This window comes from Papio anubis, chromosome 17, assembly GCF_008728515.1.
Source record: "Papio anubis isolate 15944 chromosome 17, Panubis1.0, whole genome shotgun sequence".
Classification (NCBI taxonomy): domain Eukaryota; kingdom Metazoa; phylum Chordata; class Mammalia; order Primates; family Cercopithecidae; genus Papio; species Papio anubis.
Genome location: NC_044992.1, coordinates 55,635,039 through 55,774,241, shown reverse-complemented (window position 1 = coordinate 55,774,241; position 139,203 = coordinate 55,635,039). Strand labels below are relative to the sequence as shown.

The 139,203-nt window shown below is 51.5% G+C and overlaps 6 protein-coding genes, 1 long non-coding RNA gene, 1 other non-coding gene and 1 pseudogene across 13 annotated transcripts in view; 3 read left to right on the top strand and 6 right to left on the bottom strand.

The window, feature by feature from the left end:
- Positions 1 to 2,412: 2,412 nt before the first annotated feature.
- On the bottom strand, positions 2,413 to 38,250 carry DCAF7 (DDB1 and CUL4 associated factor 7). Of its 2 annotated transcripts, XR_639272.1 has the most exons (8): positions 37,860 to 38,250; positions 19,240 to 19,398; positions 18,105 to 18,216; positions 17,616 to 17,734; positions 12,950 to 13,159; positions 11,322 to 11,439; positions 7,443 to 7,680; positions 2,413 to 2,478 (listed from the first exon to the last, which is right to left on the bottom strand). XR_639272.1 is itself a non-coding variant. In XM_003913264.3 (7 exons), exons 1-7 carry the CDS (start codon positions 37,995 to 37,997, stop codon positions 7,508 to 7,510), a joined length of 1,029 nt encoding a protein of 342 aa, XP_003913313.1. In that variant the 5' UTR covers positions 37,998 to 38,250; the 3' UTR covers positions 2,413 to 7,507. The 2 variants fall into 2 exon arrangements, 1 of the variants encoding a protein (XP_003913313.1); XM_003913264.3 differs by having other exon boundaries at positions 2,413 to 7,680.
- Positions 16,519 to 17,338, top strand: LOC101021343 (annotated as a pseudogene). Its single transcript, XR_639271.4, has one exon. The product of XR_639271.4 is annotated as an INO80 complex subunit C pseudogene (transcript).
- On the top strand, positions 24,034 to 24,137 carry LOC116271215. Its single transcript, XR_004179636.1, has one exon. It is a non-coding gene; the product is annotated as a U6 spliceosomal RNA (small nuclear RNA).
- Positions 38,251 to 41,946: 3,696 nt separating the features above from the next.
- KCNH6 (potassium voltage-gated channel subfamily H member 6) lies at positions 41,947 to 66,146 on the bottom strand. Of its 2 annotated transcripts, XM_009190973.3 has the most exons (14): positions 65,994 to 66,146; positions 65,116 to 65,346; positions 59,221 to 59,382; positions 58,931 to 59,136; positions 55,218 to 55,643; positions 53,456 to 53,855; positions 50,492 to 50,691; positions 50,097 to 50,349; positions 46,286 to 46,479; positions 45,037 to 45,121; positions 44,582 to 44,689; positions 44,290 to 44,452; positions 43,433 to 43,619; positions 41,947 to 43,088 (listed from the first exon to the last, which is right to left on the bottom strand). In XM_009190973.3, exons 1-14 carry the CDS (start codon positions 66,067 to 66,069, stop codon positions 42,795 to 42,797), a joined length of 2,985 nt encoding a protein of 994 aa, XP_009189237.1. In that variant the 5' UTR covers positions 66,070 to 66,146; the 3' UTR covers positions 41,947 to 42,794. The 2 variants fall into 2 exon arrangements, with proteins under 2 accessions (XP_009189237.1, XP_009189233.1); XM_009190969.3 differs by lacking the exon at positions 44,582 to 44,689.
- Positions 66,147 to 67,576: 1,430 nt separating this feature from the next.
- LOC116271070 lies at positions 67,577 to 76,175 on the bottom strand. The gene is made up of 3 exons (XR_004179479.1): positions 75,417 to 76,175; positions 69,634 to 69,967; positions 67,577 to 67,918 (listed from the first exon to the last, which is right to left on the bottom strand). It is a non-coding gene; the product is annotated as an uncharacterized LOC116271070 (long non-coding RNA).
- Positions 76,176 to 77,994: 1,819 nt separating this feature from the next.
- Positions 77,995 to 79,269, bottom strand: LOC110741633 (angiotensin-converting enzyme-like protein Ace3). The gene has a single exon (XM_021929319.2). It carries the CDS (start codon positions 79,163 to 79,165, stop codon positions 78,566 to 78,568), a length of 600 nt encoding a protein of 199 aa, XP_021785011.2. The 5' UTR covers positions 79,166 to 79,269; the 3' UTR covers positions 77,995 to 78,565.
- A 484-nt stretch (positions 79,270 to 79,753) lies between these two features.
- On the bottom strand, positions 79,754 to 82,980 carry LOC103878910 (angiotensin-converting enzyme-like protein Ace3). Its single transcript, XM_031657670.1, is given in 6 exon segments — positions 79,754 to 79,953; positions 80,045 to 80,423; positions 81,157 to 81,300; positions 81,460 to 81,547; positions 81,786 to 81,944; positions 82,316 to 82,980. Coding segments are annotated over 5 exon segments (870 nt in total). The 5' UTR covers positions 82,478 to 82,980; the 3' UTR covers positions 79,754 to 79,953; positions 80,045 to 80,106.
- An 8,847-nt stretch (positions 82,981 to 91,827) lies between these two features.
- On the bottom strand, positions 91,828 to 112,318 carry LOC101020307 (angiotensin-converting enzyme). 2 transcript variants are annotated; one of them, XM_003913262.4, is made up of 25 exons: positions 112,038 to 112,318; positions 111,283 to 111,450; positions 110,282 to 110,375; positions 109,470 to 109,613; positions 108,854 to 109,045; positions 108,196 to 108,293; positions 107,653 to 107,825; positions 106,718 to 106,941; positions 106,229 to 106,373; positions 105,844 to 105,942; positions 105,432 to 105,554; positions 104,862 to 105,073; positions 104,033 to 104,169; positions 102,686 to 102,844; positions 102,326 to 102,413; positions 100,608 to 100,751; positions 100,267 to 100,458; positions 98,358 to 98,455; positions 98,028 to 98,200; positions 95,767 to 95,990; positions 95,359 to 95,503; positions 94,954 to 95,052; positions 92,864 to 92,986; positions 92,442 to 92,629; positions 91,828 to 92,311 (listed from the first exon to the last, which is right to left on the bottom strand). In XM_003913262.4, the coding sequence occupies exons 1-25, from the start codon at positions 112,287 to 112,289 to the stop codon at positions 92,082 to 92,084; spliced, it is 3,924 nt and encodes a 1,307-aa protein (XP_003913311.2). In that variant the 5' UTR covers positions 112,290 to 112,318; the 3' UTR covers positions 91,828 to 92,081. The 2 variants fall into 2 exon arrangements, with proteins under 2 accessions (XP_003913311.2, XP_009189232.2); XM_009190968.4 differs by lacking the exons at positions 104,862 to 105,073; positions 105,432 to 105,554; positions 105,844 to 105,942; ... (7 more) ...; positions 111,283 to 111,450; positions 112,038 to 112,318 and adding an exon at positions 104,338 to 104,848.
- Positions 112,319 to 136,533: 24,215 nt separating this feature from the next.
- Positions 136,534 to 139,203, top strand: part of LOC101019491 (cytochrome b561) — a 14,648-nt gene continuing 11,978 nt past the window's right edge. Inside the window, exon 1 of one of the 2 annotated variants that reach the window (XM_003913259.3) lies at positions 136,534 to 136,667. The gene's annotated coding sequence lies outside the window, so the exon portion shown is untranslated. The other variant, XM_009190967.2, reaches the window with a different exon arrangement.

Here is a 139,203-nt window from a genome sequence, read left to right as displayed (position 1 = left end):
CCCCTATCATCCTCCCAAAGTGCTGGGATTAGAGAGTTGAGCCACTGCACCCGGCCTAGAGGACTTTGTGTAAGCAAAAAATAAGCTTCTGTAGTGCTCAGTTTCTGAGATTTGGGGGTTTGTTGCTGCAGCTTAGCCTAGCGTATAAATAGTATTACTCTGTTTTCTCCTTAAAAACCAGAGAGCAGGTCTCATGTATTTCTCACAAAATACACACTGTCAGACCATATAGCAGCACAGTTCCAACAGGACCAGTAGGTACTCATAAAATTTAAATTCTCGGCTGGGCTCGGATTACACGCCTGTAATCCCAGCACTTTGGGGGGCCAAAGTGGGTGGATCGTCTGAGGTCAGGAGTTTGAGACCAGACTGACCAACATGATGAAACCCCATCTCTACTAAAAATACAAAATTAGCCAGGCGTGGTGGCACATGCCTGTAGTCCCAGCTACTCGGGAGGCTGAGACAAGAGAATCCCTTGAACCCGGGAGGCAGAGGTTGCGATAAGCCAAGATTGCGCCATTGCACTCCAGCCTGGGCAACAAGAGCAAAACTCTGTCTGAAAAAAAAAATTAAATTCTCAAGAGCAAATATTTCCCTTCACAGATCCACTGCCACCAGCTCCATGTTAGCTGACACAATGGAAGGTACTTATCGAATACTGGTTCACTGAACCAATCAGTTTGCCTTTCTTCTCTTCCTTCACAGTGGCCCAACATGAACAAAAGAATAAAAATAAAAATAAATGGGGGTAGTATTTCATCCAGAACACGCTGCATTTGACTAGCGGTGGGATAGGAACTCCTTCCCCACCCTACTATGTGGGGCATAGGTTTGGGCAATTAGCAGGGACTTGGACATTTCCAGTCAGCCATCAGAACCTATCCAAACCCAAAAGATCTGGGAGTTATTTCTCTGTCCTCCTTCACAGCCAATACATTACTGAATGCTGATGACTGCATCCCTCTTCACTTGTGCCCTGTCCTCTCCATCCTTGCCGCAGCTGCTGCTGCCGCTGCCACCTTAGTTTGCCTTAGTTCAGGGTTTGGTTTTCTCTCACCCTATTATAAGAAGGCAGAGGCACTTTTTCATTGCCTCCCCTTCTAAAATGCAATTCTGATGACTCCTCTCTGTGTATATTTTCCAGGATCATACAGGAGTGTAATGTCTAAAATTTCTGCAAAGCATGAGACTTTCCCTGCCCTGGCTCCTGTATACCTCTCTAGCTACATTTCCCACTATTCACCCCACCTCAACCTGCAATTCTCTAAATATGACCATACTTTCTTGCCTCTACAGATTTGCACATGGGTGTTCCCTCTGCCTTAAGGACATTCCCTACTCCCAGAGAACTCCTGCTCAGCCTTCCAAACGCAGCTTAGGCATCCATCTTGAGTTGTTTTCGCTGACCCCATGCGGCTCCCTCCCAGGCAGAGGTGATCGCCTCCTCCTGAGGGGTGATGCCTAAACACATCCATTATTGCACAACAATGCAAGAATTTGGATTTTTTTGTTTTGTTTTTGTCTTTTAAAAATTAATTTGGGCGGGGGGGGTAGGGATAAAAGACTACCAATTGGGTACAGTGTACACTGCTCAGGTGATGGGTACACCAAAATCTCAGAAATCACCATTAAAAAAACTTATTATCCACATAACCAAAAACCACTTGTTCCCCCAAAACTATTAAAATAAATGTCAGGCGCAGTGGCTCATGCCTGTAATCCCAGCACTTTGGGAGGCTGAGACAGGCAGATCACGAGGTCAGGAGTTTGAGACCAACCTGACCAACACGGTGAAACCCTGTCTCTACTAAAAATACAAAAATTAGTTGGGTGTGGTGATGCGTGCCTGTAATCTCAGCTACTCAGGAGGCTGAGGCAGGAGAATAGCTTGAACAGGGAGGTGGAGGTTGCAGTGAGCCGAGATTGTGCCACTGCACTCCAGCCTGGGTGACAGAGTGAGACTCCATGTCAAATAAATAAATAAATAAATAAATAAATGCCAAAAAAAAATTTGTCTTAGATCTCAGTCTGGCTAAAAAAAATTTTTTTAAATAAAAATTACTGATTGATTGAGACAGGGTCTTGCTATGTTGCAAAGGTGGTCTTGAACTCCTGGCCTCAAGTGATGCTCCCACCTCAGCCTCCCCCATGCCTCAGCTGGAATCACAGGCCCAGCCACAGGTATTTATGTCAATGTCTCCTCTGGTAGACTGCAACCAACTTGAGGCCCATGTCCCCTGGCAGAGAGGAGGTGCTCCACTGAATAACAAGTGAATGACCAAACAGGATATAAAAGGTGATGAGTAGACTGCCCGGCTCGGGCTGGGGCACTGCCACTGTCTATGGAACATGACCAAAGTGACAAAATGGGAAGAACTGAATTCGTCACAAAAAGCAATTCAGTCAATCTATACATGTTCAAGTTTTATTACAAAGTATGATGGGCAGAAAATACGGTACTTCTTATACAGGAGGCTGAAACAGAATGAAAGGGTGAAAATTAGGTTTAATTTACTTAGGAAACAAGAAATAGAAAGTCATAGCTATAACACTCCACTTTCAGGTGCCCTTGAAGTAGCCTTCAATGGAGATTCCCCCATAGTTGTTTCACAGCACAGTGTTAAAATTTTATTACAAGCCCTGTGTACAATCAGTCCTGTGAAAATATTTATAAAAGAAAAATATTACAGTACAGTTCTGCAAGGGGCAGCTTCCTCTCCACCTGACCATGGATGCCACAAAACCTATAATATAGAGGGAAAGTTTAAATATATAACAAGAATGGAAGTTCAGACATACTAGGCTAAAGGGCACATAAATGGATCAGTTAGAGCTTAACATTTCAGAGCAAGAAATCTCCATTTTCTACACAGAGGTTTACACAATCATGCTACAAATTCACTCTGGGTGGGGTGGGGAAGGAAAGTCACTGACAAGAGGGGTAATAAAATACACAGGAACCAAAGCAAGTGAGTCGGACTCAACTAAAGCGATTCAAAGCTTCAGCTCAACAATTTTCATAACACATGGTACACCATAATCAACCCCAGATGAGAACATTTCTTTTAAATAGTAGATATCACAAGTTCATAATCACTGGGTTCTTCCAAAGGTGGGTGCCTATAAACTTTCCAGCTGTTACATACTGTCAACATATTTCTTCTTGAGTTTAAACTTTCTTAAGCTTATTTGTTTCTGGTTGGATATAATACCAGTCCAAGTCTCTTTGGGAAGGCACCTGCATGTTCCCATATTTTAAAAATGACATCCAGAAAGTAGCCTGAGAGGACCTGGCCCATCCCATGTGGCCACACATTTGACTTTGACCATTAGCAGCAGTGATACCGTGGGAGGGGGAGAGGGTGCAGGTGGGTGAAGTGGGCAAGGCTCTGCAACACGGGACGCTCTCAGGAGCTGGCCCAGCCAGGACCTGGCCCAGGGTTCACAGTGACTTTACTCTGCTCCACCCTCTTCCCTGGGAAAACCAATCTAAGTATCAAGAATGACCTTCCTTCTTCGTCCTGGAGTACACACAGTAAAGGGAAAAGTCTACTTTGAGGCTTCTACTTCAATGGTCTCCCCTACCCCAAGCCAGGAATGGAAGAGGTTGCCATATTCTCAAAGAAGGGAAGGTAGAGGGACAGTACTGGGCTGCCCTCCCACATGTGGTAAACCCTGCAGCTCCTACATGTCTTCATGGCCCAGGAATTCAAGGCCCAGGGGCAGCAGGAAGAAACAGTGGAAAGGCAAGGGGAAGAGAAAAGAGAAAAAGGAGGGGAAAGTCTGCATAACTGTTATAACCTCTGCTTCTCCTGCTCTGTAACAAACCCAGAACCAAGAAGAGCCATGGTCTGGAACAATCATGGGACCCCCAACGCCTGTAGGTTTTTTACCACCAAGTATCACCCATGGCTGCTCTGAGCTGTCATCTTGTTCCCATAGATACCTAGCATCACAGATGCCCAATTTATGGCCCAGGAAGGCTGACCCAGGCTAAGGGCAGTCTCACTCCACAGTCATACAATGGACAGTCTGAATGTTTTCCTACCCCAGACCTTCACTGACCTCTACTATTTCCTCCTCTGATTTAAAGAAAACATTTTTATTTTCTCCTGCATCCTACATCTCCTCCTAAAATTTCGGCCCTAGTAGGAGTCTGAATTTTTTATTTCTTCCTGAATCTTAGCCAGTTCTCTGACAGCCAATCCTGGATTTATAAGAAATTTTTGCCCAGTTATTTTTATTTTATTTTTTTGAGACGGAGTCTTGCTCTGTTGCCCAGGCTGGAGTGTAGTGGCACGATCTCGGCTCACTGCGAGCTCCGCCTCCTGGGTTCACGCCATTCTCCTGTCTCAGCCTCCCAAGTAGCTGGGACTACAGGCGCCCGCCACCACCCTTGGCTAATTGTTTTTGTATTTTTAGTAGAGACGGGGTTTCACCGTGTTAGCCAGGATGGTCTTGATCTCCTGACCACGTGATCTGCCTGCCTCAGCCTCCCAAAGTGCTGGGATTACAGGTGTGAGCCACCGTGCCCAGCCTCGCCCAGTTATTAAATATCTTCCCTCTTCAAGTCCTAACCTTGCAGGCTAATTCCTCCCTAGAAGAAGAGGATTCCAATGCTCCTGAGCATAAAAACTTCAGGTCCTTGAATGACCTGGACCCATTCTGAAGAAGGCTCTCTGGTGGTAGAGGCCTGAGGCCTCATTTATTCAGCACCTCCATCCTTCCGTCAGAACAGATGAGGACAATACAGGCAGCTGTGCCTCAGGCTGCCAAGAGCAAAAGGGCCATCACCAGCTGGGCCACAGCCTGGCGGAGCCTCCACGTGGGCTTCCTGGTAAAGTCCTAGCGGCTGCTCCTCCTGCAGTCAGCGAGAACAGATCCAGGGCCTCCCACCCAGTCTTGCTGGCTGTCAATTTGAGAACCTCAACAAATTACAGAGAGTTGTTTTTGCAACTACAACAGATCTGTGCTTTCTGGAGCATGGCTGGCTTAGAGGCTTTCTAAATCCTGAGACAGGAGAAATCCCCTCCTAAGTCATGGGTTGTCGGGCTGGTGAAGTAAAGGGAGGGTAAGAGAGCTGGGATTCAAAGACCAGCAACTCACCAACTGTGAGTATGTGTGTGTGCTTGCTTAGCGGGGTGGAGTCTCCCCTGGGTCCTCGGTGGGATTCAGGGGAAGACTGCACTGCAGGACCTAAGGAAGGATGACAGGGGCTGGGCGTCCACAGGGCAAGGGAAATCTCAAAAGTTGTTGGTTTCCAGAGTAAATATCTATCTTACGCAAATATACTCTAATTATTTTTTTCAAGTTGTTGTTTCTGAGTTCCAGCTGACAAATTCCACCATACAGACCAAGATTAGGTGCAGATCAGGAAAGGAATCTCAGAACTCAGTGGATGTAAGCCCTGCCTGGCAGACCAGCCCCTTCTACCACTGACTTCCATTTCAGACCATTCTCCACAAGAAGGAACTGATGGCCTCCTAAACAAGCAGCCATCAGCTTGGCCTTGCTACCCTTGAGAGAAGGACCCAGTAACCATTTCAAACACAACGAAAAGCAGAGGAGGGTTCTGACCAAGAACTGCTCGCTTTATATCTCCAAATGATGCAGTGCAAATCCAGTGGCAAATGCAGGAGAGGCAACTGCAAGCACATGGCCAGCCAGAGTCCTAAAATCAGAACAACAAAGTAAAAGGGTAGAAGGGGAAATACCCTGGCTAAAAAAGAGCCTTTTTCTTGGGACAGGTCCCTGTATGGTAAAGCAAACAGCTAGACTTTTGGCATACAATGACATCTACTTCTGAAAAGGAAGACTTAACCAAAAAAGCTTAAGGGCCCAGAAGAACAAAGTTCACTGTTTTGCTTCTCAAGCAGGTGAGAGCCAAAGAGGACAAAATCATCTCCTTCAGGCCCGCTACTCTACTAATCTCAGATGAGCAATTCAGAGGGACTTAAAAACCTCCAGGTTGGAGCAGAGCACAAGGAACCAGCCAACTTCTTCCCCCCCACCCCACCCCCTAGCACATCCCAAACTGCCTGCCCCAAGGGTTCATCTAACAGTGGAATCACACACTTGCTCCTCCATGGAACTCAGTCACGTAACGGAAAGACACCTGCGGCCTGCAAGTCAAAAGACAACTGCAGGCTACAAGTCCAATACTGCTCAGAACCTAACTGGGGGAGAGAGGGATTGGCAGGTGTGGGGAAAGCTCTTAACTGGCTAACCTTGGGGGTCTATAATTCCTTTTCCTTTTTTTTTTTTTGCCTCCCTTTTCATTACCCACAGTATAATGCTTTTTAGCTATCTATCCACCTGACAGCCCGGGATTGCCACAGTTGATCAGTCCATCTCTTATGTGAGGTCTTGTTCAGGGTTGGAAGCACAGGCAGGATGCCTCTGAGGAAGACTCTCTCACCTCAGAGCACTCAATCCAAAGAGTGCCCAATATACTACCAGGCACAGTAAACTCAACCAACAGAAGCACCGAAGTTCAACTCAGATATCATTCTTGCCTATCATTGAAAAGACACTAAGTGTAATGGCCTGGGGCTTATATTTGGAGGGAAAAACAGACTCTGAAAGAATGTACTGGAAATATGCTTGAAGTTAGCTTCCTGAAACAATTCCCCTCAAGTCAGGTACCCTGAGAGCCTGTCTCTCTCAGCTCTACCATGCTCCCAGTGGGAACCAATGGGGCTAGACAGTGGTGCTTCAGGGTAAACACAGGCTTCCTATGTCTGTTTAGAAGCTCAGAATGCCCTTGAGAGGAGCCAGGCTAAGAAAGGTGTGATGGTCAGTGGACTTCAGAGCACCAAGGTGGTTTGGACTCCCGGTCAGGTGTGTACTACTCAGGCAGTGACTCAAGAAGGCAAACTGCTCATGGGGCCAGGGGCCCAGTACCAGCTCCAGGCACTGAGGGAAGAGAAGAAGGTGCAAAGAGGGAGGACTATAAGACAAAGAAATGAGCCAGGAGATTAAAATTCTTCTCATAAAAAAATTAGCCTGATAGGTAACAAATATACAAAGTTAAAATTTGTTAAACACACTGATACTAGGAGAAAAGACAAATTGGTATTTGTTCCCACGTAAGTGCTAAACGAACATGGACATGGACGAGACGTGGGCTGCTGCCTTGGGCAGCAAACAGACAGAGACACCTGGGCAGAGGAATAGACACAGCCAGTGTGTGAACTGCTCCTCAACACAATGCCTGACAAACAAATATACACACATTTTTAATTGAGGAACCAAAGAAGAAGAGGAAAGGAGAGAAAATCTTAAAACTCAGCCCTGGGCTGAGGAGGCGCCACACAGCACTGAGTCTGCCACAGAGGGCGATGGGGTGACTGGCCAGGAACTCCTAGAGCAGCTTCTGGTAACAGTGGGTGCAAAGCAATGAAAGACATACTGGCCACTGGAAACATGTTTCTTCTTACTTTGGGGGTGGGGCAGAGGCAGGAAACACAAAAGCCCCTGCCTCGTGGGCACAGCGCCACCAACGCTACACTCTGAGTATCTCCAGGCAGTTGTTGTAGCAGATGGCGATCCAGTCGGGCTGAGTTGATGCCCACTGCACATTGTTGATCTCTCCTTCAGCTGTGTAGGCCAGGATAGGGTCCTCGATGGCTCGGGGCATTTGCTGGATGTCCCAGATGAGAGCCTGGTGGTCATCCGCTAGGGACAAAGAAAGCCAGCAAGCAGGGTCACAAGTGAGGCAATGGGGATGATGATCCCTGCATTTCAGAAGCAATTCACAGTTTGCAAAGCACGTACCCCCGTGACGGCGGTTCTATGTTAAGCCCCCATTTTATCGATGAGGAAACTGAGATTCAGAAATGTTAAGGCGCTATTCAGCCAAGTGAGTGGCAGAGCCAGAACTCAAATCCAGGCCCTGACTCCATCTCCCAGATGTCCCCAGGCTCTATCCACTGCACGAATGAGTCCTTCTCATCTGGGTCAGGTATCAGGAGTGGACAAGGGGATACCAAACATGTCATTTGTAGCCACTTAAAATACTTGAGTGGTTATAAAGATCCCTCCTGATCATTCAATATAATAAGAGCGTTTCTTCCCTGTTTGATGGGCATTTATGCTTCAGTGAGTTGTTATACAGAAGAAGACTGACAAAGTAGTGTTGGTATGTGCTGTTAAAAAATTCTTTCCTGGCCAGGCATGGTGGCTCACACCTGTAATCCCAGCACTTTGGAAGGCCGAGGCAGGCGGATCACTTGAGATCAGGAGTTCAAGACCAGCCTGGCCAACATGGTGAAACCCTATCTTTACTAAAAAAAAAAAAAAAAAAATTACAAATTAGCCAGATGTGGTGGTGCACACCTGTAATCCCAGCTACTCGGGTGGCTGAGGCAGGAGAATCGCTTGAACTCAGGAGGCAGAGGTTGCAGTGAGCCAAGATGGTGCCATTGCACTCCAGCCTGGGCAACAGAGTGAGACTTCATCTCAAAAAAAAAAAAAAAAAAAAAAAAAAATCCAAGAAAATAGCTATGGGAAACACCAGAAAGATGGTAATCACCTTAAATATATAAAAGCACATAAAAAATGACTAGAAGGAAATATATTAAAATGAGAATGATGGCAATACTAAGATGACAAGGTTAGGAGTTATGTTTACTTTTCTCTAGTTCCTAAGTGATCCGTAATGTGCTTATATAACTTTTTTTTTTTTTTTAAATGGAGTCTTGTTCTGTCACCCAGGCTTGAGCATAATGGTGCGATCTCAGCTCACTGTAACCAACGCCTCCCAGGTTCAAGCGATTCTCCTGCCTCGGCCTCCCAAAATGCTGGGATTACAGGCATGAACCACTGCACCCGGCCTATATTACTTTTATAATCAAAATAGTAAGTTAATTTTAAAAAAAGAAAAAAAAAGGCAATGGCCTTCAGAGCTGCAGTGTACCCTGACTCTGCCATACATTCTGATGAAAGCTGGTCTCACATACACAGAAAATCTGAATAAACTAAACCCTAATAGGCCAAATGTGGGCAATACCAGTCTCTGCCAAGGCCGCATAATCTGGGCCAGGTGCAAGATCCCTCTCCCAGGGATAATCAAGCCAAGAGGTCAGGGAATTGCACCTCTAAAGCACTAAGCCCCTTTTCCTCAATGCTCAACTGAGCACACTTGAGCAACAGTTCCTTCGGTGTTTGTGCAACACACAAAACAGCGAGCCAGACAAAGGGAGAAGCCAGGAGCAGAAAATGGGGCTTCTATGGGGCCAGTCCTACTTTCCATGAATAATGGATGACACCTTTCTTTTCTGCTTCTTGTATCCCTCCCTATCCACATCGCTGGGAAAAAAAAAAAAAAAAAAAAAGGGCAATAATGAAGAAGACAAACCACAATCTGAGGTACAGAAGGCAGCAGCAGGCCCCCAACTGCTCTTCAAGGAGACATACAGGCATGAGCAGAGGGCCAAAATCAGGAAAAGCTTCATGCTTTCCAAATAATGCTCAAATGGCAGAAAAACACCACAGTACATTGCTTCTTGGACTCCATAACGAATCTTGTCCATTATAAGGCTACTGATTAGTGAGGAGAAGAAAAAAAACACACTAAAAAAGTTAAGCAGTAAACCACCACAGGGCTAGGACAGAATCCTCTCAGTGCAAAAGGAAGAGGTATATAGTTGTATTTGAGGGCGTGGATGTACACCACCGAATGTATACCAAAAGGGTCTGGAAGGAGATACATTACCTGTTGACAGAGGTCATCTATGCAGAGTGGGATGGAGGCAGAAATGATATAGCAAGGAGAAAAGATGACCTTCACCTTGCTCTAAATATGCCTCTGTACTGTTTTCATTTTTAATATCAGATTCGCAGTATTTCTACAATAAAAGTGCATTGACAAACAGCATATTTTTCTTTTCTTTTTTTTCTGAGATGGAGTCTCACTCTGTCACCAGGCTAGAGGGTAATGGCACGATCTCAGCTCACTGCAACCTCCACCTCCTGGGTTCAAGCGATTCTCCTGCCTCAGCCTCCCAAGTAGCCGGGACTACAGGCGCGCACCACCATGCCCGGCTAATTTTTGTATTTTTAGTAGAGATGGGGCTTCACCACGTTGGTCAGGATGGTCTTGATCTCCTGACCTCATGATCCACCTGCCTCGGCCTCCCAAAGTGCTGGTATTACAGGCATGAGCCACTGCACCCGGCCTTTCTTTTCTTTTTTTAAACTTTATTTTAGAGGCAGAGTCTTCCTTGGTTGCCCAGGTTGGAGTGCAGTGGCACAATCATAGCTCACTGTAACCTCAAACTCCTGGGCTCAAGGGATCCTCTCACCTCAGCCTCTAAGTAGCTAGGACTACAGCAATTCACCACTACACCCAAATAGTTTTTTTAACTTTTTGTAGAGATGAGGTCTCACTATACTGTCCAGGCTGGTCTCGAACTCTTGGTCTCAAGGAATCCTCCCACCTTAGCCTCCCAAAGTGCTGCAATTACAGGCCTGAGACACTGTGCCTGGCCCAACATATTTTTAAGGGGTACTCTTTTTTTTCTTTTTTTTGGAGGCAGAGTCTCGCTCTGTTGCCCCAGCTGGAGGGCAGTGGCATAATCTCTGGTCACTGCAACCTCCACCTCCTGGGTTCAAGTGATTCTCCTGCCTCAGTACCAAGTAGCTTGAACTACAGCTGTGTGTCACTATGCCTAAATTTTTTTTGTATTTTTAGTAGAGACAGGGTTTCACCACGTTTGTCAGGCTGGTCACGAACTCCTGACCTCAGGTGATCCACCTGCCTCAGCCTCCCAAAGTGCTGGGATTACAGGCGTGAGCCACTGCGCCTGGCCAGTAAGGGATGCTTGCTTTGGTCTGGGAAACAGTGAAATGAAAACCACAAGTCACACACCACAACCAGGCAAAGTTCTGTAAGGCCCTCCAATGTGTCTAGAGCTCACTGTCGGTTTGTTAAAGTGAAACCTGAAAGGTCCCATGGAGATGTTGATCTTCGCAGTCCCAAAGATTCTGTGACATCCATGAGAGATGCCTCCCTTTCTCCATATTCCTGGAATTGAGTCCTCTGTGCCACCCAGATTTCAGGGGGAAAAGTACAAGGCACAGGCCTGTAACTGACACATGATGTAAATTGTATATGGAAGATGCTCTGATGTCCATGAAGGTACAAGATCGTCTAAAAATTTGTACTGATTGAATTTCACAAGTGTGGAGAGGCTCCAACTAGTCATTTTATATAAATCTCACAAGACCGTCCTTAGAAAACAGTAACAACTACAATTCTAAGGAGCCAAGAGATTTCCTCCATCCCTCCCAGATTCCTTTCTCCCCACCATGATTACCTGCAGTGCAGATGTGGCAGGATGAATGTGGGGCCCAAGCAATGCCGTTGACACATGCTCGATGGTTGTTTAACCTGGCGACAGGTGTGCAGGGAACTCGGACATCTAGAATCACCACCTGCGGAAATAATAAGTAAAAGGCCTGGGATCGTCAGAGTTTCACAGAAAAACACAAAAAACACTATCCACATGCAAAAAATCTTTTTAGGCATAACTTTTTCATTTCTGGACTTAAGGAACATTAGAGACAGGATTTTCATAGGATTGAGGGAAAACAAGACAAAGGACACGGGTAGTTTATAGTCTCTATCTTGAGCAACACTGGGCCTTTAGACTGGTAGGGGAGATGCAGAAACAGGCAACAGGAGTCTGGGTAATCCTGGATCCCAGCAGGTGCACGTGGTAAGAATTCTAGGCATCTCAGCTGAATGGAATGAGAGCCCAGCCAAAGCAGAATCTGAGGCACTAACGCCACCAAACCAAGGACAACCAATGCATTCTCCCCACCCACAATTCACCTTTTATCAAGTAACAGACTAGAGAGAGCTGCCATTTCTTTTTCCTTTTCTTTTCTTTTTTTTTTTTTTGAGACAGAGTCTCCCTCTGTCACCCAGGCTGGAGTGCAGTGATGCGATCTCCACTCACTGCAAGCTCCACCTCCTGGGTTCAAACCATTCTCCTGCCTCAGCCTCCCCGAGTAGCTGGGACTACAGGCACCCGCCACCACGCCCAGCTAATGTTTTGGGTTTTTTTTAGTAGAGATGGGGTTTCACCATGTTAGCTAGGAAGGTCTTAATCTCCTGCCCGCCTTGGCCTCCCAAAGTGCTGGGATTACAGGTGTGAGCCACTGCGCCCAGCCTTTTTTTTTTTTTTTTTAGACGGAGTCTCGCTCTGTCTCCCAGGCTGGAGTGCAATGGCACGATCTCGGCTTATTGCAACCTCTGCCTACCAGGTTCAAGCGATTCTCTTGCCTCAGTCTCCTGAATAGCTGGAACTATAGGCGTACGCCACCACACCTAGCTAATTTTTGTATTTTTAGTAGAGACAGGGTTTCACCATGTTGGCCAGGATGGTCTCGATCTCTTGACTTCGTGATCCGCCTGCCTTGGCCTCCCAAAGTGTTGGGATTACAGGTGTGAGCCAGAGCGCCCAGCCAGAGAGCTGCCATTTCTACATCTGTTTGCTGAAGCTGGATGAATCCGTCCAGACTACAGAAGGGAAAAATCTGCTTTTTCACTCAGCACCATAGGCACATACGAGTTGGTTTACTCTTTAGATATTGCTTTTCCTGGCCAACTCCAACTCTTCAAAAATTAAAAGTTCTTAACAAGTAATTCTTGTTTCAAATCAGGCTTTCTCAGTCCCGGGACTGCTGTCATTTTAGGTTGGATATACTTTGCTGAGGGACTGTCCTGGGCACTGTAGGATATTTAGCAGCCTCCCTGGTCTACCCCCTAGATACCATAGTACCAACTGTGTCTCCAGAGTTGTGACAACCAAAAATGCCTCCAGACATTCCCAAAGATACTCCAGGGGCCAAACTGCTCCAACTGAGAAGCAGCCTTCTAGATACACTAGGCACTGCTGAAGTTAGGCAGGGCCCATGGTAGCCTGAGGGGAGTGCTCACCTCCATTCCATCCATGGCCATGGTGGCCAGGTAGTTAGGGTCCTGCTTGTTCCAGCAGAGGCGAAGCAGCGGGTGATGCTGTGGGTCTTCGTAAATGATGGTGCTGTGTTCTAGATGGCGGAGGTCAAACATCCGCACGGAGCCATCAGCACCCACAGAGGCAAACATGTCCCTGCCACCCCCGGCCCGGCTAAATGCAATATCATAGACCTGTTGGTGAACAAGAAGCTCCGGTCAGATTCAGATCCATTACCTCTTCTTCCTATAGGAGGGAAATCTGCCACGTCAAGTTCATCTAAACCTCGCTCGTGACACAGAAGCAGGTAAATGAAGCCCAAACAGTGTCTGTGAGTACTGAAACCTGAGAGTTCTAGTATCCGTGGCTTTCCAAAGATGGAGGATCATTCTGCTATAGAAATTGGCTGGTTGCTTCCCACATTCCTGCTTTCCAAATCTTCTTCCTCCAACCCCTGAGATAAAACAAAGGCACATACCCTGCTGACCAACAGAACAGTGGCTGTCTTTTGCCACACGACAAGAATGAGACATTTATTTCCTGGGCCTTATGCATAATCAGAGGCAGGTCTACGAGCCCATTAAGTCCTAGATCATCAATCACAGAGGTGAAAGCAGCCCTCCTGTGGTCACTGAATAGCAGCCAAGCTGATTCTACTGTGAAACCTGGACCTGAGACTCATGTGCAAGAAAGAGGTAACAGAAATTTTGAGTCATGAGAGGCCTAGATGTTCCTGTATTCACAAATAGGTTTAGTAGCACCCTCTTGTCCTAGGACATGTTGTTTCTTCTCCTAGTTGGTTTGTGATCATAAGTGAATCAATTTAGGTTCTAAATCACTGTTTTCTGCTTTTATTTGCTGCAAACATTGCATATCACTAACATCTATGAGGAAATAGAGGCAGAGAGCAATGGAGAGCTTCAGAGAAAGAGAGGACGAAGGCCAGGTGCGGTGGCTCACACCTGTAATCCCAGCACTTTGTGAGGCTGAGGCAGGCGGATCACAAGGTCAAGAGATCAAGACCATCCTGGCCAACACAGTGAAACCCTGTCTCTACTAAAAATACAAAAAAATTAGCTGGGCATGGTGGCTGGCACCTGTAATCCCAGCTACTCAGGAGGCTGTGGCAGGAGAATTGCTTGAACCCAGGAGGCGGAAATTACAGTGAGCCGAGATTGCACCACTGCACTCCGGCCTGGGACAGAGCGAGACTCTGTCTAAAAAAAAAAAAAAAGAGGATGAAGGGGGGCAAAGAGAAAGCCAGAGACAGACAAGTAGAGAGAGAAACAGAAATAGAAAAGCTAATGCCAAACAAAACTCATCTTCTGGGGATAATGACAGATGACTTCTGGGGAGACAAGACTAGAATTTCTCACTAAATATTGCAGCTCCAGTGTTGAGGTTCTGCCTACTGAGGGACACTGCCAAATGAGCATCTATTGCTATTTAACCTCATGAGTTCCTTTTTTTTCTGGCTATGAAGAAATTATGCTTGTTCTTCTATGGCCGGAAGTAGAAGTGGTTCAAAAGGGACTGGGCCAGTCATCAACAAGGAGGCACCCAGGCCTGACATGCCTGACAGATCGAGGCTTTGTCTAGTACTGTACAGCTGCTTTAAGGCACAGCCGTGTTTATTGTATACCCCCCAATGCCAGCTCCTGGTAACCCTCAGGGACAGAGATGCCATAGGTGCCATGGGCAGTGTGGCCGAGTGTGTAACGCTCTCTTAGCTCTAAGTGACTGCTCCTTCAGTGCTCCACCAGCATGGTTCACTGGGAAACCAAGGGAAGGTGACAACTCCCAAGTACACTAAACTCTCTTCTACAGTGATCTGCCAGGTATCAATGAGAGCCTTCCAAACAAGTCTCTTCCTAGAGAAAGGTAGACTGAGAAAAATCAAAGGTGCTAGAAAGGTGCTATTACTGTTTCTCTAGAGCCACTATCCTTTCTCAGGCTCTTTCCTTCAAGACAAGGCTGCCGATCTAAGCCTGTCTGCTGCCAAGATCCATTCCTGGCCTTTCTCCCTGCTCTTCTCTGCATCACAATTGAACTGATTCCTACAGTGTGCATTTGGCAGGCTCTCAGATCTGCTTGCTGCTTCCGGCTGGTTCAGCCATGGGAGGCTTTGGTGGGAAACTGGATGATGGGAAGCAGAGAGAAGCTAAAGTATTTCTCCTCCCCTCTCTCTGTGCCTAGAAGCGTCTCTGCCAGGTAAATCCAGCCCCTGGGCTCCAGGAACCCTGCCTCCTCCCATGGTCCTTCTGGCCCATAGGCAGCTGCAGCTTTCTGCTGCTCCCATTCTATGGATGACCTCACTGCTATCTATGTGGCTTCTCAGCTTTACCATCTTCTGTACAAGCAGTCCCTAGATTAAATCCCCGCAGTTCAAATACTTAAGAGTAGTTCCCATTTTCTGGGTTGGACCTAACAGACAACAGCAGGCTAAGGTGTCATATAACTAAAATGTAGCAGCTTGTTCAACTTGATGCCAAGAGGGTTTCCAGAAGTTCCTTACTGGTCCTCTCTGCGGCACAAACTCTTCATTTGACCCCTGGTTTAGCAGCAGTCAAGTCTAGAAGTTTGTAACAGGGCTTACCCTCAGGAGTATAGAAAGCCAAAGACAACCCCTTACTAAGAATGATAACCTGGGTCACATCTTCCTATGCTGTTGACAACCTCAAGTTTCTGACCTAAGGTCAAGGCATTCTTTTTATCTGTACAGATATTAATACCCCTAGCTGTGCAGGGTAAGGTAGAAAAGAAAAGGAAATAGTACCCATAGGAGATGAGAGTACCAGGAGCATGCAACGACTCTAGGAGGAAAAGATTTATGGGGATTTTCTAAAATCACTGAGAAGAATGCTTTGATTAAAATGCAATTGGCTGGGCGTGGTGGCTCACGCCTGTAATCCCAGCACTTTGGGAGGCCAAGGTGGGTGGATCACCTGAGGTCAGGAGTTCGAGACCATCCTGGCCAACATGGTGAAACCCTGTCTCTGCTAAAAAATACAAAAATTAGCCAGGCGTGGTGGCGGGCACCTGTAATCCCCGCTACTCCGGAAGCTGAGGCAGGAGAATCATTTGAACCCAGAAGGCGGAGGTTGCAGTGAGCCCAGATTGCACCATTGCACTCCAGCCTGGGCAACAAGAGGAAAACTTCGTCTCAAAAAAAAAAAAAGCAATCACAAATAGTTCTCCTCAGTTTTCCCAATAAACACAGAAGCATCACCATCAAAGTAAAATATATTCCATTGCCTCCATTGCCAACAGTAATGAACGTATAAAGATTTAGGATTTTATAAAACATTTATAGAGAAAAATGGATAATTAGTTTGTCTCTCAGAAACTTTTTTCTCTTCCTGTCTCTCTTCCTTCCCCCCCAAATCTAATCTATTTCAAGATAAGTATTACTCTAAAGTTATTTTTTAATTACATCAGTTCCCAGCTCCTCTATAAGAGACTTCATTATTAAAAAACAGCAACATCGGGAAAGGAAGTTCCAGGGCCCGTGCTGGGAAAGAGGTGGGGGGACCAAGGGAAGACTCAGGGTGCAATGGCAGCGCAAATTCCAATTGTAGACACCACTTCCACTCCCAGAATAGTCCGGAACAGCAAGAAAAGGCCGGCCAGCCCTTCCCACAATGGCAGCAGCGGCAGGGGCTATGGTGCCAGCAAGAAGAAAAAAGTGTCTGCCTCCAGCTTTGCGCAGGGTATCAGCATGGAAGCCATGAGTGAGAATAAAGTGGCACTCTCTGAGTTTAGCACAGGACCTGTGGAAAAAGCTGCCAAACCTTTGCCATTTAAGGATCCCAACTTTGTACACTCTGGCCATGGTGGCGCAGCTGCTGGTAAGAAGAACAGAACCTGGAAGAATCTGAAACAAATTCTCGCTTCCGAAAGGGCATTGCCGTGGCAACTGAACAATCCTAACTACTTCAGTATTGATGCTCCTCCATCCTTTAAGCCAGCTAAGAAGTATTCTGATGTTTCAGGCCAACTACACAGACCCCCAGAGCAAACCGCGGTTCAGCACCATTGAAGTTTTCCTACATTCGGAGGCTGCCCTCTGACGTCGTCACCGGCTACCTGTCCCTGAGGAAGGCCACAAGCATCGTTCCCTGAGCCCGAGAAAGGGAGATGAAATGGAAAGCTGTTTCAAAAACAGACTCTGGACTCATGATTTTGTTTCATGGAAACAAACTCGTCCTGCTGTCAATCTGAAAATGCCAGTGCTGTGCCTTGGAAAGAATGTTTGGCTTTCATTTAAGGGTTTTTTTGAGTGTGTGTTTTCCCTCCAAGTGTGATATTTCCTGCTGAATTAAATTATACTTCAGTTGTTGCCTCAAGTAAAGGTGTTTGACAAGAAAATACAATAACTATACTTTTCATTAAAAAAAAAAAAGCAACATTTAGCATGAAAAGAACAATGACAGACCGTATAAGTCATTTACATTAGCCAAAAAAAGCATTAGTTTACAATAGTGTTGTTTTCCCGTTTTTGATACATTACTATTGTCAATTTAGACAAGAAGATGTTATGTTACGATTTTCTACATAAATTGCAGAACAATGAGAGAACAATCTGACCTCTTCCTGTGTGGAAGGCACAGGAAGCATTTGAGGAAAGACGAAATGGAAAAGCATCATTACCTCTTTGTCATGGGCGATCAGTTGGGTCTTCACATGGCCAGACACAAGATTCACTCGCCCTAACACCTGCCCTGTCTCCAGCCCCCAGATGGTGCACGTTGTATCAATGCTTGAGGTACCTGCAAACAACCAGTGCAAGTCAGGGCTGATGGGACCAGGCAAGCTTCCCTCCTGTGTCTACTCATCTGCTTGGCCCAGGGAGCAACATACCATAAAGACTACAGAAAACAAGGTGGCGGCTACCGGCAGAGCCACAGAGGAAGTCAAGTATTCAGTCCTCACCATAAGACCTTAGATTCTAACTGGAGGGACAAGATCTACACACACGGAAAGCTCACCCACACAAAGGAACTAATAAATAACCACATTCCATGCCTAGCCTACTTCCCACAGAGCCTTGTTCTAGGATGATGCATGGCCCAGTGTGACATCTGAGAAAATGTATTTTGGCTTCTTCCAGCTGAAATACATGCTCCCTAACTCCCTTACCTAAAAGATAAGGATCCACCTCATTCCAGTCAAAGGAGGTCAGGGGAGCACAGAAATCAGAGTTCTTATTATTATTTAGCAAACACTCCAGCCTGGTCTCTGTTTCACCAACCTGAAGGAACAAGAATTTAAAAAAGAATCAGCCAGTCTTATCCTCATAAAAAATATTTTTAAAAATCCCTGTTTAGAAAATATCTTAGGAAACATAAGACATGAGGGGAAAATATTTTTATCAAAAACAGTAATAAACCCAGGACTCCCCGAATGCTACTTTTTCTCATACTTTCTCCTCTGCCCAGCTTTTGTTTTCTACATTTTCTTTTTTTTTTTTTTTTTCTTTTTTGAGACGGAGTCTTGCTCTGCCACCCAGGCTGGAGTGCAGTGGCCGGATCTCAGCTCACTGCAAGCTCCGCCTCCCGGGTTCACGCCATTCTCCTGCCTCAGCCTCCCGAGTAGCTGGGACTACAGGCGCCCGCCACCTCGCCCGGCTAGTTTTCTGTATTTTTTAGTAGAGACGGGGTTTCACCGTGTCGGCCAGGATGGTCTCGATCTCCTGACCTCGTGATCCGCCCGTCTCGGCCTCCCAAAGTGCTGGGATTACAGGCTTGAGCCACCGCGCCCGGCCTGTTTTCTACATTTTCATTCCTGCATCTTCCTAGAGGAGAGGTCTTCTCACCTTGCCCAGCCTGGAACCTCTACACAGGTGTACTAAGGCCATGCCCACACTACAGAGGACGCTGCTGCTGATGAGCTCAGCCGAGGGCAGAGGGAAGCCTCCAAGATCCACTCACACACTTTATCAGAATTAATGGCCTGGTATTTCATTTAGTTTACTCAAAAATACCTTGGCTGCAAACAGAACATAAGTTTCCAAGCGTTCCCACCTCCCCTGAAGGCTGTCATCGTCACCTCGGGTTGACTGAGCTGACTGCAGCCAGACTTCATGGAATCTTGACTTGATTTACTAGAAAATCTGCTGAGCCAAATGAAGTCAGTCCATTTAAGTTTTGCTTGCTTATCCCGTGCTGCAGTGACACTCGCTGCCTCTGACCCCATCTGTTCTGTGACTTCTCACTGCTGACAGCTGAGGCTGAGAAAGCCGACTTGTCTGGCTGCTAATAAAGCATCCGCTTACCCTCCACACACGGAGATAGTCGCCGCTTGTTGCCAGTAGGTCTGGATAGACGCCTTTTGTATCAGGGATCCACATGAGCTTTGTGGTGGGGTACGGGTGGTCAAAGGTGTTTCTGCAAATAAACTCTGAACTCTCCTCATCTAAACCAACAAGCTGAACCTGTAACATGCCAAAGTTGAGCCACATAAGCATTTGTGAACAGTATAGCAAATACATTAGATCCCTGGTCAGTGATAGAGGTTTTTTTTTAAGACAAGATCTTGCTCTGTTGCCCAGGCTGGAGTGCAGTGGTGTGACCACAGCTCAATGCAGCCTCCATCTCCTGGACTCAAGTGATCCTTCCACCTCAGCCTCTCAAGAAGCTGGGGTTAGAGGCATGCACCACCATGCACAGCTAATTTTGTTCATTTTTTGTAGAGACAAGGTCTCACATGTTGCCCAGGTTGGTCTCAAACTCCTGGGCTCAAGTGATCCTCCCACCTCAGTCTCCCAAAGTGCTGGGATTACAGACATGAGCCACCATGCCTGGCCAGTGACAGAAGTCTTGACACTGTACTACACTAAACTGCAGAATCAAAAACAATTGCTGTGAGAGGGCATCTAGTCCAACCATCCCCTGGCAGACAAGGACACCTAGACTCAAAGAGGTGGTTACGCACAATACTGCAAAGGCAGTAGGAGACAGAGACAAGATTTGATTACAGGTTTTCTGATTCAAGTACTGCATTCTTGACACCAACTACATTAAGTGCACTCTCTGCCAAGCCAGGCACACCTTCCCCCAAAACCCCTGAGGTATTTGAAAATGAGCAGGGGTGGTTTTGGCTGCCACAATGACTGGAGTGCTGAGGACATTTGGTGCTCAGAGGCTGGGAATATGAATATGTGCAGTTTCATTAAACAAACTAATGCTTACTTAAAAATCCAATAGTGCACAACCCTCATCAACCCCAAACTCAACACTGGCTAATTATGTTTACACATAAAGGTACATCAGGCCAGGCGTGGTGGCTCAAGCCTGTAATCCCAGCACTTTGGGAGGCCGAGGCGGGTGGATCACGAGGTCAGGAGATCGAGACCATCCTGGCTAACATGGTGAAACCCCGTCTCTACTAAAAATACAAAAAACTAGCCGGGCGAGGTGGCGGGCGCCTGTAGTCCCAGCTACTCGGAAGGCTGAGGCGGGAGAATGGCGTGAACCCGGGAGGCGGAGCTTGCAGTGAGCCGAGATCGCGCCACCGCACTCCAGCCTGGGCGACACAGCGAGACTCCGTCTCAAAAAAAAAAAAAAAAATAGGTACATCAAATGACCATTTAAGAGCCCAAACCAAGCAAAAAAAAGTGGGCACCATTGATGATTAAGTCCCACCTAGCTCTGATCACTTTTTCTTAGAGTCAATTTTAGCCCACCATTAACTTCCAATCTTTGCTGTCAAACTCGATCTGGCTTGGTGGGACACTAACTGTACATTTGCTTATGAACTTCCAGCTGGAAGATGGAATGGTGGGAATATTTGGTAAAGATCCGCAATAAGGGGAAAGGCACTAACCAGACAACACAAAATAGAATTCCTTCTACTCATCTTTCTGACTTCAGTCTCAGACACCAGTATCTTCCACACATTTTTTTCCCCCAAAGTTAGGTATAGTTGCATGCAATAAAACCCACTCAGGTGTACAGTTAAATGAGTTTTGGCAAATGTACAGTTGTATAACCCCCACAGTAAGATATAAAACATTTCCATTAACCCAGAAAGTTCTCCCAGGCTCCTCTGCAGTCAACCCCTTATAACCACCCCAAGTGGCCACTGGTCTATGGTTTTGTCTCACCATAATACCACATAAATAGAATCAGATGGTCTTGAGTCTTTGGTCTGGCTACTTTCACTCAGTACACTGCTCTTGAGATTCATCCATGTTCTTGTGTGTATCAGTAGTTGCTTCTTTTCTTACTGCTGAATAATATTGCATTATGTGTAACCTGTAATTTTGTGTGCACTATGTGTGCATTATGTGCGCTCTATAATTTTGGTTTTGTTTTTGAGATAGGGTCTCACTCTGTTGCACTGGTTCGAGTGCAGTGGTGCAATCATGGTTCACTGTAGGCTCAACCTCCTGGGCTTAAGCAATCCTCCAGCTGTAGCCTCCCCAGTAGCTGCGACCACAGGCATGTGCCACCACACCCAGCTAATTTCTAAATTTTTTGTAGAGATGGGGTCTCCTTATGTTGCCCAGGCTGGTCTCGAACTTCTGGGCTCAAGTGATCCTCCTGGCTTGGCCTCCCAAAGTGCTGGGATTACAGGAGTGAGCCACCGTGCCCAGCCAATTTTTTATGTCCTAGTTAAGAAATCTTTGCTTAATCCCAGGTCCCAAATATTTTTTCCTATGTTGTCTTCTAAAAGTTTTCTAGTTTTAGGCTTCATATTTAGGTCTCTGAGTCATTTCAAGTTAAATTTTTATATGGCACAAGATATGAATCAAGGTTTACTTTTTGTTGTTTTTCTTTTTGAGATGGAGTTTCGCTCTTGTCGCCCAGGCTGGAGTGCAATGGCACAATCTTGGCCCATGGCAACCTCCACCTCCTGTGTTCAAGCAATTCTCCTACCTCTCTGCCTCCTAAGTAGCTGGGACTACAGGCGTGTGCCATTACGCCTGGCTAATTTTTTAGTATTTTTAGTAGAGAAGGGGTTTCACCATTTTGGCCAGTCTAGTCTTGAACTGTTGACCTCAGGTGATCCACCTGCCTCGGCCTCCCAAAGTGCTAGGATTGTAGGCGTGAGCTACCACTCCCGAACAAGGTTTGCTTTTTTACGTATGTCTGCCTGTTCCAGCATCACTGGTTGAGAATTCTTTCTCCTTTGAATTACCTTGAACCCTTTATTGAAAATCAGTTGACTATGTATTTGTTCATCTATTTCTGGACTCTATTCTGTTCCATTATCTATTTGCCTATCTGTTTGCTAGTAGGCAAACTGTCTTGATTATAGTAGCTTTCTAGTAAGTTCTAAAATCAGATAATGAGTTCTCCAACTTTGCTGTTCTTTTTCAAAATTGTTTTGCTATTCTCTACTTTTGCTTTTCCATGTACATTTTACAATCAGCTTGTCAAATTTTACAAAAAGCCTGCTGAGATTCTGATTGGGATTCTGTTGAATCTATGGATCAGTTTGGGGAGAACTGACATCTTACTATAAATACTAAAAAATTAGCTGTCACTCAGGGTGGAGTGTAGTGGCTCGATTGATCCTCCCACCTCAGCCTCCCAAGTAGCTGGGACTACAGGTACAAGCCACCGTACCCAGCTAATGTTTGTATTTTTTGTAGAGACAGGGTTTTGCCGTGTTGCCCAGGCTGGTCTTGAACTCCTGGGCTCAAGTAATCCACCCACTTTGGCCTCCCAGTACCCTGGGCTTACACATATGAGCTACTGTGCTTGACCATGAAACTGTTTCAAATTCCATTTCCAATTGTTCATTGCTACTGTATATAGAAATACAATTGATTTTTATACATTAATCTTGGCTTCTATAGCTTTGCTACATTAGTTGTTAGTTTTAGTAGCTTTTTTGTAGATTCCTAATGATTTTTCTATGTATATTCATAGATCTTGTCATCCATCTTTAACTCTTAAAAATCCATATGACTAAGTCTAAATATTCATTTTATAGAGCACCCACAGACTTTCAACAATCATATAACTGTTAGGGAAGATAATGTATAAAGACATAAAAGGAGACAAAACCCAGTGCCCTAAAACACTTAAGATAGTAATGCAAGTAATGTCACAAGGTAATACATGATTGGCTTATTTATGACACAGATAATAATCGATAACAATTGAGAGGAAAGAGCAATGATTCAAACAGGGCACCTGAGGAAAAGAGGAGTCAGCATCTGAGCAGAGTCTTCAAAGGAGAACAGGAAGGATCTGGGTAGGCAAATAGGAAAGGGAAGGGCAACCCAGGTATCTGGAACAGAAGGGTCATGCATACAAAGGTGGCAAACTAAATGACCCATTTGGTAGCAGCAAGCAGGCCTGTATGAGAGAGCCACGTGGGACTGCAGTGGAGATGCGGCCGGGAAGGTGTGCTGAGGGGAGGCTGGAAGGCCCCAAAAGCAACCATGGCCTTCCCCCCATGAAGGTGTCTGAGAAGACAGTGGTATGATTACAAGGCCTCTGAGGACCACATATCTGGTAGTGCTGGGCAGGACAGACTGGATCAAGCAGGTGGCTGGAGGCAGGGAGCTCAGAGGGGAACGGGAAAAATTAAGGGTCTATGGTGACTGATAGTGAGAATGGCAAGGGATAACCAGGAATGGCCGCACGAGGGACTGTGACCAAATGAACAGTTTTTACATGGAACTAAAAAGTTGACATTCTGACCTTTGCAGAATTTTTTTTTTTTTTTTGGATACAGATTTTCACTCTTGTCACCCAGGCTGGAGTGCAATGGCGTGATCTTGGTTCACTGCTACCTCAGCCTCCCAGGTTCAAGCGATTCTCCTGCCTCAGCCTCCCAAGTAGCTGGGATTACATGCAGATGCCACTGTGCCCAGCTAATTTTTTTTGTATTTTTAGTAAAGATGGGGTTTCACCATGTCGGTCATGGTGCTCTCAAAGTCCTGATCTCAGGTGATCCACCCGCCTTGGCCTCCCAAAGTGCTGGGATTACAGGCATAAGCCACCACGCCCGGCCAGAAAATATTACATAAAGAAGGAAGATTCTAGATGAAACATGGAATTTTTGGTATCAGCCTTTGTGGAGGAGAAAGGGGAAAAAAACCCAGATGAGAGTGCTTGCTTCAGCAGCACACATACTCAAATCGGAACTATACAGTGGTTAGCATGTTCCCTGCACAAGAATGACACGGAAATTTGTAAAGTGATCTGTATTTTTACAAAGGATAAATGCTTGCGGCAATGGATACCCAATTTTCCAAGTTGTGATTATTATGTATTGCATGCCTATACCAAAATAGGCACACCTATTATGTACCCACACAACAACGATGACGACAATAACATGAAAGGCTAAAGTCTCAGGCTCATCAGGCAGAATAAAGAATAAACCTCTGAAGCTGGGTGTGGTGGCTCACACCTGTAGTCCTAGCACTTTGGGAGGCCAAGGCGGGGAGTTCGAGACCAGTCTGGGCAACATGGTAAAACCTCGTCCCTACAAAAAATACAAAAATTCACCGGGTGTGGGAGTGCATGCCTGTAGTTCCAGCTAATTGGGAAGCTGAGATGGAAGGATGGTTTGAGCCTAGGAGGTAGACGTTGCAGTGAACTGAGATCACACCACCACACAGCAGCCTGGGCGACAGAGCTTTTTTTTTTTGTCTCAAAAAAGGAAGAAAGAAAGAAAAAAGAAAGAATAAACCTCTGATGTAGATTGTGAGCCAGATATTTCACTTATATATTCATTCAAGAAGTATTTAGTGGACAGCTCCTAGGAGTCAGGCACTGTTTTAAGAGCTGTGGATACACCAGGGAGCACGAAGCCCCAAATCCCTCTCTAACCTTGCAGATAACACTGTGAAGTTCAACTGGAAGAGAAAATGCCTTTCAAGTCATCAGAGATGTCCTCCCAAGGTTCAAATATCCAATCTTGTGAGCATTTGCCACTTAGGATCCTCTTAGCCTAACAAGGCTTTCTACCACCCAGCCCTAACTTACCTTACTTTCCACCTTCATTTATCTAGTCACTGTTTCCCATCCCTTTCCTTACACTTCCCCTCTTTACCTGTAAAATCCTCATACCTCCTTTCCACTGACCCAAATCCTGCCCAATGTTAGTACAGCACTTAATCGGGCTTCTAGGGCTCCCTACTTACCACCTGCTAGCTGTAAGACTTTGGACATGTTACTTAACTCTGCTAATCTTGTTTCACAAACTGTAAAGTGAGCATGTTCACAGTACCTACCTCGAGTTGTACGTAACAGCTCTAGGTAGAACTGTCTTACTCAATATATGAGCTTTGAATATTATGACATCTCACCACCTTCATAAGGCATTTACAGTCTTCCTGGTCCAGTGCTATTTCTTTCAGTGCTTATCTCTACCATCTGTTTGGTGACGAATCCCATAGTGCCTCATGAAAGCACTGACATTACTGTCTTACGCTATTTCACTTAGTAAATGCCTTAAATGTAGGCCTGTGTCTCACTTCTGCTTGTACTGCCTACAGCAGTGGTTTTCCAACTTAGCTATCAGACTTGCCTGAAGAGGTTTACATTCCTAGGCCTTCAACTCCAGCCTAAGATTCCGATTCAGTAAGTGTCAAGTGAGGCCCAGGACTCTCTATTCTTAGGAATTCATCACCCCTGGTGATATGATTTCAGCTAAGTTTGACAATCTCCACACAACAGTACCTAACCTAGGAGAGAAGACAGGAAATAGCTGAGATTCAATCTTTCGTTGACCTTCTCAATGCTTTCAGAAGAGGTAATGACTTAAATTTTTAATTTGATTCAAGAAAAAAGCCATCCTCATTGTTCAGAAAAGGTTCATGAAATTCAAGTTCTGATGTAATTTTTAAAAATGATTTTCCCCAATTAGGAAATTAAAACTTTTTCATTATAATACTGCCCCCACACACAAAAAAAATTAAAATTAAAATCCCACCACATAAAGATAACCATTCATTTTCTTTTTCCCCTGGCTCTTTATAGTTTTTAAGTATTTTTAAGTATTACAGAAGTAATTTATACTAACTGTAAATAATTAAGATACCAAGTATAGTGAATTAAAAGTACAAGTCCCTCTTTCAATGCCACCCCATCCTTCTATACCAGTAATTGCCATTTGGTTTGATAATAACTACTTCCAGATCTTGCCTACAGATTTACAGATAAACTATTTTTCTTTATGTAATTATATTATACTATTCTGCAACTTGCTTCCCTTTACGCAATGTATCAATTTTCTTATTTTTTTCTTATTTTTTTTTTTTTAGATGGAGACTCACTCTGTCACTCAGACTGGAGCGCAGTGGCACGATCTCAGCTCACTGCAACCTCCACTTCCTGGGTTCAAGTGATTCTCCTGCCTCAGCCTCCCAAGTAGCTGGGATTACAGGCACTCGCCACCACACCTGGCTAATTTTTATATTTTTAGTAGAGACGGGGCTTCACCATGTTAGCCAGGCTGGTCTTGAACCCCTGACCTCAAGTGATCTGACTGCCTCGGCCTCTCAAAGTGCTGGCATTACAGGCGTGAGCCACTGCACCTGGCCTGTAGCTGGGATTACAGGCGTGAGCCATCACGCCCAGCCTGTATGTTTAACATGTAAAATATTTCCTTTTGTTTCAATATTTTTGCCTCGAATTTTATCTGATGTTAATGTTATCATGTCTGACTTCTTCTCTATAAAAAGAACTGCTTCTTGTTACTATATGCCTAGTGCTTCTTCATTCATTCCTTTCTGTTTATTCCTTTCTGAAGTTCTACTGAGTAAGATTTAATTTTTATTAATGTTAGCTTTTTTATTACTAACTTTTTTACTAGGTAATACATACACAAGGCCCAAATTTTGAAAGGCACAAAAGCAATTATAGTACAAATTAGGGCCCCTACATCCCAGTTCCTTTCCCTGGAGAAATCAATGTTATCAATTTCTTGTGTATCCCTTCCATACACAACCATATGAGTGTACATACGTATATGCATACGCCTTTTTTAAAACACAGGTGTTAGTTTACTTTTCTATATATTTTTTCCACTGAATATTTATTTTAAAATGTTCCATATCAGCACATGAAAACCTAGCTCATTCTTTTAACAGCTGCACGGAGGTAGCATAATTTATTCAACAATTTCCCTAATAATATTTTCATATTTTTCTCTTACAAATAATGCCAAAATGAACATCCTTGCACTTTAGTCATTTCAACCACGTGAGTATAGCTGTAGGATAAATTACCACTAGCGGAACTACCAGGTGGAAAATAATGCCAATTTAAATTTTGATAGCAACTGCACAGGAAAGCTACACATATGTATATACACACACACAGTAGATTACTAAGGTTTTTTATTTTTCCTAATCTAACTGAAACTCCATTATTTTTTTTTCCTTACGAGGTTCAGTTCTTCATATGTTCAAGAATCATTTACATATCATTTCTGGAAACTGTTCATATCTGTTTCCCTTTTTCTACTGGGTGACTGGTCTTCTGGTGATTTGCAGATCTTTATATGCAAATCTTTATATTAAAGGATTTGTTCTTTGTCTGGAATGTTACATCTATTTTTTCAGTTTGTCACTTATCTTTTGACTTTGCTGGGTTGGTTTTGTTACAGAGATTTTATTTGTATATAGTTTACTTCTACTTTTATGGGTTTCTCACACCAAGATTCTCCCATGTTTTACAGTTGAATGTTTACATTTTCTCATTTATCTGGAATTCTGGTACAAGGCTTTTTTTGTTTGTTTGTTTGGTTTAGATGGAGTCCCACTCGTTGCCCAGGCTGAAGTGCAATGGTGTCATCTCGGCTCACTGCAACCTCCGCCTCCCGGGTTCAAGCGATTCTCCTACCTCAGCTTCCCAAGTAGCTGAGATTACAGGCGCCTGCCACCACGCCCAGCTAATTTTTGTATTTTTAGTAGAGACAGGGTTTCACCATGCTGGCCAGACTGGTCTCGAACTCCTGACCTCAGGTGATCCACCCGCCTCGGCCTCCCAAAGTGCTGGGATTATAGGCGTGAGCCACTGCACCCGGCCGGTACAAGGTTTAAGGTAGAGATCCAATTTTTTGTTCTAGTTTCAATACTCATTATTTAAAAAAAAAATATATATATATATGTATATATATATGTATATATATTTGTGTATATATATATGTATATATATTTGTGTATATATATATATGTATATATATTTGTGTGTATATATATATATATATTTGTGTGTGTGTATATATATATGGAGTCTCGCACTGTCACCCAGGCTGGAGCGCAGTGGTGTGGCGCGATCTCGGTTCACTGCAAGCTCCGCCTCCTGGGTTCAAGCGATTCTCCTGCCTCAGCCTCCTGAGTAGCTGGGATTACAGGCACCTACCACCATGCCCGGCTAATTTTTTGTATTTTTAGTAGAGATGGGGCTTCACTATGTTGGCCAGGCTGGTCTCGAACTCCTGACCTTGTGATCCGCCTGCCTCAGCCTCCCAAAGTGCTGGAATTACAGGCGTGACCACTGCGCCCGGCCTTAGAAATATTTTTTCTTAATTTCATATCACTTTTAGCACAGACTACATTTCTTTTTGTATTCTGAGTTCATTTCTGGACTCTGTTTATGCATCAGTTCTTACAGTATCAAATGATCTTTTTATTATATCTTTGCATTATGTTTTAATATCTGGTGGGCGGTTCCCCATCTCCATCACTAGTCCACCTTTTCAGAAGTTTTCTGACGATGTGTGCATGTTTGTAACATTTGTCTGTAGTTCGCCTGGTTCAAAAATCAGTTTGCCTGGTTCTAAAAAACCATTATTAAAAATCTGGAGTATTTTTGGCCAGGTATGGTCACCTATGCCTGTAACCCCAGCACTCTGGGTGGGGCAGGCAGGAGGACTGTTTGAGGCCAGGAGCTCAAGACCAGTCTGAGCAACATAGTGAGATACCTATTGATTAAGCCCAGGAGTTTGAGGTTGCAGTGAGCTATACTCATACCACTGCACTCTAGCCTGGGCAACAGAGTGAGACACTGTCTCCAGAAAAAACAACTATGGCGTTTTAAACAGGGACCACCTTAAGTTTAGGGACACTGACATCTTTAGGACACCAAGCTTTACTATACAAGAAAAGAGAATACCTTCCCATTTTTCAAGTATTGTTTTGTGTTCCCCAGCATTATTATTTCCATATAAACCTCACATATGCCTAAGTATATCCCCAAGTATTTATAGCAGCACAATCTACAGTACTTGTACATTCCTAGACATTGCTTCATGGCCTTCTGTCATCAAATGTAGGTAGCCTAATTTCTTTTCCCCTCTTAAAGAAGACTTGATCATTTTGCCTGAATGTCCAAATAATTCCTTCTTCATCATTAAAACATAGAAATGTTCCTAGGGACGCCAGGCTCTGTGCCACGCCTGCAGTCCCAGCCCTTTGGGAGGCTGAGGTCAGTGGATCGCTTGAGCCCACAGTTTGAGACCCGCGTGGACAACATGGCAAAACCCTGCCTCTACAAGAAATACAAAAATTAGCTGGGCGTGGTGGTGTGCACCTGTAGTCCCAGCTACTCGGGAGGCAGAGGCGGGACAATCCATTAAGCCTAGGTAGGAGGTCAAGAGTACAGTGAGCTGGGATCATGCCTCTGCACCCAGCCTGGGCAACAGAGTGAGGCACTGTCTCAAAACAAAACAAAACACATGAAAAATAAGATAAATTTTTTAAAAAAGAAATTTTCCTAGGAAATATTTCAGTGTCAACTGTTTGGCGCCACTTTTTCTTGAGATAGAATTTAAACTTATCACTTCAAATCTTTATTTCTACGTTCTTTAACCATATATTTGAGTTTGTTTCATTTCTTTGGTCCTCGTCTTCAGGGACACCAATTATACTTAAGTCAGATCTCTTTTACTTTCTGCATCTATTATGTTCTAATTATTTTCTCTGATTTCATTTTTTAATCTGTCCTCCCTATCCTTTACTGTTTTCAGCACTGTGTGTTCATCTTTATTCTGTTTCTTTCCTTCTTTTTTTTTGAGACAGTCTCACTTCATCGCCCAAGCTGGAGTGCAGTGGCATGATCTCGGCTCACTGCAACCTCCTCTTTCCGGGTTCAAGCGAGTCTCCTGCCTCAGTGTCCCAAGTAGCTTGGATTACAGGAGTGAATCACTGTGCCCAGCCTTTATTCTGCTTCAAATGTGGCTTTTAATTCTGTGATAATTTTAGTTTTCTCTTCCACTACTTTCCTGTGTGCTCTGCCAGCTGATGTTACATTTTCTCTTCGCCATGCCTTATTTTACCCAATCCTCTATATCTCTGCTTGAAGTTCTGTATTTTCTTAAGTTCTTTGAACTCACAGTGGTAAGACTGGCCATTATTTTTCAACTAAGCTAAAAACATCTTTTTAGTATGGGTACTTTACCTGCCACTTATTTTCCATTTTGCCCCCATCCTTTCTTATAGTATTTTTCTGTAGCTACTGTGCTGATTCCATTTATTTTGTTTCTTTTTTTTTGGTTTTGAAATGGGGGTCTCACTCTGTCACCTCAGCTAGAGTGCAGTGGCAAGACCTTGGCTCACTGCAGCCTTGACCTCCTTGGCTCAAGTGATCCTTCCATCTCAGCCTCCTGAGTAGCTGGGACTACAGGTGCACACCACCACACCTGGTTAATTTGTTTTTTCTTTTGAGATAGAGTTTCGCTCTGTCACCCAGGCTGGTGCAGTGGTGCAATCTCAGCTCACCACAACCTCCGCCTCCGAGGTTCAAGTGATTCTCCTGCCTCAGCCTTCCAAGTAGCTGGGATTACAGATGCACATCACAAAACCTGGCTAATTTTTGTATTTTTAGTAGAGACGGGGTTTCACCACGTTGGTCAGGATGGTCTCAAACTCCTGACCTCATGATCCGCCAGCCTCAGCCTCCCAAAGTGCTGGGACTACAGGCATGAGTCACTGCGCCCAGCCCTAATTTATTTTTTCTTTTTGAAACAGAGTCTTGCTCTGTCACCCAGGCTGGAGTGCAGTGGCACAATCTTCACTCACTGCAACCTCCACCTCCCAGGTTCAAACTATTCTCCTGCCTCAGCCTCCCGAGTAGCTGGGATTACAGGTGCCCACCACCAAGCCCAGCTAATTTTTGTATTTTTAGTAGAGACACAGTTTCACAATGTTGGCCAGGCTGGTCTTGAACTCCTGACCTCAAGTGATCTGCCTGCCTTGGCCTCCTAAAGTGCTGGGATTACAGGCATGAGCCACTGCACCTGGCCAATTTTTGTGTATTTTTGTAGAGACAGAGTCTTGCTATGTTGTCCAGGCTGGTCTCAAACTCCTGGCCTCAAGTGATCCTCCCACCTTGGCTTAATGAGGGAAATTCTTCCTAGATGATCTGGAGGAGGGCTATGTTCCAAGTTAGTAGAAACACAGGAAGCCTTTGCATCTCCTCAGCCAGTGAAGTCAGGTGCCACCAAGCTGCTCACAATTCAATGTCTCCTCCAATAGCCCTCATCTAACACTTCTAGAGAAGATGACACATCTATATGTCTCCTTTTAGAGCTTAGCCCCCCTCTTACCCAACATCTCCTATGGGGCTTGGGGAAGCTCCTGATGCCAGCCTGTGTACCCTCTTCTGTCTCAAACAAAGGAGTGACTCTGCCCATCAAAATCCTATTTTGGAGAATTGCATTCTTCTGAGTTTGGAATCTGCAGCCACAGGTATTTCTCAACATCTTCCTGTTTGCTCTTCATTATACTGCTGTCCTTCCTTATATATTACGGGCAGATAAGAAGAATTGTATCTGACTCTCATCATCCTACTGTTGACATTTAGGTCTTTTTCTCTTTACTTTTTTCTCCACAGTCTTCCCTGACCCTTGCTAAACCTCTTCTATCTCCTACCTCCACTGCCCTTCTGCACCATTGTTTTGCAACCCTTTACTCCAATATGATACAAATCCTCCTGAAAAGGCTGTGAAGCAGGATCATTTTTACTCATTTTTGAACTGTGAATATTATTATGCATGATGTCTCCTAGTAAGCAAATATAAAATACTCCTCGAAGGCATGACCACATCTTCACTTTTACTACTTTCATAAATAACAACATAAATTACACATTATTTATACCATATATATACACCATATATATTTATACCATATATATACCATATATATTTATACCATATATATACCATATATATATTTATACTATATATATATATATTTTTTGAAAGTCCCATGTCTACCTTATTAGTATAAGTTCCTTGAGGGAATAAACTGTGTATTCCACTTTATTTTATTTACTTATTTTTTTTGAGACGGAGTTTCACTCTTGTTGCCCAGGCTGGAGTGCAATGGCACGATCTCGGCTCATGGCAACCTCCACCTCCCGGGTTCAAACGATTCTCCTCCCTCAGCCTCCCAAGTAGCTAGGATTACAGGCATGCGCCACCATGCCCACCTAATTTTGTATTTTTAGTAGAGACAGGGTTTCTCCATGTTGGTCAGGCTGGTCTTGAACTCCCGACCTCAGGTGATCCGCCCACCTCCACCTCCCAAAGGGTAGGGATTACAGGCATGAGCCACTGCGCCCGGCCGTATTCCACTTTAATACACACAGTGCTAGTGCAGAAGATGAAGGTGAATGTGTGTATGTGAAGGTAATTTTTAAAATAAGCTCCCAAGTTATCCAAATCAACATAACACTCCAGCCACTGCAACATTTTCCCACAATTGTTAGTAAAACAAAAATCGGCTAACACAATATTCTGAGAATATACACTAGCTTTTCTTGGTCTTTTCTATTTGCTTTCTCTTCAAGCCTCTTCCTGACTGATTACCAAGGACCAGTGCCTGCAGGTACCCAAGATCCTGCCTTATTAAACTTTAAGATGAATTCTGGCACAGCACACCTTTGGCTTGTGGCTCAGAGGTTGACTAGACAGCTTTGGCAGCAAGACCTTAGGCAAGCCAGGCTACCTACAGAGCATAGATTCACTCCTTGTTCAAGTGACAGCATCTCCAAGAAGTCTATGTGAACAAGATTAGGACAAAAAGCAATAAAGTGGCACTTTTTAAAAAGCATTATCACTTTTATCCAGTGGTCTCAATAGGGAATGAGTCCTCTCACTGTCTAGAAAAAGGAGGAAGTTAAAACCAGAAGTTTTATGTTTTAAATTCCCCTGCTGACAGTCTTGACAGGGACTCGTGGAACACTGCAACATTCTAAATATCTATCAAAAGTACTGATGTGTACCAAAACACATTGTGTTTACTCCTGCCAATCTCGCACCTACTAACAAAGCCACAGATGGTTCCCCAGTATCATCATTGTGCCTAAAACACTATGAGTATTGTGTTCAATACACACTGGCTGAATTAATGAGCAAATGAATGACAATCTTGAAGTGCTACCGCAAACACCAAAGTGAAAAATTAAATACCAGAGTCAACTTAATTATGCACCAAACATACAAAGTAATTGTATTAAAAACCTCAGAGGAATCCACACAGGCTGAAGGTGAGCATCCATCCCAGTGTTTCAAGTACAAGGTGGTCATGCCACCCAGACTCACTACCAGGATTCTCCAAAAAGCATCAGATATACCTACAGTCTGTCCTCAGAACCTCAAAAATACTCTCTGGATGCTAAATCTTAGAGCACAAGCAGTTAGTTAAATACTGGGGCAAACTAAATCCCAATCACGCTGCCATCTTTACTCAAAACCAACCCTGAAACATGCACTTAAGTGAAACAGAAGCCCAGGAACTGCTACCCAGCTTTTCCCAATAAAAGAGGGGCAATAACACCTGGGCCTAAAGACCAAAGATATTGTCAAAACACAGGAGAAATGCCAAATTCTTATATCTGACTTACTGTAGGTAAGCCAGGTAGAACAAGAGAAAATGAATTTAAGCTATAAAATTACACTACTTGGAGTCTGACTACAAGAAGCTGCTAGACTACAAAATGAGTTGGGTTGAAAGAGATCAGGGAATTTTTCCCCCAGAGTCTTTAAAAGGCAGAGAATGAAATAATGACCTTTTCAGCTACCTTTCTGACCTCTTATTCCTGAATCCTCTCTGGAAAATACAAAAGTTAAATTTGCTAAACAGTCATATAATTCTCTTTGGTTTACAGGTAATGATAATGATTAAATAACAGCTAACATCTCTATATGGCTTACTCCATGCCAGGTGGAGTTCCTAAGCCCATTACATATATTAACTTATTTAATCTCTGAACAAGGTAGATGTTATTATTTATTGCCCTAATTTTACAGATGAGGAAACTGAGACACAGAGAATAACTTGCCCAAGGCAATACAAAACTGGGAAGTGGCAGGACTTAGATAACCCAGGCTAATCACAGAGCTTTTTTCATCGGTGAAGTTGGATGCAAGGGTAGAGCCAATGTTTAAGGGCATGCAGGCACAAAAAGATCAGATTCCTGCCTCTGGCCAGCAAATGCCAAGGTAGCTCCAGGGCCATGTTCTGAGAGTGCCATCTGATCCCTTAACCACTAGTGTGTCTGTCACCTATCTCCAAGTCTGTTAACTTCAAGGGTGGAGCCCAGGAATGTGCAGCTCCCTTGGGATTCTCACACACTAAAATTTAGAGAACCTGTTGCTCCAACACCAATCCTGCTTTATTCCTCAAGAGACCACAACAAAAGAAGGTAGAAACATAATAACCAATAACGATGCTGTTTTTTGAGCATCGTTATTTGAGGGTCTGGCTCTGTCGCCCAGGCTGGAGTGCAGTGGCATGCTCTTGGCTCACTGTAACCTCTGCCTCCTGGGCTCAAACTTTCCTCCTACCTCACCTTCCCAAGTAGCTGGGACTACAGGCAGATGCCACCATACCTGGCTAATTTTTTAATGTTTTTGTACAGTCAGGGTTTCTCCATGTTGCCCAGGTTGGTATCAAACTCCTGGACTGAAGTGATTCTCCCATCTCAGCCTCCCAAAGTGCTAGGATTACAGGTGTGAGGCACCACGCCCAGCCCTATAATGGTGCTTTTTATTCCAGGTGTATTTGATAGAATCTGTTTCTTTACTCTGCAATAATTCACAAATTTAGTCACACGAAGGAACACCTGGAAATCAATTTCTTAAACTGTTGATAGACTTAATTCTATGGATCAACTAGGAACAATTTTACGTTAGGAAAACATGAGTATGTTAATACCAAATTTTAAAAATGATAACCATGTTTTCTTAGTGAATGTCTCCACACTAAAAAGATGACCACTTCTAGCCTTTTTCATCAATGTTAATTCGCTGTGTCCATTTACTTTTTCCTCTGCTGGTGATCACTATCCATGGCAAGCAGGAACCAATGGTCTAAAAATTCCAACCAATAATTCTAAAGTTCCTCCAAATTACGAAGTCGACCACGTCTTTGGCAGGGCTTCTCACAAACTTAGCCTCAGAATCACTGCTTTAAGGCAGGATTTGCTGCTCACCAACCACTAGACATAATCCTGTCTCGCAGGGTTTCTTAACTTGGGGTCTGTGAACTTGAATTGGAAAATCACGCCCATATTTCCATTCACCTCTAGCTAAATATGTTTTATTTCCTTCAATTACAAATGGGGCAGGTGCTCACAGTGGCATAAGTATCTGTGACTTCGCCAGCAAAAGAAATATTTTTTCCCACCACGGTGCAGTTAAGCATCTTGAAGTGCTGTTTACCCTTGTCACCACTTCAAAATTACATTAATAATTACACTGGATGGTGTAAATCAATACGTTAATTTATTAAAAGTACACATGACCACATCACCACTTCTAAAAACATGTTTATATCTGTAGTGCAACGTAAGTGGTTTCTTTTGTAATTCTACGTGTTCTATGCATTTGAAAACATAACTATGAGAAGGGGTCTATTGGTATCACATGATCATAGCACACAGAATTTAAGAACCCTGACCTACTGACAGGTGGAGGCACAAAAACGATTTTAAGACAGCACATTGCCTACATCATGTGAGTTAAGATATGGCTAACTGCTTACGCTGTTGATAGTGGGGTTATTAGTTTGCATTTCACTGCTAAGCCATGCTACCTGTGTGCCTGGAACAAAGAGGAAGCTCCAGAGAGTTGCTAAAAGAAAGGACAAACTGGGGTCGAGTTCCTGCAACAGCAGTTTGACTACTCCATTGATTCTACCAGCAGCCTAACTGTGGCTCAGTTTCTCCTCTCTGGAGAATAGGAGTAACTATTGTTTACCCCGTGACACTGGAAAAACATACAGGAAAAAAACATTAATTTGTGTGAAAAATTAAGCTTAAGCTCTTTGAAAGACATACTTTTTTATTTTCCACGTGTATCCTTAAACAATAGTTCTAGTGGTCTTAATTTTACTAACACAGTGTCCACATCAGAATCTTGAATCCCATTCCCAGTTCAGCTGTCCACAATGGGCCATAAGGAAGAAAGAAGCATCAGAGGAAAGGAAATACAGCTCTATTTCGCCCGGGAAATGGGTGAACTTAAAGATCAGTGCATATTGCTTGGATTTGTTTGTAAATATGTTCACGTATGTGTAACGTCTGGACAATGAAAATCCATCGCTTTCATCAGCTTCTCAAAGAGGACTCCAAAGAAGACCTACTCTAGAGAAACATGCTCCTGAAAAACTGTAAACAAACTGTAAAATATTCAAATTTCTTTTTTACAAGACCCTCACATGTAAACCAGAACCCCTTCCCTACAGCAAACTGTGGGTCACAGATAATAAAACAGGCCTGTGCAACACCTCACAGCCAGTCAATAACCAGACAGGACCCACTCCTAGACCACCTGGCTTTTTCCCCCCTGCATGAGCCTTGTCACTGAACAGTTTTCTTCTTCTTCTTTTTTTTTTTTTTGTATTTTAGTAGACAACGTTTCACCTTGTTACCCAGCCTGGTCGCAAACTCCTGAGCTGAGGTAATCTGCCTGCCTCGGCCTCCCAAAGTGCTGGGATTACAGGCGTGAACCACCGCGCCCAGCCAGTTTTACTCTTCTTAAATCTGATGTTCATGGCATAAGGCAGTAGTGGCTTTAAATATCACTAGCCACAGCTTTCAGTTGCTCTGATCGCTATCATTCAACTTTAATTGAGTAAAAGGAAGAAAGCAAAGAAAATTCTTCCAACTGACTTATTCAACTTTCAAAGATGAGTTTATGTTGCAATGCCAGTTTAAAAGCTCCCCTACGACACCGTGCTTCTATAAAGGATTCTCAAATTGATGAATGTCCAGCAAGATCTACTACTAAAGGTCACACAACTGTACTAGCATGAAACAAGCCAAAAGATAAGGCCCTGTCATCCTGTGTTCAGGAAACAACGGCGGGATCATGCCACAGGCCAAGATTTCCAAAGAGATTGCTTTAGAGAGAATGGTTATCATGAAGCAAGAGCAACAGTAATTCTGGCAGAAGGGCTAGGATCCATGAGTACCTGGGGTATGGGAGTAGGGGGCGGGGATGCTTGTACAACAGATCGTCTTAATAGAAATCTAGTGTGGCCAAGAGTGCACGACCGCGAATAGAAGCGTCTGCATTTTCCTTCACAACTACCACTCCCTCTTCCCTTCCCCGCCCACCAACGAAAAAAATGCGGCAGGAGTGGAGAGCACAGGAGGAATAAATGGAGTATCTTTGGGGCGTAAACCCGGTTTTAAGACCTGTTTCCACCACGAAATAGCTGCCTGACCCAGGCAAGTCACAAAACCGTGACTCAGTTTCCCCACTACACTGCCGACTACACAAGAATGCTGCCGGGATTAAATGAGACAGACAACGAGTACGAAACCTTCAGCACAGGGCCAGACATTGGAACCGCTCCATGGCCCTAAGGCGAGTCCGCAGGAGGGTTCTGGGGCCTGGGCTCCGGCCCGGAAAGGGCGCTCCCGGGGCCCGCTCCCCGCCAGCTGGGTTCCGAGGCCCTGCCCGGCCCACCTTGTTGTTGTACTCCTCCACGAAGCTGCCCAGCGCCAAGCGAAAGCGCTTATCGGGCCGCACACTCCAGTTCATCGCGTAGACCGTCCAGGGCGCTTCATACTTGTAGATCTCCTTCCGTTTGCCGTGCAGGGACATGGTGACGGCGGGGCCGCAGTACGGGCCGGGTCAACAGTGGGCTGCGGCGGGCGAGGTGCGAGTCGGGCGGGGAGCTGGGCCTGAGATCTATGGGTCCGAAGGGAGGAGGGGCGGGGGCGGGCAGGAACGGCCTACCCCGAAGCGGGGATGCGGCGACAAACAACGACGACGACCGAGCCCGAACCCTAGTTTCAAACCAGCTTGGGCACCGACGACAACCACCTTCCGTTTCGGGACGCCGCCCCGCCCTCTCGGAACGGAAGCCACGGGACCCCTGCAGCGCCACCGGCCGTTGGTTGCCTGACACGTCCTGTCGAAAGGATTCTTTCTTCTCATTGGTTATTGCGGCCGTAGCGTGTGAAATCTCCTCGTTATTGGGTTAAATGTTTGTCATTGCAACTACTCGCCCCGCCCAACTCTCGGAGGCAGGCGCTTTGGCAGTCCCAAAGATCATTGGCTGACCAAGATGTCAGTCAGGCAGATAACGGCGCAGTGCGGGTGGTGGGGGCGTGGGTGGCCGGGAGGCGAGCATGCTGGAGTAGCGGGCCTCCAAGTTCTAGGCCAAGTCTCTGAGCGTGAAACTGTCTGTGACCTGCGCTGACTTCTCCTCTGCTGCTGCTGTTCTGAGCGGCCTTTCCATGCTGTCGAGTAAAAGTACAATTCTGCTTTAGCGGAAGACCTACTAACTTTCGCGGGACCGAGCCCCGCGGCCTGGCAGCCTGGCCTGTGCGCAACGGGTACCACCTTCCTGCCCCTTCTCTTCCCAAGGCCCCTTTAACCCGAAAGCTGCTGTCTTCGGGCCTCAGGGCCAGGCTTCAGGGGCGCAGATGCGCTCAGGGCCAGGCCAGCTTGAGTCAGGTCCTCCCGCGCTTTCCTGCAGGATCTAGAAATGTCCCCGAATTCTGGGGTAGGCACCGACCTGACCAGCTTGGCTCTGTTTTTGTCGGTTCCCATCCTGTACCTTCCCCGCCGTGCATCCCAACGCAAATGCTAATCCAGCCCCAAAAGTATCTGTGCCTGTGAGTTTGAAAGGGAGAAGGGCCAGAGACCAAGTGACACCTTTATATAAATGGTTTCCAATTCTTAGCTTTCATCAAAATTGAAGGAGGTTTGTATTGAATTGTTGGATTATAACATTAAAGGTTTTTTTTTGTTTTTTTGTTTTTTTTTAAAGACAGGGTCTTGCCCTGTCACCCAGGCTGGAGTGCACTGGTGTGATAAGGGCTCACTGTAGCCTCGACTGCCTAGGCTCAAACGATTCCACTTTAGCCTCCAGAGCGGCTGGAACAACAGACGTTTGCCACCACACCTAGCTATTTTTAAATTATTTGTAGAGATGAGATCTCTCCATGTTGCCCAGGCTGATCTCGAACTTAGGCTCAAGCGACCCTCCCACATCAGCATCCAGAAGTTCCAGGATTACAGGCTTGAGCCACCATTCTGGGCACTAAATATAATTTTTAGTGAAAATGATTTTTCCATCTCCCAGGTTTAAGTGATTCTCTTGCCTCAGCCTCCCGAGTAGCTGGGATTACAGGAGTGTACCACCACGGCCAGCTAATTTTTGTATTTTTAGTAGAGACAGGGTTTCACCATGTTGACCATGCTGGTGTCGAACTCCTGACCTCAAATGATCTGCCAGCCTTGGCCTCCCAAAGTGTTGGGATTATAGGCGTGAGCCACCACATCTGACCAAGAAATCCCCCTTATTTTTTTATTTTATTTTATTTTTGAGACAGGGTCTCGCTGTGTTGCCCAGGCTATAGTGCAGTGGCACTATCTTGGCTCACTGCAACCTCCGCCTTCAGGGTTCAAGTGATTCTCCTGCTTCAGCCTCCTGAGTAGCTGGGATCACAGGTGCCCGCCACCACGCCCAGCTAAAGGAAATCCCCTGTAAAGAGGAAAGTTTTAAAAAAATTTTAAAAAGGAAAGAAAAAGAAGTACAAAATTTGTGGTACCTTGTCTTATTCTAATAAAAAATAATGATATTTAGCCACAGATAATAGGAACTAATGGGGGGAGGAAGTTTTTTCTTTTATGACCTACATTTTCAATAAAATTTCAGTTTTTATTAGAAAATTGAATATAAATGTTGTTTTGAACAACTGTACTACTAATAGATGTAACCCTTAAAGCCTTATTAAAGTTACAAAAAATTAATTTTAAAATGTCAATTAATTGATACACATTTGTTTTGAGGCAGGGTCTTGCTCTGTTACCCAGGTGGTAGTGCAGTGGGGCAGACACTGCTTATTGCAGCCTTGACCTCCCGGGCTCAAGCAATCCTCCTACCTCCTTTTATTTTTTGTAGAGACAAGGTCTTGCTGTATTGCCCAGGCTGGGTTCAACCGGTCCTCCCACCTCAGCCTCCCAAAGTGCTGGGATTATAGGCGTGAGCCACCCCGTGACCAACCTTTTTTTTTTTTTTTTTTTTAAAGAGACTGAGTCTTGCTCTGTTACCCAGGTTGGAGTACAGTTGCATGAACATGGCTTACTGCAGTCTTGACCTCTTAGGTTCAAGTGACTCTCCCACCCAAACCTCCCAGCAAGCCCTATAGTACCTGGGACTACCAGTGCGCATCACAATGCTTGGCTAATTAAAAAAATTTTTTTGTAGAGACTGGGTTGAGCTATGCTGCCCAGGCTGGTCTTGAATTCCTGGCCTCAAGAAATCCTCCAAAAGTGTTGGGATTATAGGCATGAGTGAACCACTGCACCCGGCCTGTATACATATTTGTGTTGCAAACATATGATAGGGTGATCAATAGTAGGCTTTGAAGCATACCAATAAATTACATGTAGGATAAAACTATGGGAAGAATAGTGGGAATTATGAGAAAAGAAAAAAGAACAATGTTAAAGAAGGGTTTCTTGTGTTTTTAAAATGGATGGTGGTGGCTCTCAAATCACTGCTATTTGGGTAGGAATGGGTCAATACAAATGAAGGATGGAATTGTTTTATAAAGTGTCAATATTTACAAGACACTTGAGATTACATCCTTTGCATTTATTTAAATATATCATTGTATTTTATAATATTTCAGATGTCAACTGAAAAATGCATGGGGGGATATACATATTTGAAATTCTTTTACAGAACACTGGAACAAAGGATTGAAAAGCAATAACCAGGTAGTTCTTGGACAATGGTTAATTTGTCCTTTTCAGCAGTGGTTAATTGCACATACTCTCAAAGCTAGACCATCTGGGTTGAAATTATGTCCTCCTTTTCCTATTGTGTTAGGCACGGGGATGATTTTTTTTAATTTTCATTTTGAGACAGGGTCTTATTCCATTGCCCAGGCTGTGAGTGCAGTGATGCAATTATGGCTTACTGTAACCTTGGACTCCTGGCCTCAAGCAGTCCTCCCGCCTCATCCTCATCCCAAAGCCCTGGGATTACAGGCATGAGCCACTATGCCTGGCCTCTTTTTTATTATTATTTTTTAAACTGAGGTATAATTTACACATAGAAACACACTCTTTGGCAACCTGAACACACTCCTGTAACCAGCACCTAGATCAGGAAACAGAACAGTACCTGAATTCAGAATTCCCCCTCATGCTTGGGTGTCTTAGTCTCTCTGCTACTGATCCCACATCTCTAAAATGGGGATAATAATATCAACCCCTTGGGGTTGTTCTGAGGATTAGATGAACAAGTATCTGCAGAGCTGTCAGCACAGTGCCTGGTACAGGGCGAGTGCTACCAAAGTATTGGCTGTTGTCATGATCCCCTAGGGCCACCAAGCCAGCACCTCCGCTTCCCTTCACCTCGGCCTAACAGCCCCAGGTTCCAGGAGCTTCTGGACCCAGCAGAACCACCTTCAGGTCCCCAACACACTAGATATGGTGGAGGGTAAGTCTCCAGCTCCTTACAAGAAGGGTTTGGAGAAAGCCACAGCACAGTCAAAGACCTGATGACCTTCAAATAAGTGACACACCCAGCCCAACATGAAATGTGCACTTTATTAGCTGTGTGACACTCCACTGCCCTCAAGAGACCCAACGTCACAGAACCATCGGAAGCAGAGGGCTGGAGGTCTGTCCTGACATGTCTACCACAGAAGACACCTCTATCTCCAGCCAGGTTGGAGTCTCATGGTAAGAGTGATCATGGTGACCAACCCTGGGCCTTGGTGCTGGGCCATGAGGTGCTGGAGGGTTTTGAGCTGGGAGGCTCAGAGCAAGGTACTCATGTAGATCAGAAACTTCTTTCTTCACTGCCCCCTCCATCCTGTAAGCTGCCTCCACACCTGAGACTCTCCCACCCTCCACCAAGCTTGCTGTTTAAATAGAGCCCTGGAGGAGGCTGGGATAAGTCCTGAGCCACTTCACCCACGCCATCCTGGCTCACCTGGATCAGCAGTTTGTAGCTACTTTAGGAGATTAGGAGAGGCCCATCTGGGAGGCTGTCTGCCTCCCCAAGATCCTCTTTTTTTTGAGACGGAGTCTTGCTCTGTCGCCTAGGCTGGAGTGCAGTGGCGCAGTCTCGGCTCACTGCAACCTCCACCTCCCGGGTCCACGCCATTCTCCTGCCTCAGCCTCCCCAGTAGCTGGGACTACAGGCGCCTGCCATCAGGTCTGGCTAATTTTTTGAAATTATTTTTAGTAGAGACAGGGTTTCACTGTGTTAGCCAGGATGGTCTTGATCTCCTGACCTCATTATCTGCCTGCCTCAGCCTCCCAAAGTGCTGGGATTACAGGTGTGAGCCACTGCACCCGGCCACCTCCTCAAGACCCTTAACTCTCACCTTGCCCACCTTCAATCCCCTCATGGTGTCTTTATCTTGGAGTTCAGTGGCCCCAACTCCCTGCAAATCCAGGATCTGAGCCATGTCTCTGGAAGTCCAGCTGCTTGGGAACAGAGCCAAGGTGTTCAGGGAGGGAGGAGAAGCAGGGACCACAGATGAGTCCCTGTACTTTCAGGGGATGCAGAGGTGAGGCCAGGGGTGCCCAGAGCCCCTCAGGCTGTTCCTCTTCTGAGGATGGTGCCAGAGTTTTGTCCGTTGCCACAGCCAGGTGAGGCATCCTGGGGGAGGAACTCCTGTGCTTTGGACTACAGTCGTCCAAGTCTCCATAGCTTGGGGTCTGGGAGGAGCAAGAAAGAGGGATGCACCCCAGGCCAGGCTACAGGTTAATCCACCCTGACTTCAGGGATGGGCTCAGACAAAAATTGTACCTGACCTTCCCACACCTCAGGGTCCTGCTGCCCTGGCCCCAGCTGCAGGCTCTGTAGTCACATTCTGGGCTTTGCCAGCACCTTGCCCAGGTTAACCCTACCATGACTCTGATCATAAAGGAGGTAAGCAGAAGCCCTGGCTGCTCTGGGGCCACAGAGGCTCTGGGCCTGATGCCACACTGTGACCAAGTCGGGCTAGGGAAGGCATGCAGCTGCTTCTAGGTAAGTCCCTGGGAATCCCCTCACCTCTTACCTGTGCAGGAGGCAGAAAGCCCTGGGGTAGCCTGGGCCCTGGACTCGTCATCTCCGAGGCTATAGGAAACAAGGCCAGGTCATTGGAGGCAGGGGCTTCCAGAATGTAGCTGGCTTGGCCCTGGGGCATGGGCTGCTGGAGGAGCTGCAATATGCGGCTGAGGTCTGAGGACACGCGGGACTCCAGCCTGCCAGACAGAACCCCACAGTCAGGGTCAGGGCTGGCAAGAGCAGTTCCTGAGGGCAGCTGTCAATCTTGTAGCCTGTGTGCTGTTCCTGCTAGATGGAATGGCAGCCTGGGGCCTACCTGAAGCTATTTCCTTACTGGGATCCTCAGCCCCTGCCCAGATTCCCCCGGTACACCCCTGACTCTAACACCACCAGTGAGCAGGCACCAAGTAGACAACATTCAGTCCCCAAGATGCTTTGACGTGGATGTTCTAACTATCCCCATTTCACAAAAGGGCAAACTAGCTTCAGAGCTGTTTAGTAACTTGCCCACACTCTTGCTGGTAGGGAACAGAGCCAGAATTTGAAGCTAGACTGCTCTGCCTGTAAGCCCCCACTCTGCCACCACAGCCCTGCCATCCATAGGACACACCCCCTTTCCCTTTCCCAGGACCTGTGGAATTTGTTTCTGCACATGCTTGTGCCCCTCCCCTGAGAAGCTCCCTTGGCATGTTCCAGAGTTCGCTAGGGGAAGTCATCGGGGGAACTGTGCCTAGTGACAGGCATGGGTAGACCTGCAGCTAAATGGCCTACCCCATTCTAAAACCCACCTGGCACCCCGTGATGTCTCTGAGTCACTAGGAGGGGCTACTCATGCCCAGCCCCCAGCCCTGGCCACAGCGCACTCACCTGTTCATCTGGGCCTGGAGCTGCTCTAGCCTGGAGCCCAGCTTCAGAGGCCAACAATCTGGGTCTCCCTGAGGGGTTGGGGGGCTGTGCCTTGGGGGTATTTTCTGCAGCAGCTCAGGCCAGAGGCCAGATGCATCTGAGATGCTCAGGGGAGGGGCTGCATCTGCAGGAGGGAAAGGGAAGTCTCAGATGGGCCCAGCTGGTTCCACAGGCCTGACCCTTCTCAGTAGAGCCCGTCCCCCACCCCCTACCTGCCCTGGGGACACAGGGTATGAAGAGTGGCTCTCCTCACCTGGGTGCCCTGGAGCACAAGCTCCTGCCCCCACGGAGTTCTGGTTCCCAGGACCCAGGAGGTGGTAGCCCTTGGAGGGGAACTGGGGCCCCAGCTCATGGGGAGACCCTGGCAGGGTGAGGACTTTTAGCGCTGGTTTCACTGCCCAGGGAGCTGCAGCCCAGTGGCCCCCTGATGCCTTGGTGTGGAACCTCAGGGGGCTGGCGAGTCTCCATACACCCCTGGGGGTTGCATTTGAACCACAGAGCCCTCACTCTGCCTCTGAGGACACAGGCCGTCAGGGCTGGGAGACTGGGGAGGAAGCAGGGCAAAGGTTCCAGCTCTGGGTCTAGAGAGAGCCCCTCTCCATTCATGGAGGGGTTGGTGCTGGGGAGGCAGGATGGAGAGGACATGGGAGGGGCAGAATGCTGGCCAGGGGCTGCGGGCTGGTGGGAGCGGGGGCTAGCTTTGCTCACCTGACTGGTTGTCATTGAGAAAGAAACCTTGGTGGTCTTGGCTGCCAGGAGCCTGTCGGGGGGATGAGTGGAGACCCCCGGCTGCCTTGTGGGAAACAAGAGGGTGAAGTAACAGGAACCAAAACTGGGATGGGGCCTCTTTGTTCTTCCCTGCCCTCACCCCATGGTGCTGTCACAACTAGGTGAAAGCGTGACAAGCAGCTGGGCACAGCAACGATGCCCTGGGTGGCTTCCTGCAGATGGCCCAGGCCGCAGAGACCACACTCCTCCTGTCCTGGTGCCCAGCTGCTAGGCATTCTGGCTGCCTGATGGCTGGGGCCCCAAGGCAGAGTCCTTACCAGGTGTCCCCTGTGCAGATTGTGGGGGTGGGGGGAGGGGAGATACTGAGGAAGGGGTGAGGGGATGGTGTGGGGAGGGCTGTCCACAGCCAGAAAGCCCACCCAGCTCCATGCTCAGGAAACTGGGCACAGGGCCCACGCCAGCAGAGTCCTCCCCCGAGGTGGAGGGGGAGGGGTGCCGGGGAAGAAACAGCCCAGGCTCTGTGTTTCCTGGCCAGGTGCACACTGCCTTCTTCCCATTAGTTCCCTCCTCTGTGATACCCTGCTCTGGGCATTCCAGGTCGGTCCTGGCTGTCTCACTCCTTGGCAAGCTTGATCTCCACATGGCTTCTCCTTTATACCTTTGTGACTTTGGCTATTTTACTTTGTGGCTCTTTATTTTTCTTGAGTTGTCAAAATCTCCTCTACTGAGGGATAAGTGTGAGAAGAGAGACAGCTTTGTCACCTCTTGGCAGCCCCTGCCTGGCACTGTGAGCCCTCTGGACGGGAGGCACCTTCCTTTTCAGCTTGGTGTGGTATGGTGGGAATGTCTGGGCTTTGGAGTCAGACAAATTAAATTCACATTTTGGCTCTGCCGTTTACTAGCTGAATGGCTTTGGCCAATTTATTTATTGTCTCTAATCTTCAGTTTCCTCATCTGGAAAATAGGGATAGTAATACCATTTGCAAGGAGATCATGTAAACGAAGCCCCACCCTTAGCACATAGTCAGTGCTTAATAAATAGTAGCTATCCTTATACTTAGCATGACGCCAGCCATGGTAGGCACAGAAGAAATCATGGCAAAGGTTGTAGGATGGGGTTGAAAGGAAGGGTATTGGTCAGATGGGTGCCCTCAGGCCAGGCAGGCCCAGCCCTCAGCAGGCTGCCTGGGCATTTCTACCCACCCTGGCCCACCTGGCCCTGACTCACGTCCCGCAGGTTGAAGGTGACCTCCAGCTTACTCCAGAAGCTGTCCGCAAAGGCCGGGTACATGTCCAGCACCTCCAGCAGGTCTGCCCGCTGGATCTTGTGCAGGTCGCAGTAGGTCAGAGCCCGCACGTCTGCACTGGACTTGCCTGGCCGGGCATGGAGGCTGACGGGCTCCCCAAAGATGTCATTCTTCCCTGCCAGCCAGAGGGGTGGGAGTTTCTTCAGGGTCTGGCTCCATGCTCCCTTATGAGGGTCCTTTGACCATGACCTCCCCCAACCTCAGACATCCTTCTAGGCTGGGGCCTGCTGCCCAGGATCGAGCTCTGCCAATGATCCATGGCTGGATGTGCTGGCTGTGGGTGGCAGGGTGGTGGTGGTGGAGTGGCTGTTCTCTTCCTGTGCCCTTTGAGCCACACAGGCTCCTCTCACTCTCTCCAGGCCCTTCAGAACCACCATCCATCAGAATCTCCCTCCTGTAGCCCACACTCTTTGGCACAGTGGGCAGGAAGGGACCCTAAAGCCTCAATGTCTGTCTCAATGTCTTCCTGCTGCTTGGCCTGCCGGTGCTGTGGAGCAGGGTGCAAGGAACCCAGGGCCAGAGCACCTAACTCCGCCAGGGCAGGGCCAGAGGCTTCTCTTTGTCTTCCCACTCCTGATTGTGGGGCCAGGTAACCAGCATGGCCCTGGTGGAGGAAGCCTGGGGAAGTTACTCCCCCTGTCTGGACCCCAGAGTCTTCATCTCTAAAATGGGTAAAACCTGATCTGCCTTGCCAACCCCACTGGACTGTTCAGGGAAGCAGATGAGGTGATGCTTGAGAAAGTGACTCAAAAAGCAACAGGCAGCTGGGCACAGTGGCTCATGCCTGTAACCCCAGCACTTTGGGAGGCTGAGGCTGGTGGATTATTTGAGGTCAGTAGTTTGAGACCAGTCTGGCCAACATGGTGAAACCCCATCTCTACTAAAAACAACAACAACAAAAACAAAAATTAGCAGGGCATGGTGGCCTGTAATCCCAGCTACTTGGGAAGCTGAGGCAGAAGAATCGCTTGAACCCGGGAGGCGGAGTTTGCTGGGAGCTGAGATTGCACCACTATACTCCAGCCTGGGCAACAGAGCGAGACTCTATCTAAAAAGCAAACAAAAAACAAAACAAAACAAAAAAGCAAGAGGCACCTGACTAGGTCCATGCAAGACAAGGCGGAAGGATGTCCCAGGGTAGACATGGGTGATGCTCAGGTATGTGGCAAGGGTACTGGGCCCTCCTGGTGCCAGGTGCTGTGCTGGCCAAAGGATATAAATATAAGATGTTGTGCCACCCATAAGGACCCCCTCAAATCCCTGCAAGATAGGTACATAAGCAGCTAACAAGTTTACAGCCTGATCTGTAGAGCCCTAGAAACAGGAAGAACCAAGAGTTATGGGGCCATGGAGGAGGGAGGGGCTCCTCCTGCCAGGGGTGGCAGGGACAGAGAGGAGGGAGCTTACAGAGGAAGAGAAATGGGGGCTGTGTGGAGAGAAACAAGGACTGGCCCCCATGATAAAGGCAATCAGGGCAGAAGAAACAGCATGTGATCAGCACTGCACTGTCAGAGCCCAGGGGTGGACAGCCCCGGGCCGGGGTGCCACAGAGCATGACTGCTTTGATTCCCACTCCCCCAGGAAGTCCAGCACCCTCAGCCTGGTGACACTGTGCAAGTGGCACTAACAGTTTAGCACAGAGGGATGGGTGGAGGCTGGGATATGTCCCCACAAGAGAACAGGATCAAAGGGCATTCACAGAAGAGAGGGCTGAGGCCTGGAGAGGGAAGGGGCTCACTAGGGCCACACATGAAAGCCTGAAGCTTGAAATCTGGGCAACACTATTATGTGATGGTTTTCCAGTAGATGAAAGATTCTGATCTAATATCTCTTTCTACTCAGGACAAAATGAGAGGTTTCATGTCTCTGACTGAGACTTAAATTGGATTAACTTCTTAATTATTAATAATAATTATCATCCCTCCCATGTGATGGCACTTTTTTTTTTCCCAAGATGGAGTCTTGCTCTGTTGCCCAGTCTGGAGTGCAGTGGCATGATCTTGGCTCACTGCAATCTCCACCTCCTGGGTTCAAGCGATTCTCTGCCTCAGCCTCCCAAGTAGCTGGGACTACAGGCACCTGCCACCACACCGGGCTAAATTTTTGTGTTTCTAGTAGAGACGGGGTTTCACCATCTTGGCCAGGCTGGTCTTGAACTCCTGACCTTGTGATCCACGCACCTCGGCCCCCCAAAGTGCTGGAATTTCAGGCGTGAGCCACCACGCCCCCAGCCGTGGACGGCACATCTAAGGTAGGCTGGGAGTGAGGGAAGGTCTCATACAGAAACCTATGCCTAAGCCCAGCCTTGGAGGACAACTGGGATCTGCCGGACTGGCACAGGGTAGGGCGCTCCAGGCAGAGTGGCAGCACATGCAAGGGCACAGATTTAGAGAACTCTAAGTAGTTTGACTGGAGCATGAAGTACCAGGCGGAGGGTGGTAGGACAGGGTGGTCGGATTGGGATAACTGGGGATGCCACGCATGGACCATGGGAAGCCATGGAGAGATCTTGAGCAGAAGAGACAGATGTACAGATGTCTCTTTCAGGTCACTGGCAGAAGATAGAAGACAGGCATAGGAGTAAAACAGCTGTAGGGCCATGGGAAAGGAGTTCCCAACACCTTTCCAGGAAGGACCCAAAGAGGGCTGGATCCAGGCAGGGACAGGGAGACAGGTGTGAGATGGGGAGGTATGGACAAGTCTGGCTGGTGGACAGTGGGCAGGAATGAAGTAGGATGCCCCCTTGGCTGACTGTGGCGTGGGCAATGGGCAGATGCTTCACAGTGATGGGATGCTGAAGCAGCTGGTTTTGAGGAAAGGTGATGATTTCAGATTGGGATACTTTGAGTTTGATCTGCTCATAGAATACTAAGGTGGCCATGCCCAGGAAGAAATGGAATATTCTGGTCTAAGGAGACAGCGGGGTGAGGACAGAGCTCTGGGGATCCTTGTGGTACAGGTGAAGGCTGAGGCCATGGGAGCGAGGAGCAGGCCCAGGGGAGGGTGTCAGGTGAGGAGAGGAGAGCAGATCACCAGCAGGCCAGAGGAAGCAGAGGGAGAAGGGAGCCTGAGGGGTACCTGTCCAGAGGGGCTGGAGGATAGCCAGATCATGGGGACCAAAGGAGGGTGAGCCTGAAGTTGGGGTGGAGGTGAAGTCATGGGGCAGGCAAGGAAGATGAGAATCTAGGAGAGGACCCTGTGATGCTCAGAGAGGTAAAGTGACTTGCCCAAGGTCACACAGCAGGCATGTGGCAGAGGCTGCTTGTGACCTGTCTGTCCCCCTTGCCCAGTGCTCATACCCTTCCTCCAAAGTGTCTGGCTATCCCTGTGTCTGCACTGAATGAGACTGGGGTCCCCAGCCAGGGAATCCCCCTCCACCCAGAGAGACCATTGGCCTTTCTCCCTGAACTCCCCAAGAGTGCAAAAAGGTAGGAAGACCTGCCTGGGTTTCTGAGTCACACTGACAGCCCTGGAATCCCTGCCTGGCCACAGACTAGCATGATCTCCCTCAGCTTCAACTTCTCTCTCAGGAAAATGGGACCTCTGGCAGAGGGCTGTTTTAAGGATTCAGGAAGCTGGGTATATATCTCTCCCGGGTACATGCTGTGCACGTTGCTGGCCAGTAGAAGTAAAATCCTCATCAGGAAGAGGGTGACCTGGGCAGGGCATCTTCAATCCCGCCGCCTTCCATCCAATCCCCAACACAGGCCTGGTCCACTCCGCCTGACCCACCTAGGATGGCCACGACCACGTCGTCGCGCAGGATCTCGATGGAGCCTCGGGAGATGAAGTAGAGCGTGGAGAGCACATCGCCGAGGTGTACCAGCGTGTCCCCAGGCGGCGCGTGCGTGGTCTTGAACTTGACGGCTAACGCGCGCAGGCAGCCCTTGCTGGCTCCGCTGAAAGCCGGGCAGTGCTGCAGCAGCGCGCGGTGCAGGTGCAGGCAGATGTCAGCCTGCAGGCACTCGGGGAAGCCCTTCAGCACCTGCAAGGCGGGCGGCCAAGTCCAGCGGGGCGCGGCCGGGGTGGGGCTAGGGGAGAGGGTGGGGAGGGCTCTGGGGACGCCCCGCCCCGCCCCCGCAGGATCTTGGCCTCCCCCGGGCATTGGCCAGAGCGGCGGGGCTCACCGCGTTCATGTCAATGCCATTGGTGTAGGACCAGGCGTGCTGGAAGTACTCCTCCAGGCGCTGGCGCAGCGGGTTGGGGATCTGGTGGAAGCGGATGAACTCCTTGACGCGCAGCATCTGCGTGTGGTAGCGCGCGGTGCCCGAGTACAGGCGCTGGATGATCGCGGACACGTTCCCGAAGATGCTGGCGTACATCAGGGCTGGGGGCGGGGCGGGGAGGGGAGTGAGCTCCTCCGCGGCCCCACTGGGCCTGAGCTTACCCGGGCCTTCCTCTTTCCAGCAGCTCCCTGGTGAGGGACCCCTCTGTCCAGGGAGAAGTCAGGAGTGACCAGGGCAGAGCCAGGGCACATGGGGAACAAAGGCCCCTGGGCTTCCTGCCCTCCTCCCTATGCCCTGTGCCTCTTGGCATCTTACTGGGCCCAGCGGTCAAACACCCGAGAAGAAAGAAGGAAGGCAATGGATTTTTGTTTTGTTTTTTTTTTTGAGACGGAGTCTCGCTCTGTCGGCCGGATCTCAGCTCACTGCAAGCTCCGCCTCCCGGGTTCACGCCATTCTCCTGTCTCAGCCTCCCGAGTAGCTGGGACTACAGGCGCCCGCCAACTCACCCGGCTAGTTTTTTTTTTGTTTTTTTTTTTTTTTTTTTGAGACGGAGTCTCGCTCTGTCGCCCAGGCTGGAGTGCAGTGGCGCGATCTCGGCTCACTGCAAGCTCCACCTCCCGGGTTCACGCCATTCTCCCGCCTCAGCCTCCAAGTAGCTGGGACTACAGGCGCCCGCCACCACGCCCGGCTAGTTTTTTTGTATTTTTTAGTAGAGACGGGGTTTCACCGTGTTAGCCAGGATGGTCTCGATCTCCTGACCTCGTGATCCGCCCGTCTCGGCCTCCCAAAGTGCTGGGATTACAGGCTTGAGCCACCGCGCCCGGCTGGCAATGGATTTTTAAAGTTCAGATCTGCTTTCTCCTTTAAGTTGTAAAAATACAATGAAAAGAAAAGTCTCCGCCGGGTGTGGTAGCTCAGGCCTGTAATCCCAGCACTTTGGGAGGCTGAGGTGGGCAGATCACCTGAGGTCAGGAGTTCGAGACCAACCCAGACAACATGGTGAAACCCCGTCTCTACGAAAAAAATACAAAAATTATCCGGGCGTGGCCGGGCGCGGTGGCTCAAGCCTGTAATCCCAGCACTTTGGGAGGCCGAGACGGGCGGATCACGAGGTCAGGAGATCGAGACCATCCTGGCGAACACGGTGAAACCCCGTCTCTACTAAAAAAAATACAAAAAAAACTAGCCGGGCGAGGCGGCGGGCGCCTGTAGTCCCAGCTACTCGGGAGGCTGAGGCAGGAGAATGGCGTAAACCCGGGAGGCGGAGCTTGCAGTGAGCTGAGATCCGGCCACTGCACTCCAGCCCGGGTGACAGAGCCAGACTCCGTCTCAAAAAAAAAAAAAAAAATTATCCGGGCGTGGTGGTGCCTGCCTGTAATCCCAGCTACTCGGGAGGCTGAGGCATGAGAATCGCTTGAACCCAGGAGGCAGAGGTTGCAGTGAGCCAAGACTGTGCCACTGAGCTCCAGCCTAGGCAACAGAATGAGACCATCTCAAAAAAAACAAAAACAACAAAAAAGAGCAATCTCAATTTCTTGTTTTCACCCATTTTCTTCCCTTGTTTTTGTTTTTTTGGGCTTTCACATCTCTAAATACTCTGAACATGACAACTCAATCTATGTGTAAAATTCCATGCTGCCTCTTGTGTTCCTAAACTAGGTATCTTGGGAGGCAGGCAGCTGGGAGCAGGGATAGAGAGCAGCACAGCCTTGGAGCCGAACCCCTCGGCTGGGATCCGGTCACTCGGACATTTCCTAGCTGTGTGCCCTCTGGCAATTTAGCACTATCTGGGTTCTTTCTTTGTAAACTGGGCTCAGAAGGAAATGAAATGTGGGCTTTTGTAAAGGGTTTAAAAGAGTGCCTGGCAGAGCTGGCTTCATGTGTGCAACCCGTGTGGACACACGGGGCCACATGCTGAGAGCCCTGCATTTGGTTTAATACTCTGCTATCACTGTCGAAAAATTCTTTTTTTTTTTTTTTGAGAGGGAGTCTTGCTCTGTCACCCAGGGGAGTGCAGTGGCGCCATCTCGGCTCACTGCAAGCTCCGCCTCCCGGGTTCAAGCTATTCTCCTGCCTCAGCCTCCTGAGTAGCTAGGATTACAGGCGTGCGCCACCATGCCGGCTAATGTTTGTATTTTTAGTAGAGATGGGGTTTCACCATGTTGGTCAGGCTGGTCTCAAACTCCTGACCTCATGATCCGCCCACCTCGGCCTCCCAAAGTGCTGGGATTACAGGCATGAGCCACCGCAGCCGGTGAAAAATTCTTAATAATTTTTTTTTCTTTTTTGAGATGGAGTCTCACTCTGTCACCTAAGCTGAAGTCAAGTGGCACGATCTTGGCTCACTGCAACCTCTGCCTCCCAGGTTCAAGCGATTCTCCTGCCTCAGTCTCCTGAGTAGCTGGCATTATAGGCATGTGCCACCACACCTGGCTAATTTTTTGTATTTTTTAGTAGAGATGGGGTTTCACCATGTTGGCCAGGCTGGTCTTGAACTCTTGACCTCGGGTGATCCACCTGCCTTGGTGTCCCAGAGTGCTGGGATTACCAGACTTGAGCCACCACACTTGGCCGATTCTTAATAATTTTTAAACAAGGGTCCCTACATTTTCATTTTGCTCTGGGCCCTGCAAATTATGTAGCCTGTCTTGGTGCCTGGCAGATAGCATAGACTGTGTGGGTGTTACATTTTGTGTACAATTGGTGCACACGCCAGCAAAAATTCATTGTGCTGCACACTTAGGATCAGTGTACTGCATGAATTGTTGCTATGTGTTATGTTCTATCTCAGTACAAAACTACAAATAAAATTTCACAGGTAAGACCAGAGCATGAAGTTAGGCCATGGCATGAGGTCTCACTCACAGCCAATGAGCATGACGCAGATGGAGAAGACCTTCTCGGAGTTGGTGTTGGGTGAGACATTGCCGAAGCCCACGCTGGTAAGGCTGCTGAAGGTGAAGTAGAGGGCTGTGACATACTTGTCCTGCACCGAAGGGCCCGAGGCTGGGTCGCTGCCGTTGTAGCGCTTGCCAAGCTGCACACCCAGGCTGTCCAGCCAGCCGATCTTGTGTTCCAGGTAGGGCCGCTCCACATTGCCGATGGCGTACCAGATGCAGGCCAGCCAGTGCGCAATGAGCGCAAAGGTGCACATGAGCAAGAAGAGCACAGCCGCCCCGTACTCAGAGTAGCGGTCCAACTTCCGTGCCACGCGCACCAGCCGCAGCAGCCGCGCTGTCTTCAATAGCCCGATCAGGGTTGTGGTCTGGAGGGGTAGGGAAATGGTAACAGGGCTGGGGTCAGCCCTTGGATGGGTGCACTGAGGCCTGCTTTTGTTCACTCATGCATACAACCACATAGTCATTCAACAAACCTTTATGGAGAACCTGCTCCGGGCAACGCACTTGGCAGTGTGGCACGGTATGGGACATTAAGGATCTCAGCCTAAAGCTCAAAATAGTGTTTTGGTTGCTAGGACAGAAGTCCAGTGGGAGCACAGAGGAAGAGGAGGTCAAGTCTGCAGAGGCAGGTCAGGGGAAGCTTCATGGATGAGGTGACGCATGAGGTGAGCCTAGAGAGAGGAGGCTAGGGCTCCAGGCAGATGGGAGGGAGAGGGAAAGGGCACTCCTGGCTCAAGGAGCAGCATGAGCAATGGCACTGAGGTGTGAAGTGCGTGGCCCACATGGGAAACCGAGCGTGGCACTACAGCCTGGTGCGCATATGGAACATGGAGGAGCAGCGAGAGCCGTGCCCGGGAAGGGCAGGGCGGGCAGGGGCCCTGTGGGCTTCAGGGTCCATCACCAGCTTGGCTTCTATTCTGTAGGCCTTGGGGAGCCATTGAAAATTCTGAGGACCCTGTACATCCCAGAAGGTGGAACACAGGGTCAAGTAAGCGATCTGAAACTTGCTGTGGCAGTTGTGTGGAGGGGCAGGAGGCTGGCAAGTTTGGTGATGGGACACGGATGAGTACGAAGACCACTCAGTGTCCAGGTGGGGGCAGGGGGGTAGGAGGGTGGATTTGCTGTGTCTTACGGGGGCTTGGAGGAGAGGAGCCCTGCTGGACACCCCCTGCTGGACAGGCTGGGGTGAGGAGGGGGTACTGGAACACAGAAGGCAGAGTCGATTTCAGTGAAAAGCTGATCCTGAGGAGAGTGGGCAAGAGGAGACCGTGGAACTGGAAGCTATGAGAAAGACATGTAGATGCCTTCATGTCACCTATGGGCAGCCAGGTGGGCATAGTGGAGGGCTAGGGGGTGAGGTGGGACCCAGGGTGCACTGGGGAGTGGCCTGGGGATCCCTTTCTCCCTCCAGGGTGAGTGCAGTTTGGAAGTGAGCATGAGGGGCCGGGACCACATGAGTGCCCATCCTGGAATGGGCAGCCTGCTCCTCTTACCAGGGCCTACTCGGAGAGGGGGCAGAGGGGCAGAGGCCTGGGGGTGCAGCCTCGGCAGGTCCTTTTCCAGGGCTGGGAGGTGACATGTTAGGGGCCTCCTCTCCACCTCCCCGTGCTTCAGCAAAAGTGCCCAGTGCCAGGTATTCTCCGCACCTAGTGCTGTGCAGCAGGGAGGGCTTGAGGCCAGCGTGCAGAGGACAGCCACAGCTGCTGGCCTGGAGAGGGTCTGCTCACCTCATCGGAGCCTGTGCGGAAGATCAGGAGGTCAAAAGGGATGGCGGCCACCATGTCGATGAGGAACCAGCCCTTGAAGTAGTGGACGGCGATGCGGCGGGGGTGGCTGACCACCTCATCATTGGTGTTGACGTAGGTGGTGCGGAAGTTGATGACGATGTCCACGACGAACATGATGTCCACGATGAGATCCACCACAGTGAGGGGACTGCAGGTATATCCACAGGCCCCACGCCGCGATTCGTCCTGGTCGCTGAGCAGGAAGGCAGCTGAATAGGGTGTGAAGACAGCCGTGTAGATGACCAGCAGCAGGATGAGCCAGTCCCACACGGCCTTGAAGGGGCTGTAATGCAGGATGGTCCAGCGGTGGATGCGCGGCGCCTGCAGCTTGTACTCGGGCAGCACATCCGCGCCCAGGGACAGGACCTAGGGGTGGGGCCGAGGGTGGTCAGGTCGGGGGCAGCCACAGCTGGTGAGACCAGCCTAGAGGGCTGAGGCCTGGGGAAGGTGTAGTGGGAGAGGGTGGATGACCATGGCTCTGGAGGGCAGAGGGGATGAGGGAGAGACAGGGTGGGGGATGTCTGAGAAGGCAGGTTCCTAAGGGGACAGATGCCTCGGGAGGAAGTGCAGAGAAAGGAGTTGGGATGCAAGAGGAGGGGTATGGCTCTGCCCCATAGCGACCCCAGGTTTGATGCTCACAAGCTGCCTTGGAAACATTCTGGAGTGGGTGGAGCCAGGGCAGGGGAGGGCTAGGCCCATGGTCATCTGTGGGCCCATTCCACGCAAGAGCCCACTGAAGGGGTAACTGGTGGGCTGATCCTCTCTGGTGGGCTTGGGAGGCCCCCTGTGGTCAGGGTTCCTGATGGGAACAGGTCACCCCTAGAAGAGCGTCTTCCTTTCTGAGGGCCCTGGGGAGGCTGGACCAGTGAGTGCCCTCTCTGGGACCAACTCAGAGCCTCTCATGGAAATAGTCCATGGGGTAGGGGTGCAGCCAACCTGGACCCTCAACAGGTCCTGGGCAAAGGAAAACTGACTCCTCCCCACACATGTCCAAGAGTTTGGAACATCACCTTCTGCAGAGACCTCACTTCTCCCTTCTCCCCTCCCGCCCCCACCTCCAAGACTGTGATCAACCCAGGAGCTCTAGGCCCAGCTGCCCAACACGAGAGGCAGCCAGGGCATTAGGAAGGGCATGGGTACTGAAGCCAGGCCTCCCCGGTTGAATCCCAGGTGTGACATGTGCTATAGGTGAGCCTTACGCAAGTTTTGTAACCTCTGTGAGCCTCAGTTCCCTCATCTGCAAAATGAAATCACAAAGGACAACAAAAGCCACGGGTAGTGAGGAAATGAGATGCATCTGTTCTCATGTAGTTAGTGAGATGCATCTATTCTCACGGAGATGGCACGCGCCGCTCTACACAGCAATTCCCCGTCCACCCTCCTGCTCCCTCATCCTCATCAGACACTGCTCCAGACAAGGATGGAGCCGGAAGGGTGTTCCATGGACCTCCTCTCCCACCAGATGAGATCTGGTGGATGGTTCAGGTTTAGGAAAATTTGCAATGTAAGGTTTGACCTTGGAAACAAAATCAATTAGGAGGTGGGATCACAATAAGGCAGATCCATTTGGTTTCAACCAGAGGGTCCCTATCTGACATCCAAACCCTTGAGCGCAGCTACCATGTCCCCACCCTGCAGTGACCTGCTCAGCCTTGAGGCCTCACTTCGTACTTCCCCAGGAAGCCCCCTCTGAATCCACATAGACTTGGGCTCTTTTTTTATTTTCTCCCTGTCCCTGTATCTACCCAGCTGCATGGTGGTGCTCCACTGAGTCATGGGCTCACTGAGTTTGGCTCCCTTGCCGGCCCTCTCCTCCCTGTGTGCCCAGCTCTTGGTCCACATGAGCTCTCAACTGCAGGTCCCTGAATGAGCACCGGAAACTGGGGCTCCCTAATCAGGAGCAGCTGCCGTCACACCCTGGGTATCAGAGGCCGCTAGGACCCTGTTAGGGTGAAACAAGGCCCTTCCCTAGGCCTGCCTGGGTGGGGAGTGGGAGGGAGACAGAAGGAATGGTGGGGGGTGGTTTAAAGTAGGCTGAGAGGAGAGTTCCTCAGCTCCTCAGGGCCCCCAGACAGGGGGACCCCCAAAATCTCCCACTGCCTCCAAAGCCAGCTTGAGGGCCCTTTGTGGCAAAGCCCACCCTGCCTAAGTCCCCCAGAGGTGCAAGGCCCTCAGGACACCCAGGCTCTGGTGTGAGGCCACAGCCGTCGAAGCTCTTCAAGTTCTGGTTGAGGCCGATGTGACTTCCCTGATCTGGGTCCTCGCCTGCCCTTTCCCCTGAGATCTGTCAGGCACCTCCCTGGACCTAAGACCCACATGGAGTGGGGGAGTGATGCCAAGAGGGGCCAAGCTGAGGAACAAACAGGGGCAGGCAGATTGGGCAGGTGCCGGGACTGTGGGCCCAGCCAGGCCTGGCTGTCTTCACCAACTACTTTCCAGTCTAACAGCCCCCACCATGGCAGCCACCAACAGTGGCATCAACCTAAGATGCCCTGGGGTAAGCAGCTGGGGAGCTTCCCAGGGTCAGGCCTTTGGGCCACTCTGCCTGACCTCATAGGGCACAGTCCTACAGCCTGGCGTCCTGCCCTCCTTGGGATCCTTGAGCTCAGTGAGGTGCTGAGTGGTCTTCCCCACACCTGGTTCCAGCAGCAACTGTGCTTCAGGTGAAAACAGGCAGGAGGGAAAAGAGCTGCCTCCAGCCCCAACACAGGGACAGCTGGGAAAGGAAAGCTGGGAGCAGGCCACTCTGGGCTCTGCATTGCTCAACCTTGGCCTGGACCCCTGGCTATGGCTTATAGCTTTGTCTGTCTCCTGGGGCCAGAACTACTCAATGTCAAATGGGTCCCCAGAGACCATTTAGTCAATGTCTCTCCTGCACATGAAAGCCCTGAGGTCTAGAAAGGGGGCTGGTAGTTTCCCTGGCCAAGATCACACAGGGAGTCAGTGCCAGGACTGTGGTCACTGGAGCCTCCAGCAGGGCTCCTTACATTTCCCTCTGGAATGGTTAGGCCTTCTTCCAGCCTCATGAAAAAGGACAGCAGGGTGAGCTGGAGCAGAGGACCCACGGAAGCCTGCCTTGGGGTGGCCAAGGAGGAGCTGCAGGGGTCCTTCAGGGCCTGGCCCCCAGGAAGCTGATTAAAGATAGCTGGAGGTGCCAGCCCTGCCCTGCCCCACCCTGCCTGTGTTCACATTAGAAGGAAGTAGGGAGGGTGGCTTTTGTCTCAAAGGCAAGGGGATGGCACAAGGCTGGGACCCCCCCATGCCAGTTCTCTCAGTTTGGCCCTGGCATGTCACCTCTCTGCCTTTCCTTCCCTGTGACAGGCTGAGCCTTGGGCAGGACCCCGTGGTAGCCTGCATGTCCACTCGCTGCCCTGGCTTCTCCAGGCCTAGGCGTCAGCATCGTTCACAGGCCCTGCTGACCCCAGCCTCCTCTGGCTCCAGGAACTGGGCACAACGGCTGTGACCTCAGGCAGACCTGTAGGTCTTTAAGTCTCAAACAGGACAGGACACCTGGGGCTCGAACCAGATATTAGAGGCTGGACAGGCAGGATCTCTTTACCGGCCAAGGCCGCAGAAGGGCCTGGGCCCAGAGCCTGGGAGAGGACCCTGGAGGCCTGGCACAGCTCCGCACACCCTGCTCTGCAGGCCCGCACCTGGGTGACCTTCTCAGTAACGTTCTGTGTCCGCTCCACCACCTTATGGGGCGCGATGATCTCAATCTCCGTGGTGGAGCTGGAGCGATGCTTCTCCAAGTTGAACTCCACGAAGTTGAGCGTGAACTGTGGGATCTGGCTGATGGTCCTGTACTTGCCCCTGCCTGTGCCTGGCCCTGGTCCGCCCGGCCTGCCGTGAGAGCCCTCTGAAACCAGGGCCAGAAGTCAGAGCAGCCAGGACCAGGGGACCCTCATGCGTCCCTCCCACCACCACCTTCACCCTGCCTCACCGGAGCCCAGGAAGCTCTGGGACAATAGGCGCTGGGACAAGCTGCGGCTGCTGCGCTTGGCCAGGAGCTGGGCCAGGTCCTCGAAGTTGAGGATGAACATGATGACAGCCCCGTCCTCATTCTTCACGGGCACCACGTCCACCAGGCAGCGGAAGCTGGAGGCTGCAAACACCATTGGGGGGATGGGGAGTGGGCCCTGAAGGAGTCCCCTCCTGCAGTGATCTGGCTAGGGAAGGGGCTGAGTGAAGGTCAAGTGAAGGGCAGCCACTGGGGTGAAGAGGCCTGGACAGTGACCAGAGCTACTGGGCACAGGGTGGGTGAGGCTGCGCAGCTGGTGCTCCACCCACAGGGCAGAGGTGGGGAGAGCAGCTAAGCTGCTCATTAGGAGATAAGGTAGCATCAGATCAGGCCCAAGTCCACGCTCGGCCATCAGCTCAGAGCTTAACCTCAAGGTCTGCTTCTGCTGTAATTAAAGCTGAGCAGATGGGGGTGGATTAAGTGGGGAGGTGAGGCTGGGCATTCTACCCCATGGAGTTGGGTTGGCCCTGGGCTCTCTTCCCATATTCCCATCCTGCAAAGATGCCCTGCTCCTGTGATGCGGGGAGGAATTCGTTGTTGAAAGTACACTAAGTGCTGGGCATGGGGCCAGCTGGAATATTTGGCCTCAGGAGGTCCTTGAGGGGCAGGCATGGACCCCCATTCTGCAGAAGAGAGCCTGGGGTTCTCAGAAACTGACTTTCAAGGGCTGGGAGGGAGTATGGAGAGAGGATCCCTGGTTTTGCAGGACGCAATAGCTTGGAAAAGGGAAGGAACTTGTTTGGGAGGAGGGTGCTGGGGCCAGAACCAGGCTGCTGCTCTGGGCCTAGGAAGAGTGTGAGGTCCCAAGGCAGGGCTGGGCCCAGGGAGTAGGCAGAGCAGCGGCCTGGGCACCACAGAGGGAGGAGGATGTCCATGTGGGGACAAGGCGGGCCCCTCCAGCCACCTTTCCCATCATCTTGGGCAACCCACACCCAGCAGCTGGCTGCCCTGTGCCTCTCAGGCCATAGACTCTGCCCCTCCAGGGTCTCGCTGCAGCCCCCTTCGGTGGGTGGAACAATACCAGTTAAAATGTCCCATACCTGGTCAGGCGCGGTGGCTCATGCCTGTAATCCCAGCACTTTGGGAGGCTGAGGCAGGCGAATCACTTGAGGCCAGGAATTCAAGAACAGCCTGACCAACATGGTGAAACCCCATCTGTACTAAAAATACAAAAATTAGCCGGGCGTGGTAGTGTGGGCCTGTAGTCCCAGCTACTCGGGAGGCTGAGGCAGGAGAATCGCTTGAACCCAGGAGGCTGAGGTTGCAGTGAGCCAAGATCATGCCACTGCACTCCAGCCTGGGTGACAGAGGGAGACTCTGTCTTAAATAAATAAACAAACAAAATACCCCATACCCAAGAGCCCCAAGCCGGGCACCTCATGAGCACCCTCTCCATGGGAGTCCTATGTCCCTCAACTCAAACTGTTGGCAGGTGTCAGGCCCAAAGGGCAGGATCCTCATGGGGCAGGGGCCGCAGGTGACCATGCAAATGAGAAGGCAGAGCTGCACTCCCTGAGGGCAGGTTAGGCTCTGCTTCACCTGTCCCAGGTGTTGTTTGTTGACTGAGTGGATGGAAGCCAATGTTTGGGGGACGCAGGCCGGACGCTGGTGGGAGTATCGCTGCTGTGGAACTCACTGGAATGACTCTCCACCAGACTCCTTGTTTCGTCCTCAGCCCCTCCTCACAGCCATCAGAGCTGGGGTACAGCTGAGCCACCCCTATCCTCCCTCTCGCTTTCCTCCCCGGGGAGTAGGAATCTCCCGTATTGGATTTCTGGACTCCCAGGCACCAGGCAGCCATCTACCATCTGCTGCCTGGGCCCAGGGGAGACATCCACGCCGGGGAGAGGTGCCTGCCTGCTTCACCCACTCCTGGGCGCACAGTGCTACAGGCCCAGACTCCCAGGCCCAAGCCCATCACTCCAGTCAGCCTGGGGCATGGCGACACTTGGACGCTGAAACCTGGATAGGGAGCCTCCTTGGCCAGTGGCCTGGTACACTGCTCCTAAGACCAGATTATATTGTCAATCTTTCTGGCACTGCAGAGATCTGGACTGGCAGGGGTCGGGGAGAGGGCAGAGCTGGGCAGAGGGGCAGAGGGCCTCCAGGCTCTCTTAGCTGCTGGGGGCTGCCAACACAGTCTTGGAGTGGCTGCACCCAGCAATTGATGTTACTGGAAAATTGATGCAATTGGAAAATTGTGGCTGGGAATGGACCAAAGACCAGCCCTTTATAGCAGTGAGGGCTGGGGCTGGGGTGGGGTGTCGGTGCATGGTACCCCATGCCCCGCCCCCATACCTGCGGCCTGTGGGGTAGGCAGACAGGAGGCTAGGAGGATTTGGAAGAGTGCAGAGCATTCTTCGAATGCCCCAGGCTGCCCCAGGCTGTCCTTGCTTACCTGTGGCTCAGAGCCCCTACACAATAAAAGCCCACATCTAGGTGACCAAAAGTGGGTAAGTATAACATCTCAGGTTATGCCCAGGAGTGGCAGTGTTCCCATGCCCTCGCTGGGGCCCTGGGGGAGGAACCACAGTCTCTGCCCGCTGTTTCCTTTCAGGAGCTCCTCCCAGCACCCACCTCTCTGACCAAGGGCAGCAGGTTTGTCTGCCCCCTGGGAATTCCCATTCTTTCTTATCTGCTAGGTTTGTACTTTTCTTAGCAAAGGCACCCCACTTCTCTCCCCTGAGACACACCACTTCTCTGTGTTCTTCTCTCCCTCTTGAATGGGCTCCTTCCTTCAGTTTCCCAGCACTCACAGCCTCCTTGTTTTCTTCACCTCTCTCTCCTGATGCGCACCCGATCCAGCACTGTGGTGAGCCCCCAGGGAGAGGCTGGTGCTACAAAAAGCTGCCACTGAGAGAGTGGCCACTGCATGCCACCTCCTGGCTTGGTCCTCCTGGCATTCATGGGTGTGCATATGGTAAACATGGGGGGAGGGTGGGGGCAGACAGCAGCCCCTTGTCCCATCCTCATCAAGAGCTGAGGACTGGAGAAGTCCCAGGACTCCTCTGACCTGGCTTGGGGATTAGGGGACTCTCTGGTTTGGGATCCTCAAGAAGAGGACCCAGGAAAGGCAGGCTGGGGTGGGCTCTCAGGCAGGTGCCAGTGCAGGGCAGGCATGGGTGACAGTGGGGGGATCTGAGTGCTCTCCTTTCTTCCTTCCAAACTCTCACCAGTTCTAGTCCTGCCACATCCCCATTCCTCCTTATCTGTTAGGTTCTCACCACTCCTAGCAAAGGCAAATAGAGGAAGAGCCAGTTTCCCAGGGGTCTCTGAGCTGTCTCCTGTGGTATTTTTGCCAAGTGCCCTGGCCTCTTTGAGCCCAACTGTCTGTAGCTGCACAGCATGGAGCTATGTGAACACAAACCCTCCACTTTGACTTCGAGAATTTTCAGTGGATTACCCCTTTAGAGGAAAAGAGGATTATGTATAAATCAGCTAGAGATCTGCTCAGGACCCCTTCCCACCTCCCTGGAGTTGGGGGTTGGGGGGGAAGGGAGGTACTGTCCAGGGAGGAAAGAAATCACCATTAGGATGCCCCTCAGCAGGACTGTAAGATGTACGTGAATATAGTCAAAAAAGGATCATGTGCCAGCCTGGGCAACACAGTGAGACCTCCATCCCTACAAAAAATTTAAAAATTAGCCGGGTGTGATGGTGCACACCTGTAGTCTCAGCTACTCAACTACTCGGGAGACTGAGATGGGAGGCTGCAGTGAGCTATGTTCTTGCCAGCCTGGGTGACAGAGCAAGACCCTGTTTCAAAAAAAAAAAAAAAAAAAAAAAGGATTATATGCGGTCTGTGGTCAGAGTGGACCTTAAGGTGAACATCAGTTATCTGAGCACAACATCCTTCCCTTGGTATAATGCAGGCCAGGAAGCTCACTTTTCTGGGTTTCAGGACAATTTCAGGAAGGTTCAGGTAATCAAAGCCTTGGGCAATAAGATAGGGAAGGGCCGAGGGTGAGATGGGAGTAGATTGGGACTTATGGAGCACAAGGTATGTGGGTAATTTCCCATTTTCACTGAGGGTCTGCCCCCAAGACAAGGTTCCTAGGTTCCCTTCTGAGACCTGAGGACTCCCACAGGATTCTGATCTGAGTCCTGATCTCAGGGGGCCAAGGCCAGGCTTTGACTTCTGCCCTCTGTCCAGATACCTGCAGGGTGCTGAGGGGACCCCAAGAGCCATCACCTGACATTCCTAGGAGTCTGGGATCAGGTATAGCTCTAGTGTCAAGGAGAGGAAAAGAAAGGACCTGCTGTACTTCGCCCCCCCATTTCCTGCTGTCCATCCTGTTCCCCAGGACCCTTCTCACTCCCCTGACTGCCACCTCCTCTCTGCAATGATGTGAGGAGGTGAGGTCACAGCTTTTAAAAATATTCTGACTTCATTAACCCTGTGAGTACTGCCACACTAAGCTAGATTCTTCCCAGTCCCCCCCGGCTGCCCCTGCCTGCTGTACTTCCCACTGCCACTTACTCAAGTAGCAGCAGCAGGAACAACCAGGACCTACCCGAGAAGCTGTAACTCTGAGAAGCCTGCAAACACACACACACACAGGTATACACTTGCAAGCACACACACACACAGAGGCACACACATGCAAGCACACACATGCTCATGTTTCACACACTCCAGGCCCCTGAAACCTGGGCTCTCAGCACTCCTCAGTCCCGATCCAGAGACATCCATTCTTTATCTGCACTCAGGTGGCCTCATGCCTGCCTTCCCTGGGTACTTCTCTCTCCTGAGCACTTCCTTCCCCAGAAATCCTGCCTCTAAACACAAAGACACCTGGGGTCCTTTCTTTCCTCTTGGGATTACTCAAAAGAAATCTCTGAGGGAGGAATCCAGAGACTTGGGTTCCAGTCCCAGGTTGGACTCTAGCAGTGGGATCTTGGGCAAATCCCTTCCACATCTATGAAATGAAGGGATTTACCTAAGCCAGTGGTTCCTAAAGTAGGCAGAACATCAGAACCACCAGAGAGATATTTCCGAATATACCCGCTTGGCCTCATCTCACACCTTCTGAGTCAGCCTCTCTCTAGAGAAAGCATGTTTTAGGAAACATGCTCTGGGTAATTCTGATGCAGAACCAGGTTGGGGGCCATTGATTCAAGAGATTTCCAAGGACATTCAGGCTCTTTTCCTCGTTCCCACCCATCCTGCCAGGTCCAGTGAGGACCCTGTGGTCCTGGGGAGTGGGGGAGGGTTTCCAAGGGCTGCTGAGCTCTGTCTTCAGTCCCTGACCTATGCTTCTGTTCTGCTTGCAGTATGCTCCAGCTGGCAGTAACAACCCAAACGCCATCTGAATGAGCCTCCTGGTCAGGGAAAACTCCAGACCCTGTCTCCCCAAAGAGCTAAGACTGGATGAGGCAGGCCCACCCCACTTTCCCAGCCAAAAGCCGCCATGCCTTGCCTGGCCACAGAGGCCTTGAGGAGGTGACTCTTCCTCTAATCCCTGGAGCAGACGGAGAGGAGGGAAGGTTAATTTCCATCCCAGCTGCCTGACAGCTGGGGCTGACAGTGATAGAGTGGAGATCCAGGAAACCAGGGACACAAGGGAGGGATGGCAGAGTGGGAGGCCCTGCCCCAGGCCAGGACCAGTGGGTGGCCCAGCCTGATCCCTAGCTCCTGCAAAGGACCTCAGAAGGCGTCATATCCAATGCCTGTGGAGGAACCAAGGCCCCTACAAGAAACAGGGTTTGTGCAGGCCCTTTGGATCCTGGGTCAGTGCCTTCTCCAAGGCCACCCTGGCTGGACAAGACAGAGGGCCAAGCCTGCCCTGCAAAGCCTCTGGCCTGAGTGTGCCTCACCATCCTTGCGGTAGTAGAGGATGTCCACCTTGCACTCCTCAGCCCCCAGCAGGGCCTGCGCTAGGCGAGACACAGCGCTGCTTGGTGTGTTGGGGCCTGTGAGGAAGTCGCAGGTGCAGGGTTGCTGCATCACCTCCACTCGGGAGTAGCCAAAGAGTTCACAGAAGCCATCGTTGCAGTAAATGATGGCGCAGTTCTCCATCTGAGCATTGGCGATCAGGAACTTCCGACCTGGGGTGGGAGGTGGGAGGCAAAAAGTCCATGGGAGCCAGGATCCGGAGGCAGGGAGGGAAAGATCATAAGGACTCTTGGGGGCAGTAAGGGGAATTTAGGCAGAGGAGCAGGGCAGTGACCAGAACGAGGGAGGGAGTCAGGCCTGGGGATTGTGGGAAGACTAGGGCAGTGAGGGTCATGAGGTGGAAGGAAGGCCCAAGGCCTCCTGGAAACAGGAAAAGTGTCAGAAAGGGAGGCAGGCATGTGACCAGATGGGGGTCTGGCCTGGGAAAGCTCCTGGGAAGACCAGCGCCAGGATATGAAAAGGAAGGAAAGGAAGGACTCAGGAAAGCCTCTGGAGGACGCGGGTGCGGGGGCGGGCAGTGGCTGGAAGGGGAGGTTCGGACTTGGGGCACCAAGGAAACAGCTGGGGGTGGGGAGGGAAGGGCTGCACCCTGCTCCTTGTGTTCCAGAAAAGAGGACAGCATTTAAGGCGAGCGGGTCCCGCTGGAGGAGAAGGTGTTAGGGACATCAAAGGAAGGATTTTGCATTCAGTACCTGGCACTCACCACCTTGCCCAGTTAGAAGTTAGTAAAGGGGTCCGGCCCCCGCTTTCACGGAACCAGGACTCCAGATCGTCCCCCCGCCCCCATACACACACTCACTTTGGCCCTCGAACTTGCGGATGATGGTGTCCAGGTAAGTGTTCTGGGGAGCAACGTGGCCCCTGCGGACCGGCATCTTTCGGCGGCGGCCCCTGCCGGGAGCCACAGGCGTCCCCGGCTCCCGGCGTCTCTGTCTGTCCTCGGGCTCAGCAGCGTCCGGCTCCGGTGGGCGCCGCCCCCGGGCTCCACGCCCCGCCCGCCAGCCTGCGTCTGCCCTCCCCTGCCCTTCCCTCCCCACTCCTGCCCCACCTCTCCTTTCCTTTCCTGCGCTCTCCTGCCCTCCGCTCGCCTCCCTGGCCCGCGCCCTCCTCGCCTCCTCTCCTCTGAGACGGCCCGGGAGCTGTCCTCGCCTTGGTGCTGAAAGAAGCCGCGCGCCGGCAGCGGAGAGGGGGCCGCTGGGCGGGGCGGTTTCTCTGGGACCTGACGGGGCTGGGGCGGGGCCTTGCATCCTACGGGACAGGGCGGGGCAGGGCTGGGGTCCCGGCCCTGGAATAGGGCAGGTGTTCTCTGGGAAGCTGCTTCTGTTCGTGTCCCAAGGGCCAATGGCCTCAGCACCTCTTGGATCCCCTCCCAGTACCAAAGGGAATCTCCCTTCCCAGTGCAGGAAATCTCCCAGGCAGGAGGGGGGCTACAGAAAGGGTTGTTAGGGGCCTCAGGTGGTCTTTGGCTGAAGGCTTTCTTCCGGGTCTGTCCACTGGGTCCGACCCTGGCAATGATACCATTAGGCCTCTGGCCTGCTCTTACAGCAAGTGACCTCCAGCTCAGCTGAGACCTAGGTCCCATGCAGAGCTCCTGTTGCCAAGCCCAGCCAGGGCCTGGTCCTGGGAGGAGGGGATAGGAGTACACATGAAGATGTGCAAGAAATATGCAATAAAGGCCAGGTGCAGTGGCTCATGCCTGTAATCCCAGCACCTTGGGAGGTAGAGATGAGAGGATTACCTGAGGTCAGGAGTTTGAGACCAGCCTGGTCAACATGGCGAAGCCTGTCTACTGAAAATACAAAAATTATCTGAATGTGGTCATGCCATCCTGTAATCCCAGCTACTCGGGAGGCTGAGGTGGGAGAATCACTTGTACCTGGGAGGTGGAGGTTGCAGTGAGCCGAGATTGCACCACTGCACTCCAGCCTGGTAGACAGAGCAAGACTCCATCTAAAAAAAAAAAAAAAAAGAAAAGAAAAGAAAGAAAGAAAGAGAGAAGGAAGTATGCAATAAGGTGCCTTCTTCAGAGGCCTGAGAGCTCTTAGCATACAGGTACATCTTGGAAGGAGAACAGATTTAAAACCACCTATTAGCAAGTGATCACTGATAAAAGTGTCTGAGTACTGATTGAAAATGAACACACTAGAAAAAGCAGATGGGGGTGGGATGAGGTTTATTGAAAGAGGCTTCCTGGAGAGGAAGGGGAGAAGGGGACCACTGTTCACTGAGCACCTGGGTGGGCTTGTAGTGCTGCAGAGGGTTTGGTGAGCAATTTTGAGCCTCATCTTGGAGGACAAGCATTCAAATGGGGCATGCACCTTAGGCAAAGGCCAAAGGTGATGTCAGTGCAGAGGGGCTGGGGTGAGGGGAACAAGGGGGCGTGGGAGAGGTGAGTTTGGAGGAAAGAGGTAATTAATAAAGACCCTCAGATGCCATTTTGAACATCTGGATTTAATTGATGAACAACCAAGTTCTTAAGCAATTAGACATGAAAGAAATATTCTGGTGACATAAACTCTACAATAGTGGGTGGGGGAGGGAGGATAGACAATGAGGCTCAGTGAGGTTTTTACTGGAGTCCGGGTGACAGGCTTGGAGTCCTGGGATGTATGTGCCTTTGTCATGCAGAGCCACAGTGCCTAGTGGTGGCCTCTTTGGCCACTGTGGCTGGCGGATGAGAAGGGGGCAGAGATGTCCTGGCTGCCCCTCTGTTGGACAGGCTGGCTGTGGAGGAAAAGAAGGGGCTATTTCTCATGAGCTCAGTGCATGGGGTGCTGAGCTCTGAGGAGGGACTTGGGCAGTGGGATATTCATTCATTCATTCATTCATTCACTTACTCATTCCATCAATTTCCAAGTCCCTTTGTTCACCATGGCCTGTGCTGACTAGAGTTGTTACACAGGGGCACACTCCTGATGTGCATTCAGCTCTTATAGAGCTGATAGTAATAGGGACAAATAAGGACATTATGGCACAGAAAAGTAAGAGCAGGGACAGAGTCATCAAATGAGGATGCTGTAGAGCCTGGGGCTGGAGCAAGTGCTTGGGCTCAGCCAGATCTCAGGAAGACCTTTTGAAACCTGGACAGAGGTAGGGTCCATGGAGATCTCAGCCTAGTATCTCTGTCCCCTGAACACCTGACTTCAGGGCTCAGATTCTTAATTCAGAGAGACCTGGTCTCCTCTTTTGGCCACCCTCCCACCAGCTCAGTTGCAGCCAGGATACCCCTTCTCTGTAGTTACTGGCTGTAATGCTGTTTCCCCTCAAGTCTTCCCTATTCTCTGACACACACTGACTTCCAGCCTCCCCAGGAGTCCATGGAACCTTCATCCAGACACTTTGAATCCCCAATATTGGATGTAGCATCCTCATGGCAGGCAGACTCAAGCTGAGGATAATGAACTAGGAAAGGCAGGGGCAGAGGCCTTCCCATTCTTTCCCCAGTCTTGTTTCTAGAACACTAATTTCCCAAATATTCTCCTACAGTTCTCTCCTTCCTGTCCTCCCCATCCCCCATTGAGCCTGAAAAGGTGCTGTTTGTCCTATGCTCACTCCCCAGGGCAACAGGCCAGGCAGCAGGTGTGTGTGTGTGTTGAACAAGGCCATCTCCAGAGCAGAGTGGCTGAGATGAGCTTTGTTTAAATATTAAAGAAGTCAATCATTAATCAAGCCTGGCTCAGTGCCCAGCAACCCACTGTCTCCATTTGGAAGGGCTTAGGCTGGGGCAGGGAGAGCCATGGGGCAGTTTGTGAGGCTACTTGCATCTCGACTGGTCAACAAAGAGCTTTTGGGGGCTGGATTATGTAGCCCAATGCAGGGCTGGCCCAAGGATTAGCAGAAAGATGTGCTGGTTGGTATAAAAGCACAGTGCTCATAACCTGGGCACTGGTGATTCGTAAAGGAATGTCCTGTTCTACTTGAGTACATTTTATGTACTGTGGACTGAAGCAGAGTCCTTTTTCTAACCAGAGCAGAAGTGGACTAAAGCAGAGTCCTTTTTCTAACCAGAGCAAAGATTCCTTGGGCACTGCAGCCCCATAACTGGGCTACTGAAGAAAACAAGGCTGTGTGCAGAACCAATTCTGGGCATGACTTGGGGTGGGGGCTGGTTTGCAGGGACACAGCCACTGAGTCAATAAAACTTTAGGTCCTGAGCCACCAGGGGAAGGAGGTTGGCCTGAAACCCAGGACACACATAGAATCACATAGAGCCAGTTTTTTGTGCACACGGCCTCACATACATGAGTTTGCAAATACACAATTACAATGTCACGTGTACCCAGATCTGCCACAGCTGAACCCAACTATAATTGGGCACTATGCATGCAGGCTGTCCCCTCCTCTTCCCCCCAACTCTCTGGCTCAGCCTCCCTCCTCCTGCCCCCCAGCCTCACCAGTCTCACTGGTGTCTAGTCCCAGCTCCACCATTCAGCTCTTACCCACGGAGGCTTCCTGCTTTACTGTGTGAAAATCCAGATGGCCAGGCTGATTGAGCACAGCATCAGGACAAGGCAGAGGCCCAGCAGCATCCACTGTCTTTTAACAGTCTGGCAGGTTCCATGGCTCTGCCCAGGAAGTAGGCATTGGGCAGTGGGCTGAATATCTCAGTGTCTTGGGTCAGTGACTGTTTTTCCAGGGAGTGCAGCCTGCAGGCCAGCCCTAGCACCACCAGAGACATGACAAAGCCCAGGGCCAGCAGCACCCAGAACCCAAATTTAGCCTGGTTGGGGTCCAGCTTCAGATTCAGGAATGTCACTTTGTCTGTGTCTTTTTCTGTGAAAGACATGGGAGTATCATAGGGCAGGTGGAACTGGAGAGGGACCCCTGGGATCTCCTGTGGCTGTCAAAGGAGATCTGATTGGACTACATGCCCCTGCATGCGAGGGACCAGAGGCAAGATGCTGACCCTTCGCTCAGATGTCAGCCTGGCGGCCTAGCTGGACAGTGTGCAAGGAAGCAACTGAGCCAGGGGCTGGGGTGTGGGCGGTGGTCTTGGCTGAAGCTGCATCAGGCCTGGTACAGACAGGGTCCCACAGCAGCAGTGCTGTGCTGGTTCAAGCCAGGTCATGAATGAGCCAGGGGTTAAGGCTGGGTAGGGGTAGGTACTAGGATAGAGCAGGGTAAGGTGGAGCCTGGGGCTAGCCCAGAGCTGGAACCAGGGTCAGATTATCAAACCTTCAAAGGAACAGCTGAAGTCTGGCCAGCCTAGGATGTCCCCTTGCTGCATGTTGTCAGTCACCAGCCAGTTCAGTAGGGGTATGAAGTAGGTCATGAGGGCCTTTATACACACCTTAGACTCCCCAGTCAGCATCTTTAGGACCTCTGGCCATGGCTTACTTGAGCCCAGCTTTAGAGCATCCCTGGGGGAGTGGATGCAGCTGTGAGGCTGTGTGGGGGCATCAGCTGGTACTGCTGAGGCCCCCAGTGCACCCAATCCTGGCCCCAGCGATTGGCCAGCCAGAACTTTCCCACAGAATTCGGCATAGTGGATACAATCACAAGTTTAAAAGAAGACTAATCTGGGTTTGAATCTCAGCTCTGCTATTTAGTAGCTGTGGGGCTTTGGGCAAGTAACCTTTCTGAGCCTGGGTTTCCATATCCATAAAATGGAGATGATAATGTTATCTACCTCGAAGGGCCATTGTGGTGATTAAATAAGCCCGGTGCTGGGGAGCGTAGCATGCAGGCAATACTTGTTAACTACTGATGATGATGATGATTACTAGTACTACTGGTAATACTGTGATGATTATTATTCTCCTGGACTCAAATAGGCATAAAGTCCTGAGACACTGTTACCCATGAGGTGCTCGATGTCAGTAGATAGTGGCAGCTCTTCACCCCTTTCTGGTTTCGGGAGGGTTTGGGAGGATTAGAAACATCATGAGCGTGGGAGGTGCTCTGCACACCACCTGTAGTGCTGCACAAATGTCAGCTGTGTTTCACGGCACACCCAGTCTTTAGGGCAGGTGGTTGAGCTTTACGCTAGGTCCCTTGGGCTCACAGTGGGAGTATGAGGTGTGCTGAAGCCAGGGCTTCAGGCTTCTCCACTCCAGAGCCCCCAGCAGAGGCAGTGGTGGGCAGATATTGATCCTTCCCAACCTGTTGTTCCTTGATCCGACCAGGAGAGAGTTGGGACCCAGAGGCCCAGCGGTCACAATTTGGGGTCTAGACTAACAGGGCCCAGGCTTAAACCTGACCTAGCAGTGCTACTTATGGACTGCATAACCTTAGGCAGACAACTTAACCTCTCTCGGGCTCAGTTTCCTCATCAGTAAAATGGGCTCCATGAATACCTGCCCTCATTGTGATGAGGACTAAGTCCCACAATCATGAAGGAGGGTTTGTAGCTTCCAAACGCTTATGCACATCAGCTAATAAACAACTGGGAAATAATGAAGGGGGGAAACCAAAGGTCAGTGGGGCCAGAAACCACTGGCGAAGAAAAACCACAACTAACTCTAGGTAAGAGGTTCTGATGCTGGCTCCTGGGTAAGAGGAAGAACCTAGTAGGTGAAAAGCTTCAACCATTGAGAATCTACCCATTTAAAAACAGTCCTTCAGGTTGGGCGGGACAAGATGTTTGACCAAAGGCCAGCCAACAGCCCTTATGGACAGGACATGAGACCAGAGAGCAGCAGAGGTGACGACTGGATGCTGCCTGGAGCTTTCAACTCCAAAGTAACAACAACACATCCCATGGACAAGGTCAGGCCCACCACGGCTGGTGGGGTGAGGCTGGGGGACTTTGAGAACTTTGACCAGGTGCAATTCAACCCTCCATTCCCAACAGAACCAGCCCAGAGCCTGATTCAGGGCCATTATGTTTAAGAGGATGAATCAAAAGTAGCAAAACCAAGTTTTAAGATCAATTAGGCAAAAGAGCAGTCAAGAATCTTTCTCTTTTACCCCGCAAGCACTCGCATCTCCTCTCCCCTCCACAAACCATATTCTGCTCTTCTGCTATTTCATCATCTGCAAAGGTCATGACATCCTCCTTACTCAGAAACCTCTCCTCTGCCCATAGCTCAGAAAATGCTATGTGAAGTCCTAAGCCTGGATTCAGGGTTTTCCCTGACCAGGGGTCTGGCCAGGGACACACAGGGACTGGTGAGCAATGACAAGAGATGACTCACTGGCCACATGCTTTGGTGCCAAGTCAGACCCTGAGAGCCCTGGGCACCTTGAGTGGGGTGAGGGTGGGAAGTGGTGAAAATGACTGAGGTCAAACGTCCCACCAATCCAGTGGGATGAAAGAGGTGAGTTGATGTAAAGAAAACAGATATCTTAGCCAGATGTGGTGACTCATGCCTGTAATCCCAGCACTTTGGGAGGCTGTTCATCCCTCAAGGTGGGATGCCTTGAGGCCAGATGTTCGAGACCAGCCTGGCCAGCATGATGGAACCCCGTCTCCACTAAAAATACAAAAAATAGCCAGGCGTGGTGGTGTGTGCCTGTAATCCCAGCTGCTCTGGAGACTGAGGCACGAGAATCACTTGATCCCAGGAGGCAGAGGTTGTAGTGAGCCAAGATCGTACCACTGCACTCCAGCCTGGGCAACAGAGACTGTCTCAAAAAAGAAAAGAAAAGAAGAAAAGAAAAGAAAAAAGAAAAGAAAAGAAAAGTAAGAAAAGAAAAAAAAGAAAAGAGATATCTGCTATTTTTTTCTCTTTCTTTTTCTTTTTTTTTTTTTAGACGAGGTCTCACTCTGTCGCTGAGGGTGAACTGCAGTGGTGTGATCTCAGCTCACTGCAGCCTTGACCTCCGAGGCTTAAGCGATCCTCCCACCTCAGCCTCCTGAGTAGTTGGGACTACAGGTACGTGCCACCATGCCTGGCTAAATTGTGTTCACTTTTTGTAGATACAGGGTCTAACCATGTTGCCTGCTCTGGTCTCAAACTCCTGGGCTTGATGGATCCTCCCATCTTGGCTTTCCAAAGTTTTGGGGTTATAGGTGTGAGCCACCATGCCTGCTTTCTGCTATTTCTTGCACACTTGCATTTGAGGACAAAACTCCCTCCTTGGTTCCCTGGCACGACCTCCTAACCCTCTTTCTATGTTCACCAAAGCCCCTTTCTATTGCCTGGTATTATGAAATTTATTTGTTTATTTATTTTTTTGAGATGGAGTTTCGCTTTTGTCGCCCAGGCTGGAGTGCAGTGGCATGATCTCAGCTCACTGCAACCTCCGCCTCCCGTGTTCAAGCAATTCTCCTGCCTCAGCCTCCCAAGTAGCTGGGATTATAGGCGACCACCACCACTCTCAGCTAATTTTTTGTATTCGTAGTACAGACGGGGTTTTGCCATGTTGGGCAGGCTGATCTCGAACTCCTAACCTCAGGTGATCCGCCAGCCTCGGCCTCCCAAAGTGCTGGAATTACAGGTGTGAGCCACCGTGCCCGGCCATGAAATTTATTTATCCTGTGGTTCATCCTCCCCTGTTGGATGCAGAGCAGCTGGTCAGTATGGAGACAAGTAAATGTTTACTGAAAGAATGAATGACAGGCAGCCAGAGATATGAATGCAAAGAGCAGAGAGGTGCCCTTATGTTCAACATGTTCAGAAAAGCTCAAGGCTGGGCAATCAGCTAGAATAAAGTCCAGAGACATGAAAGGATGGAAGACCAAATCTACTAGGGGGACAACAGTCATGCAAGGTGCAGCCCTCCCTAGAAGCAAAGCCCCGGGGATCAGTCCTGAAACTCCATCTGGCCTGGTGGTTAGAGATAAACTGCATGGTGGAATCAAAAATATGCTCATTAAATTTGCAAAGGATACTAAATTTGTGGCAGTGTTAATCCTCTAGGAGACAGGAATAAAGCTCAAGATGACCTTGACCAATTAGGGAAATGGACCTATTGAAATCTGTTGAAATTCAACAGGAAAATTATCAAGTCAATGGGTAAGCTCCACATCTCCAAGGTTGGGGTGCTGATCTTGGAACCAGTTAGACCTGGATCTAAGCTCACCAGGGACTGTATTCTTTGACTAATGGAGGCCAACAGGGTGAAAGATAATGTGTTCTGGAGTCAGTTATGGGTTCAAAGCATGACTTTGCTTCTTGCTAGATGAATGACACACAACGACACCACCTCTCTTGCCTTCAGTTTCATCATTTGTAAAAGGCAGATAATAATATCCACTTTGCAAAGTTAAGAGCTATTATTATAATATGAAACATTGTAAGAGTATTCATCAGAGAGCACCCCCTGTAGTAGTAAATGCTTCACATTTTCAGTTCAGTCCCCTACTCCTTTGGGGTTTGCTTTAGGACTAAAAACCACTGCCACGTAGGTAGGCATGGAAAGAATAAGCTAAACACCAAGTGCAGAGAAAAAGACTCAAGGGTCAAAGTGGACCACAGGCTGACCAGAAGCATGCCGAGAGACTACTGCGAAAGCATCCTGGATCAGCCTGGGAACTGGATTTGGGCACCTCCAAGAAGAGATGGGAGAAACAGACTGCACTCAAGGGTATGCCAAGTGCTGCTGAGAGGGTAGGTCAGCACCTTGTAAGGAAAGGATAAGGGAGATTCAGATGGAAGGCTGAAGCCTGAGGTAGAACCCCAATGCTGGCTTCCTGTCTGGGACAGTTTGGCTTACTGCCGTGTGTGTGTGTGTGTGTGTGTGTGTGTGCGCGTGCGTGCATGTGTGTGTGTGTTAGTGGGAGGGGCTAAACAGTGTCTTTTCTTTCTTTCTTTCCTTTTTATTTTTTTGAGATGGAGTTTCACTCTCGTTGCCCAGGCTGGAGTGCAATGGTGCAGTCTCGGCTCACTGCAACATCCACCTCCCAGGTTCAAGTGATTCTCCTGCCTTAGCCTCTCAAATAGCTGGGATTACAGGCGCCTGCCACCATGCCCAGCTAATTTTTGTATTTTTGGTAGAGACGGGGTTTCATCATGTTGGTCAGGCTGGTTTTGAACTCCTGACCTCAGGTGATCCACCTGCCTCGACTTCCCAAAGTGCCAGGATTACAGGTGTGAGCCACTGTGCCTAGCCTAAGCAGTGTCTCTGAACACAGAAGGCTACACAAGAGGAAATGGGCTCTGATTAATGTAGGAAAGACTGCAGTCTGACATGAGGAAGAACTTCCGCTAGAATATAAGCTTAATAAAGCTCTGCTCAAGGTGTCTAGTGTAGTTGGGGGTGGAGAGGGAGCCTGGAGCAGGACTTCCTTAAAGGGAGATGGGGGAGCCAAGAACAAATGAAGGAAGAGGGCACTCACCCCAGGAGCTCCCCGGCAATCTTGGAGTTGTAGATGTCACACTGGTGCAGTGGACCCATGCGGCCTGAGGCTTTGCACAGTGTTTCATGGAACTGGAACTGGAGCACCAGACTGAGGAAGTATCTGGTTGAGAAACGTGAGGGCAGGCTAGGGAGTGGAGACCAGGAGTGGGAAACTCAGAGCCACTTGGGACCAGGCAGCTCTGACATGCAGTGGCCACAAGGGCCGCATGTCAGCAGTCACTGCCTAGGCAGAGGCTCCTTGGGCAGGGCCCAGCCTTGGGCTGACCCTAGAGTACTGGGGGGCTCTCCTTCTCTAGCTTTCTGAACCAGCAGTCACCCGAACCCTTGCCCCACTCTGACCTGCCCTCCTCCAAGGGACAACAGGGATGGTCTAGAATATTCCCATCAGCTCTGCCCTCTGCACAGGACCTGATGCAAAAGCTCAAAGGATTCTAGGTCAGAGACCTCAGAAGGCTGTGCAACCCAACAGGAAGAGATGGGCAGGGGTGCAGGGTGACATTTGGACCTAGGGCCTTCCTGCAAATCCTCGCTCCAGTTCCCACGCCCCTCAACTCATAGGACTGGCACTGCCAACAGGGCCCAGCCCTTTACCATATGTAGGGCACACCAGCAGAAATGTGGAACTTGGCACCTGGATCAAAGTCTTCCTCTGAGTGAGGAACAGGGGGCCATAAGCCCTGGTATTTTAACGTGGCAGGGAAAAGCTTGGTGGTGGTGTCTGGCAGGTTCTTGGAGCCTCTCTCTTTTCCTTCCTTCCTTCCTTCCTTCCTTCCTTCCTTCCTTCCTTCCTTCCTTCCTTCCTTCCTTCCTTCCTTCCTCCCTCCTCCTCCCTCCCTCCCTTCCTTCTTCTTCTTTTCTCTTTTTCCAGAGTCTTGCCCCAGCAAGCTGAAGTGCAGGAGCGCGGATCTCGCCCACTGCAACCTCAATTCTCCTGTTCATGCCATTCTTGTCTCAGCCTCCCAAGTAGCTGGGATTATAGGCGTGAGCCACTACACCTGGCCTGCCTTTTTCTTTTCAAAGCACCTGCATGTCTATCAAAATTGGACTTGGCAGGCTGAGGATACCTAATGCATTTTGATTGATTAAATAAATGAAAACACATGGGATTGGGAATCAGAGTAAAACAATAGCAGTTAACACTGACTGAGCACTTCCTCTATGCTCAGAACCACGTCCGGCTTTCCACATAGACTCACGCATGCACTCAACACCGTCCTGGTCTCTGGAGGAGGTACCAGTGGGGGAGCCGGGGAGGCAAGGCCCCTGCTTACATCCTAACAGTGGAGGACAGATTACAGACCAATAAACAAAGTCGTTTCATCTAGTAAGAAGTCTTGAGAAGAAAACAGAGAAACATCCCTGTAGAGCAGTACTACTATTATTCCCATTTTGCAGATGAGGAAACCAAGGTTTGGCGATCAGGGAACTGGCCGCAGGACACAGAGCTAATCACAGTCGCACCCTGATGACCTGAAGGTCTGGTTTTGCCCCTCTGAGCTGTGCGACTGTGGGAAAGTTGCTGATTGTCTCCGAGTCTTGTTGTAAAATGTCTATAAAATGGAAGGAAGTAGGCTGCGTGTGGTGGCTCACACCTGTAATCCCAGCACTTTGGGAGGCTGATGTTGGAGGATTGTTTGAGCCCAGGAGTTTGAGACCAGCCTGAGCAACAAAGTGAGACCCTGTCCCTAAAAAAATACAAAAATGAGCCAGATGTGCTGGTGTGCATCTGCAGTCCCAGCTACTTGGGTGCTAAGGCAGGAGGATTGCTTGAGCCCAGGAGGTCAGGGCTGCAGTGAGCCATGATTGCTCCACTGCCCTCCAGCCTCGGCAACAAAGTGAGACCCTGTCTCAAACACAACCTTCATCATTGGCTCACTGGAGCCTCTGAACCATCTCCAAGGTCAACAGAGTGTCAGGAGCTTCCCTCCCAGTTGACAGGGCCTTATTCAAGGCCCAGGGAGTTGCCACCCCTCCTGCTTAACCCCTGGGTTCCATCAGCTAGGGTGGTGGGCAGGGCTGACAGAAGCCTCCTGTGGGTGCCTCAGATGGCCTATTAGGGTGACCTTAGAGAGGCACAAGGTCAAGACTCTGCCAAGCCCACAGGGGGGACCTGCTCCTGAAGTCAAGGGTGGGAGTAAGAGGACAAGGGGAGAGAGGAGCTCCCAGCTCTGCCACCCGTTGGTTTGCTGTGTGACCTTGGGCTGGTTTGTGACCTCCCGTGAGCTTCAGCTGCTGCTTCTGTGAGCTGAGCATTTTGAAATGATCACAATGCAAGGTGGTTGTAAATGTTCAAATTCAACATAAAAGGCCGGGCACAGTGGCTCATGCCTGTAATCCCAGCACTTTGGGAGGCCTAGGCAGGCAGATCACTTGAGCCCAGGAGTTTAAACCTGGGCACCATGGCAAACCCCATCTCTAAAAAAAAAATTACACAAAACTAGCCAGTGTGGTGGTGCACGCCTGTAGTCCCAGCTACTCAGGAGGCTGAGGAAGGAGGATTGATTGAGGCTGGGAGGTCAGGTCTGAAGTGAGCCGTGGTCATGCCACTGTACTCCAGCTTGAGTGACAGAGCGAGGCCCTGTCTCAAAAAACAAACAAAAAAAGTAAGAGCCTGTTTCAGAGCCAGGAGCGCCCCCTGGCAACCCCAAATCACACTGTGACCAGCAGACTGAAGCTGGTCAGTCCAAGGCCTGGCAGATATGGAGAAGCCCTGGTCACAGGCATTTATTATCCCATCAAATGGCCAGGGGTCAGTGATGAGGTGTAACCTGGGGGTCCCTCACTCGAGAGTGATGCCTCCCAACTGCTGGTGGGTTCCCATGGCAGCTTGGGGAGTGTTAAGCCCAAGGCAGGCATGTGTGCATTTTAGGGGCCTGCCTATCTCCCATGGGGAGTCTTTCCCCAGAAAGGAAAGTGCTCAGGCCCCTGCACACCCCATTGCCTGGCACCAGGAAGGGAGAGAGGTGTGGGAGGGCCTGCCTGGTGGTTAATGTTCTGTGATTGGAGAAGCCCAGTTGGAATCATTTTGTAAGCTTCCCAGCCACCCAGAGAGCAAGTGGGGTCAAACACCAGGGTCCATTTTTCCCAGATAAGGAGACTGAAGCCTAGAAAGGCTAAGAGACCTGCTCAGTGCCTGCGTGGAAGATTATAGAGAGGTTCTTGTGCTGCAGAAAGTCCTGGAAATGGCCCATCTGGTGGAAAATAGTAACAAACCCACCTGAGGTTCCACCACTCCTGATTGTAGATGTCTTTCCGAATGCTGCCGTCAAAGACCTTCCAGTGAAACAGGTCCATCAGGTAGCCGAAGGGGATGAAGGCAATCTTCTCCAGGGCAATTCGCATCAGGAAATTGACTTCATCCTCTGGGAAGAGGGTGAGGGCAGTCAAGAGGCGACCCCTGGGATCTTCCTGTAGCTTTGCCCGAGAGCCCTGACCCCATCGAGCCCTAGCGGCGGCCCCAGGCTTGGGCCCTTGGTCCTCGTCACCTGAGTCCTGGTGCTTGAGGCTGAGCAGGCCTATGTTGAGCAGGTGCTTGTGGGAGGAGGCCGAGAGGGTGATCACAGACCCCACAGCCTCTTCAAAGGCTGAGTTGGCACCTTCACAGAAGATGATGGAAAGGTTCTTGTACTGCAGAAAGTACTGGATACGGCCCATCTTGTGGAAGATGGAGAGCAGGTCTTCTATGGTCACTTCCGTGCACTTCTTTATTATACAAGCAAAGGGCATGGGTTAAGGAGCATGGAGAAAGGGAGTTTTCCCATTCAGACTCCTCGAGGGATTGTGTGGTCAGGTTGGAGCCCAGACAGGGCTCTGCAGTTGTTCTTTTTGTTTGTTTGTTTGTTTGTTTGTTTGTTTGTTTTTGAGATAGAGTTTTACTCTGTCCCCTAGGTTGGAGTGCAATGGTGCCATCTCAGCTCACTGCAGCCTCTGGCTCCCAGGTTCCAGTGATTCTCCTGCCTCAGCCTCCTGGGTAGCTGGGATTACAGGCACACGCCACCACACCTGGCTAATTTTTGTATTTTTAGTAGAGACAGGGTTTCACCATTTTGGCCAGGCTGGTCTCGAACTCCTGACTTCACGTGATCCACTGCCTTGGCCTCCCAAAGTGCTAGGATTATAGGCGTGAGCCACCACGTCTGGCTGGCAATTGTTCTTTCTCAGTCTAGGCCCCATATCCAACTAGCAACCAAGCCCTTTCCAAGCCCTTTGCTCTCACGCCACCTTTCCTTCTGTGTTTCTCGCTTGCCTTTCCCCCTCCCCTGCCCCGGCTCTCCCCCGCCCACACCTAAGACAAGCAGAGAGGGGAGAGGAGAGGGCCAGGTGTGTGGTACCTCCGTGAGCACCCGAAGTCATCGTCAAGGTAGAAGTTCCAGGCAGAGGTGACACTCCACCTCTTGCCCATCAGTTGGCCTCATCAGCATCAACTTTTTCCAGAAACTGGGTGGGGCAGGCAGCAGCCCCAGGGAGGTGAAGAATTTCTCAGAGTCTTCAAACATTTTCTCTGATTTCCAGTGCTGGGGGAGAAGAGGGGATGTGTAGGGCGCTGCCTTGTTTGCCCAAGGATGATGATGGGGAGGGGCAGGGACAGACAGGCCAAGCACTAACCTGGCCTTTCATGATCTTTGTGACATCTTCAGGGATCTTCTTCGGGAAGGGCAGGACCAGGTCTAAGATGTTGACCGAGGACTGTGCCCACATGTTCCCTGGAAGAAGAGGAGAGGGGCTAAGGGGAGGCTGGAGACAGTCTCTGCCTTTATCTGGCACTCACCTCGGCCACCAGCAAGGCCTTTACCCCGGAGGTGGGCAGGGATGGGCCCCCTCAGGTCGATGAGCTCGGGCCCATAGTGGCGGTGGAGGGTCCGGTGCATGTAGGCGTGTAGGTTCAGCTAGAGTGGCCGCAGCTCCTAGAAGAACCGCTCCAGGTCTTGCTTCAGGGTGTCCGACTCATACTTGGAGCGCCACAAGGCTCCCATGTCTTTGTAACCTAGGACAGGAGAGAGGACTCACTAGGAGCTCACCATCTCACCCTTTACCCCTGGCCTAGCTGACAAGACACCCAGACACCTTCTAGGGAAGCCACTCAACCTCGCTGACCCTCTGGGTCTTCTTTGGCAAAAAGGGGAGAATACCTGCCCATTTTGGAAAGGCACTGAGCAAAGTTCACGATCCGAGCTCCCCACCATGCCTGCAAGGCCCTGAGTCCCCTCTCATCCCACCTCATCCTTAGCCCTGCGGCCACCTGGGCTTCTTTCAGGTCTTCCAGAGCACCAGCTCCTCCTGCTGCGGAGCCTCTGCCTAGGATGCTCTTCTTTCACATCTTGCTCCCCCTCTTTTGCCCATCTTTCAGGTCTTGGATAAATGTCAGAGTCCTTCCCTGACCACTTATCTGCAGCAGCCTCTTCTCATTCTCTTTCTTAGCAGCCCCTTCCTATTCTGCAACACCCCAGGTGGTAGTGAGAGACCGGTATTTACTGAATATGGTCTGCCTCCCCGCAGGACCGTAGGTGCATGAGAACAGGCACCTGCCTTTTCACCTGTGTGTCCTCAGAACCTCCCCAGCACCTAGCACATAGGTGCTCTATGAATATTTGGAGAGCCCAGCTGCAGGGCTCATAGGTCCTGCCTCCAGGGCCCTATGGCCGCCTTCATCCTGGGAAAGCTCAGCTTTGCCCCTTCCTTGCCATCGCTCTGAGTCCCGTGGCGTCCTGTCTGCTCACCATTGAGCTGTGCAACCTTGTTGCTGAGCTCCACGTAGTGCTCGAAGGTGGTGCGGATCTGGCGGCCCATGGCATCCCGCCAGCCCTGCCAGGCCCACAGCAGCTCCTCTTTGTTCCTGGAGGTGGCCATGACTTCTTCGAGTTCTATGCCCAGAAAAGGAGCCATGGGGGACCCACTCCCACCTGCCTCTGCCCTCACCCTCCTGGCAATAAAGGAGGGTGGTTGAGGACTGGGAGGGGCCCCCGGAAGGGACTGAGTGCTGGAGATTCTGTGGTTGGGTGGGACAGGGCTTGGGTGTTCACCAGGCTCCAGGGACAGGCAGGGCCTCTCATTCAGGCACACCTGGGCCATACTGTATGTCATCTCCATGTTGGCCAGAAGCTCGTTATACTGGGGGAACAGGTGTTACCCAGGGTAGGCCAGTGCCCCTGGGCCTGCCCTCAGTGCTCGCCCTCAGCCAGGAGAGATCGGCACCCCCACCTCTACTCCTCTCCTTCTCCAGAAGAAGTTCTGATCTTGCCTCTCCTCCACCCCCTGCCTCCCTCCTGCCCCAGACACTCTGGCTGCCCCACCAGACCCCTGGGGCCAGGGAGCATGTGCCCAAAGGCCTGGGGGCTCCATCCATTACCTCCTGCAGCTCGTCCTTGGGCAGGGCCGCCTTGTCTATGTTCTGCAGCTTTCTCAGCATGCGATTCAAATCCTGGTTCTGGAACTGGGCGACCTTAAACAGGCAGGCCCGGGTGCCAAAGTAAATCATGAACTGGGACCTCTCCATGTCCTTGTGCAGCTGCAAAGAGGGCCAGCAAGGTTGGGGGACAGGGGAAGGGTCCCACTTGACCTCCAGAGCCATGGCACCCTAACTGACTCCCTAATCCCATTGGCTTAGGGAACAAGATTTGCTAAGAGGGAGAGGGCAGAAACCTGGGTCCCTAAAAGCAAGGAGGTGAGATTTACAAAGGACAAGAAGCAAGAGATTCTTGACTGGAGAAAGTTTAGGGCTTCCAGGAGGCCCAGAACTTGCAGCCTGCTTTGATATGTACACTGGGGCTTCCCTAGTTCCTCTTGCTTGGGATGGGGGCAGGAAGTGTGGTGCCCCATGGTCCCAAATCCCTGAAAAGAGCAAAGAAAGGAGAGGCTGGGATGGAGATGACACCATACCATCTCCTCCTGATTTTTCCTGGTGATGTTGGTGACATAGTGCCAAGTGGCCTCCATTAACTGGTTCAACACAACTTTAGCTGTTTGGTCATAAAACTGCAGGAAGATCTTGGTCTTAGTCTCATTGTAGAAGTCATCTGCAGGGAAGGATATGGGCACCATGTGCTGGGAAGGTCCTGTCCCCACCCAGTCCCCTTCTCTGGTCCCATGCTTCTTGGGGTCTCAGCCACACCTAAACTATGTTCATCCTTGATCCAGAGGCAAGGCAACAGCTGCCCGTAACAGAGGAGCACAAGTAGGGAAGGTCCAGGGCGAATCTGTCTGCACCCATGACCAAGAAAACAGCAGAGCTGGATGAGGCTATGGGCCAATCACAAGCCAGCTCCATATTGTGACATCAAGGGCCAGAGGCTCAGCCACAGAATGTTAGAACTGGAAAGGCCTATCCACCTCCTGGTCCAACTGTCCCCATTTTACAGGTGGGGATACTGAGGTCCAGAAAGTCAAGCCAAGTGATCTGGCTCATGTGGTTAGCTAATGGCAGAGCCAGAAGGAGGAACCGGGGTCTTGACTTTTAGGCCAGAACTTGTTCGGCTCTCCTTGGTCACTTTTCCCTGGGGCTGGAGCCACCCTTGGGTTATGGCCAGGGATTGACGAGGCCCTCCCTCCATAGGCTGGGACCACTTCTGAGCAGGTGGATGGGATGATGGACGGACGGACGGGTGGGTGGGTGGGTGGATGGATGGATGGATGGGTGGGTGGGTGGGTGGATGGATGGATGGGTGGGTGGGTGGATGGATGGATGGATGGATGGATGGGTGGATGGACGGATGGATGGATAGGTGGATGGACGGATGGATGGATGGATGGATGGACGGATGGGTGGATGGGTGGATGGACGGATGGGTGGATGGGTGGATGGACGGACGGATGGGTGGATGGGTGGATGGATGGATTTATTTATGCAAGTGAGGATGGATGACGGGCAAGCGGGCGTAAAATGGGATTTGGGACCTTTATCGACCGACGGACCTGACGACGTGCGTGATGGATGAATAACAGATCTGCGACGGATGGACAAGTGATTTGACGGACGGACGGATGGCAAGGCAAGTGATTTGGACGGACCTGACAGGCGGATGACGGAACGGACCGACCTGACCGACGACCGACCGGACTAAGTAAGTGTGAAGACGGATGGATGGACGGATGGATGATTTATTTATTTGATTTATGCGGGCAAGGATTTGGACGACCCGATCTGACGGATGGATGGCGGATGGACGGGGTGACGGACGGATGACGGGTGACGACGGCAAGGGCGGACGGATGGACGGACGGACGGGTAAGTGTGGGTGGCGGCAAGTGGACGGATGGATGGACGGGCGGGCAAGTGATTTGATTTATTTGACGGACGGACGGATTTGACGAGATGGATGGCGGGGTGACGGATGGATCTGACCTGATGACGGACGGGCGGGGATGGATGGACGGATGGATTACGAGTGTAAAAGGACGGATGGCGGTAAGTGGGGCAAGTGACGGATGACGGACGGGGTAAGGGGCGAGGATGGATGACGGACAAGTGCGTGACGGACGGGATGACGGATGGGCGGGTAAGACGGATGGACGACGGATGCAAGTAAGTAAGTGATTTATCAAAAGTATTTGGACAAGTGCGCGGACGACGACAGACGGAGTTACCATCCGGGTCCCCGGAAGCCAGGCTGTCTTCCAAGGTTCCCTTCCCCAACTCGACCTTTGGCGTCTCAATACGTTCAGGCCTTTTCCTCTTCCTTTGCGGTACAGCAACTCATCATCAGGGCTGTGCAGGGCCCTCCCCATCACACCTGTTTCTCCAGGGAGACCCTAATATTATGAGTTTGCAATCAGGAGAGGGCACACGAGGCAGGGACTGGGTGGGGTGTGGAGAGGCGAGGCTGGCACCTTCCATCCAGGGTGCATGCCCATGAGTACCTGAGCCTGATCTGAAAACCAGCTGGCAAGACACCAGCTCTCTATAAGCCTGTGGTTACCCCCAGTACTCTTGCACTGAGGTCTGTGGAGGCCAGCTCCATCTTTCTCACCTTGGGTTTCTCCTCAGACTCACTTCCCTCCACACTCAGAATCCCTGTACCCTGTGTTGCCTTCCATCACTCTCAGCCCACAAAGACTCACATGTTCAAAAAGGCCCCACCTCTACACATGGGCTGATACCACGACTACAGAAACTGACCAAATAACCCCCAAAATATGATCCATTATGGGTAAAATATATTTATAACATGAGGAAAGGAAGAAAAGGATAGTGACACTTCTGGTTAAGCTAATCGACTGAGCTCACAGAGAAGTCTCCCTTCCTGCTTCAAGCATATAGACATGTATTAGTCCATTCTCACATTGCTATAGAGAACTACCTGAGACTGGGTAATTTATAAAGAAAAGAGGTTTAATTGACTCTACAGTTCCACAGGCTGTACAGGAAGCATGGCTGGGGAAGCCTCAGGAAACTTACAATCATGGTGGGAGACGAAAGGGAAGCAGGCACATCTTCACATGGTGGCAGGAGAGAGAGAGAAGGGGGAGGTGCTACACACTTTTAAACAACCAGATCTTGAGAACTCAGTCACTATCATGAGAACGACAAAGGCGAAGTCTGCCTCCATGATTCAACACGCCCACCTCTCCTCCAACACAGGGGAGGTCAGGGTGCATCCATCCAGAGAGCTGCAGCATTGGTGTGGGGGGATAGCTGATCCCAATGGAAATGACGTCTTTGCCCCTGCAAGCGTCAGGTGCATGCATGGGATTGTGCAGAAGGCTGTTTCAACTGAAGATGGCTGATAGGTCCAGTTTACCAGGTATAAGAGAAAATCCAGTTTCAGGAGGGATAATAATAATTACCAACCCTCACTGAGCACTTTCTAGGTGCTAGGGACCATTTGGGGGCTTTCAACATATGAATCCTCACAACAAACCCATGAGGTAAGTACTGTGATCAACACTCCCATTTTATAGATGAGGAAACAGAGGCACAGAAAGGTTGAGGAATTTGCTCTTAGTCACACAGCCAGCAAATGGTGGAAATGGGACTCAAATTCCTATGGTTGGTTCCAGAGCTTGTGCTAAACTGCAGACACAATGAATGAAGCAGACTGCAACGGAGGAAGGACAAGTCTCAGAGCAATCCAAAAGGGACTTAAAATGCACATCATTATGCCATATATAAAAATTAACTCAAAAATGGGTCACAGCTTATTTTCTTTTTTCAGTTTAAAAGAGTACATTTAAGGCTGGGTGCGGTGGCTCATGCCTGTAATCCCAGCACTTTGGGAGGTTGAGGCGGGTGGATCACCTGAGGTCAGGAGTTCAAGACCAGCCTGACCAACATGGTGAAACCCTGTCTCTACTAAAAATACAAAAATTAGCCAGGCATGGTGGCACATGCCTGTAATCCCAGCTACTCGGGGGGCTGAGGCTGGAGAACCACTTCAACCCGGGAGGCAGAGGTTGCGGTGAGCCAAGATCACACCACTACACTCCAACCTGGGTGACAGAATGAGACTCTGTCTCAAAAAATAAATAAATAAAATAAAAATAATAAAACAGTACATTTAACACCTTATCTTGGACAACGTGACAGTCATGAGATCTTTGTGTAGGAGAAGAAAGAGGGAACAAAAAAACGAAGTCTACAAAATTCTTAGAACATAGGGGAAAGTTTCATGACATTGGATTTGGCAATGATTGCTTGGATATGACACCAAAAGCAATGGCAACAAAAGAAAAAATAAGCAAATTGAACCTCATCAAAATTTTAAACTTTTGCATCTCAAAAGATGCTATAACAGAGCAAAAAGGCAACCCATGGAATGGGAGAAAATATCTGTTACTCACAGATCTGCTAAGGAATTAATATCCAGAACATATAAAGAACTCCTCAAACTCAACATTCAAAGATGGGCAAAGGGCTAGGCATGGTGGCTCACATCTGTAATCCCAGCACTTTGGAAGGCCGAGGTGGGTGGATCACCTGAGGTGAGGAGTTCGAGACCAGCCTGACCAATATGGTGAAACCCTGTCTCTACTAAAAAAATACAAAAATTAGACAGGCATGGTGGTGGGCGCCTATAGTCCCAGCTACTCAGGAGGCTGAGACAGGAGAATTGCTTGAACCCAGGAGGTGGAGGTTGCAGTGAGCCAAGATCGCACTACTGCATTCCAGCCTGTGTGACAAAGTGAGACTCCATCTAAAAACAAACAAACAAACAACAACAGCAGCAAAACAAAGATGGGCAAAGGACTTGGGTAGACATCTCTCTAAAGAAAATACATGAGTTGCTCATTAGCACAGGAAAAGATGCTCAATATCACTAATTATTAGGGAAAGGCAAATCAAAGCCACCCATTAGGGTGGCTGTTATCAAAAAAACAGAAAACAAGAGTCGGTCAACATGTGGAGAAATTGGAAACCTTGCGCATTGTTGGGGGTAATGGGAAATGGCAGAGCCGCTGTGGAAAACAGTCTGGTGGTTCCTTAAAAAAAAATAAACATTGAATTACCATATGATCTAGCAATTCTCCTGGGTATATACACAATAGAACTGAAAGCCGGGACTCAAACAAATATTTGTACACAGTGTTCTGTCAACCTGAAATAATAAAACAAGATCAGAATCCAGTTTAACAGGTTTATTCGAACGTGAAGCTGAGGATGGCCCTTCTCACTGGCTCCAAAGAAATGGCGTCCGTGCTCTGAAGTTGAGAAGTTTAAGGTCTTACTTTATAGTCAGAAAACTAAGAAATTAGGTAGAATCACAACATTTCCCATATAAGTTTGGTTTATGAGTTACAGCAATTTGATTAATAATAGCTTATTTTCTTTTTTTCAATTTAAAAGAGTACACTTAACACATCTTGGACAGTGTGACAGTCCTGAGGTCTTTGAGTAGGAGAAGGAAGAGGAAAGTTAATCTATAATGAAGTTCAACAGAAAAGAGGAAAGGAAACTTCTGTGGCACCCTTCAGTCTTTTATAACATTTTACAAAACAATGCAGCTAAGAGGAAAAGGAGTAATTCATAATTAGGGAAACAAAGTTCACAGCTGCCTGTAAGTGACTCAGGTCCCACAATTACCTTCCTTCAAGGCTCAGAATAATTTAAAGTTTTAACAGCTTTGATTTTGAATTACCTTTTTTACAGTTCATAGTAACATTATTCACCATAGCCAAAAGGTGGAAACCCATTCGTTCATGGATGAATGAACGGATAAACAAAATGTAGTATATACATGTAATGGAATATTACTCAGCCTTAAGAGGGAAGGAAATTCTAACACATCCTATAGCATGGATAAATACTGAAAACATTATGCTGAGACAAGCCAGAGACAAAACAAATACTGTATGATTTTATGTTTCATGGGTACAGAGGCTGGGTACTGTGGCTCATACCTGTAATCCCAGCACGTTGGGAGGCCAAGGCAGGTGGATCACTTTAGCCCAGGAGCTCAAGACAAGCCTGGACAACATAAGGAGACCCCATCCCTACTAAAAAAAAGAATTTTTTTTTTCTTTTTTGAGACAGAGCCTTGCTCTGTCGCCCAGTCTGGAGTATAATGGGATGATCCCGGCTCACTGCAACCTCTGCCTCCCTGGTGCAAGTGATTCTCCTGCCTCAGTCTCCCAAGTGGCTGGGATTACAGGTGACCCCCACCATGCCCAGCTAATTCTTGTATTTTTAGCAGAGATGAGGTTTTGCCATTGTTGGCCAGGCTGGTCTTGAACTCCTGACCTCAAGTGATCCTATCACCTTGGTCTCCCAAGTGCTAGGATTACAGGCATGAGCCACCGTGCTTGTCCTCTACTAAAAACTTCAAAAAAAAGTATCTGAATGTGGTGGTGCATGCCTGTGCTCCCAGCTACTGAGGAGGTTAAGGTGGGAGGATTGCTTGAACCCAGGAGGTCGAGGCTGCAGTGAGTCTGGACAACAGAGTAAGCACCTTTTTTGGGGGCACCTTGTCACACACACACAAATGAAACTGTTCTGGAGATGGATGGTGGTGATGGCTGCAATCAACAATGTGAATGTACTTAGTGCCACCGAATTGTACACTTAAAAATGGTTAAGATGGTAAGTTTACATTATGTATATTTTGACACAATTTTAAAAAAACAGGTTTTTAAAGTGATTCAGAGAACAGAATCTGTGAGGCAAAAATAGGCTTTTATGAAAACACAGGAGGTTTGAAAGAAGCAGGGATGCTAAAATGAAAAATATAGGGACTAAATTGGAACAACAAAACTCGACAGCCAGATTAAACAGTAGGCTAAACATCAGAAGCACTGGGCCTTGAGGACACAGGTGGGGAATTGTCAGGCACACAGGACAGGAAATGGGGTGAGCGCTATGAGCAAGAGTTACGAGACAGAGGGCAAGACAGAAAGCCCCAGGCAGGGTTTCATGGGGGTCCTCAAAGGAGAGGGGAGAGGATGAGGGAGAGGCGACATGGGGAGAGAGGATGAGGGAGAGCTGACATGGGGAGGGAGGATGAGGGAGAGGATGAGGAGAGGTGACACAGGGAGACGGCTGAGTACTCCCGGAAACTGAGGCAAGCTGTGGGCCCCAGTGGACGAGCTCCGTGTGCTCCCAGTAAGAAGACAGTTGACTGACCGTGCAAGGATGTGTAGTGGGGAAGTTCCTGGAAGGCAGCTGGGAGATGGGAGTTTTCAGTCCAGCTCTATCACCCGATTGCCCCGGTTCCTCTTCCTGTCTCAAATAAGGGGGCTGATCTGGACTTGGCTGATCTGGGGATGTTATGAAGCTAGCTTTTTCAGGAGATGATGCATTCATTATAAAGAGAGGACACTCTGTACTAGGACTTTGTACATCATCTCATTTCATCTTCATGGCAACCCTGAGAGGGTGGATAAGAGCCATAAGAAAGAAAATGCAGACTGCAAAAACGAACTGCCCAAGGTCACACAGGTGGTAAGTGCAGAGGTGGGGTTAGCCACTTTTTCACTTATGTTTAAAGACAGGGTGGGTGGGAAGGGGGTTGGGCAGATGGAGGAATGTGGAGGGTCGGGAGGGGTGTGGAGATGAGAGAAACTGGCAGCCACCACCTGTGGCCAGTGTAGGTAAGAGCTGGTCACCCAAGGGCGGCATTGGCAGCCACAGCACGGAGATGAGCTCAGCCTTCAGGGCCACTGGTAGAAAACACTGGGTTGTCCCCTCTTCCTGCTGTTACTGCCTTGTCTTCCTCTGCTACCTTCCAGGTATCCCCTGCCTGTCCCCACTCACCCAAGGAGGCAAAGGCAGGCATCTAAAGAATGATACTATCAGGGCCCGGCGCGGTGGCTCACGCCTGTAATCCTAGCACTTTGGGAGGCCGAGGCAGGTGGACTGCCTGAGCTCAGGAGTTCAAGACCAGCCTGGGCAACATGGTGAAACCCCACCTCTACTAAAATACAAAAGACATTAGCCAGGCATGGCGGCGTGCTCCCGTAGTAGTAGCCCAGCTACTTGGGAGGCTGAGGCAGGAGAATTGCTTGAACTCAGGAGGTGGAGGTTGCAGTGAGCCGAGATCGTGCCACTGCACTCCAACACTCCAGCCTAGGTGACAGAGCGAGATTCTGTCTCAAAAAAAAAAAAAAAAAAAGGTACTATCTCAAAAAGCCCAGAGGGTAAGCCTAGTCAGGCCAATGCAGTGGGGAGTTTCTCTTCCCCCAGCTGCAGTACAGTCCTTTGGGTGCTGAAAGCTGGTGACCTCACATTGTCCACAAGCTCTGACAGGCAGCATGAACCTCTGTGGTTCATAAAAATAGGAAAGGGGGGCCAGGCGTGGGCTTGTGGCTGTAATTCCAGCACTTTGGGAGGCCAAGGCGGGTGGATCACCTGAGGTCAGGAATTCGAGACCAGCCTGGCCAACATGATTAAACCCCATCTCTACTAAAAACACAAAAAATTAGCCAAGCGTGGTGGCGGGCGCCTGTAATCCCAGCTACTCAGGAGGTTGAGGCGGGACAATCGCTTGAACCCAGGAAGTGGAGGTTACAATGAGCTGAGATCATACCACTGCACTCCAGCCTGGGCAACAAGAGCAAGACTCCGTCTTAAAAAAAAAAAAAAAAAAGGAAAGGGGGTTATGTGATGATGACCTTTGGTAAACAAAGAGCTTTCAAAATATAGGCTGGGAAAAGGGGGGATAAGTCAAGAAGTCTTCAGTGGTAGATGGCTTGGAACTATTTAGAGGACATGTTTATAAATTCCATTGTCCTACGTAATCATAAACTTCCACCCTCTTTCAATCCTAAAATACCTCAGCCCCACATCCTGCTTTACAGAACGGGCCTGAACAGCCAAGCCTGTGCACAACATACACGCAGACACAGGCACACACAGACATGCACAGCACCTGGATTGGGGGGCAAAAGCTGTGGACTAAGGATACTGGGGGACAGATATTGGGAGATGGACCTGGCTAGGGTGAAGGCATCAGCAAAGCCCAGAGGAGACTCAGGGCCGAGGGTTCGACAGAGGGGCCAGGGTGGCTGGGGAGCCCCTGGCCCCAGCAAATGGATCGACTTCTATTTGGCCAGGTTTGAAGTCTGGCATTTAAATATCAGTAAAACAGATCTAGTTGCATGAAGTAATAAAAGGATGTATGGCTGTAAATATGGTGTGATCCCATTTAAAATACATGTGCTGAGAACAAGAAGTCTGGCAAGTCGTATACCAAAATGTCGGGCTTATCTCTTGATGTTGATATAAAGGGCTTTTATTTTCTTTACAGTTTTCTGTATTTTCCAAATTTCTACATAAACATACACATAAAAGTCATAAAAATGTCCCTCAAAATGACACTCCCTCCAATGCGGGGAGTGAGGAGGTGTGTGCTGGGATGCCAGCAGGGTGGCTGCTGGCAGCTAATCCCTGTGCAGGTGCAGCCAGCTGCCACACTCCGGCATCTGAGGCCCCTCTGCACTGGCAGTGTTAGAATGGTTGTCCGAGAGCCCAGGCTGTTCACGCGAGCAGAGGGTCATGGAGCTGGTACGGGCAGGAGCCAAGCTAAGCACTACGCCGGTGTGTGCCCTCCAGTGAGCACCCTCCATGAAGCCCTCCAAGGTACTCATCCCTGGGGCAGCCAATAACAGCTAGAAGTCTTCCCCTGGGGGGACCTGGCCACTTGTAGGGCAGGGAAGGGCTCCACTGCCGGTGGAAATGTGAGGCCAGCAGCCCAGGATGCCTGCTTCCCAGAGTCCTCCTTGGTCAGTGCTTGGGCCAGACAGGGGCTGCCTGCGGTGGTGGCAGAACAGTGGCCGGCTGCCTGGGCTGGAGGGAAGACAGGCACCAGGGCCAGGAGGTGGTGGGGCAGAGCTCTGGGGATTCTCCCCAGCTCCTGAAGGAGGATGGAGGAAGAAACCCAGTAACGGGACCCACTTGACTGCCAGGAGGCAGGAGAGCAGCCTGTCCCTGTCCCTGGCTTCCCTGTGAGGGACACAGACTCAGCTGGGGAGGGTAGGACTTTTAATTGTATTCACAGAGAGACTTGGAGAGGTGGGGCTCAGTGTTAGGCAGCCGTGTACTGGGAGAAGGGGGCAGGGGCTGGGGTGGCTGGTGGTCTGGAGGACTGGGAGGGAAGGGGGACAGGGACAGGGTGGGAGGAGCAGGGTGGGCTGGGGTGTGTCCTCAGTCGCCCACCAGTGTTCCCATCCCAGTCTCTGGTGGGAGGCCCTTGGGCAGGGCTGACCCAGCCGGGTCACCTCAGGAGTGTCTCAGCTCCACCTCAGAGCCGAACTGGGGCCCCTGGGGGTGCCGGTGGAGGCTTTGGTGGCGGATGCTGAAGAGCCGCTGGCTGAGGCCCAGGGTGGCTACCAGCAGGGCGATGCCCAGGAAGAGCAGCAGCCACTGGCCCACGCGGGCCTGCTGCGCATCCAGGTCCAGGCCCAGGAAGCTGACGCGGCCGCTGTCTGGGAGGGGCCCTTCTGAGCGAGCTGAGTGGGAAGCAAGGAGACAGCATGGGCAGGGCGAGGGCGCGGGGCAGGGCCAGGCTCCGAGGTCGCGGCCACTGGGCTTGGGAATGGGGTTAAGACCCGGGGCTGGAGGTGGGGCAGGTGGTGGTACCGGAGTTCGGTGTCCAGTTGTACTGCGGCCAGCCCAGCTTCTCCCCATGCAGCTCATTCTCCGTGCGGAGCCAGTCCAGCAGCGGCTTGAAGTAGCTCAGCATGGCCGAGGCGCTCATATTGGGCTGGCCCGTGATCAGCTGCATGGCTTCTGGCCACGGCCTACTGAAGCCCAGCTTCATGGCCGTCCTGGGGAGGCACGAGACAGGGAGGCTGAGTCATCCACTCTCCTCTCCATACCCACTCCCAGCTGAAACTTGTCCCAGGGCCCCAGGGCTCCAGGTGCGTAAGGAGATGGCACATCAGGCCGTCACACTGCAGGTGGGAGCTCCCGGCTCAAGAGCTAAAATGGCAAGTGTTCCCAGAAAAGCCCAGGGGCGCAGGCCAGAGCATGGAAACAAAGGAGGGCTGGAGGACACTCACGCCAGGCGCTGCCCTGCCTCCTTGGACTGGTAGATGTCACACTTGTGCAGGGGGCCCGTGTGGCCAGCTGCCTGGCACAGTGCTTCATGGAACTGGAACTGGATGATGAAGCTGATGAAGTACCTGGAGCAGAGGGAGGCCGTGGCCCGGGGCGGAGTTGGTTGAGGGTCTTATGCCACTGGGCCCCAGGTCCTTCTGCACATCACATGTGATATGTGCTAAGTCACATGGGCACAGCAGAGCCAAGACCCCCCAACCCTGCCCACTGCCATCAGGGTGAGCTCCCACACCCCAGCTGTTAGCATTGTCTGAGCCTCTTCCTAGCTGTGCCTGTGTAGATGCCTCCCACCCACAGGGCTGCCTCCACATCTCAGGAGGGCCTGCTCCACGGGGTCAGGGCAGAGCCCTTCAGAGATTTGGCAGGTGGCTTTGGAGGCAGTGAGGTCTCCATCCCTGGGGTATATGCAAGCAAAGGCAAGGTGTGGCCAAATGGGCCGTGTGGATCTGGTAGGGTGGTCTGGGCAGGGAAGCCAGTCCTACATGATCTTATCCAAAGCATCAGGAATTTGCTGGTAGAAATCTGCCAGTCAAGGCTGGAGGATTCTCGCCAGCTTAAAGTCTGGAGAGGTTTTAAATGTCCTGAGCCAGTGGCACAGGCCTTTTGCTTTGAATGCTGGGTGCAAGCCATGTACCACCGACTTCCCTGGTCTTTCCTTAAAGTGCTTTGCGAAGGCTGCTGGCCAGAACGCGGAATGTTTTTCTAGAGCAGCCAAATCTCCTTTGCCCGCCCCTGTTTGAAGAATTGTCTGCATTAAGCTGTGAAGCTAGCCATCACATCAGCTGGCTCCCGGGTGAGAGTCAGTGCCAGCTGGGAACCCCAGGGACCACTCCAGCAGGCAGGTGGGATCCCTGTCGTAAGTGTCATCTCTGGAACTCCGTCTAGGTCAGGCCTGTCTAAGGTGCTCCAGGGATGCCATCTTCCTGGACTCTGGGGACAGATTTCATCCCTCCCACAATCAAGTTATTAGCACTTGATGATGTGCTGGCATCATCCCAGGTGCCAGGAGGCAAGGTGGGCATGGGCCCTGCCCTCACTGGGCTTCCAGGGACCACAGGAGGCCAGGACCAGAGGCAGCCACAGCCCTCCAGGGGTGGCCTTCACTGCCTTCTGTACCTTGACTCCTGGGTGGCCTGGGCTACCTGTAGCCCGGGGGGACCTGGAACTCCAGCCTGAGGTCTCTCTAGCCCCCAGCCTCCCAGGGAGGCCCCAGATCACAAACAGCCTTGCTAGCCCTCAGCAAGTGCTCTCCTGGGGCACACAAAAGGAGAGGAGCCGCACTAGGCACACTCATCTGTGGCCACGTGACCTGCAGACCTAGTGTGCAGATACATTCCACTGGGGAGTGACTAATAGTGGGGTCCTGGCCACCACTACCTGAGGAGGCTGTGTATGAGACAGAATGCTAAGAAGTTAGCCATCGTACATCCTGTGAAATGGGGTTCACAGGTGAGGAAACGGAAGCTCACAGAAATTGAGGAATTTTCTCAAGGAAACAAAGTAATGGAGATGGGGTTTGGACCCAGTTCTCTCTGACCCCAGCCTGTGACTGTAACTTGCCCCATTAACCCTGACTCCCAACTTAACCGGGTCTCCAACCCTGCATTTTAGTGTCTAGAAGGGCTTCCAGGTACAATTCAAATTGTATCAAAGACAATGTTCAATGAAAGTAAAAGAATCACAATCTTGTTTTAAAAGCAAAACAAAACAAAACAGTGCTGAGCTCATGATCCAGCCATGAGTTATGGTTAATGTTAACTACTTAACCAAGGTCTGGTAACCATTAGCCAATTATTAGTTTGCGTTTCTGTGTTCAACTGTTTGGATGGTACAGACTCTCACCAAAACAATGTTCAAGAAAACAACCATCAGCCTTGGCAGTGGGTGAGTGGGTCCAGGCACCTGCACTGTGCGGCCAGCTCCCCCAGGTCTGCCCTGACTGGCAGAGCTTGTGGACCGGGCAGCGGCCGCAGTTTAAACACAAAGCTGTGGGTACTGCCCTCACAACGTGCCCTCCTGCCTTTCCCGTTACCTGATGTAAGGCACGCTAGAAGGAACGTGGAACTTGGCCCCTGGGTCAAAGTCACCTTGAGTCCTGGGCACCGGGGGGCAGAGGCCCTGGTACTTCAGCCTGTCGAGTGGGAATATACGTTGGAAGGTGAGTTTGGGGAGAACCAGGCTAGGGGTGGCAGTTTTGACTTGAAGGAGGGTCCCTGCACTTGGGGCTACACTGGGCACCCCATTCTCCTGCGTGCTGGGCCTCTGTGCACAATCACCCCGTTTTCCCCATCACTTACACACACATACATCATATGCACAGACACAATCATACACACACACACACACACACACATACACACACACACTCCCCTACCCTGGCCCATCCAGACACCCGCAGAGATCCCCCAGCCCACATCCTGTGGGAGTGTTCCAGAACCTGAGGCTCCACCACTCCTGGTTATAGTTCTCCTTGGTGATGCTTCCATCAAACACCCTCCAGCGCCACTGATCAACGAGATAGCTGAAGGGGATAAAGGCGATCTTGTCAAGCGCCATCTTCATCAGAAAGTTGATATCGTGCTCTGCAAGGGAAGGGAGGCCAGCTGTCAGACCCGGGGTCCTAGCGGCTTGGCCTTGGTGTGCCTGTGATGGTGGAGGGGTGGGGGTGCTGTATCTTTTCAGGCCCTGCGACCTGCCTCCTGGGATGGTCTGGATGGCTCCCTTCCTCCCCATTGCTCTGCCCCACACCTCTGCCCATGGGCCACTAAGTGCCCCTTTCCCACCTCCCAAGCTCACCACCCCTTCTTGGTCCTCAGCCCACCAGAGCCTCCCGCTTCTCTCTCACCATGGCTGCCACCCTCACTGCTCAGCAGGTTCAGACTGTGCAGGTGCTTGGGCGTAGACACTGAGAGGGCTAGCACGTCCCCAATGGCCTCATGGAAGCCGGGGTTGGCACCCTCCCTCAAGGCCACAGGCAAGTCTTTGTACTGCATGAAATACTGGATGTGGCCCATTTCGTGGTGGGCCACCACCAGGTCCTCCAAGTTCACGGTGGTGCACTGCTTGATCCTAGAAACAGTGGAGTGGGGGAAGAGGGTGTTGGGAGAGGACAGTGAGAAGCCCTGGGCATAAGATAATAGCGGGCCTTGCTACACCCAGTGCAGACCCCAGCACTGCAGCATGCAGGGGACACAGCACTGTGGGAGGGAGGGAAAGGGGAACCACTGAGTGACCTGAGAAAGAGGGAATCTGGGGGCAGAAGCCCCTACCGTCAGGTCGTTCAGGCCATTCCTCTGCCTCTCATTTTCCTGAATGACTCCAGCCCCCACCACCTATTGCTTTCTGACTGTACGAAGCGCTTGCTGTAGAGGCACTGGGACACTGGGCACTTTCTAGAATGTGTAGCCAGTGGGTTCCCATGTACACATGCTTTATCTCCCAAGACGGAGGCTCCCTGAAGGAAACAACTGTTTCTGTCAGGGGTGAGAGTGGGCAATTTTGCATCTCACGCGGCCAACAGCGACAAACTTATTCACCCCAAGAATTCTTATGGCCAGGATGAATGGCAGCTGCAGAGCTGCCCAAACCAGAAGGTTCCACCGTCTCTCGTCAATCCTTCCTTGTTCTCATTTACTTATTTATTTTTTATGAAATGGGGTCTCACTACGTTGCCCAGGATGGTCTCGAACTCCTGAGTTCAACCAGACTGCCTCAGCTTCCCAAAGTGCTGAGATTATAGGCGTGAGCTACCGCACCCGGCCCTTCCTTGTTTTGCAAACCAATTCAAACTGCAGGAAATTCTCTCTTGGATCTAACTGGAAGCCTTTCAGCTCAGGTGAATCCTGTTTTTCTGTCATTCTCAACTGGCGAGGGGGAAGGAAGAGTTGCCCAGCATCCCGGCCACAACGAGGCTGGGGTCTATCCAGCTTCTCCTCTGACTCCCCATAAAAGACCCCACAAGGGCTCTCATCCCCCAGATCCTGTCTCCTCTCAGCCCTGCGGCTGCAGTCCTTATCCCTGGAAGGGCCTGCACAGCCCAGGGAACCCCATCAGGTTTGGTTTCAGGCTCCCCGTGTCTGCTCTCCTTGTAAGAGACACTTCAGCTGTGACCGATTGTCTTTGCCACTTCTCCCAAGAGGGAGGGACTTTTTTCTCTTCCCCTGAATCTGGGTGAACTTGTGACTTGCTCTAGCCAATAAAACATGGCAGAAGTGACTCTGGGCCAGTTTTGAACCTAGCCTTGAGAACTGGCTGCGTCAGTGGTCGCTGTCGAGGATGCTGGCTGCCAGGTAATAAATCTGCCCACCTCAGATGCCACGCTGGGAGGGCGCCCAAGCTAGCCTGGAGAGATGCCTGACCCACCTCCAGCTGTTCCAGTCCTCCCACCCTAAGCACCCAACATGTGAGCCAAGAGGCCAGTGGGAACATGTGCCCCAGTATCTGCCACGTGGGAAAAACCGAGGACCTCAACTGACAGCCAGAACTGAGGCCCTGGACGGATGGCCCCACATGGAGCCATGCTGGCCAAGAGAGCTGCCCCCAACAGAGGGGGCCTTCTAGAGAAAGGCCATTTCCACTGTGTACTGCCTGAATTCCTGGCCCATAAAATCATAAGCATAATCAACTGATTGTTTCATACGGCTAAGCCGTATGATGCTTGGTTGCACAGCAATAGGTAACTAAAACGCCATCCTCCAAGGAAGGCAGCTTCTGAGCCTGTCAGGGGTGAGAGTAGATCTGTGCAGAGCCCCCAACATCCTCGTGTGTCACAGCACGTGCCCCCAGGGAGAGGCCAGCTCTATGCAGGGGAGGAGCTCCGAAGGAGGGAGGCGGGGCAGCCCACCGCGCTCAAACCCAGGACTGGGACCTTGAGCACTTCCCAGCGGCCAGGCTGACAGAGCTGTTGCGTGCTTCAGAAGCCCATCAGGTGGATGGGGTTTTCCTGCCAGAAGCCAACGCCTCTCTAGACCCTCAGTCCCAAACTCTGGCCCTGTCCCCATCCTGTCCTGCTGGCTCCGGCTGGGGGACAGTAGTGGAGCCTTTGCTTGGCTTATTTCCCTTGCCCGTGGGGCTCAGGAACGAAGCCTCAGCTCTAGCTGGATGTACCGGAAGTCCTTGCCGTTGTAGAAGTCCCAGGCCGAGGCGTGGCAGACCACCTCTCGCCCGTCAGTTGGCTTCTCCAGCATCGACTTGTTCCAGAACTCAGGAGGCACGGGCAGCAGCCCCAGGGAGGTGAAGAAATCATCAGCCTCCTTAAACATCCTCCGGGGCGTCCAGCCCTGCAAGCAGAGGGAGTTCTGCCCAAACTGGAGGTTCTGGGGACAGACTGCATGCTGCTGTGGGGGACCCAGGGGAGAGCCAAACTGGGGGAAACTCCTGAATCAGAGGGCCCCTCCCGTCTCAGCGGGGCCTCCCTGCCCCTGGGCCAGTGCAGACCTGCTTTAGCATGGCCTCCGTGGGGTCCATCGAGGGGGCTGAAGGGAAGGGCACCACCAAGTCATAGATGTTGGACCAGGTTTGCGCCCACATGTTCCCTGGAGAGGAGTGAGGGGGATGGCAGACAGAGGAAAGACAAATGTTACTTCTTAGGCTCAATGCCCTCCTGCAGGAACAGGGCTCCCGATCCCAGTCCTGCTAATTATAGTGGCATTTCTTGAGCACCTACTGTTTGCAAGTTTCGAGGCACCTGACATACACCACCTTCAGTGTGCACATCCAGCCCAGTAGGTCATTACTGCCCTGCTCTAGGTGGGGACCTTGCTGGTTATCAGGGAATCCAGGTGGTCTTCACTGTCCATGAGCAGTGGAGACCAATGTGACTAGCAACTGCTGACCTGCGAGGACATTACAGGTCCCCAGAACACCTATACCCCGGTGGCCACCTCTTATTGGCTCTGTGCCAAGAGCATTGTGTGAATTCACTTTCAATCCTGTCTGCACCCAGGTACGGGCACAATTCCCATTGGATAGTAAAGGAAACAGGCTGGAGAGTTAAGTGACCCCCCAACAGGGGCCCACGGCTCCTAAGGGGCAGGGCTGGGATTAAATGGCGGGCAGGCTGCTCTCTTCACCAGCCACTCTGCCATGTCCCCTCTGCACCACCTGAGGTCGGCGTCTGCAGCTCAGCAACTCTGGCAGGAATCAGCCATCTCCTTCAGGAGAGGCCGATGCCTCTGAGTTTAGGCTAAGAAAAGAGCCTAGTTCTCCAAGATGGAGGAAAAGGAAGACACTTAGGATGAGTGGCAGGCTCAGAAACAGATTTGGACTCAAGGCTCTTTCCTAACCAAGGGAGGTGAAGGTTCAGCTGACATCAGGTGAAGTCTAAAGTGCAAACCAGTGAGAGCGGCTTAGAGTGACGAGTGATGGAGGGAACATGAGAGAGGAGAGGGAGAGAGCCAGAGAGAGAGGGAGAGTGCATCAGTGTTGGGTTGCTCCCCTTTCCCCTTTTACCAATTGTCAGGGGCTGAGTTCTAAGGCCAGCTCTGCCCCAGCTCCCAGACCACCCTGGGCATGTTGCTTTTCTTCCTGGGGCCTGCGTTTCCCAGTTGGTGAACTGATGTCCACTGTGACATCACCAGATGTTCTCTGGTCTCACCAGAGAGGGGCTGAAGAGGGCCGGATTCCCAGCCTGTGTGGGAGCTAGACCCGCAGCCAGGCCACACTCTGGGGCCTCCCTTATGGTTTCTAAATGGTCTGAGGGCCTGTCTGGTCTCTCTGCTCCAGGAAAGTGTTCCTAACAGCCCATCAGGGACAGAGAACCAGTAGCGTCTGCTTTGCCTTACTGCCTACCATCCTTTACTGTCCTCACCGCCTACTTCACACATTCAGGGCATCTGAGATTGCAGCCCTTGGCAAAGGAGGGTCCAGGGTTGAAGTGGATTTACATTCTCAGGTTCTTCTTTGTTCCAGTTCCCTTGGCCTGAACATTGAGCCTCTCCTCTCATCCCCCACTTCCCATCTGTCAAACCCTGTCATCTTCCAAGGCCCTGCTCATAGGCCACCTCTTGGCAAAGCCTCCCCAACTCCCGCTCACAGCCCCTTCCTCACCCTCCAAGATCACACACTGTTGTGATGGGTGCCGTGGTCTCCTGGACAAGATTATTAACTTCTCCCCCCATCTATAGTGACTTGCCCAACATAGATCTGCAGTGAATGTGGAACCAGATGCAAGCGGGGGGCTCCCCACTCCCAGTGCCCACCCCTCTCCAGCCTGGGCAACCTTCCCCCAAGGGCTGGAGTCTCTCACTCCCCAGCCTGCTCCCTACCCTCTAGCCAGCCCTGTCCCAGCCCTCACTCACACTGTGGTCCATCTTTACCCTCCTCAAGGCCCGACATGTGCCCTTACCCAGCAGGTGAGCAGGGATGGGCCCCTCCAGATTGATGTGCTGGGCCCCGTAGTGGCGGTGCAGGGCCCGGCGCACATAGGCATGCAGGTTCAGGTACAGCGGCTGTAGCTCCTGGAAGAGGCGCTCCAGGTCTTGCTCCAGGGATGGTGTCTCGTACATAGACCTCCACGAGTCCCCGGCATCTACATAGCCTACAGAGGGGACACAGCCAGGCTCTCCCAACACCTCATTACCTGCCTCCTCCAGGGACCTACCTTCACCCAGGCTTGGGGTCTCACAGCACCTCTTTGAAGAACCTGAGGGGACCCGAGCGCCAGTGGTGTTGGTAGCAGGGACTCACCATTGAGCCGGGCAGCCTGGTTGATCAGTTCCACGTATTTTGGGTAAAACTGGAGGATGGCTCTCCCAGCCTTGTCTCGCCAGCCCTCCCATGCCCACAACAGTTCTTCATATTTCCGGGACGTGGCCATCACATTCGTCAGATCTGGTAGGGGGTTGAATGGCTTGAGCTCCAGCCCTTAGCTCACCTCTGCTTGTAAGGGGAGCTCAGAGAATTTCAGAACTGGAATAAAATTGGCAAGACCACATAAAAGTGACTGTACAGGCAGCAGGTCTAGAGAAATGGGAGAAAGGATGGGAGTGGCTCTCCAGCCCTGGCTTACAGGGTCCCCTGCTTAGGGCCACATGCTGCAGACACCTGCAGGACCTCAGCAGTCCTGTGAGGGACGTGCTTGAGCCTCTCTCCTTTCTTTCTTTCTTTTTTTTTTTTTTTTTGAGACAGGGTCTCACTCTGTCGCCCAGGCTAGAGTGCAGTGGTGCCATCATGGCTCACTGCAGCCTTGACCTTCCAGGCTCAAGCAATCCTTCCATCTCAGCCTCCCTAGTAGCTAGGACTACAGGCGTGCACCACCACATCCAACTAATTATTTGTATTTTATTTGTAGAGACAGTGTCTTGCTATGTTGCCCAGGCTGGGCTCAAGCGATTCTCATGCCTCAACCTCCCAAGTAGCTGGGACTACAAGCATCTGCCACCACACCCAGCTAACTTTTGTATTTTTAGTAGAGATGGGGTTTCACCATGTTGGCCAGGCTGGTCTCAAACTCCTGGCCTCGAGTGATCCATTCTCCTTGGCCTCCCAAAGTGCTGGGATTACAGGCATGAGCCACCGCACCCGGCCAGCCTCCACCCGACTTGGCATGCGTACCCACATCCACAACTTGTAGGCCAAACCCTGTCCTGGGAAAACTTTTTCTCCTGTTTATTTTCCATTTCCCCTTCTATTTGTCATTGTTCTAATGTGGGAGCTGGGCTGGGGGCCAGAAAGACCCATTTCTGGGTGGAGATTCTTCATGGAAGAATGTTTACGCCTTAAGTTCTCCAGCCCTGGAAAGGGTGGGTTGAGAGGGAGCTGGGAGGTTTCTGTGTGCGGGTCCTTGTGTCGGGGGTGAGCTCTTTCAAAGGGGCTGGGGTAAGAAGGACCACCCAGTGGGGAGAGCAGAGAGGACAGCCAAGAGCTGTCTACTCCTATCCAGCAGGAAGTGGCGGGGTCGGGGAAGGAAGTGAGAGGAATCAGAGACTCAGGTTCTAGTCTGGTGCTTTCAGCAGCTGTGTGACTCAGTTTCCTTATCAGTCACATGCTGGGAGAGGGGCTCAGGAAAGACAGAGAAAGTGAGGAAGTCAAGGGCAGGATCACGAAAGGAGGCCGGGGAAGCTAGAGTCCCCAAGTTCCCCTAATTTGGAGTCCAAGCCCATGAAATACAACTTTGAGATCCAGCTGCTCTCAGGGGTGGCATGCAGAGAGGACCGGAGAGATCGGATACCCTTAAGTAGAGGGCGGTTCTGAGGGAGGGGCAGCAGATTGGGGTGTGGTATGAAGTAGGTGTCGGTTCTCAGTGGGACAAAGAAGCCCCCTCGTGGAAAACAAGGAAGGGCATTTCCTGGGCACGCTGACTCCAAGAGCGAGGGGAGCCCAACTCTGTGCTCTCACCCAGCACCCCCGGGCCCCATGCCAGCCCCAGCCCTAGCCTCTCACTCAGCCTGCACGTGAGCCCTCACCTGGCTCGAGCTGCAGGCAGCTGCCATTCGTGTGGCACACAGTGGCCACGCTGTAGGTGGTTTCCATGTCCAACAGGATCTTGTTGTACTGCAGGAGGAAGGAGAGAGGCATTGAGCTGTACTCCTTTGTGCTTGGTCTCTCTGTGGCCTGCACTGCCCCCAGGCCCCATGGGCTGGCGAGTGGGGAGCCGGGGAGCTGGGGAGCGCTGCCTTCTCGGCAATTCTGAGGTGCACATCACATGGCAGATGCCATGACTTGATATAACGAGGAAGAGGAAGCAGAGTGAAGGCCAGGCCAGACCCTGTGTTGGGCTCACTGCCCCAGGATTCCCCTCTCCCCGTTCCTTGCGAGCCACACACCTCCTCCAGCTCCTGGGCAGGCAGCGCTGCCCGTTCTAGGTCCTGAACCTTCTTTATGATCCGCTTGATCGTGGTGTTCTGGAAGTGGTTCACATCAAACCTCCTGGCCTGGGTGCCGTACTTCAGAGTATGGTTGGCTATTTGCATGTTCTTCTGCAGCTGAGGGCACAGGGGGATGGTGTCATGGGGCCCAGGAGCTCCGGAGCAGCCTCTGAATGGGAGGCCCCAAGTGGGAGCTGAGGGCTGGAGGTGGTGGTGAGAGGGCAATGGGATTAAGTTGCAACCTTTGCCTATAAGACCCTGTGCAAGCTGGACTGCTGATAACATGCTGGATGCAGTACTCACCCTCCCCAGATGCCTGTGGTCAAGCAGGACATATCCAGGCAGGGGCAGGGAAGAGAAGACCCCCTTAAAGGCTCCCCCTTAGGAAGGAGCCAGCTTGATATCAGCTCTGTGGCCTCTCTGAGCCTCAGAGTTAATATCAAATCCCATCTGTAAAATGGGAGTAAGTTCACCAATTTTGCAAGGCTCTTGAGAAAAAGATGAGGCAACAGATTGAAGTGCCAAGGAACAGTAAGTGTGTGGCTCACTGTGGCATAATTTGTGCTCAGTCAGATAGGCAGGGAATGAGGGTAGAGAGGAAGTGTAGCCCCTTTTGTAGAGGAGACAAACAGGGGCTTTCAATCTCTTAAAAAACGATTTGAGCACCACTTATTTATGTACAAATTATTCTGTTACTAGAGATTGATTTTTGTTTGTTTGAATAGAGACTGGATCTTGCTATGTTGCCCAAGCTGGTCTCCAACTCCTGGCCTTAAGTGATCCTCCCACCTAGGCCTCCCAGAGACTGATTTTTAAGGAAAGAAGAATTGCTCAGGCATTGAGTAAATGTACACCAGAATCTGAAATTGAGCTTTTTTTTTTTTTTTTTTTTTTTTTTAAAGACAGAGTATCCCTCTGTTGCTCAGGCTGGAGTGCAGTGGCACCATCTTGGCTCACTGCAAACTCCGCCTCCCGGGTTCACGACATTCTCCTGCCTCAGCCTCCTGAGTACTAGGACTACAGGTGCCCGCCACCACGCCTGGCTAATTTTTTGTATGTTGAGTAGAGATGGGGTTTCACCATGTTAACCAGGATGGCCTTGATCTCCTGACCTCGTGATCTGCCCGCCTCAGCCTCCCAAAGTGCTGGGATTACAGGCATGAGCCACCGCTCCCGGCCCGAAACTGAGTATTGTTTTAAATATTCAATTTAAAATGTGGTAGCATCCCCACTTCATGGTGAGCGGGACAGCGTTTCTGTGTGTGTGCACATGCGCAGGTTTGGGGGTGGAGAGGCGGCTCCCACCAGAATCTTGCTGGTCTCTGTGGTAATGTTGGTGTTGTAGTTCCAGTTGGCCTCGGCATACTCGTTCCACACCACCTGGGATGTCCGGTCATATTCCTCCACGAACTTGCTGGCCTCAGCCTCATCGGTCACCAGGTCTGCGGGACAGAGTGGAGGGAAACAGACAAACCTCTGCCTCCCCTCTCCAGTTTGTGGTCTCACCAGAAGCCATTATCCCTCTCCCACTCCCTTGTACCCTGCCCCTGTCCCTACCCGACCCTGCCTCTCCCACCCCGGCACCCTGCCCCTCCCCTGCATGGTCCCACTTGGACTCTCGGCTGATGTCTGGCGGGCTGTCGCCTGGTGGGTGATTGTCTGGCCGCTGGTTGTCGCCTGGCTGCTTGTCCCATGGGTGACTGTCACCTGTCGGGTTGCCTGCTGGCTGGGGACCAGCAGGGGGTGCCCGTAGCAGAGCAGCAGGAAGAGGAGGTTGGGAAGTCCTGCAGTAGCCCAACCCTGGCCCATAGCCGCAGGAGAGCAGAGCCCTGCAGCCACCGTCCCCTGGCCAATAAGAGCGGAGCCCGCAGTGTGACCTCATAGAGCCCTGTATCTGGCTTCCTCTGGAGGGGGAGGGGCCCTCAGGTCTTAGCACACCCTCTCTAGGATGCTGGGGGAAAGACATGCCTGTCCCCACTTGCAGGCACTGCTGATGAGCTCGGGGGGCTGCCTGGCCCTCCAGGACAGGGTACCAGGGCTCAGCTGGTAGGAGCTGACCAGGAACCTGGGGCCTGGGCCAAGCCCAGAGTTGAGGACCCACCTTAGCCCCCACCACCCTCACTCAGGGCTTTACCGATGCCCTCCGGGTAGTTGTCAGGCAACGGTGGGCGCCATTGGTACTCAGGCCAGCCCAGGACCTCGCCGTTCTGCCGGTTCTGCTCCTGCAGCCACTGGGTGACCGGCTGGAAATAGTTGAGCAGTGGCTGGGCGTCCAGGGTGTCTGAGCCGACCATGTCCTTCAGCACCTCCTGCCAGGGCCTGGAGGAGCCAGCCTGCAGCACCTTCCTGGTGGGCAGAGTGGGTACCATGGGCACAGGGGACTCAGGCTAGAGTCTGCTCCTGGACTCCAGCCCACATGCCCCTGGCCACTTCCGCCCCTGCAATGGACTGCAGAAACTGCAGCAGTAAGATCCTGGGGCCTGGGATCTCTGTGATGGTGGCAGGGGGCATTTGTCTCGCCCCATGCCAGCCAGAAGGCCCACTCAATAAATACTTGATGAGAGAGCGAGGAGACAGGCATCCACATCAGTCCAGCTCTGTGATTGGCACCCCCCACTCTGTCAGAGCAGCCAATCGCCCCCGCCATACCCTTTGCCAGCCACTCCCCTCTGCCTCCCACTTCCCCCCGCTTCCCGCCACACACCGGAGCTTGGCCCCTGCCTTGGTGGACTGGTAGATGTCACATTGGTGCAGTGGGCCCTCATAGCCTGCCTCCTTGCACAGGGCTTCATGGAACTGGAACTGCAGGACGAAACTCACAAAGTACCTGCAGGCACAGGCTGAGAGTTAGGGGAAGATCGTGGGGGGCCAGGAACAGGAGTCCCTTGCCCAGGCACCATCCAGCTTTGCAGGGCAGAGGCTGGACCAGAAGCTATCTTAGGGGAGAAGGGAGACCCAAGACAGGCTCAGAAGAGAGGGCCACTCTAACTCCAGGCCTTTGAGGTCTGGAGGAGCATGGGGACAAGCCCTGGGGATGTGGCAGCTAGAATCACAAGAGGAGGAGAAGGGGACTGAGGGTGTGACAGTACTCGGGGGTGGGGTAGGGGTGCTAGTACCTGATGTATGGTGTCACATTTGGAACATGAAACTTAGCTCCAGCATCAAAGTGGGTTTCGTTTCGGGTAACAGGAGGACAGATCCCCTGATACTTGGTTCTGGAAAAGGATGGTCAAATTGTCTTAGGGCCTAGAGGTTGCACACAGATGGATTTAGCTTTTGCAGAAAAGGCTTTTCCACCCAACAACCCTTCCCTATCCTGAGGAACTGGGGAAGACTCCCTGGAAGAGGGAGTTTCAGGCAGGAAAGGAGAAGGCGGTAGGTCACAGAGGGGGACATCATTAGTGAGGAGAGGCTAGAACTGGCTGGGGCAGGAGGTGCCTGGCTGTCCAGGAGGCTGGGGAGGGCTAGTTGGGGAGAAGGCTTTTCTATCCCTCCTCTCACCGAAGATACCACCAGTCGAAGTTGTAGTGGGAAGGAGGAGTACGCCCATTAAAGACCCCCCAGCGCCACTGGTCCACCAAGTAGCCAAAGGGCAGGAAGGCAATTTTTTCCAGTGCCATCTTTAGCAAGTAATTGATGTCACTTTCTGTTGGGAGATGAGAGGAGACGGGAGAGGTCAGAGGTCAGAGGGAGAAGAGGGTCCCCTAAGAGTGGTGGGTTGGTGGAGGCAGCAGGAAGTGAGGCTGGGGAGACGCAGAGAAGGTAAGGCTGGTCCTCGAGACCCTGGGCCCTGCTTGGAAGAGGACCCCCGGGTGTTGTTGAGGTGGGCTCAGTGTGCACTGTGAGGCTCTGGGTGGATCCCAAACCCTGCCTAACCTGGGGCCGGGAGGCAGAAAGAAGGGCAGAGCTGAGTGGGGCAAGTGAGGTCCTGCTGTGGGATGGAGTGGGGTTTAGGTGAGGCTGGGTGGGGGCCTCTCAGCCCTCCCATACCCGTGTCATTGGTGACACGGTCCAGCAGGCCGATTTTGTGCAGATGTGCAGGAGTAGAGACCGAGAGTGCCAGCACGTCCCCAATGGCCTCATGGAAGCCGGGGTTGGCCCCCCCGCGCAGGGAGACGGGCAGGTCCTTGTACTGCAGGTAGTACTGTATATGGCCCATCTCGTGGTGCACTGTAGAGAGCTGGTCCATCGTGACCCGTGTGCATTGCTTGATCCTGGGGTGTAGAGAGGGTGAGGGTAAGGGTGAAGGACGGGCAGGACAGGGCAGGGCCAGGGCACAGGGCAGATTGGCACCTGAGAGACAGGAATGAGGAGGGTGCTGCCCTGGGGCATGAAACCACAGTAGAAACAAGCAAATTCTTTTTTTTTTTTTTTTTTGAGATGGAGTCTCACTCTGTTGCCCAGGTTGGAATGCAGTGGCACAATCTCAGCTCACTGCAACCTCCACCTGCCAGGTTCAAGAGATTCTCCTGCCTCAGCCTCCCGAGTAGCTGGGATTATGGGTGCCCGCCATGATCCCCAGCTAATTTGTTTTTGTATTTTTAGTAGAGAAGGGGTTTTGCCATGTTGGCCAGGCAGGTCTCAAACTCCTGTCCTCAGGTGATCTACCCACCTTGACCTCCCAAAGTGCTGGGATTACAGATGTGAGCCACCACGCCTGGCCGAAACAAGCAAATTATTTACCCCGCCCTGGCTCACCACCATTTGGGCCTTCTTCCTTCGTTCCAAGGTACAGAGATGACTATTTGTCAAAGCTGCCAGGGAAGGTGGACTAACAGGCCTCCTATGTCCCCTCACCCTGGAATAGATCCAGCCCCTGGCCAGAGCTAGGGCAGGGTAGAGGCAGGCCTGGGAACCAGCTTCCGTGCACCTGGGCTGCCTGCCTTTCCCCGAACCCCAGAACCCTGCTCTTCCCATGTCTAGACCTGAAGTCTTTCCTGTTGTAGAAGTCCCAAGCCGAGGCGTGGCACACCACCTCCCGCCCGTCGGCCGGCTTCTCCAGCATCGACCCTTCCCAGAACTCGGGAGGCATGGGGGAGAGCTCCAGGGAGGTGAAGAACTCCTCTGCCACCCGGAACATGTGCGTGGCATTCCAGCCCTGGAGGCGGGGTGTGGAGACAGGTCAGGGGAGCCCACTCTGGCTGGCCTGGGGACAGGGCTGGGGTCCCCCTCTCGGGTCAACTCCCTGTGCATGAAAGCTTCTCTGCTCTGTGGCCACCATTCCCAGAGGCAGGGCCCTTGCTGCCCACCGCAGATGAGTGAAAGTGCATTGCTGCTCTCATCTGGCCACTGTGGAGCCTGGAGGGAGGAGCTGGCACCTCACTGAGGGGGCCGACCCCAGCTCACTGCACCTACAGACACACCAAGCTGCTGCTTGGTACTCGACCCCTTCCCACCTCTCTGCCCATCTCTGACTCCCTCTTTTTGCACCCCACCCCCGCCACCCCAGGCTTGAGCCCAGAGCTTACCTGCTGCAGCATAGTACTGGTGACGTCGAGGTTGGGCTTGTCTGGGAAAGGCACCACCATGTCGTAGATGTTTTCCCAGCTCTGGGCCCACATGTCTCCTAGATGAGAAAAGAAGGGGACAGCTTGGCTCCCTGCCTGGCTGTGCCTGCTTCTCCATGAGTCGCTGAGCGACCCTGGGGCCAACACCTACACCCTGTGGCCCTCAAGGGCTGCAGGCCTGGCTTAGGGCCAGAAATCTCACACATCAGTCCCATCCTCACTCTTCCGAAGGCCACATGTCCTGGGACTGCAAGATGCTGTCACTGTCCTTTCTGGCTGTGCCAGGTCCCAGCCACTCAATCCTAAGGCAGGCCCACAGCGCTTGTTTCCTTGGGCATAAGCTAGGCTGATGGCTCCTCCACTGGACCCAGGGCCAGAGCCTTTGGTTTGACCCCTAGCTCTCTGACCACTAAGTCCCTCACGACCCTGAGCCTCAGGGTCCCCACCTGTAAAGTGGGAACACGAATGGTCTCCTGCATGTGAAGCAAACAGTATGATGCCCCACACATGTGAGAGGTGATGGTCACAACCTGCCTTCCCTTACCCTGGACATCCCCCACCCCTATGCCTGGACCCACACTTCCCTGGGACTCATACGGAGGCAAGGCCAGGTCCTTACCCAGCAGATGAGCAGGGATGGGTCCCCTGAGGTTGATGTATCTGTCCCCATATCGGCGATGCAGTGCACGGCGGACGAAGGCATGGAGGTTCAGGTAGAGGGGCTCTAGCTGTTGGTAGAGGTGCTCCAGATCGTCCTCAAAAGTGGGGGAGTTGTACCAGGAGCGCCAGTAGGCCCCCGTGTCTGTGAAGCCTGGGGGCGTGGGGGTGGGGTATGCAGCTCAGGCCAAAGGCTCAGACCTCAGCTTCTCAGCTGTAAGTCGGCTCTTCCACTGGCTCGAGGCCTGTGGATCTGCAGCTAGCTGGAAAATTGGCTTGAGGGTTGCCACTCTACAATTTCTAATTAGCTACAGCCAGCTAAATAGATCCTGGAGGTTCCCAGAGGAAAAGAGGAGCACCAGGGCCAGAAGCAACAGCAGGACAGCCATGTGGGGCAGGCCAGCAGCACAGTCCAGGCACACTGGGTGCAGGCTGGTCCCACCTCCACTTTCTGGGAAACTCAGGGCCTGCTGGAATCGTCGTACCAGCTGCTCTGCCTGGCTCTGGGCTGGGACTCTGGGGAGACAGCCGAGAGAGGGCACCTGGCGCAGTTCCTGGACGGGGAGAGGGCTGCTCACCGTCCTGCTTGTAGGCTTCATTGCTGAGGGCAGTGAAGTCCTCGTACAGCGGTTTCAGCGGGATGCCCGCGGCGTTGTGCCAGCCCTCCCAGGCAAACAGGAGCATGGCGTAGCTTCGTGAGGAAGCCAGGATGTTGGTGAGGTCTGAGACACAGGCAGGCAGGGTCGGTGAGGAGGCCTCCATGTTGAAGTCTGCAACGGCCTTCACCAGAGCCTGCACCAGTCCTCACTGCTCCCACCAGCTTCCTGAACATCACGGTGCCCCCAGAGCCAGGCGCCACCTACAGGCCTGATGGGAGGTGGCCAGGAGCTACAGAAACACCCAGGCAGGGCCTCCGCCCCCAGAGACATGACCACCTAAGGTGGTCGACACCAAGGGGACACCCAAAGGCCAAAACCCAGGCAGACACTTGGCGGCCTATTGGAGGAGTGCCTTCCTCCAAGCTGCTCGTAAAGGGGGCTGGAGCGGGGTTTAAGGGGAAGCCAAGAGGGGTCCCTGGCCTGAGGGCTCTTGGGGAACGTGAGAGGACCCACGAAAGGGGAAACCAGGCAGCCAGGAGGAAAGTCTAGGAGTGATGGGAGAGGCCGAGGCACACACAGAAGTGGGGGCTGCAGCTGGAGGTTCCGGAAGTCCACTTGCCAAGAGAAGCAGGGTGTGGGGGCATCTGCACCCTCCAGCCCCAGTTGAAGGGCAACGCCTTTGGGTTTACCTGCTGTCTCCACAGACCCTACACAACTGCACGATCCCGAGTGCAGCAGGGCAATGTGGGAGCACTAGGGCACCTCTGAGAGGGGAGACGCAGGGGCCGTACCTGGGTCCAGGGACCAGCAGGTGGCAGTCTTGTTGGGGAGGCAGACCTTGGCGGTGGAGTAGATCCTGCTCATGTTGCTTAGCAGGGCATTGTACTGGGGAGTCAGAGGGGAGGAATGTTCTGGTGACCAACCCCTGGGACATCTGCCCTCCCCTTGCTGCTAGAAGAAGGAGCCCACAGAGTGGATGTAGCTTGGACAAGGCCACTCAGTGGCACCGGGGCACTTCTGATCACTAACACACGAGTCCTCTGCCAGTGGAGGCAGCCTGTGGAGTCGGGGGCAGGAGTCCTGAAAGTCAGGGTCAGGGTCAAGTCCCAGCTTGGTACCGCCCTGCAGTGAGGGCAGATTCCTCCCATTCTCTGGCTTTGGTGACTTCTCAGTCTTTCTTAACCTTTTCTCTCTCTCTCTTTTTTGGGATGGAGGTCTCACACTGTCACTCAGGCTGGGGTGCAGTAGTGCAATCACAGCTCACTGTAGCCTTGACCTCCTGGGTTCAGGTGATCCTTCCACCTCAGCCTCAATAGTAGATGGGACTGTAGGTGCACGCACCACCAAGCCCAGCTAATTTTTTGTATTATTATTATTATTTTTTTTTGTAGAGATGAGGTTTTGCCATGTTGGCCAGGCTGGTCTTGAACTACTGGGCTCAAGCGATGCACCCACTTCAGCCTCCCAAAGCGCTGGGATTACAGGCGTGAGACACTGCGCCCAGCCCTTCTCAACCCTTCCAAGGAAGCTCATAAACCAGCCTAGATAGAGGCGTATTTGATTTTGGCTTCCTACTCCAGAATGCTTCCTTTAACAGAAAGTAACACCCCACCCCATCTCCAAGAAAAATCAATGCTTCAGAAAGCCATTCTGTGCATACCTGGGCTTTCCCTTCTGCCAGGGCCCATATGGATCCCAGGGTCCTTCCTTCCCTGACGGGCTGCTCTCCCCCAACCCCCACGATGGGGCACTGGGAGGCCGCCCCCAAGCTCTCCCTCGGCCCTCAGCCCACCTGCTGCCGCTTAGCCAGGGGCAGGTTGGCAGAGCCCAGGGTGCCCACAGCTCCGATGATCTTGCGCAGCTCCGGGTCAGTGAAGTTCTGCCAGATCGGTTCATACAGCTCCTTGGCCTTCTGGCCCCAGGCCTCGGCAAACTCCTGGCTGAGCAGGGCTGCTTCCTCCTATGGGCACCAGGAGGGCAGGCAGGGTGTAGGCAGGACGCCGCTTAGATGCACGCCATAGAGGGGAAGCCACGGTGCTGGGGGAGGGGAGGAAGGCCAAGGGCTTCCAGAGCCCGAGCCCTGGGGAGATCCCTGCGGGAGACCTTAGTTTGCGGAAGCCGCGCTTCCTCCTTCTGGAAGGAATCTGCCTCATGGGAAAGGTGGAGCAGAAATTGGGACCACAAAAGAGGCCAGACGAGTGGAGAGTGAATGGACAGTGCAGTGCGGTGACAGTGACAGCGTCTGGAGGTGAGCAGGCAGCGGCCCGAGAGCGCGGGGGCCACAGAGCGGAGTCCAGCACCCTCGGCAAAGGCGGGCGCGGCCTCGGAGCAGCCCGCCTCATCCATCCAATTCGTGCATGCTGGGAGCGGAGGCCGTGCGCGCAGCCTGGCGCTCGGGCCCCCAGGCTGCTGACTGTTGGGGCGAGGGTGGGGGGTCGGGGTGGGGTTCGGGCCCAGGGCGCCAGCCTGCCCGCCCCACAAGCCGGCCGCGCGCTGTGATTGGCCGCCGCGGCCCCGCCCCGCCCCCACCCGGGCCCGGGCGCCCACCTGGCGCCGTGCATTCTCGGCGGTGATGTTGGTGTCGTGCGCCCAGCTGGCGGCCACGCTCTGGAACAGCACCTGTTCGGCGCTCGAATTGTAGCTCTGCGCGAAGAGTTGCGCCCCGGCCTCGTCGGCGGAAAAGTTGCCGGGCTGCAGCCCGGGGTCCAGGGCCAGCGCGGGCTGCGGCGGTAGCAGCAGCAGCAGTAGCAGCGGCTGCAGCAGCGGCGCCGGTCCCCGGCGGCCCCAGGCGGCCCCCATGACGCGGTGCGCGGTGCTCGGCGCTGCCCCCTCTCCCGCGCCGCGGCCGCCCTGCGGGTTATAAAACCCAACACACCCCCGCCCCCGCCGCGCCGCGCTTCCTCCTCCGCTCCAAAGTCCCCCGCGACGCGGGCCTTGGTTCCTGGCCCGCCCCGGGCAGGGGCGCGGGCCGGGGAGGGGCCGAGGTGCAGTCCGAGGGTGGCGGGATGGGGCTGGGTCGGGCTCCCGCAGAGGAAGCTGGAGAAAGGGCCTCCTCTCTTTTGAAGATGGGGACCCGGCAGTTTGCCAGAACACCCGAGCCTGCCCACCGTGCGGCCGCGCAGCCTCGGCTGGGGCCCGGGAGCCCAGCGGCCTCCGGCTGGATCTTCCCGGCCTGACCCCCTGGAGCTTCCCGCCTCCGGAGTGACAAGGCCGGGGCCCCAGGAGCTGTCCGCAGGCGCCGCTAGTGCGGCGGGGATGGGGCTGATGGGGCCTGGCCGGCTTCTTCACCAGGCCGTGGTCGAGGGGCGGGGACGTCGCCTGCCGGAGGTGGGGGTGTGGCGGGGGGAGAGGAGCGGGAGGGGGGACGGACCTTAGGTGTCCCGCAGACGCCTCCGGGAGGTGCTGGAAAGGCTCAGGGCGGCCGGCACACCTGGGGCTTGGGGCGGGGGGCTGCCAGGGAGAGAGAGCCTAGAGCCACGGAGCGCAGGAGCTTTGGAGCGCCTGCCCTCTTTTCCCCGGGGACACAGGCTGCCAGTCAGTCGCTCCGCAGAAAACAGTACACACGATCCCAACAGAATCCTAGAACCCGAGGCTGGCAGGCTTTGAGAGCGACACGAAGCCTCAGAGATAAGAACAACCCCCTCATTTTACAGATGAAGAAATTGCCACTCAGGTTGAGAGGCTTGCTCCAAGTCACCTGAGGTCTCCACGTTCCTCTGTCTTTTCCTGTCTCATCCACGTGTCCCTCAAAGTGACAAGTGTGGGGGAGGGAGGACAGTGTTGTCCTACCGGCGCACAGGGCGGTTGTGGAGGCCTCCTCTGCCCCATGGCGCCTGCCGAGAGGCGGGAGGCACCTTGACTCTGGCAGAGGCCCTGCGGCGCAGTGGGAGGTGGGGCAATGGAGGAACCGCGGGGTGAAGCTGAGCGGTGGGATCAGGGAAGGAGCCAAGGACAGCTGCTCCCAAGACCCTAACCCATTAGGCTGCTGGGGCTGTTGGGAATCACTTGGGCTTCTGGGTGAGTGGGGGATGGTGTCTGTGGCCCTGAGGGACGCGTGCGCCTTCCCGTGCAGTGTGGAGTGCGTGCAGGAGGCTGCGACCCGGTGTACCCCTGTGAGGTGCACCTCCAGTGAGCTCGCACTGTCTTGTCAGATAACGTGGTGCCAGGGGAGAGGGGACGGTGGGGAGAGGAAGAAGGTGGCTGTCCCTAGCCCTGGAGGGAGAAGGCAGGGCCTTGTTAAACGCTGGCCAGGAGAGGACAGCTGGGGTCAGGCCTGGCCCTGGCCCACTTTGCCAGCCTCCCTCCTGACCTGCAGTTTTCCCTCACAACTCCTCCCTGCCCAGTTTGGCTTGGAGAACCAGTGGATACCAGGGGACGTGGGTGCACTTCAGGGCCGGCTACGTGGGTGGACATTTGTGATCAGAGCAGCCCCATGGAGGGCCAGGGGCCAGGGGAGGGCAAGGTGGTGACCTGGGCTCTCCTCCCAGGAGCCACCCTGCTCTCAGGGGTCCTAACAGCTTGGTCTTCCAGGCTTTGAGGGCCGTGGGTGTCTGTGTGCAAATGAGCTGCTGTCTTCTGGGAGGAAGCAGTCTCTTTGTGGACAGAGGCTTGGGTAGGGGAGAGAGGAGAGTGGGGCTCTGTCAGTTTTTGAAGGAGGGGTCCAAGGGAGGGGAGATGAGTAGAGAGGAGAGGAGCCTGAGGCCTAAGCTGTATCCGGAACCCCTCAGCCAGAGGCCGACCTTGCCTCCAAAGAGCTCCTGAGAACCCTGTTCAGGAGGATGGAGGGCAGGCATTGCTTCTGCTGGTTCATTCTCCGGTCTGACTGCAAGGCATTTCCACAGTGTCTGTAGACCCTGGGTTAGGGGCTGTGCCAGCAATAAACAGCCTCCACCTCCACTTCCAACAGGGTTGGAAGATAATCGAAGTCTTCTCCTGGACCTGGAGCAGCTGACACCAGGCCTGGGGGAGGTATCACCCTTCACCTCCCTCACTGTAAAGCTTTATTAGAACGGCTTGTTAAATCCCCCAGCTTCTTCACTCAATTGTATGTTCCTCGAGGGCAGGGATGGTGTGTACCTTATTCTCGGCGGTTTTCCCAGAGTTTAGCATGGTGCCTGGCACAGGGCACAACCTCATCCAAGGAAGGGTGCAGAGGAAAGAGGAAATGACCCACAGTCATATTCACACTCCGGGATGAGCGCACACCCTTTTGCGGGAAGAAGATAAGAAAAGCCAGTCTTCGTTAATTTGGAATTTGCAATAATGCAGACACTGCAACCTTGAGCCCAATGAGTAAAAATTTAAAATATCTTCTATTTTTAGGGTCTTATTCATGAAGGAGAAGTATAAATAGAAATATATAGCTTGCATTTGTATAGTGCTTTAGTACTAAATTCTTGTGTATAAACAATCTAATTTGGTATTTACAATAACCTTGAGAGGTAGGAAAGAGATAAGGCTGTCTGGGCAGTCAGCCACCTCCTGGGCTGCCGTGACAACAAAAGAGAAGGCCCAAACCCTGCAGGAGGATGTCATTATGAAGAAGCAGGTGCAGAGAGCCACAGAGACCTGACCCACGCAAGGTAACTCAGTTGGCTTGGGAATCTTTTCATCTCTCTTCCAGGAGGTACAGGTCACCAGTTACCACAGGAGAGAAAAACAGCCCTTAAAAAATATGCTCAACAATGGAATAGAACTGAGAGTTCAGAAATGAACCTGTACAATTATGTTCGATTGGTTGTGACAAGAATACTAAGACAATTAAACGGGGAAGAAAATATTTTTAACAAACGGTGCTGGGGCAACTGAATGTCCACATATAAAAGAATGAAATTGGACCCTTTTCTAATACCATATACAAAATTTGGGGCTAGGTACAGTGGCTTATGCCTATAATCCTGGCACTTTGGGAAGCCGAGGTGGGCGGACTGCTGGAGCTTAGGAGTTCGAGACCAGCCTGGGCAATATGGTGAAACTCCATCTCTACAAAAAAATTAGCTGGGCGTGGTGGCGCACGTCTGTAGTACCAGCTACTTGGGAGGCTGAGGTGGGAGGATCGCTTGAGCCCAAGAGGTTGAGGCTGCAGTGAGCCATGATCGTGCCTCTGCACTCCAGCCTCGGTGACAGAGTAAGACCCTGTCTCAAAAAAAAAAAAAAAAAAAAAAGTCAACTAAAAATAGACCTTGATGTAAGAACTAAAACCATAAAACTTTTAGAAGAAAACGTAGGCAACAAATCTTTGTAACCTTGGATTAGTCAATGGTTTCTTAGATATGACACCAAAAGCGTAAGTGATGAAAGAAAAAACAGATAAATTGGTCTTCATCAAAATTTAAAACTTTTATGCTTCAATGGACACCATCAAGAAAATGAAAAGACAGCCAGGCACTGTGGCTCACGCCTGTAATCCCAACACTTTGGGATGCCGAGGCGGGTGGATTACCTGAGGTCAGGAGTTCGAGACCAGCCTGGCCAACATGGAGAAACCCCGTCTCTACTAAAAATACAAAAATTAGCCAGGCATGGTGATTCATGCCTGTAATCCCAGCTACTCGGGAGGCTGAGGCAGGAGAATTGCTTGAACCTGGGAGGCAAAGATTGCGGTAAGCCGAGATCGCGCCATTATACTCTAGCCTGGGCAACAAAAGCGAAATGCCATCTAAAAAAAAAAAAAAAAAAAGAAAGAAAATGAAAAGACAACCCATGGGATGAGAAAAGATATTTGCAAAGTATGTACAGCAGCCCCCACTTATCCTCAGTGGGTACATTCCAAGACTCTCAATGGATGCCTGGAATTGAAGAAAGCACCAAGTCCTATATACACTATATTTTTTCTTATACATACATACCTATAACAAGGTTTAATTTATAAATTAGGCCGGGCGCGGTGGCTCAAGCCTGTAATCCCAGCACTTTGGGAGGCCGAGGCGGGCGGATCACGAGGTCAGGAGATCGAGACCATCCTGGCTAACATGGTGAAACCCCGTCTCTACTAAAAATACAAAAAACTAGCCGGGCGTGGTGGCGGGCGCCTGTAGTCCCAGCTACTCGAGGCTGAGGCAGGAGAATGGCCTGAACCTGGAAGGCGGAGCTTGCAGTGAGCCGAGATCGCGCCACTGCACTCCAGCCTGGGTGACACAGCGCGAGACTCCGTCTCAAAAAAAAAAAAAAAAATTTATAAATTAGGTGCAGTGAGAGATTAGCAATAACTAACAATAAAATAGAACAGTTATTCTGTAATAAAAGTTATGTAAATGTGGTCTCTCTTTCTCTATCAAAATATCTTCCTGTTCTATCCTCACATGACACAATACGGATGTGATGAGATGAAGTGAGATGGATGATGTAGTGTTAAGCTGTGATGTAGCTTTAGCTACTATTGACCTTCTGTATTCCTGCATCTGTGTAACCATCCTTTGCAGTGAATGACTTGGAGTCACTTTTCAGGGGATCTTTTTCTGACGTCTTCTAGTAGGCTCAGTGCTTTCTGGCACCACAATCAGGACACATTTCTGTCCATGTCTTCACAAATGTATAATGGCTTTTCCTTCTTTTTTTTTTTTTTTTTTGAGATGGAGTCTTGCTCTGTCGCCCAGGCTAGAGTGCAGTGGTGCAATCTCAGTTCACTGCAAGCTCCACCTCCTGGGTTCACGCCATTCTCCTGCCTCAGCCTCCCGAGTAGCTGGGACTACAGGGGCGCGCCACCATGCCTGGCTAATTTTTTTTGTATTTTTAGTAGAGGTGGGGTTTCACCGTGTTAGCCAGGATGGTCTTGATCTCCTGACCTGGTGATCCACCTGCCTTGGCCTCCCAAAGTGCTGGGATTACAGGTGTGAGCCACTGCGCCCGGCCTCCTTTTCCTTCTTTTATTTTTATTTTACTTTATTTTATTTTTTGAGACGGAGTCTCACTCTGTTGCCCAGGCTGGAGTGCAGTGGCCGGATCTCAGCTCACTGCAAGCTCCGCCTCCCAGGTTCACGCCATTCTCCTGCCTCAGCCTCCCGAGCAGCTGGGACTACAGGCGCCCGCCACCTCGCCCGGCTAGTTTTTTGTATTTTTTAGTAGAGACGGGGTTTCACTGTGTTAGCCAGGATGGTCTCTCCTTTTCCTTCTTAACTAAGCACTGGTCACACACCGTGGCTACAACTTTTGCAGTTTGAGGTGTGGCAGCAAAACGAATATGAATTTCTTTTTCCTTCTTCAAAATTTCATGGATAGATTCATGATCTTAGGATCTTCAACATACAGCCGATCTTTTTCTTTCTGAAGCCAAGAACTTTCACCTTTTCCCTTAAAGGAAGCATTGTTTGGCCTCTCTTTGGCAGATCTAAATTGTGGCACGGGTACTCTTGTGCTTTGGGGCCCTTTATGAAGTAAAATAAGGGTTCTATTCCTTGAACACTAGCGCTGCGATGCTGAGACAGTCCTTCTGATAACTGAGATGGCCCCTATGTGACTTGCAGGTGGGTCGCATGTACATTGTGGCTCTGCTGGACACAGGAATGATTTGTGTCTTGAGTCGGCGAAATCTCATCACTCTCCTCAGAATAGTGTGCAATGTAAAACTTATGAATGGTTTGTTTATGGAATTTTCCATTTAATATTTTTGGACCAAAGTCAACCCCAGGTAACTGAAACCTCAGAAAGTGAAACTTTAGATAAGGGAGGGACTACTGTATGTTAGAGACTCGTGTTCAGAATATATAAAAAACTCATAGCTGGCACAGTGGTGCATACCGGTGATCCCAGCTACTTAGAAAGCTGAGGCAGGATTGCTTAAGTCCGGGAGTTTGAGGCTGTAGTGTGCCCTGACTGTGCCTGGGAACAGGCACTACACTCCACCCTGGACAACATAGTGAGACCCAGTCTCTTAAAAAAACCACAACTTATTTTCTAAAAAAGAACTCTCACAACTCAATAATAAAAATACAAGTAACTCAATTAAAAAATGGGCAAGGGGCTAGGCACGGTGGCTCATGCCTGTAATCTTAGCACTTTGGGAGGCCGAGGTGGGTGGATTTCCTGAGTTCAGGAGTTCAAGAACAGCCTGGGCAACACGGTGAAACCCTGTCTCTACTAAAATACAAAAAATTAGCTGGATGTGGTGGCGGGCACCTGTAGTCCCAGCTACTTGGGAGGCTGAGGCAGGAGAATTGCTTGAACCCGGGAGGCAGAGGTTGCAGTGAGCTGAGATTGTGCCACTGCACTCCACCCTGGGAAACAGAGTCAGACTCCATCTCAAAAAAAAAAAAAAAAGGGGGGGGCAAGGGATTTGAATAGACATTCTCCCAAGAGATGTACAAATGGCCAATGAGCCCATGGAAAAGATGTTCAACTTCACTAGCTGTCAGGGAAATCCAAATAAAATCACAATGAGAAACACTTCGTGCCCACTAAGATGGAAAAAATAAAGATAGACAATAGCAAATATTGGCAAAGCAATGGAGAAATTGGAATCCTTATACATTGCTAGTGGGATTGTAAAATGGTGAGGACACTTTGGAAAACAGATTGGCAGTTCTTCAAAATGTTAAACATAGAATTATCATGTGACCTCATTATTTCTACTCCTAGAGAATTGAATCATATCTACACAAAAACTTGTACAGCAATGCTCATAGCAGCATAATATTATTCATAATAGCTAAGCTTTAGAAACAACCCCAATGTCCATCAACTGATGAATGTGTAAACAAAATGTGGTATATTCATACAGTAGAGTATTTATTCAGCCATAAAAAGGAATGAAGTAGTTATATATACTATAATATATGTGAACCTTGAAACCGGTATGCTAAGTGAAAAAAGCCAGGCCCGGTGCAGTGGCTCAGGCCTGGGAGGCTGAAGTGGGCGGATCACCTGAGGTCAAGAGTTAGAGAACAGCCTGGCCAACATGGCAAAACTCCGTCTCTACTAAAAATACAAAAATTAGCCAGGCGTGGTGGAGTGCACCTTTAATCCCAGCTACTCGGGAGGCTGAGGCAGGAGAATCGCTTGAACCTGGGAGGTGGAGGTTGCAGTGAGCCAAGATCGCCCCATTGAACTCCAGCCTGGGTGACAAGAGCGAAACTCCGACTCAAAAACAAAAACAAACAAACAAACCAAAAGACAAAACAAAACAAAACAAAAAACAAAAAAGAAAAGAAAAAAGCCAGTCACAAAAGGCCACATATTATATGACTCCGTTTATATGAAATGTCCAGAATAAGCAAATCCATAGAGACAGAAAATAGATTAGTGGTTGCCAGGGGCTTGGGAGTGGAGGAAAGGGAATGAGTGACAAAGGGCATGGGGTTTCTTTCTTCTTTCTTTTTTTTATTTTTGAGATGGAGTCTCACTCTTGTCGCCCAGACTGGAGGGCAGTGGCCGGATCGCTGCTCACTGCAAGCTCCGCCTCCCAGGTTCACGCCATTCTCCTGCCTCAGCCTCCCGAGTAGCTGGGACTACAGGTGCGCGCCAGGACGCCTGGCTAATTTTTTGTGTATTTTTAGTAGAGACAGGATTTCACCGTGTTAGCCAAGATGGTCTCGATCTCCTGACCTTGTGATCCACCCACCTCAGCCTCCCATAGTGCTGGGATTACAGGCGTGAGCCACCGCGCCCGGCCTCTTCTTCCTTTTTCTTTTTCTTTTTGCAATTGTTATTTAGTTTTTATTTCATAATCATAAACTTAACTCTGCAATCCAGCTATGCATGCAAGAGAATAAGGCAAACATGGAACCCAAAGGGAACTGAGAGAGACAGCACAAAGATTAGAGGCTACTGTGAGCAACCGAGGTGGAGGGTGCTCTCTGGAGCTACAAAAGGAATGATCCAGTGGTGAAGATAAAACACAAGTCAAACTTACTAGAGTTGTCCACAGTCGGCAATGGTGATCTTCTTGCCGGTCTTGCCATTCCTGGACCCAAAGCGCTCCATGGGCTCTGCAATATTCATGCCTTCTTTCACCTTGCCAAGGACCACGTGCTTGCCATCCAACCACTCAGTCTTGGCAGTGCAGTTGCAAAACTGGGAACCATTTGTGTTGGGTCCAGCACGTGCCATGGGCACGATGCCAGGACCTGTCTGCTTCAGGATGAAGTTCTTATCATCAAATTTCTCCCCGTAGATGGACTTGCCACCAGTGCCATTACAGTGTGTGAAGTCACCACCCTGACACATAAACCCTGGAATAATTCTGTGAAAGCTGAAACCCTTATAACCGAATCCTTTCTCTCCAGTGCTCAGAGCAGGGAAGTTTTCTACTGTCTTTGGAAACTTGTCTGCAAACAGCTCGAAGGAGACGTGGCCCAAGGGCTCCCTGTTGATGGCGATGTCAAAGAACACGGTGGGGTTGACCATGGCTGGGCATATATATACTATAATATATGTGACATGGCATGACGGGGCTCCCGGCAGCATCGGAATCTGTGGTACGGGGTTTCTTTTAGGGGTAGTGAAATGTTCTGACATTAGTAGTGATGGTTGTACAACGCTGAATATTCTAAAAGCCACTCAATTGTATGCTTTAAAAGGGGGGATTTTATGGTATATGGATTATATCTTGATAAAGCTGTGGTTTAAAAAAATATTTCTGGCCGGATGCGGTGGCTCACACCTGTAATCCCAGCACTTTGGGAGGCCGAGGTGGGCGGACCACGAGGTCAGGAGATCGAGACGTTTCGCTCTTATTGCCCAGGCTAGAGTGCAATGGCGTGATCTCGGCTCCCCGCAACCTCTACCTCCCGGGTTTCAAGTGATTCTCCTGCCTCAGCCTCTTGAGGAGCTGGAATTACAGGCATGAACGAATCACCACGCCTGGCTAATTTTGTATTTTTAGTAGAGACAGGGTTTCTCCGTGTTGGTCAGGCTGGTCTTGAACTCCTGACCTCAGGTGATCCACTCGCCTCGGCCTCCCAAAGTGCTGAGATTACAGGCCTGAGCCACCGCCGCAGGCTAGGCTTATTGTTTCTCACTGTGCTTTCTAGAGAAACAATGAGTCTTTTCTCTTCAACATGGCCACTGTCCAAGATGAGAGGTAGCAATCATGTCTTTGTTATTTATTTATTTATTTATCATTTTTATTTTTTTGAGACGGAGTCTCGCTCTGTCGCCCAGGCTGGAGTGCAGTGGCATGATCATGATCTCGGCTCACGGCAAGTTCTGCCTTCCAGGTTCACCCCATTCTCCTGCCTCAGCCTCCCGAGTAGCTGGGACTACAGGCACCCGCCACCATGCCCAGGTAATTTTTTGTATTTTTAGTAGAGACGGGGTTTCACCATCTTAGCCAGGATGGTCTTGATCTCCTGACCTCATGATCCGCCCGCCTCGGCCTCCCAAAGTGCTGGGATGACAGGCGTGAGCCACCGCACCCGGCTGCAACCATGTCTAAGCATGTCTCCTTTTGTCCAGGAGAAACACAGTGCCTTCAATGATTCCCCGGGACAGGAGTTCTCTGTATCCTGATGCTCTGTCATCCTCTCGTGAATGGACTGCAGATTGTCCACATCTCTCCTAAACTATGCTGCCCATATTTAAGTAAAGCTGGCCTAAGAAGCTCAGAGGGAGCCCTGGTTCACTTAATGCAATTCCTTCCCTTGGTGCAGCCGAAGAGGGCTGAGGTTCTTCTGGCAGCCTCCTCACCTGCTGTGGCTCATATAGAAACTGAGAGTCAGTGCAAACCCTCAGATATTTTCCTGGATCTTTTCCATATGAAAAACGGCCAGTTTGTTGATGTGCATCTGACTTCTCCCTTTTAAATGCTGACTGTCAAGTTCAATCTTAATTTCTTTTGACTCGCTCAGCAATCCCATCTTAACTTTCACATCTCATTTTAGCTCTTTCCCCCAGTTTTCGGTTAAGCACAAACTTACCAATCAAGACATTGTGCATTTTTTTTTGAGATGGAGTCTAGCTTTGTTGCCAGGCTGGAGTGCAGTGGTTCAATCTCAGCTCATTGCAACCTCCACCTCCCAGGTTCAAGCGATTCTCGTGCCTCAGCCTCCCAAGTAGCTGAGATTACAGGTGTGTGCCACCATGCCTGGCTAATTTTTGTATTTTTAGTAGAGATGAGGTTTCACCATGTTGGTCAGGCTGGTCTTGAACTCCTGACCTCCAGTGATCTGCCCGCCTTGGCCTCCCAAAGTGCTGGGATTACAGGTGTGAGCCACTGTGCCCAGCCATTAGGTGTATTTCACCACAGTAAAAAACGATAAATTACAAAAAATGGTGACGTGCCAGGGACAATGCCGTGTGCAGCTCGTTATCTGGCCCTGTCTCCAGGGTGCCCTGCTCTAGGACGTCAGGCCCGGAATCCCAGGAAGCAGGGGAGGAGAGGGAGGTACCTCTTCATTCCAGGCCCAGGATACAGCCCAGCTCTGCCGTGGTTGCGCACAGTGACGATCTATCTCTGCCTCTCAGGCCAGGAACATGTGAGTAAGCTTTGACTCATATCTGTCTTTTCTCCAATTGCCTAATCTTGCCTGGTCTTAATTAAAAATGTCTCCTTCCCTTTCTTACACTCACTCATTCCTCCACAGGTTTTCACCGAGACCCACAAAGTGCAGTCACTGACCCTGTGCCCAGACACCTTGGTGAGCAGGGACAGCCTGGTCACACTGTTAAAGGAAAGGGGTCCCGATCCAGACCCCAAGAGAGGGTTCTTGGATCTTGCTCAAGAAAGAATTCAGGGCGAGTCTGCAGTGCAAAGCAAAAGCAAGTTTATTAAGAAAGTCAAGTGGTGACAGAACAGCTACTCCCTGGACAGAGCAGGGCGTTCCCAAAAGTAAGAGGAGGAATGCGTCCACCCTAAGTACAATGCTTGTATATATATAGGATAAAAAAAGATCATAGGGAGATGTGCTCTGCTACAGGGGTTTGTCATAAAGGATTCCTTTTTTAAATTACCACATTTTGCAAGAATCAATGCTATTATCGTTGAAGAAAAATTAGGAATGCCTTTGTTCTCAAGATATCGGGATATCTGGACACTCCCAAGTTTGGGTTTGTTTAGTAAACATTATTAATTCACTTCCTTAACTGTAAACATCTAGAGGTTGGGAATACCTTTCTGGGAATGCAGCCCAGATTCTGGGAATGCAAGTCCCAACTGCATTTTCCTAGCCCTCACTCCAAGATGGAGTCGCTCTGGTTCAAACACCTCTGACACCCCCTCTACAAGCTCCCGGGATGTTTAAACAAGCCATTCCTAGAGAGGCGATGCAGAGGTGCAGGGCAGGCCCTGAGCCCTGGCCACAGGCGATGCTTAAGCTGAGCGCTGAAAGGAGGGGTAGGAGTTCAGCAGGCGAGTTGTTAGAAGACTTGCATTTCAAGCAGAAGATCTGGAAAGACGCGCTGACCGATCAGCGAAAGGCCGTGAGCTGTGCGTGGTGCGGAGACTGCGGAAGCTGAGGACATGGAGCTAAGGCGGGCTCAGACTTCCTCCTGAGGGCAACAGTTTTTAGCTGGGGAGGAACATGACCAAATCTGCCTTTCCCAGTGACCTCTCTGATCTCTTTGATGCAGTGTAGATCCGTGCTTAGCAAACTCAGAAGGCCCTGTCACCAGCAGGAAGGAAGAGACCCCACGACTGAGGGCAGTGGTAGGTTTAGGGGCCGGCCACAGGTGGGACCGAAAGGGGTAGCTGTGGATGGGCTGTAGGGGTGAGAGGGGAGGAGGAATGGAGGGTTGATGATGCCTTCTATCGGGAGGGGAACATGCTAGAAGCAGTTTTGGGGGGAGGTGGGAAGGGTGGGTAAGCAGATGAAGGATTGGGTCTTGGAGATGCTGCTAGTTTGGCTTTGACGGTGCAGGTCCTCTGCTATGAGGTGAGTGGCTGTGCCTGCCAGCTCCTCTTCTCACTCCCTTCTAGGGCTATGAGATTTGTGACCCTTTCCTCTGCCTGCCTCTGCCCCTGCCCCTTGGGACCCTGCTGGACCAGGCATCCATCCTATGGAACTTTCCATGAAGCATTGACCTCCCTGCCCCTGAGGCGTTGGGTGAGTGGCAGGTGAGAGCTGCTCACAGGGCATTAAAGGGGTTCAAAATAGCACCCAAGGCCGGGTATGGTAGTTTACACCTGTAATCCCAGTACTTTGGGAGGCTGAGGCGGGCAGATCACCTAAGGTCAGGAGCTCGAGACCAGCCTGGCCAACATGGAGAAACCCCTTTTCTACTAAAAATACAAAAAATCTCCAGGTGTGGTGGTGTGGGCACCTGTAATCCCAGCTACTTGGGAGGCTGAGGCAGGAGAATCGCTTGAACCCGGGAGGCAGAAGTTACAGTGAGCAAGATCGCACTATTGCACTCCAGCCTGGGCAAAAAGAGCGAGACTCCATCTCAAAAAAAAAAAAAAAAAAAAAAAAAAAAAATTGCACCTAAGCCCAAGCCCAGAAGGTGGCCCTGAAACTGGGCCTTCCTTTGAAGCTAGGCCTGGTATTTGCCATGATTGTGCCTCCTTCCCCACGTCACCAACGTTGACTGCCCTCCATTACCTGGTGCTGCCTGGGCGCTGCGTGGGTGCTGGCGTGTGAAATGGCAACGTGAGGCCGTGTCTACTGAGCCAGGCATCTTAGTGCTTTACACAGAGAAGTGAAACCTCCTAGCTACCCTGTGAGTTAGGGACCATTGATTCCCATTTTTCAGATAAGGAAACAACCAAGGCACGGGGTGGTTGGTAGGTGGACTAAGGTCACCCAACAGCTGGAGGCAAAAGGAGACACGTGTCTCCACCAGGAGCCACCAGCTGTCCCCTCCTTCTCCATCCCACAGATTGAGTGAAGGCTTGGGCTACTCCGGCTGGACAGTATCAAGTGTTACATTCTGTAGAGCCAGGATGTTCCTCCAATCCTTTAATCCCAAATATTTTGTTTTGTTTTGTTTTGTTTTGTTTTGCGGCAGAGTCTTGCTCTGTCATCCAGGCTGGAGTGCAGTGGTGCAATCTCAGCTCACTGCAACCTCTGCCTCCCGGGTTCAAGTGATTCTCCTGCCTCAGCCGCCCGAGTAGCTGGGACTACAGATGTGCGCCACCACACCCAGCTAATTTTTGTATTTTTTGTTGAGACGGGGTTTTACCATATTGGCCAGGCTGGTCATGAACTCCTGACCTCGAGTGATCTGCCCGCCTCAGCCTCCCAAAGGGCTGGGATTACAGGCATGAGCCACCACACCTGGCCTAATCCCAAATTTTAAACCTGCTTCTTGTTCTGCCTCTAGTGAAATCAAAGATCCCTCTGCTGCTGTCCCTATGGGAATGTGGACAGGGATGACACTTCTCGCCAGCTCTGGGTGGCCCCTCTGGTCCTGCCCTTCACTGTCCAGCTCCTCAAGTCCTCCTCAATTCCCCTCTTCTCCAGCCCTACTGCCACTGTCCCCACCTGAGTACAGACCTTCATAATTTCCCACTGGGCCTCCTCCTCTGGTCCCCCCAGTCCCTCTCCTAGTCCATTTATTTATTTATTTATTTAATTTTATTTTGAGATGGAGTTTTGTTCTTGTTGCCCAGGCTGGGGTGCAATGGTGCGATCTCAGCTTACTGCAACCTCCGCCTCCCAGGTTCAAGTGATTTTCCTGCCTCAGCCTCCCGAGTAGCTGGGATTACAGGCATGCACCACCACACCCGGCTAATTTTGTATTTTTAGTGGAGATGGGGTTTCTCCATGTTGGTCAGGCTGGTGTTGAACTCCCAACCTCAGGTGACCCGCCCGCCTCAGCCTCCCAAAGTGCTAGGATTATAGGCGTGAGCCACTGCACCCGGCCCCTAGTCCATTTTTATACACAGCTCTGAGGATGCTCCAATCTGACGACAGCATCTGCTCACTTAGCGCCCTGCCCCGGCGTCTCATTGCCTTGGGGATAAAATCCACACTCTGAGAGTCAGTGCAAAGTTCTTGGCGTGGCCGCTGCCCTCTCCATTTCCCCAGGCCTTGCTCTACCGCACAAGTCCCTCTCTCAGCGCCTCCCGAAGGCCAGCTCCCTGGCAGGGCTGATGGTGATAAAGTGTTCAGTAGTCAGCAATAAAGAGGGAAAAACAGCAATACTGATTCATAGATACGAAATCAACCAGATGTATCAGCCAAGTTGCCAGCACTCCTTTCTTGGTCACAGTATCTTTTATTCCAAACGTCCTTTCTATTTATTTTTTGTAGTTGAGATATTATTACTTCTTTTGTAAAATGGTGGTGAGAACAAAGGACTATTTTTTTAAAATGTCCTTATTTGGCAAACTAAAAAATGTTTGCAGCTCTAGTAAGACTCCATTTTCATCTTGACAACTCAGTGGTGTGCGGGGGCTGGCCCACAGGCGGCCACACAGGTGTGGCTCCCTGGGCCGTTTACTCTTCTGCCAGAAATGTTCCCCCCGACCCATGGCTTGCTCATTCCCCACCATCCTTCAATGCAGGTCTTCCCTGACGTTTTCTTTTAAGATGGAGTTTCGCTCTTTTTGCCCAAGCTGGAGTGCAGTGGTGCAACCTCAGCTCACTGCAACCTCTGCCTCCTGGGTTCAAGCAATTCTCATGCCACAGTGTCCGGAGTAGCTGGGATTACAGACACGTGCCACCATGCCTGGCTAATTTTTTGTATTTTTAGTAGAGACGAGGTTTCACCATGTTGGCCAGGCTGGCCTCGAACTTCTGACCTCAGGTGATCTACCCGCCTCCGCCTCCCACACTGCTGGGATTACAGGTGTGCGCCACCATGTCTGGCCTTCCCTGACCTTTCTTCCCCCAAAGCCCATCCTTGCATGAGTGCATCATCCAGAACTCAGCACTGCGTCCATTTGCACATCTGCCTCCCCGTGGACCTCGGTTGGTGGAAACCAGGCCCCCTCACATTTCCTTTTCCAGAGCCCAGCCCAGCCCTGCCCTGACTGCCCATACACAGAGCAGGTTTGCAAAATGCCTGACAGAGAATGAATGACTCCAGCTTCCTCCTCAGCAGCAGGTGGAGGTGGGGGGTTGGGGCACCCAGCCCTCTGTTGGCTTCACCTGTCCGTGCCAGTGCAGTTGAACTGGGCTCTCCAGGGACTGCCTGCCTGCTGGGCCTCAGCACCACCAAGGGCTTCAAGGGCCCCGGCTGGGTGCCACGGACCCCTCTCCAATTCCACTAGGAGATCAGGGGCTGGGGTGCCTCATCTGGCCCTAAAGCCCCATGACACTGCCTGGTGCCTGTGTGATTCTTTCTCACTGTTCCCAGACAGGGGCCAGGAAATGGAATGAAAGCAGCCAGTCTCTGAAGAGCTGGAGACCATCATCTGCCTCTGGAAGCCCAGGGAACCTCGGCTCAGACAGAAGGACAGAGACTGTGGGATGGGAGGAGACTGTGACAGAGAAGCAGAGGAGGGTGACAGAGTCAGGGAAGAACAAAACAGCCTGCAGTGGGAGCAGAGACAAAAATGTGGGGGACCCACAGGGAGGGGAGGGAGGGAGGGGGGGGAGGGGGGGGAAGGGGGGGGGGGGGGGGGGAGGGGGGGAGGGAGGGACAGCTGCCGTCCAAGTGGCCGTGGGAGCCTGGGGCTGGGAGAGGCACCCTCCTCCTGTTGGCTTCTCATACAGTCTCTATCAGGGGACCCAGGACACAAGAAGCGAATTCATCTTTGGGTCCACTCTTCAGCTCTAGAAGTCTAGGGCCTGGCTAGGTCCTCTGAAGGAGTCTCTGGCCCCAGGCAGCTTCCTGCCCCCCTGTGTGGCCCCCCAAGTCCTTCTCAAGAGCCCTTCAGTAAATAAATTTACTGGAGGACATCAATGATTGGTCATATGAGGTGTTCCTAGGGGAGAAAATGACATTTAGTTTTTAGCTCACTTGGAGCCATTTGCTTTAAGAAGCACCTCTTGGCCGGGTGCGGTCGCTCATGCCTGTAATCTCAACACTTTGGGAGGCCAAGGAGGGTGGATCACCTGAGGTCAGGAGTTCAAGACCAGCCTGGGCAACATGGTGAAACCCTGCCTCCACTAAAAATACAAAAATTAGCTGGGCATGGTGGCATGTGCCTGTAATCCCAGCTGTTTGGGAGGCTGAGGTGAGAGAATTGCTTGAACCCAGGAGGCGGAGGCTGCAGTGAGCCGAGATCACACCACTGCACTCCTGCCTGGGTGACACAGTGTGACTAGGTCTCAAAAAAAAAAAAAAAAAAAAAAAAAAAAGGAAGCACCTCTTGAGAGAGCTTTTCCTGCAGATGTCACAGGCAAAATGTCTCACGTTGTGGGGAATGTGGCAGTGGACTTCTGGGGCCAAGCCGAGGCCCCCACATGCCATTCCCCTTGGGAGCAGGGTGGCTGGGTTGACAGATGTGTAGAGGAGGAGAGAAGTGGGGCAATGCCTTTTCTCTAATGGTCAGCTGGCGGGAAAGACTCCAGGGGCTTCTGAGGAGAGACCCTAAGAGGAGTCTGGATGGGCCTCGGCTGGGGGAGGCTGGTGCCTACCTGGCACATGGGCACTGTGGGGGTGTAATGGGGCACAGTGTGGGAGGTGTCATGGGGGGTCTTTACACTGGGTACTAAAGAGCTTAGGAGCCTGAGCTACCTGGTGTGGGGCAATCACATTTACTGCTGTGTCCAGGCAAGGAGGAGCAGCTGGGCTTGGACCCCACAGTGACATGAAGTGGCCAGGACTGGGCACTGGGCCAACATGAGCCCCAGGGGTGCTTGGATTTATCAACTGAAGAAGGGCCTATGGAAGGGGAGAAAACAATTCTCTAGACAGATGAGAGCACCCGGTCACATCCACCTGGACCTGACATCACACCCCAGGCTGTGCAGGAGCACTCACAGAACTAGAGTGTGGAATGACTTATTAGAGCCTCTTCCAACAGCTGTGGGCCCTGGAACCTAAGAACCCACCTTTGGAGAACATTTTTGGGTCTGAGAGCTTTGAGGCCAGGCCTTGAGACAAACCCACCCAGAAGCCCTGAGCTACTTTTGCTGTAAGAGTAGGAGGGCCCTGCCCCTGCTCCAGGAGCTGTCCCTGGATCCCTGGAAGAGCAGCAAACACTGACTAATCCATAGGGGCGATGAGGCTAGAGGCTGAGATCAGCTGGAACCAGGGGGCCAGCTGAGCATGTGATTCCTCTGGCTCCAGGCCACCTCTAAGGGTCTCCCAGTGGCTGAGAGGGATTAGAGGACTGTGGCTTCTTGGGTGAGGGAGCCTCTGGGTTACAGTCACTGTGCCCTTTGAATCTAATCTGCTCTCGACAAGGATCAGCTGACCTGATAGGTGTGCACAGCAGGAGGCAACAGCCAGGGCCAGGAGAAGCATAAAAGATGGGGTAGAGGAGGGAGCAGAGCAGGGTCAGGTGAGACCTCTCACTCAGGACAGTTGTGCAGCTGACTTGCTGAGACCTCGGAGTGAGTCGCCGAGGTCAGTGTGCCCAGTTGGGGCATCTTCCAGGCTGTGGCTCTGTCACCTGCAGTTTTGGCTCAGAGCAGCCACCACATCCTCACTGCCATCCTGGGATGAGAAGTGGGGTGGAGAACCAGGGGCTGGGTGTGCAGCCAGAGCTGGAGCAGCTTCAGGAGCCAGGTGAAACCTAAGAGCCTCACAGGCTTTGAACAAAGTGCAGGAGTCCCAGCCCTGCCGTTTATGGCGGGTTCCTGGAGGTGATCAGTCATTATCAGCAGTGTGTTCACTCTGCCGATACCACCCAAGGCCATGATCATCCCTCACCCCAGGTCTCGCACACTTGCTTCCTTGTCCTAGACAGCCGGGGCTGTTCCTGCTCTTCACTGCCCCTGGCACTCACAGAGCAGCTGACTGACTGACCTACCAACTTAGGGAGAAAAGTGAGGAGGTGGGGACTGAGGACACGCTGGGGACACAGCCTCTTTGTGATTTCCTTCCTGGAGGGGAGAGGTGGCCAGGGCAATGCAATGCTGGGGCTGCAGGGCAAACCTTCAGGGCCGGACGAGGGGAGCTCAGCCTGATGTCCAGGTTTGCTGGCATGTGAGGGACGTGGTCAGGCACAGCTACAGCCATGGGTCTATGGACGGTTCTTGGATCCCAGGATTCGCTGGTGGCGTCCCTGATACACACCTCACGTCTTCAAACTCTGCCCTCTCTGATGGCCTGCTGGCACTCCTCCTGCCTATCTCTGCACACTCAGCAACTTTCCTCTTTGATGGGGACAGGAGTGGGGGAGGGCAGGGCAGGATGGAGACACCATGCACATTCCTGCTTAGCACCTTTGCCCTCCCTCTTCCATCCATGGGAGTCACCTCCTCTAGACCTTCATGTGGCCTGCAACCCCACTTCTCCCTCCCAGAACCTTCCTAGTGCCCCCAAGAAGTGCCTGCCCTTGCCTGACGCCCCGTCCCCTTGTGCTTTTTCCTCATGCTGCTTGTTAGGTTGAAACATAACACCTGTGTTTCAAAACACATGCAGTCAAGTTTCTGTGCATGTGTGTGTGTAGATATATACATACACACATATGTATATGTGTGTATATATGTCATTATGTGTAGTATGTTGCTTTTTTTTTTTTTTGAGACAGTCTCACTCTGTCGCCCAGAGTGTAGTGGTGCAATCTTGGCTCACTGCAACCTCCACCTCTCGGGTTCAAGCAATTCTTGTGCTTCAGCATCTTGCGTAGCTGGGACTACAAGCATGCACCACCATGCCCAGCTATTTTATTTTTTTCCTTTTTGTTTTTTTTTAGTGGAGATGAGTTTCGCCATATTGGCCAGGCTGGTCTGGCTGCCTTGACTTCCCAAAGTTCTGGGATTACAGGTGTGAGCCACCACACCCAGATGTTAGATTACTTTTTAATTCCCTGTCTACCCACTTCTTGTAAGTTACATGAAAGCAGATACCTTGTGATGATCTATTACACCTTGTCTGATCTATTACTGTCTCTCCAGGGCCTAGGACAATGCCTGGCACACAGCAGGTGCCAGCAAGCCTTTGTTGGAAGGAAGGAGAGAAAACGGACCTCCTCTAGATTGGATCCTTGGCTCCTGTGTGCTGACGCGCAGCCTGTGACCGGGCTCTGCACTGCTCTTCTGGCTCCAGGGAATCCTCATGGAAAGGGCGGCCTCCCCAGAGGGCTGCCCAGGAATGAAATGGGCATCTGGGGAAGCCCACTCCTTTGGCTGCCTCTTGCCTTGGGTGCCCAGGGCTACCGTGCCACCTCCTTTGTGAAGCTGGTCCCTAGCCCTGCTTATCAGCCCTATGTCCCATTCCGTTGGCCCAGCAGAGGTAAAAGTGGCTAAGTGGGTTAACTGGGCCGGGTGTGGTGGCTCACACCTGTAATCCCAGCACTTCGGGAGGCCAAGGAGGGTGGATCGCCTGAGGTCAGGAGTTCGAGACCAGCCTGACCAACATGGAGAAACCCTGACTCTACTAAAAATACAAAATTAGCCGGGTGTGGTAGTGCATTCCTGTAATCCCAGCTACTTGGGAGGCTGAGGTAGGAGGATCGCTTGAACCAGGGAGGCAGCGGTTGCAGTGAGCTGTCATTGCACTCCAGCTTGGATGAGAAGAGTGAAACTCTGTCTCAAACAAACAAACAAACAAACAAACAAAAAAACCCAAAAAACAGTGGCTTAACTGTCCTTGCTCTCATGGCCTCTCCATCCCTCTTGCCCCAGTGGTATTTGGCTGTTTTTGTCTGTCTTGTTTTTCCCAGACTGGACCAGCCTTGGGGTTAACCAGGGGCAGGGTGACAACTCACAGGCAATGACGTCCCTCAGCCTCCTTCCCCCCATATTTCAGAGGCTGCAGGTGACTCACGGTCTTCGTCGGTGGCTCCGGAAGCCTTGCAGGTGCCCTGCCACTTGGCCGCTGTGCTGCTGGCTGCTCTGGCAGGTCCTGACTACTGCTTTCCTGTCCCCTCCCCTGAAGCTGGGAGATTGATTTTCTCCCTGAGTGATTAATTGGTCTATTTTAAGCTCATCAAAGTAGCCTCGTACTTTCAAGTTTCTCATGGAGCAGGCCCGGAAGATGATACCCACGGGCTTAAGGCTGCTCCCACTGCAGGATACGGGGTCAGGGGCTGTGTTTGTCAATTGTGAAGTCCCTCAGTGCAGTCCCCCTCCTGAGCTGGACAGGGCTTGGCTCCTGCATGCTGATTCTGCAGCCTGTGGCTCAGCTCTGCACTATTCTCTGGCTCCGGCAAATCCTCATGAAGATAAGCCCGGGAGCCCTAAGAGTTGCAGGTTAGCCTCCCACAGCCTTCCCTTGCATCATCCTTGCTCCTCTAGCCAGGGACACTCCTGCCTCCTCCCTGTCTCTGCTGGGTTAACACCTGAGCATCTTCTGGCTCGATAATTCTGTCATGACCCCATATGCTTTCCCTGACCCTCACATCTGGGTTGAGGGCCCTCCTATGCCCTGTATCTAATCCTGGTTTTCCCTCTGTAAGCTGGTCAGAGATGGGCTTGGGCAGAGTAGTTTCAAAGGCTCTCCCCAAGTGTCTGTGCAGCTCCCCTGACTTGAAGGCCCGTGAGAACGGGGTGGTGCCTGTCTTGTTCACTGTTCCCCAATATCTCACCTAGTGCCTGGCACAGAGAAGGTACAAAAATAAAACTCTTCTAAGAATGAATGGTGTGCGTTTGAATCTTACAGTGTCTGAGGACTGGGGATCCATCTCTTATCCCTTTGTATCCTCTGTATCCTCTGCTGCCCAAGGTCAGGGCCTCTGCCTGAAGTTCTTGCTGAATGAGGGTTAACTGGTTCAGAGATGAGGGAGGAAGCTATTGCTGGGAGGGGCTAGAACTGCAGGAGGCCCTGTCCCTGTCCTTCCCACACCCAATCAAGAGCAGTAGGATTGTCAGATGAAACACAGGACATCTGCTCACATGTAAGGAATACATCTTTTTATTTTTTCTTTTAAGACAGATTCTCTGTCACCCAGGCTGGAGCGTGGTGGCGTGATCTTGGCTCACTTCAACCTCCACCTCCCGGGTTCATGCCATTCTCCTGTCTTAGCCTCCCCAGTAGCTGGGAATACAGGCGCCCACGACCATGCCTGGCTAATTTTTGTGTTTGTGGTAGAGATGGGTTTCACCACATTGGCCAGGCTGATCTTGAACTCCTGACCTCAAGTGATCCGCCTGCCTCAGCCTCCCAAACTGTTGGGATTACAGGCGTGAGCCATGGCACCCAGCCAGAATACATTTTTAGCATACTGCATGTAATATTTGGGAAATGCTCATGCTGAAAAAAATAACTGAATTTGAATTTTTGTTTTGTTTTTTTGAGTGATCTCGCTCCATTGCCCAGGCTGGAGTGCAGTGGCACCATCCTGGCTCACTGCAACTTCCGCCTCCTAGGTTCAAGCAATTCTCCTGTCTCAGCCTCCCGAGTAGCTGGGACTACAGGTGCCTGCCACCTTGCCCAGCTAATTTTTGTATTTTTAGTAGAGACAGGGTTTCACCTTGTTGGTCAGGCTGGTCTTGATCTCCTGACCTCAGGTGATCCACCCACCTCGGCCTCCCAAAGTGCTGGGATTACAGGCGTGAGCCACTGCGCCTGGCCTGAATTTGAATTTAACTGGGAATCTTTTTTTTATTTTTTCCTCTTCTTTCTGAATCTGGTAACCCTAGCAAGGGAGAATTGACTAGCCAGGTGCCAGGTGGGTCTGCGGCCTGGGTCTCCAGCTCTCTCTTCACATTCTGCCTGCTTCCTTGATGCTTCCCGCTCCTTAAATGTTTTCTGTCAGAGACCACGGGGCATTCTAGGCCTGGCTTCCCAGCAGTGGAATCCAGGAGCACTCCTACCTCCCAACCCCTGCCCCAGCTGCCCTCCGGATGGTCAGGGAAGGCCTGAGGAGGTGATATTTGAGCTGAGATTTGAAAGAATGCGCCCAGAGATGATCCAGGAAAGAACATTCCATGGAGAGGTGGGAGTGAACTTGGTCCATCTGAGAACAGAAAGGCTACGTGGCTCCGTGGTGTGGGAAGGGAGGGGAAACACGGGAGTGGAAACACGGGAAACACAGTCAGCATTTCCTTTTTTTTTTTTTTTTTGAGATGGAGTTTTGCTTTTGTTGTCCAGGCTGGAGTGCAATGGCGGGGTCTTGGCTCACCACAACCTCTGCCTCCCGGGTTCAAGTGATTCTCCTGCCTCAGCCTCCCGAGTAGCTGGGATTACAGGTATGCGCCACCACGCCCGGCTAATTTTGTATTTTTAGTAGAGATGGGGTTTCTCCGTGTTGGTCAGGCTGGTCTCGAGCTCCCGATCTCAGGTGATCCGCCCGCCTCGGCCTCCCAAACTGCTGGGATTACAGGTGTGAGCACAACTCAGGAGGCCCTGGGACTCATCTTGGGCCACTCAAGAAAGGGCAGGAAGGGTCCTCTCCTTTCCCACCTTTCCCAAGCTGAAGGACTGCACACTTCTCAGGCTTCCAAGGCAGCAGGAACAGGGTTACAAGGTAGGCAGTCTGGCAGCTGGCGCGAGCCCTCTGGGCCCTAGTGCCGGACAGCAGTTTGGTGGCATTGCCTGTTCTTTAAAATGGGTTTGGGTGTAGCCATGCGCCCCCGCCATGCAGCGGGTGTGCAGGCCTCTCCCTCCCTCAGAATATCCTCACCCACCCCTCCCCACTGGAAATAGGCCCTTGAGAACACTGCTGGCAGGGAGGCGGCTGTTCTCCCTCCTGAGGGAAAAGTCTGCAGCCCAGTGCTGCAGGGCGGTGGGGTGAGGGGGAAGCCAAAGTGCCCCCATGACTCCTCAGCAGGAGTCTCTCCTGGCTTTGGAAGGGGCTGAAGGCCCAGGGCTCTCACCAGGGAACTCAGTCCTGCTCAGCCGGTCTGGACTCCTTCTCCAAGTCCAAATCCACAGACCAAACAAAGGACATGGCTCAATACACAGGGATTCTGCCTGTTAGCACGCTAAGGAAGCTGTTTCTTACCTTAAATTATCCATTAATTTCCTCCAACTGAAAGATACTCTAAAAATTTTCTGTTGTCGGAGGGTTTAAGCTTGGTCCCTCTGAGGGGGTGGGCCCTGCTGTGTCAGCCGGTTGTGCCTGCCCGTGGAAGGTGTGCCATGTGCCACGGTATGCCATGTGCAGTGGACACGCCTGTGCGTCTCGCCTGGCGCTGGAGACTCTGCTCAATGTGTACTCAGCGAGTACTGGATCCCCAGGGCCTACCTTGCCCACTGCCCGTGGGAAGCCCACAGTTTACACAAAGTGCATTCAAGTAAGCAGGTCTCCCTGCCCCCCGGCCTCCCAGAACCTTGGTGCCTGGAGGGCAGGTGGGGGAGGGCGTTCCTGAACCGAGGCCGGTTTCCCTCTGCGGGGAGGAAACCCCATTTCCCTCCTAACCCTAGGCGCTTGCTACATCTGGCCCGGCATCAGACAGGAAAGAACCCTTTGTTCCCAGCTTGTAGGAAGTCTGAACTGGACCCCTTATCTACCCACAGCGCTTCCTGGACCGGGGGCCTGGACCCGGCTCCTAAGGGGCTGGCTCCCGGTCTTGGTCTTGGCCTCGGCGCCCTCCTTTCTCCGCGCTTTGGGCAGGGGAAGCTGCGGACGGCAAGGTCTCGGCTTTCGTGAGAGCCTGGTGGAACCGGTGTTCCCCGCAGGCTACTCTGCGGGGGCGGGGGTTAGTCCCGGCCTTCCCGGCAGTGTCGTCTCCCCGGTGGGGGCTGGGGACGTGCCCCCAGAGCTCCCGGAGCAGCGGCGTGGCCAAGGCCTGAACCCGGTCTGACATCTAGTGGCCTCCTGGGCCCGGGCGGGGCGAGAGCAGGGCAGGGAAGAAGGTGGAGGGCAGAAGGGGAGGCGTGGAGCGAGAAAATCAGGAAGCTTGGGGCCAAGCCGGGGAAGGGCGGCGGGTCTCGCCCCTGGCACCTGCCCTTCTCAGGGCCCGTCCCACCCCCAGGCCTGGCTGACCCCAGGTCCTTACATGCGCAGTCGGGGCTTGCCCGGGCCAACCCCGCGGCCCTCCATCCCCGCGGGCCGCAGACCCCACTCGCCCACGATCGTGGGGACCCCGGACGGGGGTCGCGAGGCCGGGCTCACGGTGACAGCGGTTCGCCTACGTGCGGGGCCGGAGCTGGCAGGGCCCAGTCCCGAGCGTGGCTGCAACCGCTGAGGCCTGGCACGTGGAGGGCAGCCCCGGGGGCCGCGTGCGCCACTTCCGGCCTGGGAGACCCCGCCCCGCTCGCCGCCCGGTTGCCATGGCGACGCCGTCACGCCACGGCCCGCGGAACCGGCCGAGCGACCCGGGCGCGGCGCGGGGAGGCTCGCGGGACGCTCGGGTAGGCGAGGTAGGTGGCCGGGCCGGGGATGGGAGCGGAGCGCGCAGGGGTGCGGGGCGGGGGTGGCCCAGGTGAGCCCCGACTGCGCAGGGAGGGACCACGCCGGCCTCCCAAGTCGCAGCCGGCCTCGCACCTGCCCCCTGCGGCCGCACACCGGACTGCGGCGCCGACCCGCACCCTGGGTCCGAGGGCTGCAGGGCTCGCCTGCCCTCTCAGAACCGCAGTCTCTCCCGGTCCAGGAGGCCCCCGCCCTGGCCTGCCCGGGTGCCGGGTCTCTGCTGAAGTTAGAACCGAGACCCCCGCTTTCCAGTGACCCTGAGTTTGGATCTTTGCTCCTGCGCCGCGTTCTAGAGCAAGGTAGGGTGCAAGTGGACCAACCAGCCTTTGCCACGGCTGCCCTCTTGAAACCGGAGCCACTGTCTCTTGCCCGGAGTAGGGCCGGGGCTGCAACGTGGAGCCGCAGGTCCCCGCCTGTGTCTCCCGACGCCCCCAGCTTCTGAGCGCTAGGGTGGGAGTTTCCCGAGTGGGAAAGCCCCACTCCTTCAGTGGCCTTGGTGGGTCTGGCTGGTGCCAACTGCGCTGAGGGCGGAGCTGCGGCCACCTTGACACCTGGGAGATGGCGGGGCCACCCTCCCTCCCTCCCTGCCCCGTCCCCGACTGTATCACGAAGTGAGGATCATCCGTGTGGATCTAGGGCCCCCTTCCCAGACTTCTCCTTTCTGGTGGCTCCTCTCCTCTCATTCATTCCACTTTGGCAGCCTTTGTGGATTTTCTGACTCCGTAAATGAAGTTACATCTAGGGCACCTAGATTCTACCCCTTTGTTTTAATAGCTAATGAAACAACAACAACAAAAAAAAAAGGAAAAAAAAAAAAAAAAAAACAAAAAACTTTGCCACCTCCTCTGGTTGCCTGGATTTCTCCTGTGAAATTTGGTGGTGGCAGGAAAATATAGGCGGCGGCAGCCCCACCCCTTGCACGAGGAGCCCCCTAGAGCTGGAGGTGGAACCACCCTGCTTGTACCACTCCTTTTCTCTCCCCTCCCTTCCCTTCCCCTCCCCTCCCCTCCCCTCCCCTCTCTTCCCCTCCCCTCCACCATGTTGGCCAGGTTGGTCTCAAACTCCTAACCTCAAGTGATCTGCCCGCCTTGGCCTCCCAAAGTGCTAGGATTACAGACGTGAGCCACCGCGCCCAGTCTTGTCCTACCACTTTTCTGCCCTCACCACCTTCCCTTGGCAGGCAGAGCTTGGGCTCCTGCTAATACCGGGTGGTTCAGTGACATTAGATGGCATTGGTGGAAGGGAATGAGAAATGAACCCCCTCGGCCGGGCGCGGTGGCTCAAGCCTGTAATCTCAGCACTTTGGGAGGCCGAGACGGGCGGATCACGAGGTCAGGAGATCGAGGCCATCCTGGCTAACACGGTGAAACCCCGTCTCTACTAAGAAATACAAAAAACTAGCCGGGCGAGGTGGCGGGCGCCTGTAGTCCCAGCTACTCGGGAGGCTGAGGCCGGAGAATGGCGTGAACCCGGGAGGCGGAGCTTGCAGTGAGCTGAGATCCGGCCACTGCACTCCAGCCTGGGCTACAGAGCCAGACTCCCTCTCAAATAAAAAAAAAAAAAAAAGAGAAATGAACCCCCTCTAAAAGCATAACTTCACTGGGAAAAAGCACTCTACTGTCTGAGCAATTCATAAATGAATTTTGGGAATATAAAATGATGTCACAGATTAAAAGCAGACCATCCTGTGTTCTTCCCAGCTCCAGGAGCTTCTGCTTGGTGTGGGGGGGTAATGGTGGACAGAAAGGGAGTGTGGATTTATTAGAGATGGCTGCCATCTGGCTCTCTGTGGCCCCAAACCTCGTGTCGGCAGTACCACTCTTCCTAAGGTGCTCTTAGGATCAGATTTCGTTTTTGTAAGATTGCTCTTTGATAGAATGCCCTCTGTGTGGCAGGCACTGTGCTGGGCACTGGCACACGTTTATCCACTTACTCTTTCTGTGTTCAATAAGGTAGATCCAGATATCCTTCCACTTTATAGATTAGGAAGCAGGCTGGGAGAAGAGACTTGGCTTGTCCAGGAGCTGATGGTTATAAATAGCCTGTTTTGAAATCACATCTCTCTAACCTGGGCTGCACCGGGCCTTTCATGGGCCCCTTGTTCCATTAAAAAAAAAAATAACAATTGGCCAGGTGCGGTGGCTCACGCCTGTAATCCCAGGACTTTGGGAGGCTGAGGTGGGCGGATAAGGAGGTCAGGAGTTCCAGACTAGCCTGGCCAACATGGTGAAAGCGCGTCTCTACTAAAGATACAAAAAATTGGCTGGGCGTGGTGGCGCACGCCTGTAATCTCAGACTCGGGGAGTCTGAGGCAGGAGAATCGCTTGAACCCGGGAGGCGGAGGTTGCAGTGACCCGAGATCTTGCCATTGTACTCCAGCCTGGGTAATAGGGTGCGACTCTGTCTCAAAAAAAAAAAAAAAAAATTGGCCGAGCGCAGTGGCTCACACCTGTAATCCCAGCACTTTGGGAGGCCGAGGTGGGTGGA

Coding starts and splice junctions, on each gene's coding strand:
- DCAF7 (XM_003913264.3), bottom strand. CDS start 37,997: ATGTCCCTGCACGGCAAACGGAAGGAGATCTACAAGTATGAAGCGCCC. Junction 13,160..17,615: donor TGATCGCCCATGACAAAGAG/GTAATGATGCTT, acceptor GTTCACCAACAG/GTCTATGATATTGCATTTAG. Junction 11,440..12,949: donor TGGCCATGGATGGAATGGAG/GTGAGCACTCCC, acceptor TTATTTCCGCAG/GTGGTGATTCTAGATGTCCG.
- KCNH6 (XM_009190973.3), bottom strand. CDS start 66,069: ATGCCGGTCCGCAGGGGCCACGTTGCTCCCCAGAACACTTACCTGGAC. Junction 59,383..65,115: donor CCTCTACTACCGCAAGGATG/GTGAGGCACACT, acceptor TGGTGTTTGCAG/CCTCCAGCTTCCGCTGCCTG. Junction 53,856..55,217: donor TCCGCACAGGCTCCGATGAG/GTGAGCAGACCC, acceptor CTACCCCTCCAG/ACCACAACCCTGATCGGGCT.
- LOC110741633 (XM_021929319.2), bottom strand. CDS start 79,165: ATGCCCTTTGCTTGTATAATAAAGAAGTGCACGGAAGTGACCATAGAA.
- LOC101020307 (XM_003913262.4), bottom strand. CDS start 112,289: ATGGGGGCCGCCTGGGGCCGCCGGGGACCGGCGCCGCTGCTGCAGCCG. Junction 105,943..106,228: donor TTCGACTGGTGGTATCTTCG/GTGAGAGGAGGG, acceptor ATCCTTTTCCAG/AACCAAGTATCAGGGGATCT. Junction 92,312..92,441: donor CAACTGGACACCGAACTCCG/GTACCACCACCT, acceptor CTTCCCACTCAG/CTCGCTCAGAAGGGCCCCTC.